The sequence below is a fragment of the Canis lupus genome, chromosome 28, assembly GCF_011100685.1.
Source record: "Canis lupus familiaris isolate Mischka breed German Shepherd chromosome 28, alternate assembly UU_Cfam_GSD_1.0, whole genome shotgun sequence".
NCBI classification, from domain to species: Eukaryota; Metazoa; Chordata; class Mammalia; order Carnivora; family Canidae; genus Canis; species Canis lupus.
Window position 1 is genome coordinate 3,617,291 of NC_049249.1, and position 144,179 is coordinate 3,761,469.

Here is a 144,179-nt window from a genome sequence, read left to right on the forward strand (position 1 = left end):
TAGACATCTTTTTTTTTTCTCCTTTTGTGGCAAAATGGCATAACATAAAAGTTATCATCTTAACCATTTTTGAGCGTATGGTTCAACAGTATTAAATATATTCACATTGTTGTACAACCATCACCATCACCCATCCCATAACTCTTCATTTTGTAAAGTGGAAACTTGTACATACTTTGAAGGTAGAGACAGCCAGACTTCCTGACAAATGATGGATATTTGATTAGATATCATAAGCATAACTTTTTTGAACAAAATGTGGCCCAGAAGTCAACCATTAGACTGCGGACGTTTCTTCTGTGGAACTGGTCTATTGGAGATGTTTCTGTAGAGAACCCAGGACTACTGGACAAGGGGCTGCATGTTCAGGTTTTCAAGGATAGCAATCTCCTGTCTAAGTACATTGTCCTATTATACTAAAGGTCATAAAATATTTCCCTTACACATTGTTGGAATTGTCAACAAGGAGTTTGAAAAGATGGAAGCATTCTGTTGGGTTCAGGAGTCATAGTTGGTGCATGGACAGCTAAGGGATATTTAAGCAAAAATACATCCTAGCAATTAGAGCTGCAGTGACTTAAGCCAGGCCTGGGAGAGGAAGACTGGCTCTCCCCAAAGCACTGCACCCTCTGGATATGACCTGGAAAAGGAGAACCACAACCACCACCTCCCAGGGTTCTCAAGGACCCACAGAGCATCAGCAGTCCCCTGGGCTACTCTATCTTGGCTCTAGCTCACCTTCTGCGTATGTATTTATACCCAAAAATATCACGATAGTTTGAAGCCAATGGAAGTCACAAAGGACTAATCCAGGAACTGACAACATTTTTCTGTAAAAGGCCAGATAGCAAATATTTTAAGCTTTGTGGCAACATGTCACATGTCACAAACTTTTTTCTTTTGATTTTTTTTAAAGCCTTTAAAACTATAAAAACCATAAAACCATTCTTACCTTGCTGGCCAAACAAAGACAGGTCGTGGCTGGATCTGGCCTGCCAGCCATAGTTTAAAGACCCTTGGACTAAACCATGTGTCTTGGAAGGGCTCTCATGGGCCACCATTGCTGTGTCAAGGGCAAGGTCACACTTTCCAGCACTCCAACTGCCTGCACTGCCTCCTCAGCTGTAGCCAGGCTGGGCACAGAGCTTTTTTTTTTTTTTTTTTTTTTTTTTTTTTGAAATTTTATTTATTTATTCATAAGAGACACACAGAGAGAGGCAGGAACATAGACAGAAGGAGAGGCAGGCTCCATGCAGGAAGCCCAATGTGGGACTTGATCCTGGGACTCCAGGATCACGCCCTGAGCCAAAGGCAGATGCGCTTAACCACTCAGCCACCCAGGCATCCCTGGGCACATAGTTTTGAGGTCATGCTCACTGTAGTCATCTTTCTACTGTGCCCCTAGCTTAGCAATGACCGCTCTAACAGTCAGATGTGCCAAGTGTGGGCCCACTGCTAACTCACAGAGATCCTGCACGAATCAGAACATGAATCAGAACAAGGCACCTGCTCTTCACAACACTTTTCTGCCATCTATTGGAAAATTGTTGTAATAATGAACAGATCCACACCAACTATGAATTTGAGTAGTGCTCCCTTTGCTCTATTTAACTCAGGGCCAGTGGCCCTGAGTTCAAGAAATACAGAAGGGGAAGCAATTAACTCGTAGGAGTTCCAGAAGATTATCATAGAAATAACGAAAAGATCTCTCTTCCACAACTTTCTCGAACTTGTGGGAGGGGAGGCAAAAGGAAGAAGGGAAGCCAGAGATCTCATTGCTGTTCTTATCCAATCTCTGCAGATTAGGCTGGAAATCTGCCCTACACTGAAAGCATTCTGCAAACAGAAAGCCTTTCTCAGGTTAATGAGAGTCCCACAAACCTGTATCAGACTCTGGAGAGACAGAGAGAACAGACCATCAGCACCTGCTGATTTGAGCATGCTTCTAAGGAGCAGTAGTCCACACAGCACTGAGGTTCTATTGAAAGGACTCTGAGCTGAGGGCCAGGAGAACCTGAGTAAGGCTAAGCCTTTCTACCGCCTCTGTGACCTTGAGTGAGTATCTGGCCTCCTCCTGCCTCAGTTTCTTGGTCCTTCAGATAAGAATAACACTACTAATAATGCTATCTCACAGAGGTCATGTGACAGTGGTATATGCACACCCTTTGCACAGCATTATAATTAGAATGCACAATCCTGTGACCAAAAGGCTGGAGTGCGGACAGGAAGTGAATGGAAAAGGTCTGGTTCTACTTACATAAAATGTAATTAAAAAAACCAGGAAACACTGCAAGATAGGAGATAACATGACTCCAGGCTTTCAGGACCTAGCAAGAAATCCCCAGGTCTCCAAATGAAAAAGGAAAAAGGTCAAAGACTGAGACCAAGACTTATTTGCAAAGACTATAAGATCCACCATCTCTAATTTAAAACTAAAACCTTTACTATTTACCCTAGGGAAGCAGGGAAGAAAGAAACAGGGGGTGATCTGTTTCACCCTGCCCCTGAGACTCCTGATGTTTCCAGCACTCTCAGGCAGGGAGAGAATCCAGGTCAAGAGTTCCCACAGCAAAACAGGTGTGGGCACAGCGAAGGCTCAGGAAACCTAAGGAGCACGTCAGATAGAACCCAGGGGCCTGGGATGCAGAGAGCCCCTGTCAGGCCTGGGGTGGGAGGCAAGTATAAAGTGCAAACATCAGACCCAGATCTGGTAACAAAACTGTCCGAGGAAGAGCCAACAGATCCCAGTGTTGTGACAGCTGCACAGGGGCAGCTCAGCACTGAGGATGCCTGTGTGGAAACAATGGGTCCTTTGTGGGTGCAAGGCAGGGGGTGGGGGCAGTAAAAGAGGGCCAGGGAGCCCCTTCAGTGCTCTCTGGGACCCCGAGAAGGGAATGGTACATGGGAAGGGCTGAGTATTACAGTTTACCAGACCCCGTGTCTGCTATGAACTGACAGGCCCTTGACCAGCTTTAAAAACCAGCTTCCATCTCCTCATCCACATACCATGGACTATACTTGCATGTTGAAGCTTCTGTCTGGTAACATGATGTTTCTCTGGGCCTGGTGTGTCGTAGAGACTGCCTCCTCAGAGCCCAAAAAGGCACTTTTTTACATAGGCAATGTCCAATTCCACTTTGACCCAAATTAGGAAGGTGGGAGCCCCCATGGGCTCACCAACCACTGCCTTCTACAATGATCTCAGGAGACCTAAGGGCCAGACCCAACCTCTCCTCCTCTCTTCATCTTTCATTGCTTCCATCTTTCACCACCCTTCACCACCAGCAGCCATGAGTTAGGGCACAGCTGCCCTTGGCCTCCTCTCCATTCCCAAGACCCTACCATAATCTGAGCCCAGCTAGTAGGTTTCGGGAAATTTGAAAAATCTGGAAGCAATGTTCAGAATTCAGACATTGGGGATACCTGGATCTGCTCAGGGACCCCAACTTCTCCCAAGTCCCACATCCTACCCTAGAATCTACCACTTCCCAGGATGATTGACAATAAAGGCCCATTCTCTTTCAGAGAAACCCCACTCAAGGTTGAGCCTTAGAGCCTTAACCTGACAATCTCCCAAGAGACACAAAGGATGGAGTATAGATGATGATGATGATGCTTGGACAGAAGTGCTCCCTGTGGCCCAAGGGCCTTTCCTTCCCCAAATAGATGGACACAGACTTGCCCAATGCTTTGGAGAAAGAGAGCCAACTGTGGAATCAAAAAATTAAGATGATACAAACTTAGCTTCTCACTTTAAAAGGTATTATCCAAGTATGAAACCAAAGATTTGAAAGGCAATGAAATAGAAAGATACAGAAGTTTGTTATCCACCACCACTACCATCCTCATCTACGATGCACTCATATACGTGAAATGAGAAGCAAGGATGTTTCTTCTTCATATATAACCTATTGTATGTGTCGTGCGTCTGTGTGTGTCAGAGCACGCATTATGTCTATGTGTGTCTCTGTATGTGTCTGTGTGTGTCTCTGTGTCTTTGTATCTGTGTGTACGTGTGTGCACACGTGACTGCGTATGCACCCTCCAAGCTGGGTAATGGAAGGGAGAGGAAGCATGAGGCTCAGGCCCAGAGCCAAGCCCATACTCTCTCCTCTTCCCTCCATGGGCTGACTACAGGGCAGATGGGTGATAGACACACAGACAACTGTACTTGAAGTCTGAGAGTCTGATCTAGAACAGAAACCGAGAACAGCAGCAGCAAGCCTCTTAAGAGACACCTGTGTCATCTGGCCTCAGGGGAGTAGCAGTTCTGGGTGGGTCGAGGCATTGGAGGAATCCTAATAGCCCCTCCTAGCCCACCTGAAAGGCATGAGAGGCCATCCCTAAGTTCACAGGGGACCAAGTGGGACATGGAGGTTAGATAACCTATTCAGAGTTTTGGAACTGGAATGTGAGAAATTACATCAAAGAACCCACTTGGACCCAGGGAGATTCGGCCAACCTCAGCAGATCTCTGTCCCGAGGAGCCAAGGGACCATAGACGTCATTCCCAGAGCCCTCCTAGCCCTTCTGTGGGTGGCCCAAGAGAACACAAAGCATCAACTGGAGACAGGCAGGGATCAGCAGAGGCCCCAGAGGGACTGAAGCCTTAGAAGAGGCTGGCCACCTGTGATACTAGGATGGTGTGTGCTCCCTAGGTAAAATCAGTTCAAGGCTACAGTGAGAGGGAACCAGTGTGTTTTAAATCTAAAAATAGTCGAGCAATCACTAAATCGGCGGAGTTAACCAGAAAGTGTTGGATTCATCTGTACCAGGCATAAAAGAGAAGAAGAAAAAAAAAAAAAAAAACCAGGCTGGAATTCCGGGAGATAATGGCAGTGACATGTCTTTTACACCCGTGTCTGACCGAGAGCTTTGGACCACAACAAAGGCATTTCCAGTCTGCAGGTCGGCCTCCCCAGCACCCTGAGTAAGTCCCCGCTGAGAGGCTGCCCCAGGCTGAACCCACCTCCCCTGCCCTTCCCGAAGGCCTGTGCCCAGCCCCGTTGTGGGGTTAGCCACGCCAGCCTGGCAAATGTCCGAAGCAAAGGAGAAAGAGCAAGTGCCATCAACTCCACGTGATTGTAATCTATGCTGCCGCTGCTTTTAAAGAATTCCCTCAGGCTGGAATGATTCGTGTGGAGTGAAAGTCAATAAACTTTAGACCGTAAAACGGAGACCAAGCCGCTCCCAGCTTTTCCAAGATTTTGCAGAGTCCAGTCCAGCGCCGCCGGGGAGAGCTCCTAGGCTTGCGCGCACTGCCCCCTGCTGGAAGCGCCCCGCACCAACGCGCCCCAACGCGCCGCGGCCAGGGGCGTCCAGGCATCTGCACTTCCCCGCATTAATTCGTCTACCCTCACAGAGCACTTCCTAAGCGGCGTCTAAGTAGCGCCATTCTTAATTCTCGGATTTCCCTGCATCCAGACTCTGACTTGGGCCCAACGAGCTGCTCTGGGATCCCCAGCCGGGCCCGCGGACCACAGAATCCAGACCAGCCCCCTGACTTTGGGTGCCAGGCCTGGGCCATGGGGAGGTTCAAGGAGCTGATATTTGTCTCCATACCAGGACATGCAGTTTGCTGCCATTGCAGTCCCCTGTGCTGTCCCCTCTGCCAGCTGCTGGCACATCTGAAGAAGCACCTTCCCATGGCAGGGAAGGAGACCCCTATATGACAAGGCTTCTGAGCCTAGGAAATCACTGGGCCCAGTTTACAGAGAGGACCCAAAATCTCTAACTGGGCAAGAGTACCTCCTAAGGCAGGGGGACAGCAGCAGAAGTCACAATATCAGAGAGAGAGTAGTGTAAAAATGTCATAATCAGAAAAATACAAACAAACCTTCAGAAAGCTACCCAACATTAAAAATTACATTTGAAATTTCCTAAATGTCCAACAATGTGGGAAATGGTTATGTTATGTTATAGCCATTTATTTAACTGAAGCAACAAATTTTATTTACTAGTATGATCACATTGTGCCTTTAAATGCATCCAATGGGGCACCTGGGTGGCTCAGTCAGTTAAGAGGCTGCCTTTGGCTCAGGTTAGGATCTCAGGGGGGCTAGGAATTGAGCTCCGGTTGGGTTCAGGCTCCCTGCTTAGCAGGAAGCCTGCTTCTCCCTCTTCCTCAGCCCCTCCTCCTGCTCTCTCTCAAATAAATAAATAAAACCTTTTAAAAATCAAAATGCATCCAAAAAATAGAAATATTCATGGTGATTTTCTATTTGATAGAATTAGTAACAAATTGTTTTGCTTTGCAAGTTATATTATTCTTATAATCCTAAAAACATTTTTACTTTTATTAAGAACATTTGGAAATAAGAAAGGATACATGAAGGACTAAGTTGGCCAACTCCATCTGCTTCCAAAGTGGCAGCAGGTGGCCTCCGTGATGCCCACTCTGGGAGCAGTGGTACAGAAGAGCTAGGGGCTCAGGCCTGATGGTTCTCACTTCCTCTGAAGCATAATGGGATGCTGTCTGCTGAGGAAAGGGCTGCTGGCTGAGAAGAGGACAGCAAAGTGGAGCCTGAGGAGTGGCCAAGAGAGCTAAAAGTGGACATAGAAGGGACGGGAGTCTAGTGGTCACAGGTGCAAACATGGGGCTGGGTGGCAGGGGCTGGCATCCCCAATTCCCTGGCTTCAGGGCAATGGGCAGGCTCTTTATCATGGCTCCCCTGGCTATTTCGGTCTGCCTTAATTTTTTTTAGCATAGTATAGAGTTTTTGTATGTATTTTGTTAGATTTCTTCCTAGATATTTGAACACCAGTGTTTTGATGCTATTGTAAAAAAATACTTTTATTTCATTTTCTAGTTATTTGTTGCCTTTATGTATGAATACAATTAACCATTTATTGACTTTGTGTCCTGTAATTTTATCAGATTCAAGTATCGTTCTAGTAGCTTTATTTTTATATTCCAAAGGGTTTTCTACATACACAGCAATATCAGGAGCCAATGACAGTTTCACCACTTCTTTTCCAATCTGTATGCTTTGGCTACTCTGGGGTTAGAATAAAGATGGGAAGCATCTTTGGGATTATTTTTTCTTAAGATTTTATTTATTCATGTGAGACACAGACAGAGAGGCAGAGACATAGGCAGAGAGGGAAGTGGGCTCCCTGTGGGGAGCCCAGCGTGGGACTCGATCCCAGGACCCCAGGATCACAACCTGAGCCAAAGGCAGCCAGCCAGTCAATCACTGAGCCACCCAGGTGTTCCGATCTTTGGGATTATTGAACAAATGTTTATTCACTTACTATTCATTGACTACAAGCTACATGTATGACACAACTCAGTAATGAAAGGGGCTCACAGACACACTTGGTCAAGACCTTATTGTTATAGTCAGAAGGAGATGTACATAACTACTACTAAAGCTGCATAGGAAGGTGCAAAGATCATAAAATACAGACTAACAAAGTACTGTAGGATGTCTAAGAGTTCTAGGACCACTGGGTAACATGAAACCATTAGATTCACAACCAGCTTTATGTTTTTCACAAAGTGAAATCTAACTACCAGAATTAACCTTCACAGGTCCATGACACAAGCAAGGTTGTTGTCATTTTTGAGGCACTTAAAAAGGTCTGCCCAAAGTTACAGAATGATGGATCTATGCTGGGGGTGTGATTTTTATATTTGTACACTTCCCACCATTGCCAAAGATGGTCCTTGGAAGTTATTTAATGCTAAAAACCCTTAAGCTGGAAAGGAACTTTGATGAACCTCTTTTCTAATTTAGCACTGCTATTCTAGAAGGATTGTTTGCCCTCTTGAGGCATAGACATAATCAGAGCCAGTTAATTATGCCTCTGGATTCCTGAAGCCCTTTCAACACACAGAAGAGAAGCTAAGTCCCTCCCTCTCCGACCCTCCTCAACTGGGCTTTAACAACAGTCTGACCTAGCATCTATTTCCTGTTCAGAAATCTACTACTTTTTTCCTGGAAACTATACTAACTTGCCAATTCATGCTATAAATTCCATGTTTTTTTCTTTCTCCATCAGGACTTTAGGATTCTCATTTTGATGTTCACTCCAATGGAGGTTGAGCAAACCGGAATCTTCTTGATCCCTTCTAAACTCTAGCATTTAACCCACGAGCAATCCTGCTCCCTGGGGTCTGTCAACAAAATGAATAGCCCAGAACTCATCCAGGACTTCTCAGGAAAGAGAGGGAAAAAGAAATTAAAAACTACTATGCCCTCTGGTGGTCATGAGAGAGACCCAAAACACCAAAACATCAAATTTCCCAAAAGTATTTAAGTTACAATTAATAATATCTGTGTATAACTTTATCAAATAAATTATATCTTTACCATAACTTATATCTTTACAAATTTTACAGAATAAATTATATCTATAGGTTAGTAATGAATTGTATCTACTACTACTCTTTTTTTTTTTTTTATAAGTAGGCTTCACACCCAGTTGTACAGGGCTTGAACTCACAATCCTGAAATCAAGACCTGAGCTGAGATCAAGAGTCAGATGTGTAACCGACTAAGCCACCCAGGTGACCCTACTCCTTCTTAATTATAGTACTGTTTGTACATATTGATCTGTTTTTTTTGATCATATTTTTTAGCGAGTTGTCTTTTTGAGGTTCATAATTTTCAGTTTTTATTTTCTAATTTTTTTCTTTTATTACTGTTATTTTTGTCTTTTACTTCTTTGTATCCCTCTTTCCAAGAAATGCATATTGAATGCTTTTTTTTGCTTTTTTCCTTTAGTGATGATAAAAACACTCTATATGAATTTTCTCTTGAATATTGATTTGATAAAAATCACAGATTTTTACATGTAGTGTTATTTAATAAACAGCATGTTGCTATACTCTTTAATTTCCCACTGTAGCCAATTATTGTTTGAGAGACAATTGAGCATATTTTAAATGGCACAATTTTGTAATTCCTATTGAAACATTTATTATTACTAGTTTTGCTATATTGTGGGAAGATTTTAAAGCCTGTAAGATTTTTTTGTAATGTATTGGTTTTCTTTCTGTTGTAATGAATTATAATACTTTGTAAAAATTTCAGACAGTGGAAAGTTTTTAAGACTTAGATTCTATTAATGAATTCTATTTTATTGTTTTGTAATATATACCTACATTTTACCAGCTTGGCTTAATATTAACTGGTAACAGTAAAATCAGGTTCCTAAGTAACATATTTTGTCAAATACTCCTTAACTCTAAATGTTACATCTTTATGTCAAAAAGTAACAAAGTTCATAAACTTTTAAAAATATTCTTTAAGGGCAGCCCCGGTGGCTTAGCGGTTTAGCACTGCCCTCAGCCCGTGGTGTGATCCTGGAGCCTCGGGATGGAGTCCCATGTCGGGCTCCCTGCATGGAGCCTGCTTCTCCCTCTGCCTGTGTCTCTGCCTCTCTCTCTCTCTCTCTCTCTCTCTCTCTCTGTCTCATGAATAAATAAAATCTTTAAAAATATATATATTCTTTAATATAATCATAATTTTGTTAAATGCTAATATATATATATATATATAGCCAATTTCTGTTGACTAAACAATGCTTTCTTTAATATTGATGTTAATGTCAGCTCTGTGTTCATGTCTGATAAAGCCCTTCTGGGTTGTCTTGTTTCAGGGGCCCTACTGCAGTGCAGGGCACCTCCTGTCCAGACAACCCAGTGGGATGGAGGAAGCCACATGCTTGGAATAAGAACTGGGCAGAATCCCAAACTGGCCACTTAATGGTTGGGAGACCCTGGATACGTAACAGACATCTCTCTGCTAACTAGGATTGTTGTGAGGACCAAATTATATGTAACATACATAACTGTCCACTGAGACGCTGTTTCCAAGAGCATCAGACTTGGGCTGTTCCCAAGTCCATTCTTGGGAGCTTTTGTATAGTCACTATGGCTTAGTATCTACTGGGGACCTAATATGTACAATGAATTGTGAATTTTACGCAAATCAACATTTAGGAACCTATCCTGGAAATCCGGGGGTGGAAATCCAGGTCACACATTGTGGACTGGCAGAGAGGCAAGAGTGGAGGTGGCAGATCCAATAAATAGGAGTAAAACTGGGACACAGTTTGATGGAATGTGGGAGGTGAGAGGGGAGCCTCTTTACCATGGGAAGATGCATATTGTGAACATTCCCCACCCAAGCCCAATTTTTCACACTTGTCTATTTTTTATCTTCAGATAAGTGAACGTATTCCCATTTGCTTCCATCTTTTACTAAGGTGAAGCAGGGAAACAGCCCAGTTTTGATCCCATGGTTGTTATCCTATAACCGTATCAGCCTCATTTAAAATATCTTAAAATAACAATAAACTTACAAAGCTCTATTTACTTGCCTTTATTTTATTTATTTATTTGACACAGAGAGAGAGCACAAGCAGGGGAAGCAGGAGAGGGAGAAGCAGGCTCCCTACTAAGCAGGAACCCAGGAAGCTGGGATCACAATCTGAGCTGAAGGCAGACATTTAAATAACTGAGTCACCCAAGAGCCCCTCTATTTGCCTTTCAGGTAAAAGATTTTAATGAGTTTTGGCTTCTCTCAATCCACTTTCCCATTCCATCCTATTCTTTTATTATTTAGTCTATGATCTTAAGTGCCAGTTTAAAATCATACTGTCTTGGAGGTGGGTCAGGAGATGGGTGAAATAGGTGATGGAGGTTAAGGAGAGCACTTGGTCACAATGAGTTCTGGCTATTTTATGGAAGTATTGAACCACTATACCATACACCTGAAATTCATATAACACTATATGATAACTGTTCTGGAATTTTAAATGTTTCAAATTTAAAATTTTTTATATGTTTTAAAATAAAATAAAATGATACTATTTTTTTCTCCCAATATGTGTATGTTGCTGTTGCATCTGCTTCTGTTGGTCCATCAGATTTCTTTTTTTTTTTCCATCAGATTTCTTAATAATATACCCTTATCTATTGGAATTTGGTGATTTTCTTTCTTTTTTTTAAGATTTTATTTATTTATTAATGAGAGACATGGGGGGTGGGTGGCAGAGACACAGGCAGAGAGAGAAGCAGGCTCCATTCAGGGAGCCTGATGGGGGACTCGATCCTGGGCCTCCATGATCAAGCCCTGGGATGAAGGAGGCACTAAACCGCTGAGCCACCCGGGCTGCCCAGTGATTTTCTTTAATCTCCAATTCCTTCATGTAGTTTTTTTATTTGTTTGGGGGGTTTTCTGTTGTTTGTTTTTTGTTTTGTTTTGTTTTGTTTTGTTTTGTTTTTGAGAGATAGCAAGTGCACACACTGGCACAGGGGTGGAAGCAAAGGGAGAGAGAGAGAGAATTTTAAGCAGACTCCATGCCCAGTGTGGAGCCAGACACAGGACTTGATCTCACACCGCTGAGATCAAGATCTGAGCCAAAATGAAGAGTCCTAGGCTTAACTGAATGAGCCATCCAGGTGCCCCAAACTTCAAGTCGTTTTGAGGCCCACCAAGAGCTTCTTACCTCTCAATAAGACTGATAGTTCTGTTGTGTTATTTAGTTCATATGGTATCTCCTGTTGGGTTCTCCAGAAAGTAGACCCAAGGCAAAGACTTAGGAGCAAGTAATTTGAGAAACACAGGTAGGTAGTGGGAACATGAGCCAGGAAGGGAAAGAAAATCAATCAAGTGTGCATGAAAGAGTGGAGTAAATGTGGGCAAATGAGGTACAAGCCTGCTGAGGCCCTCTGAGAAAATATAGGACTTACTCCAGAATTGTCCAACTGAGAGAGGAGCAAGCTGGAACATTTCTCCATGAACTCCTATTCCTGATTGGTTGAAGGGGACTCCTGAAAGCACTAAATCCCCATCACTTGAGGCCTGCCAAGCAAATTCCTATGGCCAAAGAAAGTCCTCAGGCAAGGAACTCAGGTTCCTGAGGTAAGGAGTCCTCCACATATGGGAACATTGTTCAATGAAGCTTAAGGAGAACTCAGGAGATAGAAGAGAGGCACCAACAGCATCTACTAATGGTGGTATTTTATAAAGTCCCACAAAGAGCATCAGAGGCCATACCAACTGGACGTATTTGACAGTAATTGCATTACAGTGCTGCTTCACAGCTATTTTTGGAGTCTGTGCCATGAGAATGCCCTTCCATTCAGACCTCAAGGCATGTGAACAAGAACAGATTCCAAAAATTACAGCAACTTCTCCTTTAGTTGTAGAAAGATTACAGAAAAAAATTTTACATCTCTTATTTCATTAGTAAGCACTTTTAAATGTTAAATATTTTCCAATTAAATGTTTTAAATTTTTATCACTGAAGGCATTTCTGAAAATATTATTCAGAAAAATGTAGGAAAATACTTTCCAGCAGCTTGTTTTATGAGTTGGAAATACCTCATTTCAACACTTTGTGCAACAAATTTTACTTTAAAGATATCCTCTTTAGCAAACTGGCGAATTCAGAATCAAATACTGGAAAAGTCATAAACATTTACCAACAGTTATATATCATACAATGGAATATTACTGAACCATAAAAAAGGATGAGCTCTGTCATTTGCAATAACTTGGATGGCCCTAAAGGGTATTATGCTAAGTAAAATCAATCAGAAAGAGAATATGGTTTCACTTATATGTGGAATCTTAAAAAAACAAAACAAATGAATAAATAAACAATCAAAAAATAGAATCAGATCTATAAATACAAAAAAAACAAAAACAAATTGACGGGGGCACCTGGGTGGCTTAGTGGTTGAGCATCTGCCTTGGCTCAGGGTGTGATCTCAGAGTCCTGGATTAGATCCTACTTCGGGCTTCCTTCGAGGAGCCTGCTTCTCCCTCTGCCTCTGTCTCTGCCTTCTTTATATGTCTCTCATGAATAAATAAATAAAATCTTAAAAAAAAAAAAAAAGAACAAACTGATGGTTGCCAGAAGAAAGGGGGAAAGTACGTATGGGGGAAAATGAGTAAAGGGAAGTTAGAGATAACAGGCCTCCAATTTGGAATGGATAACTCATGGGAATAAAAGGTGCAACACAGGGGGATCCCTGGGTGGCGCAGCGGTTTGGCGCCTGCCTTTGGCCCAGGGCGCGATTCTGGAGACCCGGGATCGAATCCCACATCGGGCTCCCGGTGCATGGAGCCTGCTTCTCCCTCTGCCTATGTCTCTGCCTCTCTCTCTCTCTCTGTGACTATCATAAATAAATAAAAATTTAAAAAAAAAAAAAGGTACAACACAGGGAATATAGTCAATGGTATATAGCAGTATTGTGTGGTGACACATAGTAGTTACACTTGTGGTAAGCATAGCACAACATATAGAGCTGTTGAATCACCATGTTGTATACCTGAAAGTAATGTAACACTACACATCAACTACACTGAAACTGAAACCAAAAATAGTTTATGAACATTTGAAATGCCAACAGACTATATTACTTTTTAATGGTTGAAATTTTTAAGTAGTTGAAAGGATTTCAAAAATAAAAAAGGACAAAAACACAAACGTTGGGTTCATATGTGCCCATTGGCATATTTTGCCACATATTTAAATTTTTTAATGAAAAATATGCTCCAAAATGCTATAGCATAAACCATTTTCTCAATTAGGGTCCATTTCCATAGTGCTCTGAAAACAGCAGTCTTTGACAATGTGAAGCATAAATTTAGCATTCACCCTACAATTTATCTTTTCTCTCTTTTTTTTTTTTAATTGGAGTTCAGTTTGCCAACATATAGCATAACACCCAGTGCTCATCCTGTCCAGTGCCCCCATCTTTTCTCTTTTTAAGTAAACACTGAGACTTCTATTTTCAGAACCTGACTAACCATCAAAGTAAGCCTGAGTGTCTGAAAAATACTCTGTACTTGAGGGTGCCTGGTTTCTATAATGAAGAGATGCACTCAACTCATAGTAATTTTATCAGATTTGAACATTTGGAAAGATACTCCCATTACCATACTATGCACAACCACCACCTCTACTGGAATCACATATATTTAGCACTAAGATGGAAGTTTCTAAAAACAAAACAAAACAAGACTATAAAGCTGTTCTTTAGGCCTAAAGAACTTAGATCTCAACAAAACATTCAAGATATTTTTTAAAACTCTAGAATCTAGACATCTGTGCGACCTACCAATAAAGACTACCACAGATCATGATCAGGGTCTTTCAAGACAGTGGTTCTAGGGGCATCTGGTGTCTCAGTCGCTAAGCATCTGACTTCAGCTCAAGTCATGATCTCAGGGTCTTGGGATCAAGCCCTGCATGAGGCTCTCTGCCCAGCAGGCAATGTGCTTCTCCCTCTCCCCCCACTGAAGCTCTCTTTCTCTCTCAAATAAATAAATAAAATCTTAAAAAAAAAAAAAAAAAAAAGACAGTGGCTCTATGTTGAGTTTAATCCTCACCATATTTAAAAGAACTATTATGTTTGTTAGAAACCCCTAGGGCAAGTAAGGTAACTTCAGGTCTGAAAGTGACCAGCTCAGTTCTACTGTATTCTTACAAATAAAATGTGTTGAAATGAGGAAGGAAACTTCAGTTGAAGTGGGTCTACTAAACATAAAATGACACTTAACCAGTAACAATATCTCATTTGTCTTGAGAGAATAATTATTTTTATCTTCAAGTACAAAGTTTCAGATTCGACTCTACAAGTCATTGCAAAAGTTTAGGCCAGTTGCAAAGATGGGGGAACAGTCTACAAACACCACCTCACTTCTGACATCAATTTCAACTTTGTGGGGTTCCCAAAAAGTTTTTATAATTTGCTAAAAAGATTCAAGGAACTCACTGAAAGTTGTTGCACTCTTGATTGTGGTTTATTACCCGGAAAGAACAGAGATTAAAATCAGCCAAGGGGAGAAGTGCATAAGGCAGAGTCCAGGAAAAGTAGCAAGCATGGAGCTTTCTATTGTCCTCTCCCCAAGGAGTCAGGACAGCATTGCTTTCCCAGCATTAATGTGAAAGTACAACAGAGTATTGCCAGCCAAGGAGGTTCACATGAACCTTGATGTCTCTGGAGTGTTTATTTGGGGTCTATCACATAGATATGATTAACTGCCCAGGTGGCTGATCTTAATCTCCATGTGACCCAAAGTTCCCATGCTATGTCGTACTATTACTACCTGGAGTGTACCGGTTCCATCCTAAGACTATCTAGTGTGGCAGCCCACACCCTAAATCACACTTTTAGACTACCCAGCATAATCTAAAACCTCCAAGCAGTTGAAGACATTCCTATCAAGCGTGAGATTCACTTTCCCTCTTCCTCTGCCCCTCTCCCCACTAGCACTCTTAATTAATTAAATTAATAAAACCATCAGTTGCATTTTTTTTTACTTACTTTAAAATAAATAAGTTACTTCAGTTAGCAAATAAAAATAATTTGGGGGCATTTGGGTGGCTCAGTTGGTTAAGCGTCTGCCTTTAGCTCAGGTCATGATCCCAGGATCCTGGGATGGAGGTCTACATGGGGCTCCCTGCTCAGTAAGTCGGCTTCTCCCTCTCCCTCTGTGTGCTCATGCTCTTGCTCTCTCTCTCTTGCTTTCACTCTCTCTCAAATAAATATAATCTTTTTAAAAAATGAAATAAAAAATAAATCTAATTTTTAAGTTTTCCTTAGAAAGAAAAATGAGTAAAAAGGAAAAAAGAAGGCAGCAGATCATTTGTTTGTCCTTACATTTATCTTGCATTTTAATGTCATCACTACCAACAGATTTTATTTTCTTCTTTAAAGTAAAATGGGTAAAATTATCAGTAAGGTCAGTTATTTACCGTTAAGCATTACCCTTGGGTCTTATATCAGTGTTAATCCAGCTGGGTGAAAGATGAATGTGAGAACTCCTGTATTGTTCTTGCAACTTCTTTTAAGATTTTTTATTTATTTATTTATTTGAAAGAGACAGAGATAGCAACAGAGATGGCAAGATAGAGTGCTAGTGGGAAAAGAGGGAGAAGCCAGGCTCCCTGCTGAGCAGGAGCTCAGCGCAGCTTGATCCCAGGACCCTGGCATCAAGAACTAAGCCAAAGGCAGACATTTAACCGACTGAGCCACCCAGGCACCCCTGTTCTTGCAACTTTTCTATAAGTCTAAAATTATTTCAAGATAAAAAGTCAGAGTGCCTAGGCACCTCAGTCAGTTAAGTGTCTGACTCTTGATCTCAGCTTAGGTCTTGATTTCAGGGTCGTGAGTTCAAGCCCTGTGTTGGGCTCCACGCTGGGCATGTAGCCTACTTAGAAAAAGTTAACAGAAAAAAAGTTTAAAATGATCTATGTTTATTCAAGGATTCTCTGAAATAATCGTTTTCATCTTTTTGGAGGTCAACCAATTATTTGATGAGAAATACTAACTGCTCCAAAAGTTCACTTATGCCATTTTGCAAGTTCACAGATCCACATGGGGTCCAAATGTGGGCCCCCAGTGAAGAACCCTGGCTCCAAGGGATGTAACTAGGGCTTCAGTGTAGCAGGAAGTGACATCCAACAGATAATCTGAGCAGGAACAACTTTTAGCCCTCACCTACAGTCCCATTCACGCCTTCATTGTCTGGCTGCTTAGGAGGCCTTTCTACAAAATACGCTGAAGATGGGGATCCCTGGGTGGCTCAGCAGTTTAGCGCCTGCCTTCGGCCCAGGGCATGATCCTGGAGTCCCGAGATGGAGTCCCACATCAGGCTCCCTGAATGGAGCCTGCTTCTCCCTCTGCCTGTGTCTCTGCCTCTCTCTCTCTCTCTCTCTCTCTCTCTCTGTCTCTCTGTCTCTCTCTCTGTGTGTGTCTCTCTCTGTGTCTCTCATGAATAAATAAATAAAATCTTTTTTTAAAAAATGGGCTGAAGAATCATAGCACTTCATGCTCCCCCTTGACATTTCCTTAGAAAGATCATTATGAAAGGACACACTTACCCACACAACAAAGGGCACCTCCTCTTTCTGAGCCAAGCAGCACCATAAATATACCCTAAAAGGATTCCTACAGGCAGCCCCACTAAGTGTGACCAAAAAAGTTAGCTCTGGGCATTAGAGCCTCGGCAGGAAACTATGGTCTAACCCCTAGCACTGGAAATAGATGCAAATATAAACTAAGTGTGGGACATCAATCGCCACCCCAAGTTTCCCCTTCCATCTTCTGCTTTATAAACAACTCCATCAAAAAACTGAATGAAAAAAAGGCGTAGTTACATAGTAGAAATAAATGGCAAGAATAAAAATCTGTCTGAACCCTGCACAAATAGTTTTCCACAAAGATGAATGATTTATATTGGAATAGCTGTGAGAGTTACAAAGTTACAAAAGCTAAGATGCACATTCTAGGCATCATTAATGCCAAACTGTTAGCATCAGGTAAGAAGAGTGAGAAGAAAGACAAGACATATTTGCTCAAAGGAACAGAAGTAGCTGCAGAGAACAGGAATGGCTTGTCCAAGAAGAGGCCAGGATGACTTCCAGCCCTAAGAAAGACCTAGCAAGTCAAGAGGCACTTGGATGGCTCTAGCTGAGAATTTAACCTTTCCGAAGAATTGCACTAACACAGAGATCCCTTTCTTTCTGGTAGGTTCAGGACCTGAGTGACAGCCAGCTTTCTGCCAAGCACTGGCCTGCATGACGGACATAGCGGGATAGCTGGGGGATGGGAAGGCTGGTTAGTTCAGTGAATGTACAGAATAGTGGTACGGAAGACATAAAACACAGTTGTTGAAAATGAATAAAGGGGCTTGCATTTCTGACACGGACTAGAATAAACACAGACTTAAAACATAATGGAAATTGTTCTGATAAACTCTTCCAGGAGGGCAGATTCTTTACCACTCGAGACCCAAAGACTGTTCAGAACGATGGCAGCAAGCAAAGGAGTGGAGCTCTCCTGCAGCATCTCACCATCTCATGGAAACTTCCAGGCCAGCAAATCCCTTCAAAGAAACCAGTCAAGTCCTTTCCAAGTCATTTATTCACTTTACAATCGTGGATGCTGCAGCTTTCGTTCCACATTTAAAATACATTTATCTGATTTTCTCCCCCTGGGGAAAATATTCTAGACATAATATATACATTTTTAGGACTTTTTGATACATATTACCAAATGTCTAATCAGAATGGCTGTTCTATTTACACATGGATGAAAATGTCCATTACCTTAGTCCCTCCCTTTCACAATTTTTGCCATTCAATAGTTAGAGGGGAAAAAAATGTCCTGTTTCACCTGGCATTTTAAAAAGATTACTAGCAAATCTGAGTATTTTTTTTTTATCCTATTTTTTCTTTTGTGAGTTGCTGTACTTTGCCAAACTTCTATTGAAATGTTTTTATATGTTATCTTTAAATATGAAAGTTACTAATATTTTCCCAGCTTATCATATGTTAACCTCATAAATGGTGTTGACACACATAAGTGTTGGATTTTAATACACTAAAATCCAGCAATCTTATTCTTTACTGTTTCTACCTTTGTTACCATGGTTAGGAAAGCCTTTCCTATGCTAAGATTATAAAAATATTAAGCCATACATTCTTCCGGGCCTTTTGTAGATCTAGGTTTTACATTTTACATTTAATCCATTTGGAGGCTAGTTTGGCTATGGTAAGGTAAACATTTAACTTTATTTCTTTCCCAAATGGTTGTTAGCCTTTTGTCATAACACCATTTATTGCATTATCTGTCCTTGCCTAGTGTTTTGAAATGCAGGCAAGTTGGGGGAATAGTTCTTCAGCAATTTTTCAAATCTATCCTACCGATACCATCACCCTGCTCCCCCACCTCCTGTTGAGTGTGGGCCTTAAGCTGCTGGTAGTAGTTGAAGACTAGGTCCCATTTAGGATTGGGGTGAAGACTGCTAGGTGTCTGTCTAGGGAGCAATAGGTCTCATCAACTTCAGGCCTAACTGCTTTCTCCCCCATTTCCATTTAGTATGCCCACTTTCCTGAGACTCCTTAAGAGAATTTATGCAGATTTGTGTGAGAAAAATAACTACAAGTCCCCTTTTACAGCCACTGTTTTCCACCAAAGCTTTGTCATCTACTTTCACAGTGTGATCTAAAACTTGTCCTAACATCACAGCTGATCCTGACCTCAACAGAACCAATATGCCCAGAGTGATTTCTAGGAGCCTGGTGCTGCTTAGCAGCTAGAGAAATGACTCCTGGGTTTTGGGAGGTGATACACACAGCCCTACTGACACAGCCTTGGGAGAGAAGCAAGCAGAGACACTCATACAGCAAACACAAGGATTGGCCTTTACTATGTGCTTCCTGAGCTTTGAAATGATAAAAGTGTCTGGATGTTCAGCAAGGAAAGAGAGAGAGAGGAGTGATTGTGCCCCATCCCCTGGTGCCCTATCCCTTTCTCTCCCTGGCTCTCCCTAACAAACAAACAACAGAGGAGGCATCACAGAGAACTCCTCAGTGGTGCTAAGGGGACTTTTAGGAGAGGGGTATCAGTCATAGTAATGACTACCATTTGAGAACCAACTTATTACACTCTGTATACTCTGTGAAATTAATTTTTTGTTCTGTTTTGCTTAACAGATAAGTGGCTGTGGGGTAGAGAACAAGGATATAGCAAGAGGTAAGTTTGGTGTATGAAGCCCTCCATTCAAGAGGGCAAACCAGTGTCCAAATGGGAGTTCTGGAGCAGGGAGCCTGAAGAGCACAGTGAGCAAGAGAGCTCCAGGGAAAAGGAAAAGTAATGGCGATTCTAAGGAGGAGGGAGCCCCAGGCAACAGCAGCCTCAGTCATCAGGAACTTTAAAGCCATTCTTCTGCGTCCAAAATTTTCTCTTGAGGAGACGTCAGGATCTTATAAAAGTACATTTGAAGAGGCTTAGGGCATCTTTAGAGAACCTTTATCTCACAGATGCTCAAAAGCAATCTTACCCCTAGAAGTACCACACAACGGAGACCAAGGACTTCACTGCCTGTGTTTGAGTGGCACTTCACAGACGCCCCATAGGAAAAGAGCTCTTGCACCACGTGCTGAGTGATTATCAGAGCTTACAATTCCTCCACGTTCGATCACAACTCCAGTTAAGAAATCTAATTTGTTACCCTAGAAAATACTGTTTTCTCTCCATAATTCTAGAGTACATGAAGAACGACTTTTTCTGGGTTCACTCACGTACCTGCCTTTGCTCTGAAGGAACGGAATGAGGGTTGCCTGGCCTGCACCCTGGCTCTCCCAAGAAACTCACCTGGTGCCTGTTCTGCCACTTAACCATACCCTGGCCTCCCCACCAGGGTAAGAAGCCTATCCGGAGCCCTGCAGCTAGTCAACGGTGGAGCCCATGTGCAAATTCAAGACAAGTATCTTACTAAAGAGATCCGAAAGGAGTAACTCTACACCAGACAAGAGTATCCTCCTCCCAGACCCTCGAAATTCTCCGGTTGTGTCAAATGCTTCCCCCACAGTCTCTGCTTGAAAGATTTGCTCCTAGCTTCAGAGCCCAAACTGCAAAACATTTAGTCTTTGCTCATGCAGCAGCTCAATACAAAACCCTTAAGCACCCAAGGCTTTTCTCTCCACAAGACTTTGTTTCCTTCCACGAAACACTGCAAGAACCCCGGATTCCCGATTTCCTAGCCCAGCTGACCGCTTTCCTAGACTGCTATACCAGGCATAGCTAAACTGAGCCCCTGCGCAGCGCCCTCCCTCTCGGAACTACGCTGGTAGATCAGACGCCTCTGCCCAGAGGCCAAAGGGCATCTGCCTGAGGGCCCCGCCCCGTCGGGACCTTCCGAGCCCGAGCGGCAGGGCGCGCCGCCGGACTACGTTTCCCACAGTGCTCCGAGACGCCGGGACGCCCAAGGCCCGGGACCCGGCGGGCGGGCTCGCGCGCAGCCTCCTGGGAGTTGTAGTTCGGTCCGCTCGCGCCGGCGCTGCCGTGGGCTCGGCGCCGGCCTTTGTCTGTCTGCGGGCGCGCGCCGCTGCGGTGAGTGAGGCCGCGGGCCGGGTCAGTGCGCCCGGGCAGGGCGGGGCCGCGTGGGCGGGCCGTCGCCCCCGGCCCTCCGCGGCCCTGAGCAGGCCCGGCGGCCTGAACCCCGAGGGAGGCCGCCCGCGAGGGGAGAGGCGTGCGGCCCGCAGAGAAGGGTCCAGCTGGACCGGAGAGCGGGGCTCCGAGGTCCAGCACGCAGGGCGGGCCGGGGGGTCCTGAGGCGGGAGGGGAGGCCGTGCCCGCGGGAGCAGGGGCCCCCGACCGCCGCTCCGCAGGACCGAGCCTGGGTGAGGGCCCCGCGCCCTGGAGACGCGGGAGGGGGAGGCCGCAGGCCCGTGTGCCCGGGGGCCTGCAGTGAGGATTTGACCACACGGTCTGGGGAAAATGCCGCCTCTCCAGGGAGGGGGATGGGAGAGAAGACATTGTCAGGGTGGAGAATGGGAGAAAGGACCAAATGGATTCAGATGTGAATCACCCCTACCCTCATCTAAACCTGAGACTGTCGCCCAAGAGGTTCCAGAGACAGCAAAGTTTACCGCCTCCGCTAGGGCTCTCCTGAGGACTCTCAGCTTTAGGCCTTCGGTCTGCGGGTCCTCTCCGAGATCCTTCACATTTGGTTCTTTTATTCTCCCAAGAGTTACCTGATACGACAGTGTTATTAACCTATTTAGTTCCCGAGGAAATAGAGCCAGGGCTGTTTGGTTACTTGTCCAAGGTTGTATGGGGGTAGGGGAGAAGTCAAGGCAAGAATCCAAGGCTCTTAGGGCCTAATTCTGAATCTTTACAAAGGATAAATAACCTTTCTGGTAGGAAAAGCAATTTTCTATTAATAAAGCCACTTCTCCAAAATCTTCAGGAGATTATTTCCTCAGATTTGTGACCTAGGGAGAAAAATAAAATAATCTCCCTTTATTAACCAAGGCAGTTCCTGAGACACAGCTGAGCTTTTACTTGTTGGAAGATCTCATAGCATGTGGAGAGGCAGAGCTATAGATTCTACCCACTTGTTCTGACCAAACTAGTTGCTGGATTTCCTAGGGACAGAGTCCAACCTGAGGCACCAGGTTTTGTGCACTTTGCAGGGACTCTTGATGGATATGCAGTTGTTGAGCAGTAACACCCTGAACTAGCAAATGAATGTCCTATAGCATTCTGGTACCCTCATAAAGGATTCCTTTTTAGTTTCTGCTCCAAATTGGAGCTGAGGCCTCCAAATACAACTTTAAAATGCTTCTCCAGTCAAAACAAATGTAGCATAATATATAGTTGTCAAGACCAGGTGCTCAGGTTAACAAAACAAGAATTGTAATTATTTGTAATTATTTACTATTTCAGTAAATCAGGAGGCCAGCATTTTGATGAGATATATTGGAGGGAATATGCACTGAACCACTGCATAAAGTACAGATTTAGTAATTTGGGTCATAAAGTAAGGGGGAAAAAAAAGATACAGATAATATGGAGCAAGAGGATTCCTAGGATCTTGAAGAGTAGTAAAGTCTGGTCAAGCACTGTTATATTCTGTTCCATTTTATAAAAGTTCTCACCAGCTCTTTAGTGAAACTAGAGACCTGTCTAGTGTAAAGGCATAGACTTTAGATCTCGAAAGTCTTGAATTTGATCCTTTGTCCACCCTGGACTCCTTATTGGCTCTGAGAGTTTGGGCAGGTTATTTATCCTAGTTGGAGTGCCTTGGGCTTGGTTTTGAGAGTCTAAAGTAGGTCTTCCTCTTCCAAGAATTGACAAGTATTTACACTTAGAATTGGTATTCTCATATCTTGAAGAATAGGAGAGGGGTGGATCTGGATCTGGAATCTCCTAAATAATGTTAAAAGGTAAACATATGAGATCTCTTGCTTTGTCCTTATAACTTAGGGGGAACTGGAGGGGAGAGCTAGAGCCATTTTCATCTTAGAACAAATCATGAAGGCTGAAATGTTGTTTTTTTTTTAGATGCTGAGATGCTGAATTCCTTTCAAGGCTTGAAGGATAAAAGAGTAGGTGCTTAGGTCGGGGAAGGAAGTGGGAAATCCCAATCATATGCCAAGGCTAAAGTACAAACAAGAGTGACCATTATCTTGGGATTGGCAGGAAGAGATATATATGTTCTCTGCTTCCCCACCTCATGTTTCCACTGTGACTCATTTATGTGTGGTCATGGTACTTTTTGGCCAACTTCGCAGTTACATTATAAGTGATTACATCACGCCAATCCAGATTTCCTCCATTTACTCCTACCCCAAACTGCAGCTCCTATTGACTTTATGCTTCTCACCTATTAATTCTCCTGCCCTTATCTGTTGTTTTTGTTGTTCTGTTTTTTGTTTGTTTTTTCCTTTTCAGGTGTTCAAGAATAGCCCATGGAAGAACCATATGAAGAGGTGGTGATTAAGGTCATACAGCAGGCGTGGACATGTTTGGATTTCCAACAGCTACCCTGCTGGACTGTCATGGAAGATATGCTCAGAATGTAGCATTTTTCAGTGAGTGAGTCGGTTGATTGCTGAGATGACCTCAAATGACAATATTCAGTGTTCCTGTACTCAAGCACTGGTCAGCAGGCTGAGGAAGTAGAGGAGACATTCCTTTAGAGGAGTTTACTATTCCTGGGGACTACAGGGAAGGCCTGCAAGCCAGAATTAGAAATAACATTAGAAATAGCAAGAAAATGATCTTGATATGGAGGTAGTTTTGAGGTAGTCTCTGAAAAAAATGAATAAGCAGCTTTATATCTCCGCACAATCACTGAATAAGGGTAAGGCAAGAGAACAAGGAGGAAATCTTCCTAGGATGACTCCAAGAAAACTGTTAATAGTGATAAATGGACCCATAATAAAGTGCAGTAAGAGACTCAGATGTAGAGCAGTATGGAAAACACTGTCGGCATCTGCATAGGAAATATTTGAGAATAACTTCCAAGCCAAAATTGATTTCAGTTCCACTGTAGCTTAGTAGACTGAAATAGCATGGATATTAAGGGGGACATTTCCTTGGATCAGATTCTATAATTTTCCTACTTTGATCTAAGATATCAGACAAACTATTTAACTTCCTTGAGCTCCAGGCTCTTCATCTGTAAAATGGGACAATAAACTACCTTGCAGGGTTACTGGGACTAGAGATAACAGATGTAATGTATCAAAGATTCTGATACATATTTTCTGATGTCATGGTGCTTACTTGTCAGGACAACAGATTGGTGCAGAGATAGATTTCTCATGTATTGGTCTCTTCAGGCCCCAGTATCTAATTTTACAGTTTTTCTTAATGTAATGCCTCCAAAATTTTAAAGCTTTCAGCCCTACACAACCTGGATCCATACCTGTTTTGGAGTCAGATAAAACTTGGGTATGGGGCTTTAATATGTAGTTTTCTTAATTTTTTGAGCCTGTTTTCTTATCTACAAAATGGAGATAATCATGTCTACCTTACCAGATTCTTTGGGAGGCTAAATTAAACTAAATTTAGAGGCAGAATACTACTGTGGATCATGCCTGCATTCAATATCAACTCTACACTTAGCTAGCTCCAAGATCTGTGACAACCTCCCTATGCTTTCTTTTTATTTTTTATTTATTTATTTATTTAGTTAGTTAGTTAGTTATTCATTCATTCATGAGAGACACAGAGAGAAGGAGAGGCAGAGAGACACAGGCAGAGGGAGAAGCAGGCTCCTCGCAGGAAGCCCAATGTGGGACTCGATCCCGGGTCTCCAGGATCAGGCCCTGGGCTGAAGGCGGCGCTAAACCGCTGAGCCACCCGGGCTGCCCCTTTTTTTTTAATTTATTTTTTATTGGTGTTCAATTTACTAACATACAGAATAACCCCCAGTGCCCGTCACCCATTCACTCCCACCCCCTGCCCTAGTTCGTTTCCCAGAGTTAGCAGTCTTTATATTCTGTCTCCCTTTCTGATATTGCCCACACATTTCTTCTACCTTCCCTTATATTCCCTTTCACTATTATTTATATTCCCCAAATGAATGAGAACATATAATGTTTGTCCTTCTCCGACTGACTTACTTCACTCAGCCTCCCTATGCTTTCATTTCTTTATCTGTAGCACTCTCATAGGATTGTTTTCAGGATTAAATTATCTATGCAAAATTCATAGTATAATGTCTGGCACATAATAAGCATTCAAAGCATTGTTTCTTTTTTCCCTATTCTTCTCAGCATATTGGTGCATCTTACATGACTTCCCTCTCATTTTACCAGATGTGATGACAGAAGCCCACCACAAATATGATCACTCTGAGGCCACAGGATCCTCAAGCTGGGATTTCCAGAATTCTTTCAGAAGAGAGAAGCTGGAACAAAAATCCCCAGATTCTAAGACACTACAGGAAGATTCACCTGGAGTGAGACAGAGGGTCTATGAGTGTCAGGAATGTGGAAAATCCTTCAGGCAAAAAGGTAGTCTAACCTTGCATGAGAGAATCCACACTGGTCAAAAACCCTTTGAGTGTACCCATTGTGGAAAAAGCTTCAGGGCCAAAGGCAATCTTGTTACACATCAGCGAATACACACAGGAGAAAAGCCCTATCAGTGCAAGGAGTGTGGGAAAAGCTTTAGTCAACGAGGTAGTCTGGCCGTTCATGAAAGACTCCACACTGGACAGAAACCCTATGAATGTGCTATTTGTCAGAGAAGCTTCAGAAATCAAAGTAACCTTGCTGTTCATAGAAGAGTTCACAGTGGTGAAAAGCCCTATAGATGTGATCAGTGTGGAAAAGCCTTCAGTCAGAAAGGAAGCTTAATTGTTCACATCAGAGTCCACACAGGCCTGAAACCCTATGCCTGCACACAGTGCAGGAAGAGTTTCCACACCAGGGGCAATTGTATCCTGCATGGCAAAATCCACACAGGAGAGACACCCTATCTGTGTGGCCAGTGTGGGAAAAGCTTCACTCAAAGAGGGAGTCTGGCCGTGCACCAGCGAAGCTGCTCACAAAGACTCACCCTTTGACCACTCTCTTCAAAGGAAGTTTTCTTTATGAATTAAAAGTACAAAATCCTCAGATCAAGCAACCTATCCAATTCTATGGAATGAATGGAGACTCTTTCAGAAAGACCATCATTGGGTAGGGCAAACTGACTTTTCCCTTTCCCCCCAAATAAGTATGAAAAATAAATGTCTTGTTTATTATCATTATCACATATGTTTCATAATTTGTCAGTTTATTTTGACCTAAGTTCCCAAAGTACCTCCATTAATCTAGTGCATACTTGGGAGATTGTTCTGTGTATAACATATAAATTTTAAATTTGTAAGTTGAACCATTAAATAGATCAGCTCTTATGAATCCAAAGTCTTCTCTTTACATATCCAAATCAATCTTGTATTGGATTCAAGACCTCTGGGAAGATATTCATCCCAAAACACTTGATAGCAAATCTTTATCATCTAGAGAGGTAAATTATATCAAAGGTCTTTGGGCACAGAAATGCTTTAGAAATACTGTGGCTTTGAATAGTAATATAATATTGGCCCCAAAGATACCTGATCCCATTTGAAGATGTATACAGGAATGTTCATATCATCCCAATTCATAATAGTCATAAACTGGACAAAACCCAATATCCAACAATACATAAAGTAGTATATTATAGTATGTTCATATAATGAAATATGACTCAATAAGAAATAACAAATGATACATGAAATAATATGGGAGAATCTCAAAGCTTTATGTTGAATGAAAGAACACGCATACACACACCAGGAAAAACTAATTAATAGAATAGAACTAATAGATTCAGCTAGTGGCCAACTATGGGAGGAAGAAACTGGGTAAGGACTGAAAATGGCACAAAGCAACTTTATAGAGTGAAAACATTCTCTATACCTTATTTCAGGTGGTGGATGCTTGGGTCTGTACAATTGTCAAGATTCACTAAGCTCAATATCTACAGTCTGCATTTTTTTTTTCTGTAAAGCATACTTCAGTAACAATGAGGCAGTTTAAAAATACTGCACACAAGTTCCTTAACACTTAACTCATGAAGAGATGGGGGGGTCTGTCACCTCCCCTTGAGTTTGGGTAGGGTTGTGACTGCTTCAAGCACAAAAAACAACTGATGCTACATGATTTCCAAGAATAGGTCTGAAGAGCTCTTTAAAGGTGTGAAAGTTTCTGCATGATTCTCTTGAGACACATACTCTGAAGAAAACCAGCTGCCATGTAAAAAGTCTATCTTGAGGCCACTATGATGGACAAGCTGCATATACATGCTCCAGTTGACAGCTTCAGCTGAGCTCCCAACAGACAGGCAGCATCAACTACCAGCCATGTGAGTGAGTTATTGTAGATGTCCAGCCAAGTGCAACCTTCAGGTGACTTGAAGCCCCATATGACATCTGACCAAAACTGTATGAGAGCCCTAAGTAAGCCTTCCCAAATTCCTAACAGACAAAATCATTAGAGAAATCGAAAGTTATGGTTTTATACCACTAAATATTTAGATTATACAGCAATAATAGAACATTTTCTAAAAGGATAAGATACTGTGAAAAGAAAAGGAAAAATCTGGAAGAACAACTTGAGATTTACTTACTGATTAAACCAAAACAGGAAATTATGATTCATGATTCATCAGAAAACAAGATTTAAAAGTAAACATTTCTTTTGACAAAACAGAAGGCAAAGTATAGATTAATTAACCCAGATACAAGTTACAACATGAAGAAGTAAATGCTGGTCTCCAGCAATCCTGCACTGTAAGAAATTTATTGGATAGATAGATACTCAGTAACAATGAGGCAGTTTAAAAACATTTCCCATAAATTCTTCAACACTAATCTCATGAAGAGATGGAGGTCTTTTTCACCTCTACTTGAATCTGGGTAAGCTTGTGACTGCTTCAGACACACACACACACACACACACACACACACACACAGAACTAATGGCACATGACTTCCAAGAATAGATCTGAAGAGCTCTAAAGGTGTGAAAAGTTTCTGCATTAAGTACACACATATCTATATATAGACATCTTAGAATCCTGGTTCTGCAGAAAAGAAATGAGTAAATAAAGAGTAAATAGAAAATATAAAAGATCTTTTATAATGTTCTTTTTTTAAGATTTTATTTATTCATGAGAGACACAGAGAAGCAGATGCAGGCAGAGGGAGAAGCAGGCTCCCTGCGGAGATCCTGATGTGGGACTCAATCCCAGGACCCCAGGATCACACTCTGAGCCAAAGACAGACATTCAACCACTGAGCCACCCAGGTGCCCCTAAAATGTTCTCTTTATACATATGTTACTAAATTTCTTTAAAGATTGCTGGCTGCTTCTATTATAGTAATAACAAAAGAGAACACCAGATTAAGAGGACAATGTAGGAAGATCCTGGATTCACCTCTTCACACATAAACCTAATCTACAGCTACCTATGAAACAATTTCCTCTGGGGGGAAAAAAAAAAAACCAACAACTAGAAACTCACTGAGTGACTCCAATAGATAACACAAATAAGAAAAAAACTCACACTGAAGCTGGTAGGAGAAGTGGAGACAATTGCCATAAATCCTACCCTTGGTGCAGCAACCCACATTCAGGAGGGAACCCATAACCTGGAGCTTCTTTCTGAGGAGCAAAGACTTTGAGCCCCAAACTGGGTACTCCAACTTTTAAGACTTGAGACATGTGTCCCCAAAACATCTGGCTTTGAAAACCAACAGGACTCACATTCAGGAGACCCACAAGGCAAGGCTAGAGTGAACTGAAAAACAGCTCTTAAAGGGCTCTCACATTTGGACTTACCCCGGGACCAGCATGGAAGCAGCCAATCCAGAAGCATTCAGATTTCCGGTGAAAGAACCTTATTTTCTTATCTTAAAGTGATGGCCTGAGGCACAGGCATCTAATTTAACACACACCTAGGGGCCTTGCATTTCCAGGTATGGAAAATGGCTGGCACCATCTTTCCATTCTCCCTCTGCTTCACTTCAGCCCACTGCTGTCTCCCAGAAAAGAGCTTATAGCTTCCTCTGGCATACCAATTATTGCAGCTGTGGCCCAGGTGGACAACTCTAGTTGCGTGGCTCTGGTAGCCAGTGGGGCTTATGCTCGTGGGTCCAAAGGACTGTAACCAATGGAGAAATAAGTTAACTGGCTCCCACCCTCACGGCACAAGAGACAACAGACCAAGGCACTCAGTCTCTCTATGAAAGAGCCCTATTAGCTTATCTTCATAGATGTGGCCTGAAGGGCAGTATTCTAATTAAACATATAGGTAAGGGCACACTATAATTCTCTCCAGAGACCTCAGAGGGCAGTCATTATCTTCATTCTCCCTCTGCTGTGCTCCATAGCACCAGTATGTCCCAGAGAAAGCATGTCTCTGGTATGCTGGTTTTTATGTGTACAATCCAGAGGACACCCCTTGAACTGTCTTTCTCTAGTGGCCAATAGGGCTTGTATTCTTGTAGCCCAGGGGATTGTTACAAACAAAGAGACAGTTATTGGCTGGCCACCAACCCTAAGGCACTGTGCAGAGAAGAAATTGAAACCCCACCTAGTCTTTCTGGGAAAGAGATCTATTTGCTTGTCCTGGAACATCAGCCTGAGGGACAGGCTTCTGGTTTGGCATACAACTAAGTGCCTACTGAGATACACTAAGAGATGGGTGCTAGTGGATGCCATGTTCATGCTCTCTGCCTCACCCCAGGTCCCTGGTATCTCCCAGAAGGAAACTTGTATACTCACCTGGCACCTAAATATAAGTGACTGCCTGCCACCCAGGGGACACTTCTAGAGCATCTAGCTTTGGTGACCAGTGGGACTTACACTTGTAGTCCCATAGGACTATGTATATTTGCAAAAGTTAGAAGCTATTTCCTGAGCTGAACCTAAGTGCTGCTTGATATCCTACCCTTTGGGACACTGACAGGTCTTAGCACATCCTCTGCTAGTAGGAGGCACTAAAATAAAATAGGCTGCTTGGACAATCATGAAGGCTTGAGAGGTAACCAAGAGTTAGGGCAAGGCTTGCATGATAAGGCTCATCTACTACACAAGTCTACTTCATCAAGACTGGGAAAGGTAACTATTTTATCCAGCACATAAAAACCAACACAGAAAGAAGGAAAATGGAGAAATAGGGGAATATGTTCCAAATAAAAGAACAAGATAAATACTTCATAGATGTGGCCTGAAGGGCAGTATTCTTTTTCCCTTCAGGGGAAAAGTCCTTAATGAAATGGTGATAAGTGAGTTACCTGATAGGGAGTTCAAAATAATGGTCATACAGATGCTCACTGAACTTGGGAGAACGCATGAACACAGTGAGAACTTCAAAAACGGTACAGATAATATAAGAAGAAACCAAATAGAAGTCATAGAGACGAAGAATACAAGAAGTGAATTGAGAAATATTGTAGAAGGACGACTGGGTGGCTCAGCAGTTGAGTGTCTACCTTTGGCTCAGGGTATGATCCCGGGGTTCTGAGATCAAGTCCTGTATCAGACTCCCTGCAAGGAGCCTGCTTCTCCCTCTGCCTGTGTCTCTGCCTCTGCCTCTCTCAATCTCTCTCTCTCTCTCTCTCTCATAAATAAACAAATAAATAAATAAATAAATAAAATCTTTTTTAAAAAGAAAAATATTGTAGAGGGGTTAAATAATGAAGCAGAAGAAAGACTCAGTGAACTTGAAAACAGGGCAGTAGAACTCACCCAGTCAAAGCATCAAAAAAAGAAGAATAAAAAACAGTGAAAGTACCTTGAGGGACTTATGGGACAACATCATGTGGACCAACATCCACATTATAGGGGTTCTACAAGGAGAACAAAAAGAGGCAGACAATTTACTGGAAGAAGAAATGTCTAAGGAATTAACTTCCTTAATCTAGGGAAGGTAACATATCCAGAACATATCCAGGAATTCCAGAGTTCCAAATAAAATGAACCCCAAAAGACAACAAAATGCTTTATAATTAAAGGGTCAAAAATAAAAGACAAGGAGAGAATCCTAAAAGCAACAAGACAAAAACATCTTACGTGCAAGGAACCACCCCCCCCCCCCATAAAGGTATCAGCAGAAACTTTGTATGTCAAAGAAAGTGGCTTATATATTCAAAGTGCTGAAAGAAAAAAAAAACTGCCAACCAAGACTATCGTACCAGCAAAAGAAAAAAAAAAAAAAAAGAAAGTCCTTCTTTATCCAGCAGGATAGTTTTTCAGACCAAAAAAAAAAAAAAGAGTTTTCCAGACAAGCAAAAGCTAAAGGAGTTCATTATTACTAGACCAGCCTTACAAGAAATGTTAAAGGGACTTCTTTAAGCTGAAAAAAAAGGGACACTAATTAGTAGCAGGAAAACATATGAAATTATAAATCTCACTGATAAGGTAAATAAATACATAGTAAAGTCTAGAAAAATCTAATGTAAATGTGGTAGATTAATCAATTATGAAGCAATTATGAAGGTTAATAGACAAAAGTAGTAAGAATAACTATAATAATTATAACTATAATAATTAGTTAAGGGATACACGAAAAAAGTATAAAATGAGACATCAAAAATAAAACATGTGGGGAATAAAAAAAAAAAAGCAAAAAAAAAAATGGGGAATGAGAAAAATCCAGAGTCTTAGAATATATTCAAATTTAACTTACCAACTTAAAAGACTATTACAAATTGTTACATGCAAGCTTCAGAAAAAGAAATCTAACATACCACCAAAGAAAATAATCAAATCATAAAGAAGAAAGCAATGGAAGATAGGAATAGAGGAACTACAAAACAGCAGAAAACAATTAACAAAATAGCAGTATGTACATCCCTATCAAATTACTTTAGGTATAAATGGACTAAATTATCTAACCAAAAGATATAGAGAGGCTGAATGGTTAAAAAACAAGACCTAGGGGATCCCTGGGTGGCGCAGCGGTTTGGCGCCTGCCTTTGGCCCAGGCAGGCGGGCTCCCGGTGCATGGAGCCTGCTTCTCTCTCTGCCTGTGTCTCTGCCTCTCTCTCTCTCTCTCTGTGACTATCATAAGTAAATAAAAAAATTAAAAAAAAAAAAAGATTTAAAAAAAAAAAAAAAAAACAAGACCTAGGGATGCCTGGGTGGCTCAGTGGTTGAGCGTCTGCCTTTGGCTCAGGACGTGATACCAGGGTCTAGGATCAAGTCCCACATCAGGCTCCCTTAGGGGAGCCTGCTTCTCCCTCTGCCTATGTCTCTCCCTCTGTGTGTGTCTCTCATAAATAAATAAATAAAATCTTTAAAAAAAAGACCCAGGGTGCCCAGGTGGCTCAGTCAGTTGAATGTCCGACTCTTGGTTTCAGCTCAGGTCATATCATGGGTCATGGGATCCAGCCTATGTCAGACTTCACACTTAATGAGGAGTCTGCTTGAGAGTCTCTTCTTCTGCCCCTCCCCTCAGCTCACACACCTGCATACACACACCCTCTCTCTATAAATCAATCAACCAATCTTGAAAAAAAAAACAAAGACCCATATCTATACTGCCTACAAGATACTCCAGATGTAAGGACAAACACAAACTGAAAATGAGAAGATGGAAAAAATATTCCATGCGAATGAAAATCAAATGAAAGCTGGAGTAGCTATACTTAGACAAAATAAACCTTAAAACAAATACCAAAATCAGAAACAAAGAAAGGCATTACATAATGATAAAGGGGTCAATCCAACAAGAGGATAAAACATCTGTAAACATTTATGCATCCAATATAGGAGTGCCTAAATAAATATATAAAGCAGTGTTAACAGAAATAAAGGGAGAGACAGACAACAATGCAATAATAGGGGACTTTAATATCCCACTTAGATGATACAGACAGAAAATCAGTAAGGAAATATGGCTTTAAACATGTTAGACCAGATGGATTTAACAGATATATAACTTATATATAAGACTATGACAGATATATACAGAACATTCCATCTAAAAGCAATAGAACACATTCTTCTCACATGTGGAACATTCTCTAGAATAGATCATATATTCGGTCACAAAGCAAACCTTAATAAGTTTAAGACTGAAATCATATCAAGATCTTTTCCAATCACAATGGCATGAAACTAGAAACCAATTACAAGAAGAAAATTCACAAATATGTGACGATGAAACTGAACAACCAATGTCAAAGAAGAAATCAGAAGGGAAATTTTAAAAATACCTTATGGCAAATATAAATGAAAATAGAGCATACCAAAACTTATGGGGTGCAGCCAAAGCAGTTCTATGACAGAAGCTCATAGCAACAAATGTCTACATCAGGGAAAAAATGATCTCAAATAAACAATCTAACTTTACACATGAAGGAACTAGAAAAAGAACAAACAAAGCCCAAAGTCAGTAGAAGAAAGGACATAACAAACATCAGAGGAGAAATAAATAACATTGAGACTAAAAAGATAATAGAAAAGATAAAGGAAACTTTATCTTTTTTAAAGTTTGTTCTTTAAAAAGATAAACAAAACTGACAAACCTTGGTGAGCAAAACTCACCAAGAGAAAAAGAGGATTCAAAATCAGAAATGAAGGAGGAGATATTATAACTGATACCACAAAAATGCAAAGGATCACAGAGATCTACTATGAATAATTATAGGCCAACAAATTGGACAGCTTAGAAGAATGGATAAATTTCTAGAAATACACAATCACCAAGGCTGAATCGTGAAGAAACAGAAAATCAGGGATCCCTGGGTGGCGCAGCGGTTTGGCGCCTGCCTTTGGCCCAGGGCGCAATCCTGGAGACCCGGGATCGAATCCCACGTCAGGCTCCCAGTGCATGGAGCCTGCTTCTCCCTCTGCCTGTGTCTCTGCCTCTCTCTCTCTCTCTCTCTCTCTCTCTCTGTATGTGTGTGTGTGTGTGTGACTATCATAAATAAATAAAAATTAAAAAAAAGAAACAGAAAATCTGAAAAAACTGATTACTAGAGATTAAATCAGTAATCAAAAACCTCTTGACAAACAAAAGTCCAGGATTAGATGGTACACTGGTGAATTCTACCAAGCATTTAAAGGATAACTACAAGCCTTTCTTAAACTTTTCAAAAATTAAAAAAAGAACACTTCCAAACTCATTTTATGAAGTAAGCATTACCTTGATACCAAACCAGATAAGGAAACCACAAAAAAACTAAACTATAGGTCAATATCCCTATTGAACAAAGATACAAAAATCCTCAACAATATATTCATAAAATGAATTCACCAATACATTAAAAGATCATACACCATGACGGAGGGGATTTATTCCAGGGATGCAAGAATGGTTCGACACCCACAAATTATCAGTGTGACACACCACATTAACCAAAGGAAAGATAAAAATCCTATGATCATCTCAATACAGAAAAACATTTGACAAAATTCAGTATCTGTTCATAATAAAAATTCTCAACAAAGTAGATAAGAGGAAACACGTCTCAACATAATAAAGACCATATATGACAAGTCCATGGCCAATATCATACTCAAGGGTAAAAAGCCAAAAGCCTTTCCTCTAAGATCAGAAATAAGACAAGGATGCCCACCATCCCCACTTTTATTCAATGTAGTAATGAAAATCCCAGCCAGAGCAATTAGGCAAGACAAAGAAATAAAAGGCATTTTATTTCAAATTAGAAAGGAAAAAGCAAAACTGTCACTATTTGCAGATGACATGATCTTTATATATAGAAGACCCAGGAGTGCCCAGGTGGTTCAATCAGTTAAACATATAGCTCTTGGGACACCTGGGTGGCTCAGTGGTTGACCATCTATCTGCCTTTGGCTCAGATCATGATCCTGAGGTTCTGGGATCAAGGTCCACATCAGGCTCCCCTCAGGGAGCTTGCTTCTCCCTCTGCCTATGTCTCTGCCCCTCTCTCTCTGTGTCTCTCATGGATAAATAAATTCTTCAAAAACAAAACATACAATTCTTGATTTCAGCTGAGGTCATGATCTTAGTGTTGTGAGATCCAGCCCTGTGTTGGGCTCTGCATTGGGCATGGAGCCTGCTTAAGACTTTCTCTCTCTCTCCCTCTGCCCCTTCCCCACCATGCACACATTCTCTCTCTCTCTAAAAAAAGAAAACCCAAAGAATTACCAAAAAACTGTTAAACAAATGAATTCAGTCAAGTTGAGGATAGAAAATATACAAAATCTGTTGCATTTCTGTACACTAAAAACAATCAGAAAGAAAAATTAAGAAAACAATCCCATTTACAATTGCATCAAAAATAATAAAATAGCTAGAAATAAACTTTAAAAAGGGGGTGGAAATGTGTACAATAAAAACTGTAAGACATTGATGAAAGAAATCAAATAAGAAAAATAAAAGAAAGATATTCCATGCTCATAGATGGAAGAATTAATATTGTTAAAATGTACACACTACTCAAAGCAATCTACATGTTCAATGAAATCCCTGTCAAAACTCTAATGGCATTTTTCACAGAAATAGAACAATCCTAAAATTTGTACTGAACCACAAAAGAGACCCCAAAGAGCCAATGAAATCTTGATAAAAACAAAGCTGGAGGCAACATACTCCCTGATTTCAAACTATAATACAAGCTATCATAATCAACAGTATATATCGACATAAAAGAGACACACAGATCAATGGAACAGAAATGAAAACCCAGAAATAAACCCACAATAAATTAATCTATGACAAGGGGGATTAAATGGGTGATAGGTGTCAAAAGATACAAACTCCCACTTATAAGTCACCCTGCCAAGGCACTCCCTTCACAGAGCACTCTGGAAACCTCCAACCAGAGACCCACTTCAGTCCCATCCACCTGCCAGTGTACCCCCTCTAAGTAGCACCCCATGAACCCTAGGCCCATATTCTGCCTTGGCTCCAGCTACCCTACCAAGGTGTCCCCTGTGCTGAGCACCCCAAGACACCCCAGCTTATATTCTCTTCAGCTTCAGCTGTCCTGCCAGGATACTCTGCACAGAGAACCCTAGGACTGCTTTGGTCCACACCTACTTCAGCTTCACCTGCCTTGCCAGAGTGCCCTCCATACAGAAGGCCCTACCTAAGATCCTAGCCAAAAGCAACAACCACCAAACTTGTGAGCAGGCTTTCAGATCAGTAGTAACCAAAAGAAGTATAATTTGAACCCCAAAATGTGAGTCACGTATGTAACTAAATTTTCTAGCAGACACATTAAAATCATTCTAAATCATTTTAATATATTTAACCTAACCTATATATCCAAAATATCATTTTGACATGTAATAATGTAAAAAAAATTGGGGGATATTTTAGTTTCTTCATACCGTGTCTTCAAATTCAGACCAGCCTCTTTTTAACTGCTCATTAGCCATTTATGGCTATTGTACTGTGACAGCCTCAAATGATTCAACCATGCAACTGTTAAGTCAATTCCGGCCTTGAGTTTTCCCAGCTGAGACCCAAGCAACATCATACAGTTAAAAAGCTGTTCCTGCTGTGCCCTTTCTGAATTCTTGATACAAAATCTGTTAGCAGGGGCAGCCTGGGCGGCTCAGCAGTATACCGCTGCCTTCAGCCCAGGGCTTGATCCTGGAGTCCCAGAATCGATTCCCACATGGGGCTCCCTGCACGGAGCCTGCTTCTCCCTCTGCCTGTGTCTCTGCCTCTGTGTGTGTGTCTTTCATGAACAAATAAAATCTTTTTAAAAAAATCTCTGAGCATAACAAAATGGTAACTAAAGTTTGGGTGGCATATTATCTACCAGTAGTAACTGGCGTTAGTCTATGAAAGTTCTATAATTTATTTAAACATTTTACTATCTCAGGTGTTTTTCTCACTTCTTTCCAGGGCTTTATTATAAACAATTCTATAGTGAGTAATACAATCTCTGTAAGCTCATATTTCCTTGAGAGTGGCTTTTCTGGGTTAAATGGAGCACACATTTAGATTTACATTCATGTTATCAAACTGCTCCATGCAGGGAGCCCGAAGGTGGCACTAAACTGCTGAGCCACCGGGACTGCGCCTTCTTTTTTCTGACAATTGTATATTCAGATATTATATTGTATATTCATATTCAAACCATTTATCCACTGGGATATTTATATTATTCTTTTATTAAAAGATTTATTGATTTTAGAGGGAGTAAGTGCATAGGGGGGAGGCAAAGAGGGAGAGAAGAGAGAATCTAAAGCAAACTCCCCACTGAGTATGAAGTGTCAGATCACAACCTGACCCACCAAGGTGCCCCTCGGGTTTTTATATTATTCTTAAGTATGTTTATGAACTCTTCAGATATTCTTTTTTTTAAGATTATATTTATTCATGAGAGAGAGAGAGAGAGACAGAAAGAGGCAGAGACACAGGCAGAGGGAGAAGCAGGCTCCATGCAGGGAGCCCGACATGGGACTCGATCCCGGGTCTCCAGGATCAGGCCCTAGGCTGAAGGTGGCACTAAACTGCGGAGCCACCCAGGCTGCCCCACTCTTCAGATATTCTAAATATTATTTGTTATATATGATGGTGAATACTAATTCTATCCAAGTCTTGTTCTTTGTATTTTAACACTGTGAAGCCTCTGGTCCTACAAAGGTTTTTCGTTTTTATGTGTTTTTTGTTTTGCTTTGTTTTTTATTTTTATGGCTTCTGATTTTTTTTTTAAGATTTTACTTATTTATTCATGAGAGACACAGGGAGAGACGCAGAGGAAGAAGCAGGCTCCCTCTGGGGAGCCTGATGTGGGACTGGATCCCAGGACCCCAGGATCACAACCTGAGCCAAACGCAGACACTCAATCACTGAGCCACCCACATGCCCCTGAATTTTCTTATTCATTGAGACAACTATGTTAAATTATAGAAGATTCATTAATATATATGTTTAAATATTTCCAAAAACAAAGCCAAAGTCAAAATTTCATCATACCAATAAAAACATTCTTCTCAAAGATAACAGCTTTTGGACTTTATTTTACCAGGTGTTTTTTAATACACAGGATATATATGAACAAATAAAAATAGCTTTATTTTTTTAAATATAAATTAGACCACAATATGTAGATTTTCTGCAACTTGGTTTTTTAACTTGAACAAGGTATCATGGGGATATTTCTATGGCTCTATAAGAAGCTCTACCTCATTCTTTTTACTTCCTATATCATGTTCTATAGTAACTATTTCCAAATTGATAGACATTTAGGTTCTTCAAATATTTCACTAGTACAAACCATACTACAGTGAACATCCTCACAAGTGGGAAGTTCTCCAGGATACAGGTACACAGACTATTTTTCTTAAATGTATGATTTGTTGAATGCCTCTTCTTTGAGTATCAAAAGGAATAAACTACTTCTGCATGATTTACCACACTAATTACATTTGATGGCTTTTTCTTTGTTATGCATTTTCTTATGTTGTTTAAGGGCTGAACTCTGGGGAAAAGCCTTCCCACATACATTACATTCATAAGGCTTTTCTCCAGTATGGATCCTCTGATGTTCAACAAGGCCAGAGCTATGCCTGAAAGATTTCCCACATTTCTTACAGTGATAGGGCTTTTCTCCAGTATGAATTCTCTGATGTCCAATAAGGGTTGAGCTCTTTGTAAAGACTTTCCCACAATCATTACATTGATAGGGCTTATTTCCACTATGAGTTTTCTGATGTCCAGCAAAGGATGAGCTATACCTGAAAGATTTTCCACATTTATTGCAGTGATAGGGTTTCTCCCCTGTATGCATTCTTTGATGACTAACAAGAGTTGAGCTCTTCCTAAAGGTTTTTCCGCATTCATTACACTGATATGGTTTCTCACCAGTATGGATTTTTAGATGTTCCAACACAGTTGAGTTATCCCTAAAAGCTTTCCCACATTCATTACACTTAAAAGGCTTTGCTCCACTATGTATTCTCTCATGACGAGTAAGGGCTACATTCTGAGTAAAGGCTTTCCCACAATCATTACATTTGTAGGGTTTCTGACCAGTATGAATTCTCTGATGACGTAAAAGGATAGAGTTCTTTCCAAAAGCTTTTCCACATTCATTACATTTATGAGGTTTCTCTTTAGAATGAATTTTCTGATGATTAACAAATGTTGAGTGCTTCTTAAGGAATTTCCCACATTCAATACATCTATAAGGTTGCTTGCCTGTGTGAATTTTATGATGATTTAAAAGAGATGAGCTGCTCATAAAGGCTATTCCACATTCATCACATTTATGGGGTTTCTCACCAGTATGATTTCTCTGGTGGCAAATAAAAGAGGAATTATATTTGAAGACTTTCCCACATTCCTCACATTTATAATGTATCTTCTCTGTGGAACTTCTGCCCTCCCAGTCCAGGCCTCTTTCCATCATGACACTTTTTGTTTGCTCTCCCAGACCAAATCCTTCAGAAGTACATTGCTTTATGGTGGACATCTTTGTTTGAAACCAGTACTCCTGAACTGAAAAAAAAAAAAATTAATTCAAACATTTTCTATGTTGAAATACTAAAAGTGAGAACTGCACAGGATAAAAATAAGTTTCTATTCTACACAACTTAAGGATTGTGTAAAATTAATTCACCCCACTTTGATTCTTGCTAAGAAAAGATAGCAACACTAAAGATAAAAATAAGTAAGAGTCTAAAGAAATAGAAGGAATTATATAATACACTGTATTTAAAGAATGCAAGGAGCATCTAAGAAGTTGACAAGTTAGGCAGGTAACACAGAAAACACACATCCCCCAAAATAAATGAGAATATGAAAATAAACACATATCTAGAGAGAAAACCACGTATCCCAAAGCAAGTCATGATTGCTAGTGCAGATTCTTACAGGGTGGTACATTTGAGAACATTTTAATGTATTCAAAAATTTATGATTAGCTTTTTCTGAGAATTATTTTTAAAAATTTTATTTATTTATTTGAGAAAGAGAAAGAGCACAAGGAGAGGGAGCATCAGGCAGAGGGAGAGGGAGAAGCAGGCTCCCCGCAGAGCAGGGACCCTGACGTGGGGCTCGATTCCAGCACCCTGGGATCATGACCTGAGCCGAAGGCAGATGCCTAACTAACTGAGCCACCTAGATGCCCCTCTCTGAGAATTTAACAGAGAACCAATATTTAATGTCTCAGAGAGACAAAATATTTAAGGAACCAAAACAGTTCTCAGGCCAAAAGATTTTACTGTAATCTACATTTTTTAAACATATCTTAAAAAGAACATACCAATCAAATGGCAATTTTTTTTTTACAAAGTACACACATGAGACCCAAGAGAAAATAGGTAAGATGATTCTGACAAGTAGATTCTGAAAAACTAATGGAGCCAAATCTGTGATAAAACAAACATTGCCCAATTCTTTTACTGAATGAATTTTTTCTTATATATACACATATACATATATTTATATCTTTTATTATTTATATTTATTAGCCTGGGGAGAGATTCCATATATCAGATACTAGAGCTAAGACTTATTTTTTTAGAACAATTCAAGTGAAGCTGGGTGAGAAACAGCCCAGATCTTTCAAATGGCCTTTGATGGGATATACATTTAGTGCATAATGGTTAAAATAGAGAAAATTTCAAGATACTGATTGTTAAGGTAGGTGGAGGCAAACTAGCCATATGAAGAGAAATGCAGGCATATGGACACTTGTACTATGACAAAGGTAGCTTACAGAGCAATAAGGAAAAGAAAACGACATTAGCACTTGTAAGATGTGGGAGGTGGTTAAACATGAACCCTACCTCTTGCCATACACAAAAATCAACTCTAAGAGGATGATAAATCTAATAATAGGGGCGCCTGGGTGGCTCAGTCAGTTGAGCACCTACCTGCCTTCAGCTCAGGTCATGATCCCAGGCTCCTGGGATCAAACCCCATGTCGAGCTCCCTGCTCAGCAGGAGAGTCTGTTTCTCCCTCTCCCTACCTTGCTCATGCTCTCTCTCACTTGCTCTCACTCTCAAATAAATAAAATATTTTTTTCAAAAATCTAAAAGTAAAAGACAAACAATAAAATGTCTAGAAGTTAACACAAAAGAATGTTTTTAGGAACTTGAGGAAAGGATTTATTAAAAAGGATACAAAAAGCACTGACAAGAAAGGGAAAAAGATTAACTAGCGATCATTAAAATTAAGAATTTCTATTCATCAAAAGACCACTAATAGTGAAAAGCAAAGCACAGAAAGAAGGGTGAGACTGCATATGTAACCAACAAAGTGTTCTCTGAACAGATATTTCATGAAAGATGATATATAATGTTCAATAAACATTTTTAAATGTCCTCAACCTCATTAGATATAAGGGATAAGTATATTAAAACCACAATGAGATACACAACACACCCAAAGAATGCCTAGCTTCAAAAGACTGGCATTACCAAACATTGCTAAATATGGAAAAATGAGTAGTCTCACACACTGATGGTAGAAATATAAATGGCACAAACTTTTGAAAAACCATTTGGCATTATGTACTAATATGTGCATTTCCCATAAAATAAAAATTCTACTCCTGGGTATATGCCCAAAAGAAATGTATCCACACAGGGGCACCTGAGTGGCTCAGTGGTTGAGCATCTGCCTTTCGCTCAGGGCGTGATCCCCATCCGGGGATTTTCAGTTCACACTCCAAACCTACTGAATAAAAAACCCTGAGGGAAGGGCCTTCTAATTGTACTTAAGTATGCATTCTGATGCATGCTAAAGTTTTAAGAATCACTGATCCACAGCAAAGACAATGAATTACAGTGGTCAAATAAACTTTAGTGTTAGATTGAGGGAGGGAGGGGAGGATGGCTAATTACTGGGAAGGATCAACATGGGATTTAGTAATATTGCCAGTGTTCTCTTCCTTGACCTGAGTGCTGGCTACATAGTATTCAATTTAAAAATACGAATTAAAGGATGCCTGGGTGGCTCAGTGGTTGAGTGTCTGCCTTCGGCCCAGGGCGTGATCCTGGAGTCTTGGGATCGAGTCCCACATTGGGCTCCCTGCATGGAGGCTGCTTCTCTCTCCGCCTATGTCTCTGCCTCTGCCTCTCTCTCTGTGTGTCTCTCATGAATAAATAAAGTCTTTTAAAAAAATACTAATTCCGACTGTGTATATATGTATTTTTTATCAATTTTTCTATATATGTATTACATTTTTTAAAGGCTTTAAGAAAGAAAAAGGAAGGCTAGCTTATGAGTCTCTTAATACTTTGATCAGAGAAATCAAAATACAAATTGTAAAATATCTAATAGTCATGAAAACCATATTAGAACTTCTTGTAATGAGACTGGGTGTTACACACAACTGATGAATTATTGAACACTATACCAGAAATTAAGTATGTACTATGTATGTTGGCTAACTGAATTTTAAAAATTTAAAAAAAATTTTTCTTAATTTTAAGAAAGATGATAGTTGAAAAAAGAAACTATTGAATACAGCCAAAACACTGCACAAAAGTTTAAAGCTTTGAATATTTATATTAAATGACCAAGAATGAAAATCAGTGAATTAAGTAAATAATTAAGAAGGTTAGAAAAAGTAAATAAACCTAAGAAAACAAAAGAAAAAAGAAATTAGATTAAAAAACAGAACATAATACATAAATACATCTAAGAACTTTTTTAAAAAGCAAAAGAGTTAATAAATTTTAAAAAGATAAATAAATAATGTAAGAAATCAGCACAAAGTAATCATAACTATAGAGGATATTACAAAAAGAATCATAGGGGTGCCTGCTGGCTCAGTTGGAATAACACACAAATCTTGATCTCAGGGTCATGAGTTTGAACCCTGCATGGCGTGTAGAGGTTATTTTAAAAAATAAATTAAGTAAACTTTTAAAAAATACATAAAAATCAAAAAGAATCATAAAGGCGATTTTGTTCAAAACTATACAGATAAATTTGAGAAATTGAATTACTGGTTATTTTTAGGAAATGGTAAATTATCAAAACCATTTATAATGGTTTTGAGAGGGAGCAAAAATCTATTTGGACAAGTTACTATGAAAGAGAGAATATTACCAAATAATTACTCCCCAGTGCCTCTCCCCTGCTCCCTGACATTAAAAATAAACAAGTAAAAACAAAACACGTGCCAAACTTTCAGGGAAAGAATTCAGGGAACCAGTTATCATGTGAATTAAACCATACCAGAGGATGAAAATAGGAAAGGTCTAAAAAATAATTTTAAGAGGTATCACAAAACTGAAATCAAAACCTAATGAAAATGGCCCTACAAAAAAGAAAAATGTAAATAAATTTTTATAAGTATCAGTACAAAAACTTACACAAAAGATTAGCAAACAGAATCATCTACTGGCATATTAAAAAAAATAATGTAATGATGTCATAACCAAGAGGGTTCTATTAAGAATGCAAAGTCATTAAGATAATTGAGGATAAAATTTACTATCCTAACAGATCAAAAGGGAAAAGAAAGATATCTCCATACAGGCTGGAAAAGCATTTGATAAAATCCAATACCCATGGTTACTTTTTAAAAAATAATTTCTTAATGAAATAAGTGAATTAAATACTTTCTTTACACAATTCTTACACAATAACACAAAATAATTAGGTGAGAAAAACACCCATGTTTAAAGATTTTGAAATAAACTATGACACAAAGAAAGAGACATACAGAAAATTCATGCAAAAGTATATATAGAAAAAAAATGAGAGCCAAGTGCAAAGAATTACAGAGAAGAGAAATTTAAAAAGACCACAAGAAAAGGGAAGTAAATGCTTCCTCATCATTAATATCCCAGCTAAACGGGAGAATCCTACACACAATGCCATTAAAGACACAAAAAGACAATCATATCCATCATTATCATTACTGTTGATAACCCAAAAAAAGTCAATATAAAACAATATAAAAGAAACTTTAGGGATCCCTGGGTGGCGCAGCGGTTTGGCGCCTGCCTTTGGCCCCGGGCATGATCCTGGAGACCCGGGATCGAATCCCACGTCGGGCTCCCGGATGCATGGAGCCTGCTTCTCCCTCTGCCTATGTCTCTGCCTCTCTCTCGCTCTCTCTGTGTGACTATCATAAATAAATAAAAAAAAAAAAAGAAAAGAAAAGAAAAGAAACTTTAGGGACACCTCGGTGGCTCAGTGGTTGAGCACCTGCCTTTGCCTTAGGTCATGATCCTAGGGTCCCAAGGATCAAGTCCTGCATCGGGCTCCCTTTAGAAAGCCTGTTTCTCCCTCTGCCTATCTCTGTCTCTCTCTGTGTCTCTCATGAATAAATAAATTCTTTAAAAAATAAAACAAGGGGATCCCTGGGTGGCTCGGCGGTTTGGTGTCTGCCTTTGGCCTGGGGCGGGATCCTGGGGTCCCGAGATCGAGTCCCGCGTCGGGCTCCCGGCATGGGCCTGCTTCTCCCTCCTCCTGTGTCTCTGCCTCTCTCTCTCTGTGTGTCTATCATAAGTAAAAAAAATAAATCTTTAAAAATAAATAAATAAAATAAATAAAAAATAAAACAAACTTTAAAAAAATACATGAAGTATACTCCTGATTAAAAAAAAATCCAAATTAAAATTACAATAAAAGTTTTTAACTATCAGATTGGCAATTATCAAAAAGTATAACACTGTTGACAACGTATGATCAGACTGGCATTCATACGTTGTCAACAGGAGTATAAATGTATGGATACTGGTATTATCCACTATTTTCAAAAATATATTTACCCTTTCACCTAAAATTCTTTTTCTAGAATTTATCCTATAGATATACTGGTACTTCAGAGAATTGATATGTGTATCAATAATCATTGCATCATTATTCATAGTTATTGTGTCCATTAATAGGGAACTAATTACATAAGTTACAGTACATCCATAAAATGGAACACTATATAGCCATTAAAAAGTAAAACAGCATACACACACAAAAAAAGTAAAACAGTACTCTAAATGATGTAGGTATTTGAAATGATTTCCAAGATATGACAAGAGCAAGATTTAGAATAGTGTACTACCATGTACTTAAAAAAAAAAAAAAAAAGGAATACATGTATATTCTTGCAAAGCATACATTATATCTGGAAATTTCCACAATAAATTTACACAAAGATGCCTCTAGAAAGAGGAACTGGTATGTGAAGAAGGGTACATACCATTTGAACCATCTGAATTTTGTACCATATGCACTTCTAAAAACTAATTGGATTTTTGAATATGCAAAAAAGGAGTAGGAAGTGTAAAACATGGAATGGTTGTAAATCTTTGAATAAAGATTAATTAGTCTTCCAAATGGAAGAAATGTCAAAGGAAACATTGTTAGCTTTTACTACGTCTAAATTCTAAACACCTTCTATCAAAAAATACCAAAATTAAAACAGAAAGAACAAAGAACAAGAAAGAATGATTTACTACTGTTACTCTATAAAGAATCTACATAGGGGCACCTGTTGGTTCAGTGGGGTAAGCGTCTGCCTTTGGCTCAGGTCATGATCTCAGGGTCCTGGGATCAGCCAGGAGTCAGGCTCCCTGCTCAGCAGGGAGTCTGCTTGTCCCTCTCCCTCTGCCCTTCCCTTCTGCCCTTCTGCTTGTCCCTCTCCCTCTACCCTTCCCTACTCATGCTTTCTCTCTCTCTTTCAAATGAATAAATAGAATCTTAAAAAAAAAAAAAAAAAAAAAGAATCTACACAAAAATTTAGGGGAAAAAAGTTAAACATAGTAAGAACAAAAAGAATTACTGAAAAGTATTAAAAGCAAAATAAAACCAAAAACCTAGTTTAAACAAATTATGTATTATTGGTATCTTCCATGAAATACAGTTATAAAAGTTTCTCTGAGGATGATATAAGCAAAATAACAGTTTTTTAAGAAAGGAATACTGGGGGGAAAAAAAGAAAGGAATACTGGTAGGATAAATATTTTAGGTGAGAAAAACACCCATGTTTAAAGATTTTGAAATAAACTATGACACAAAGAAAGAGACATACAGAAAATTCATGCAAAAGTATATATAGAAAAAAATGAGAGCCAAGTGCAAAGAATTACAGAGAAGAGAAATTTAAAAAGACCACAAGAAAAGGGAAGTAAATGCTTCCTCATCAGTTTGTTAGCCAAAAATAGTAATTATCTGATAGTCAGGAAACTATGCTTACCCTTGGAATCTGCCACTGTTACAATATGATTAGAGATAATGGATATTAAAGCTAGAAAGGGATATGTAGTCATTTATTTTTTTAAAGATTTTATTTATTAAAAAAAAATAATTCATTTATTTATTCATGTGAGACCCAGAGAGAGAGGCAGAAACATACGCAGAGGGAGAAGTGGGCTCCATGCAGGGAGCCTGATGCAGGACTTGATTCTAGGACTCCAGGATCACACCCTGAGCCAAAGGCAGATGCTCAACCACTGAGCCACCCAGACATTCCTATGTAGTCATCTATTAAGCTAACGAGGAGAGAATTTGAAAGGAATCGAGAATGGATAGAAATAAAGTATATAGCCTGACAAGTGCCTGAAAACAGGAAGGGGCAAAAGCACACAAGGAGACTGAGGATTTTCAGAGTGAGATGTCATGGGCCTAAGGCCCTCAAGAAGGGAGCAGCTCTCCATAGGAATGAAGAGAAAAACTGTAAGTCATTTGGCAAAACAATGACATTAAAAAGAGGAAACTGGTATCAAGTGCCCCAGCCCTGCTTGCCCAGACATGGGCTCTCTAAGATGAGCCTTCTGACCAAGAATCCCTCAACATTCACTGTGCTCAGCTGCTGCTTGAAATGGTTCCCACCTCACTCACCTGAATAATTATCTGATGGGATCTGTTGTACTTCCATCCATGGCTCTGCCCCTTGCTCCAACTGGGTGATTAGTTTGGGTTTGGAAGAGAGAAATCCTATTGTAGATAAAGAAAAAGAAATGTGATTATGCTGGTGAACACAAGAGTTATCCCAAACCTCAGGGAGATCTCCACGTCAGGGAGGCCTAGAGAGTGGTATCAGGATGTCCAAATCATGTAGTTACAGATATATACAGGGAAAATTTAGAGAACTGGGCTAGACTGCACACAAAGCAGCCATCCTAAACTCTGTAAGGCTCTGACTTTCTGAGGGACAGAATGAGCAGTAACTCCAGCCTCTAAGCCTACACTAAAAACAAACAAAATCTCCCATTTACAATTTTCAAATACCCCATATATCCTGTGAAAACCCACAGTTGCCCAGGAAATCAATCTTGAGTTAAAAAGACATCCTTACCCACAGAAAGCAGATTCCCATAGTTTTCCAGCATCACATCTTTGTACAGGGCCCGCTGAGTGGCATCCAAGTATTTCCACTCAAACTGGGTAAAGGCCACAGCCACATCCCCAAATGTCAGTGATCCCTGCAAAATCAAATCCAATTCTGCTCATCCGGAAACTGTTTACACCCTTGACCCTGAAGTAAGGAACCAAGAAGTCCTCACTGGAAAAGGAAAGCAACATATTCAAGGCCAGCTTCTGATATTTCAGATGGTTTATGCAGAGGGAAGTGGAACACAATTAATGAAAGGCTCAAGGAATAAAATATACAACATGCTAAGAAAGCAGACTTGCCACACAGGAACAAAACATTAAAAGAAGCTAGAAAATGAAGCTAGGAATAAGGGGACCTCGTGGCCCCTCATTTCAACCACACTGCCCTCCTTATGCTCTTCCAACACACCAATCATGCTCCCTCCTCTGAGCCTGGCATTTGCTCATCTCTCACTTTGTAGGTCTTTGCATAAATGTTACCTCATCAGAAAGTTCTTTTTTCTCTTCTCCCATTCTCTACCACTCTCTATCTCATGACCCACTTCACTTTTTTTTTTTTTTTTAGGATTGTATTTATTTATTCATGAGAGACAGAGAGACTCAGAGACACAGGCAGAGGGAGAAGCAGGTTCCATGCAGGGAGCCCAATGTGGAACTTGATCCCAGATCTCAGGATCATGACCTGAGCCAGAGGTAGACGCTCAACCGCTAAGCCACCTAGGAGTCCCCCACTTCACTTTCTTCACAGGATTTCTCACTACCTGGCAGAATCAGATCTATTGTCAGTATTATCTATAATGTGAGCTCCAAGAGGTTAGGGACCACCTGTGTCATTGCTGTCTCACCAGCCTAAAATTATGCCTGGCGCATTTTGGAAGTGTTCAAGGATCTGTCATTCAACAAATAAAATGAAACTCCAAGACATGCAAAGTAACATTAGCTTTATCCTAGAATTTACTGGGAAACAATACATATTTGTCAATTTCCTTTCATAGCAATAGCAACTTAATATGTACCAGGCACAGTGCTAAGCCCCATTATATATAACATTTATCTGAACTTTCACCAGGACTATCCATAAGGTAAACCTATTTTATAGCTAAAGATACTCAGGCTCAGAGAGTTCAAAAACTTGTTCAAAGTCACTGAGCTGCTTGACTACAGTATGAAAAGAAGCTATAAAAAATGGTAATGAGACTAGAGCAATTTTGAAGACATGGCTATGACATATCAAAAGGAAGAAAATGGATAAAACTAAAAAATACATATGCAGAAGTGTTTCAAATGAAATAACTTGTGTGATAGGAATATGGGTAATCTTTAATTTTTTAAACTTTCTGTTACTCTTAATTTTTATAATACTCAAATACATACTACTCCTGTTAACTTCTCAAAATCCTTCAAAACCCAGTTTTCTGCAGGATAAAGGCAAACTCTAGCTTGGCATTCTAAACTCTGAATGTTTCCCAATTTCTCTGGGCCCAGTTTGTTCCTGTTTCAGATGTAATAGCTTCACTCATGTTGTAGCCTTCACCTAGTCACTCCATCCTCTGCAATTATGCAAGCTTCATTTAATCTTTGGGAAGAACTAAGAGGATTACCACCACTACTACCACCCTCCCCTCACCCTGAACATCAAGAGCACTATTATCACTGTGCCGTGTGTTATCACTCAGACACTAGGGCCTCTCCTTATATGATAAATGAGCCTGTTTCTCATCTTCTTTGAGTTGGCGGCCCCTTTGAGGTGAGCGCTATACTTTACCTACAAAGTATTCTTCAGTTTCTAGCACTCTATAAATCATGGGTAGCAAAAGTCTATTCAGTGAACAACTGTAATGGGTAGAGAGGACTTGGGGCACCTGGGTGGTTTAAGCTGGTTAAGCGTCTGCCTTTGGCTCAGGTCATGGTTCCAGGACCCTGGGATTGAGCCCCACATAGGACTCCCTGCTCAGTGGGTTCCGGGAGCTTGCATCTCCCTCTTCTCCACACTTGTGCGATTTCAGTCGCTATCTCTGTTTCTTTCTCTCAAATAAATAAAATCTTTAAAAACAAAAAATGTGGGGACACCTGGGTGGCTCAGTGGTTGAGCCTTTGGCCCAGGTCCTAATGTCCCGGTCCTGGGTATGCCTGTGTCTCCCTCTGCCTATGTCTGCCTCTCTCTGTGTCTCTCATGAATAAATAAATAAAAGCCTTAAAAAACAAAAATAAAAACCAAAAAAAAAAAAAAAATGGGCAAAGACGACACGAAGGGACAACAGTGGGGAGAGATGTCCTTTCTCTGTAAAGCTGCATAATCCAGGACTGGCTCAGGCAACCTAACTTGGTCCAAACACAGGGCAGAGTATCTTCCAGGCAAGAAGTATAAACCCAACTTCACTTTGAAACGGTGGCAATTTCTCGGGGAAAGTTGAAATCAAACTTGCCTGGATCTGGGCTCTTGGTAGTCTTGGGGCCATCTGTCTCCTGAACTGTTCTCCCAGGCAAGGGCAAAGAATCCTGAATAAGCCAATCTGGGAAAGAAGAAAGGAAATATGAGGAAGTCCCTCCATGTCCTAGACTAGCTAGAACTTGCTCTCTGCAGGCTGGACACGAGCAGTCCTCCACCCTCCCTGCTCCCCACGACGAGGGCGGACACAGGAAGGTGGTTCAGGCCAGGGCCCTGGGTCTGCAGTCTGGCCCCGCAGGAGGCTCCAGGCCCAGCTGTCAGTCGGTCAGTCTGGCACCCTCGCCAACAAGGCGGAAAGTCTCGTCAGTGACTCCATCTCCGGGCCTCAGTGGAAGCCTTTAAACTTTGTCAGGCGCCAGACTCGGGCGGCCCCTCGCTGGGGCACGGCTCCTCGGGGTGGGGCCCCAGCCACATCTGCGGTCCCCTCCGGAACCTCCTGAATCCCGGGGAACACAGGGGCGCACCAGGTCTCAGAGCCCCAGCTCGGTGGCGGCAACTTCAGAACCGAGCTGGGCGGGCAGCGCGGGGAGGCTGCGCGCGCCGAAGAACTGCGACCACCCGAGGTACTGGCCGCCGACACCCACGAGCTCGCAGGAGCCTCGCTTTACTCACACGGAGGCCCCCAGGGCCGGAAACGGAAGCGGCTGCCGGCGCCTCTGGGAAATGTAGTCTCGGGAGCTGGCCAGGCGGTCTCAGGGTCTCCGGGTCTCCATCCTACGCTTATCACTCGTGGCCGGCGGGGGGGAGCTTTGAAAAGTAATTGGGCCTTGGTCACAGCTCCAGAAATTCTGGATTAATGCTCTGGGTGTAGTCCTGGCATCGGGATTTTTTTTGAGGCTCCCAGGTGATTCTAGTGTGCAGCCAAGATTGGCGGCATCCAACGCTAGAAACATGCAAATCTGTGAGATATGGTTTATGTTTCTTTGGGGCAGCTGTTTATGATTGATTTGTTCACTTGTTTCCAAGTTATCTCATTTTTATTTTAAGCAAAGAAAATGCATATTAGAAAAGTAGAGCACCCAAGGTGCCTGGGTGGCTGTCAGGTTAAGTGTGTGCCTTCCACTCAGGTCCTGATCCCAGGGCCCTGGCATGGAGCACGCATCTGGTGTCTTGCTCAGTGGGGAGCCTGCTTTGCCGTCTCCCTCTGCCTGCCATTCCCCCCCTGCTTGCGCTGTCAAATAAATAAATAAAATCGTTAAAAAAAAAAAAAAGCACCCAAAACACTAGATTTTCTGTTTGTTGACATAGAAGATGCAATAAGATTAAATCCATTTTTGAAAAATGTGTAAATATCTCGAAAAAAATTCCTACTTATAAGCTCCAGGAATTGGACAACTCAGGAAGGAAAATGTATCTCTTTTGTGCAATTAGGACTTTTTATTTAAAAGACTATCCCTCAGAAGGGGACACTTATTCACCACATTAACAGTGATTAACCAGTGCCCTTCTAAATGCCACTGACTATTCTAGATGGTAAGGCTAGAGCACTTGACAAGGACTCCCTCCTTAACCAAACTTTGGCCAGGATCCTCTGAATCCTCTTCTAGAAGGCCTTGTCTTTTCTTTAGTGAGCCCAATTTTAGCAAAGAATCCTACTAAGCCAGTTCAAGAATTCCCCAACCCGGGATCCCTGGGTGGCACAGCGGTTTGGCGCCTGCCTTTGGCCCAGGGCGCGATCCTGGAGACCCCAGATCGAATCCCACATCGGGCTCCCGGTGCATGGAGCCTGCTTCTCCCTCTGCCTGTGTCTCTGCCTCTCTCTCTCTCTCTGTGACTATCATAAATAAATTAATTAATTAAAAATTAAAAAAAAAAGAATTCCCCAACCCTTGGAATCCAATCAAGCTCTTCTTTCCCCACCCTTGATATTACACTCTCCCTCCCCCCACCTTGATATCTAACCAATTTCTTCATAGTCATTTTCCATTTACTCCCTCACCCTATCAGCTGGCTATAAATCCCCACTTGTCCCTGTTGTATTGGGAGTTAAGTCCAAGTTCTCTCCATATTGCAATGCAATAAAGTCTTGAATAAAGTCTTCTTTGCAAGTTTCAAAAGGTGTCATATTATTTCTCTTTAAGGCAGTGAACAAAACAAATAATGTCCCTCCCCTCAAAGATCTTACATTCAAATGGACATCTGAAAAAGAGAGATTCAACAAAATCAGGATAAAAAGGAGAGAAAAGGATTCTTATTTAATATAGAGCTTTAAAAATGTCCACAATAGGGACGCCTGGGTGGCTCAGCAATTGAGCGTCCACCTTCAGCCCAGGGCGTGGAGTCCCGGGATCAAAAGTCCCACATCAGGCTCTCTGCAGGGAGCCTGCTTCTCCCTCTGCCTGTGTCTCTGCCGCTGTGTGTGTGTGTGTGTGTGTGTGTGTGACATGAATAAATAAATAAAATCTTTAAAAAAAAATATCCACAATAGCCAAACTGTGGTAGGAGCCAAGATCTCCTTTGATAGATGAATGGATATAGAAGATGTGGTATACACACACACACACACACACACACACACACACTGGAATATTACTCAGCCATGAGAAAGGATGAATACCTACTATTTACATCAACCAGGATGGAACTGGAGGGTATTATTTTGAGTGAATAAGTCAATTGGAGAAAGACGATTATCATATGGTTTCACTCATATGTGGACTATAAGAAATAGTGAAAGGGACCATAAGCGAAGGTGGGGAACTGAGGAAGGAAAAATTAGAGAGGAAAACAAATCATGAGACTCCTGACTCTGAGAAACAAACAAAGGGTTACAGAAGTGGAGGTGGATGGAAGGATAGGGTAACTGGGTGATGGGCATTAAGAAGAGCACATGATGTGATGAGCACTGGGTATTATACTATATGTTGGCAAATTAAATTTAAATTAAAAAAATAGAGCTGTAAGGACTGGCCCCTTTGTTAAGAGATCATTTGTGCAGAAGTCAGAAGGAAGTGAAGTAACAAGGAGTATATCTGTGGGAAGTTAGTTTCTGGCAGGTAAAATACCAGATACAAAGCAACTACAGAGTGTGCTTCATTTATTTGAGGAACAGCAAAAGGTCAATGTAGTTAAAACACTAAAGACAGGTAAAGGCTAGATCATGTTTGTGATGTAATTTTACATGTCAGCTTGATTGGGCTAAGGGATGCCCAGACAACTGGTAAAACATTAATTCTGGGTATGTCTGTGAGAGTGTTTCCAGAAAAGAAAGATTAGCATTTGAATCAATAGACTGAGTAAAGAAGATCTACCTTTACCAACATGGGCAGACATAATCCAATCCACTGAAAGCTCAGTTGAACAAAAAAGTGGAGGGAGTATGAATTCTCTTTCTTCTTGAGCTGAGACATCCAATTTCTCTTGTCCTCAGACATCTAAGCTTCTGGTTCATAGGCCTTCAGACTTTAGGACTTCCTCCAGCATATCACTCCTCCCTTCTCAGGCTTTCAGCCATTGGCTCCCATGGCTCTCGGGCCTTCACATGTAGAACTGAATTATACTGCCAGCCTTACCAGTTCTCCAGCTTGCAGATGGCAGATCATGGGACTTCTCAGCCTCTATAACCAAATGAGCCAACTAATTAATTAATTAATTACACATATCCTATCATTGTTTCTCTGGATGACCTAATACAATATTGGTCCATTTAGTACAAGGAAGAACATTGGCTCTTACTTTGAATAAGATAAGAAGCCATCAGAATGTGGGGAATTGGAATCCTCATGCATTGTTGGTAGGCTCATAAAATGGTGTGGTCACTCTGGAAAACAGTTTGGTAGCTCCTCAAAACTTTAAACATGGAGCTACTATATCACTCAGTGATACCATTCCTAGATGCCTACCAAAGAGAAATGAAAATATACATCTACACAAAAACTTGTACACAAGTGTTCATAGCAGTGTTATTCATAAGAGCCAAAAGTGGGAAAGGCACAAATGTCCATCAACTGTCCATTTTATCCACTGCACTACAGCAAGGGTCTACTGCAATGGATAAAAAAAGTATAGTATATCCAAATAGTGGAATATCTGGCAATAAAAGGAATGATGTATTGATATATGCTACATAATTGATAAACTTTGAAGCAATACTAAGTAAAAAAAGATAGTTATAAAATACAATATAATTCCATTTATACAAAATGTCCAAAAAAAGACACTTCTCAGAAACAGAACATGTATTAAACATATTAAAATATATCCTGCCAGTAAATGGAGGGAAGAAGGAATGTGGAGTGACTGTTAATAGGTATGAAGTGATGGCGGATGATAAAATGTTCAAGACAGAAATTACATTTGTTTCCTAGGGCTATCATAACAAAGTACCACAAACGTAAGAAATAGAAGTTAATTTTCTCTGTCTGGAGGCTAGAAGTTCATTATCAAGAGAGGCTGGTTCCTTCTGAGACTTTGGGTAGAATCCTTCCTGGACTCTCCCTAGCTTCCTTTGGTTGCTGTCAATCCAATTTCTTGGCTTGAATTCTCCTGTGTATCTGTCTTCATATGGTATTTCCTCTTAGAACAGCTAGATTTATTGGATTAGAGCCCACCCTAATGACCTCATCTTAACTTGATTATATCTACAATCCCATTTCCAAAAAAGGTTACATTCTGGAGTTACTGGGCATCAGGCCTCAAGTATGAAGGGGGAGGGGGAGGACACAATTCAACCCACAACATTTAGTTTTGTGTTTTATGTTTTGTTTCTTAATGTTTTACCTTTAATACTCTCTAATTTATTCTTAATAAAATTCACATAAGAGAAAGGATCTAAATTTGTCTCAAATGATTGGATAATCTTTCCAGCGCCATTCATTGAAAGGTCTATTCTTTCTTCCAGTAAATGAAATGCCATCATTATCTTATGCCACACTATACTGTCTCTCGAACAAAAGTTTGAGAGATTTCTTAACCCGTGCTGCTTTTCAGAAGCACAGGGCTCAGCACACAATGTTACATTGCACATCTAGTTTTAGGTGTACAATATAGTGATTCAACAAGTCTATACATTATGCTGTGCTCACAAGTGTAGCTACCATCTTTCACCATACAACTATTATAATACCATTGACTATATTCTGTGTTGTATTCTGTGTTGTACCTTTTATCCTCATGACTTATTGACAAAACATTGTTGACCGAAAAAAAAATTAGTTTCTAAAACAGCCTGTGTAGTATAATCCCATGTAGTATCTCACATAGTAATGAGATAATGCCAGAAACATGCTCAGCAAGGGTCTACTACAAGATATGACTCAATCTTATGCCAAGTCCCATGCTAAACTTTCTACTTGAATTATCTCATTTAATACTTAAAGCAACTACAATTACTATTCTCACTAGCAAAAAGTTTTTGTTACAGAAATTTCAAAATATGCACAACACAGAATAATATAACTAGTCTCCATGCATCCATAACCCAGGTTCACAAACATCAAGAGCATGCCAGTTTTATCTATCACCCTTCCTCTCTTACTGACCTATTTAATCTACAAATAATCAGGTACATATCTTACCTATGGGCACCTTATTTTTTTACATTATACCATTGTCACACTTAAAAAAATAATTCAAGAGACTGATATGCAAATTGACAATGGCAAGACCACATATAAAAATGGCCTGTAGGAACTATCCCAGGAAACCAACCTACAATCTACAATAACTAGTCCAGAAGTCAACCTGCTTGCAGACTGACTTATAAGAAATCAGAACGTCACCTCTAGCAATTAGCCCAGGCAGCCAGACTATCAATCACCCCCAAACAGGCCTTGATTAATAACTGTCAGTTACCCAAATTTGTCCCCACTTCCAGCTTAGGATTAATCAGAGAAAGCCAAATATACTCCAATCATATAGGATGCCCTCTTCTATGTAGCTATCCCTTTTCCCCTTGCCAACAGCCTGCAATCGGGGCATAAATGAAGCCTTCCCTTTTTTCCACTTTAAAACTTTACCACTCCACTGCCCTTTGAGTCTCTGCCAAAATGCAAGTGAACGAGTAAGTGCAGGAATAATGCTTAGGTGCATCTGGTAATGTGTATAATATAACTATGAGTTTTCATAGCCCTGGGGCTGTCTACCTGCCCCCCCCCCCCCCCCCCCCCCCCCCCCCCCCCCCCGCCCCAGAAGGCAGCACCAAGAGCTCTTCATTATTGCGCAGGACTAACTTCCTTCCTCTCGCCTCACTGCTTGCCTGGGGGCACTCGACCAATTGTCTTCTTTTCTCTGGGCCTCAATTCCCAGTCTGAAGAGTGAAGAGGACTGGATGAGACCCCTTATTACCCTCTTCATTTCTATGGTTATACAGCATTGGAGCACATCCTGGGGACAGTTTGGGAAACAGAGCAGGAGACATTCTTAGACTGTTCAGGGCTCTGGACAGAGAAAGTTCCGTGCTCCCCTGCTCCAACCAGAAGCCAAGCTGGCCAAGGAAAGGGCTCACATCCACAATGGAGCCCTGACCTCCCTTTTCTAGCTCCAACAGTGATTTCTCCAGCTTTCCTAGGAGTCCGCTGTGACCAGACCTGCATTTGCACCACCCTAGATGGCCTGGCATTTCTATATTGGCTTGATCCCCCAGCAGGCTGGACTGGGAGGCAGAGTCCAAGGGGTCCCACAGAAGTTCCTTTCTTCATCTCTCTTCTGGCCTGTTTCATCTGAGATCCCTTGAAAACATGAGATGACAGACAAATGCTCTATAGTGAAAGTGCTTCCAATTCCAAGGTGCTGAATTTCAATCCTGGCTCTGCCATTTACCAATAGCAGGAGCTTGTGCAAGTCATGGTCCCCTTTCTCTCTCATTCTCTGTGCCTTCAGCTTAAGACAAGTGAGGAGTAACCCCTATTTTGCAGTGCTATTAACAGGCAAGGATGAACATTGGGCCGTGAGCCCAGTGCAGAGCATCCAGGAGGAAATCAGTAAATGGAAGTTGTGTGTCTCCCAAGAGCTCTCCAGCCAAGACACCAAGACTGAGATGCTCCCTGGCCAGTGCTCCTCCAGGTCCCAAGACCCCACAGGCAGAAGATGCAGACCCCAAACGAAGACTTCTCAAACTTCCTCCCAGTGCACCTGGCCCTGGCAACATAAAGAACATCCTGGAAACGGGGGCTTAGCAGGGCCTCGATGGCCTCGGGAAACATACCATTACTGCCCTTCTCTGGGATCAGGGTTGAATCAGCTAAGGAGAGATGCCAAAAGGGTACTGGATAGGGGTAGGGCAGACTAAAATAAGACAGAAAAATAAAGCACGGTTAGATCATCCACATGGCAGATCAATTGCCTTGGAAAACAGATACAAACATTCCCATAAGCCTCAGTCCCACTATTTAGGCAAAAAGTTCCTTACGATATTGTGAGTCCCCCAAACAGGACTCCAGAAGGAATACTACTAACAAGTCTACATTCATAAATGTGACCACTTGGAAGCAATGAACCTAATCCCTGAAATCCAGAAACTACCCCACCCCCCAAAAATAGATAATCTGAATGGTCATATTAACTATTAAAGAAACTGAACTTGTGGGATCCTTGGGTGGCGCAGCGGTTTGGCGCCTGCCTTTGGCCCAGGGCACGATCCTGGAGACCCGGGATCGAATCCCACATCAGGTGGTATGTATGTATGGTGTATGGAGCCTGCTTCTCCCTCTGCCTATGTCTCTGCGCCTCTCTCTCTGTGACTATCATAAATAAATAAAAATTAAAAAAAAAAAAAAGAAACTGAACTTGTAATTTAAAATAAAAAGAAATCTCCAGGCTTACATTGTTTCACTGAAGAATTCTATCAAACATTCAAAGAGGAACTAACATAAATTTTAGGCGACCTATTCCAAAAAATAAGAGGAAATATGTCCCCACCTCATTTTATGAGGCCATTATTATCCTGATAACCCAAAGCAGGGTTATCAAAACAACAAAACAAGTACAGACCAATATCTCATTAATTGAGATGTAAAATTCCTCAATAAAATATTATCAAATCAAATCCGGTAATGTAAAAAAGGATTATATACCACAGTCAAGGGGAATTTATTCCACATATGCAAGATAGGTTCAGTATCTGAAAACCTAATATAATCTACCATATCAATACTAAAGAAAAAAAAAAACATTAAGATCATTCAACTGATAGAAGAAAAAGCATTTCAGGGTGCCTGGGTGGCTCAGTTGGTTAAGTGTCTGCCTTTGGCTCAGGTCATGATCCTGGAGTCCTGAGATTGAGCCCCCATCTGTCCAGGTTCCCTGCCCAGCGGGAATTCCGCTTCTCCCTCACCCTGTCCCTCTGTCCCTCCCCCCACTCATGTGTAAGCACATTTTCTCTCTCTCAAATAAAGAAAATCTTAAAAAAAAAAAAAAAAAGAAAAGAAAAAGCAATTTCATAAAATCCAACAACTACTCATGACAACAATACCCAGCAAATTATGAATAGAAAGGTAATTCCTCAAACTGACAAAGATCTGGGACGCCTAGGTGGCTCAGGAATGCCTGGGTGGCTATGCGGTTGAGCATTTGCCTTGGGGCTCGGGGCATCTGGGATCAAGGGCTGCTTCTCCCTCTGCCTAGGTCTCTGCCTCTCTCATGAATAAATAAATAAAATCTTTTTTTAAAAATTGACAAAGGCCCAAAGTTAACACTAAACTTAAATGTTAAATAAACAAACAAACAAACAAACAAACTTAAATGTTATGATCAAACGCCTTCTCCCTAAGATAGTAACAAACAAGGATGTCTGCTCTCATCTTACGCATCATAGTGCTGGAAATTCTAGCTAGTGCAGTAGGTCAGAAAAAACAAAGGGACAGAATGGAAATAAAGAAGGAAAATGAGCTTTAATTATAGATGACATAATTCTCTATGGGAGCAATGTCAAAAAAGCATTTAAAAAAGAAAACCCTCTGATAACCACCAAGTTTAGGAACATCACTGTGTCCAAGATCAACACACAAAAATTAATCACTTTTCTATATACTAAACAATAAATGTGAAAACTGAAATTTAAAATTATCTTTCCTGGGGATCCCTGGGTGGCGCAGCGGTTTGGCGCCTGCCTTTGGCCCAGGGCGTGATCCTGGAGACCCAGGATCGAATCCCACGTCGGGCTCCCAGTGCATGGAGCCTGCTTCTCCCTCTGCCTCTCTCTCTCTCTCTGTGTGACTATCATAAATAAATAAAAATTTTAAAAAAATTATCTTTCCTAAAAAAATAATTTTTTAAAAATTATCTTTCCTGGGGATTCCTGGGTGGCTCAGCAGTCTAGCACCTGCCTTCAGCCCGGGGCGTGATCCTGGAGTCCCAGGATCGAGTCCCACGTGGGGCTCCCTGCATGGAGCCTGCTTCTCCCTCTGCCTGTGTCTCTGCCTCTCTCTTTCTCTGTGTGTCTCTCATGAATAAATAAATAAAATCCTTTAAAAATAATAAAAAATAAAAATAAATAAATAAAAATACATAACTGAAAAAAATTGGGAATAATAATGTATTCTCTCACAGACAATAATGGGTGTTAAGCACATGCTGTGTATGAATATGGTCCTGTGGGAACATGCTGTGAAGGGGTACAGATTGTATTTATGTATACAGTTTGTGTGAATGAGTACGGGATCTGTTTGTAGGCGAGTTGATCACTGTCAGCAGAATGCCAGTCAGCATACATCCCAAGATCCCAGCACCATCCTGGGAGGAAATTCTCCAGGGATCATTCTCCAGGGATTCTAAACTGTGCAGAACACAATGTGATTATCTTTGTCCCTATAACAACCCCTGCTGAGGGCCCTCAACTCATCCCTACCAATACTTCCTGACATTTTCTAAGTACAATGCACCACATTTCAGTGGTAATTATCTTCAACCATACAGAACCCTGGAAAGTTACTGAAATACTTTCACTCCCTTTGCCTTCCTGGGGGTTTCCTTGAAAAGGTCTGTGATTACTGGGTCCCTTTCATAAATAAAGAAAACCAAGTCCTGAAAGGGAAAATTACATGGAAATGCAGGGTAATTATAAAGGGAATCAACTCTGAAGAACTCGTGCTTTGGAATATTAAAAAAAAAAAAAAACCTCTAGATTTGAATCCATTTTCCACCCTTATCATGAGACACTGAATATGCTTTTTGAAACTTTTAAAATGTAAAAGCTGTAAAATGGAGTCGCACAAACCTACCCTCTCAGTAAAGTGTATGGAAAAGTTACATAAGATAAAGGTATGGTATTTGGTATATATATATAGGCTAATTACTTGCTTAATTTGTTAAAAGACATAGAACCAGGATTATAGAACCTAACTGCTCTCCTAAATATTCCCTGATCCATTGATTCTGTCACCCTTGCCCTGACTCTCACTCTCTGATGTTCTCATCTACCTCTCATCCAATTTAGAGGCCACAGCTCATCACTATGGTTACCAGTCCTTTGTATATATGGACAACTCTTTTGTGTGTGTCTCACTAGTGATACTCTCCTGATAAAACACCAAACCTGGTTGAATCCAATTCCCTGCCTGTTCTGTGCTTGTACTTGTGTAGTAGATGTAGACTGAGAAAAAACTTATAGCCGTGATGATTAGTCTCATTTTCAATTTATGACCACTAAGGTCAAGTGGGCCCTTAATGCTGCCCAGCTATCCTACTACATTTGCTTAGTCCAACCATTTTCTTAAATGACAACTTCACAGCTTCTCCTCTCCAAGCCTCTGACAACTCCTCCCATTTCACTCATAGCTGATGACTTTGCTTTCTATGAGAAAAGTACATTTGCCTACCTTTCTCTACTGGAATCTGTAGGCTCTACTTTCCAATCTGGTATCTCCTAGGAAGATAATTTGTGCTCCACAGACAAAAGGTAAGAAAGTAACTCAGAGGAGGAGATTGTCCAAACATGGTAGGTCACCCAAATGTGTCACTGTCCTAATCCCAAGAAACCAAATGTTACCTGATACAGCAAAATGGATTTTGTAAATGTGACTAAATTAAAGATCGCGAAATAGGGAAATTATCCTGGATTATTCAGGTAGGCCTGATGTAAGGCCTTATATGAGTCCTTAGAAGAACACAAGAAGAGTCAGTGCAAGAGAAGGTAATGTGATGACAGAAGCAGAGGTTGGATGGAGTCAAGCACTTTGAAGATGGAAGTAGAGGCCATAAGCCAAGGAATAGAGGCTGTCAAATGTACTTTGAAAAAGACAAGGAAATGGGCACCTGGGTGATCCCGGGGTCCTGGAATGAGTCCAGCATTGGGCTCCCTGCTGGGAGCCTGCTTATCCCTCTGCCTATGTCTCTGCCTCTCTCTGTGTCTCTCGTGAATAAATAAATAAAATCTTTTAAAAAAAAAGAAAAAGACAAGGAAACAGATCCTCCTCTAAGCCTCCAGAAGGAACCAGCTGTGCTGATACCTTGATGGAGCCCAATGAAACTGACTTCAGACTTCTGACCCCCAGAACTAGGAAAATAAATTTGTGTTTGCGTTTAATGCAATCCCATCGTTTAATGCAATCCCTATCAAAATATCATGGACTTTCTTCAGAGAGTTAGAACAAATTATTTTAAGATTTGTGTGGGGGATCCCTGGGTGGCGCAGCGGTTTAGCGCCTGCCTTTGGCCCAGGACGCGATCCTGGAGACCCAGGATCGAATCCCACGTCGGGCTCCCGGTGCATGGAGCCTGCTTCTCCCTCTGCCTGTGTCTCTGCCTCTCTCTCTCTCTCTGTGTGACTATCATAAATAAATAAAAATTTAAAAAAATAAAATTAAGATTTGTGTGGAATCAGAAAAGACCCCGAATAGCCAGCGGAATTTTAAAAAAGAAAACCATAGCTGGGGGCATCACAATGCCAGATTTCAGGTTGTACTACAAAGCTGTGGTCATCAAGACAGTGTGGTACTGGCACAAAAACAGACAAATAGATCAATGGAACAGAATAGAGAATCCAGAAGTGGACCCTCAACTTTACGGTCAACTAATATTCGATAAAGGAGGAAAGACTATCCACTGGAAGAAAGACGGTCTCTTCAATAGATGGTGCTGGGAAAATTGGACATCCACATGCAGAAGAATGAAACTAGACCACTCCCTTGCACCATACACAAAGATAAACTCCAAATGGATGAAAGATCTAAATGTGAGACAAGATTCCATCAAAATCCTAGAGGAGAACACAGGCAACACCCTTTTTGAACTCGGCCACAGTAACTTCTTGCAAGATACATCCATGAAGGCAAGAGAAACAAAAGCAAAAATGAACTATTGGGACTTCATCAAGATAAGAAGCTTTTGCACAGCAAAGGATACAGTCAACAAAACTAAAAGACAACCTACAGAATGGGAGAAGATATTTGCAAATGACGTATCAGATAAAGGACTAGTTTCTAATATCTGTAAAGAACTTATTAAACTCAACACCAAAGAAACAAACAATCCAATCATGAAATGGACAAAAGACATGAAGAGAAATCTCACAGAGGAAGACCTAGACATGGCCAACACACACATGAGAAAATGCTCCGCATCACTTGCCATCAGAGAAATACAAATCAAAACCACAATGAGATACCACCTCACACCAGTGAGAATGAGGAACATTAACAAGGCAGGAAATCACAAATGTTGGAGAGGATGCGGAGAAAAGGGAACCCTCTTACACTGTTGGTGGGAATGTGACCTGGTGCAGCCACTCTGGAAAACTGTGTGGAGGTTCCTCCAAGAGTTAAAAGTAGACCTGCCCTACGACCCAGCAATTGCACTGCTGGGGATTTACCCCAAAGATACAGATGCAATGAAACGCCGGGACACCTGCACCCCGATGTTTCTAGCAGCAATGTCCACAATAGCCAAACTGTGGAAGGAGCCTCGGTGTCCATCGAAAGATGAATGGATAAAGAAGATGTGGTTTATGTATACAATGGAATATTCCTCAGCCATTAGAAACGACAAATACCCACCATTTGCTTCAACGTGGATGGGACTGGAGGGTATTATGCTGAGTGAAGTAAGTCAATCGGAGAAGGACAAACAGTGTATGTTCTCATTCATTTGGGGAATATAAATAACAGTGAAAGGGAATATAAGGGAAGGGAGAAGAAAAAGACTCCTAACTTGGGGAAACGAACTAGGGGTGGTGGAAGGGGAGGAGGGCGGGGGGTGGGGGTGAATGGGAGACGGGCACTGAGGGGGACACTTGACGGGATGAGCACTGGGTGTTATTCTGTATGTTGGCAAACTGAACACTAATAAAAAATAAATTTATTATTTAAAAAAATAAATGTAAATTTGCCCTTTTAAAAAAATGAAAATAAAAATTAATGTGGGGTAAAAATAAAAGTAAAAAAATTTGTGTTTGTTGTATGTCCCTAGGTTTGTGGTAATATATTACAGCAACAATTGGAAGCTAATACACAAATGAAGGGGGAAGATACAGAGCAGTCCAGGCAACATTTGACTCCCAGAATAAACCTGAAGGGAAGGTACTGGGGAGAACTGGAGTGGTGCTGCATGGAAGAATTTTGGCGCCCTCCCCTTGAAGGCTATAACAATTAAAAGCATCTCAAGAGGGCAGGGTTTGTGTCCCTGGTAAGTTTATGATACACAGTAAATACTACAGAATTTTTATTTTTTATTTTTTTAAAGATTTTATTTATTCATGAGAGACAGAGGCGGGAGGGGGGCAGAGACACAAGCAGGAGTTGCAGGCTCCCTGCACGGAGCCCAACGCGGGACGGATCGCGGGGCTCCAGGATCAGGCCCTGGGCCGAAGGCGGCGCCAAACCGCTGAGCCACCCGGCTGCCCATACTATAGAATTTTTTAAAGCGAACTATAGGCCCATATATGTGGCACGACCCCATGTTGTTTAAAACACACACACACATATGCATATACACATAGCAAAGAGTTCTGAATGTTGCAGGACTGATGACCTCATCTCCGAATCTTTGCTCCAAGAACCATATACAGTGACAAGAGGATTGCAAAGCACATCCTAACCCACACACCCACACACCAGTACCCCTTAATCCTCCAACTCAGCTCTACTTTTTCCATTACACATATCCCTGTATAATAAATTCCATACCATTTATAATTAATTGCTTTTTTGTCCCACTAAAGTTTAACATCCACAGCGATTTTTAAATTCCTGGAACAAGGTAGGCCCTCATGTTTGCCAAATGAATGAACTCTAGAACCGAGATGATGCTGCTGAGTAGCATATATTCGTTTCAGAATATTTTTAAAAACAAAGACAAAAATTACAGGTGATATTTGCGTTCTTTTCACGCCAGTAACACTTTAGCAAAATAAAACATCCTTTAATGGGTATTCCTAAATAATCCTTACGCGTCTGTAACTAAAAAAATTTTAAAATAAATAAATAAGTATCTTGAACAAATTAGACTCCAACCTCAAAGAACAGCCAACACACCCGCAGAACCCAGAGCCGAGAACGCGCCCCTGGCATCGCGGTCGGTGTATTGCGGCCCCGCGCTGGAAGCGTGCGCCGGAAGCGGGCGTGGCCGACCCGCGGCTTTCTGGGACTTGTAGTTCAGAGCCATTAGGCGAGGGCGCGGGTCAGTGTCTGGAGCCCCGCTCTTCCAGGTGTCGGATTCCACGTGGGAGGTGAGCGCTCCGGACTGGACAGCCCGCGCCCCGGCGGAGAGGCGTCTGGTGGCTGGGATGTGGGAGTGCGTCGGAGAGGCGCGGGGCCGCTGAGACCCGGAACCCTGGCTGGGCGCTGTGGGAGGGCACGCGACCTGGAGGAGGCGCGCCCGGGGCCGCACGTGCGCTCTGGCGTCGCGACAGCCGCTCGGCCGCGGGCCCTGACTTTGATCCCCGAGTCTGAGCGGCCTCCCGCGCGGAAGCGGCTGCGGCGCGGCACGGAGGGGCCCGTCTTTCGCTCGCCTGACCTCTGGCTTTGGCCGGCCTGGAGGCTTCGTAGTTGGCCGCACCGGCCATTTCTGTGTGGCGACTGGCCTTGTTCCGAGGTTTTCGGTGGACGTTAGACGACCAAGAGGGGCCCCTTTGAGGGACCGAGGTTCCTGGCCCCGTAGCACTGTCCTCACGTCCCAGAGATGTGGCAGGTCGGGGAAAGCGCCTCAGGGAGTCAAAATCCATTCTGAGGCACGGCATCTAAGCCAAAAGCTCCTCCTCCTCTTTCTCGAACTTTAGGGCAGAAATGAGAAACCCTGAAGAAATGGACACGTGTCAGTCAGTGGTGCGGGGGGTAGCGGAAGTTATCCGCCCTCGTGGGTTTGGCGGAGAGGCTTGGCCTGTGTGATCCAAAGCCCTGTGGACACGGGAGGGAGGTGCAGCCGGGGAGGCTCGGGAGGCATCTCCGGGGAGGGTGTGTGAGGGGCCGAGCGAGAGGGGTTATCAGCAAGAGCAGAGTAACTTTTTTCCTACAGTCTTGCTGGACCGACTGGTGTGTATCCTGCAAGGTGAACTTGATTTTCATGGCATTTCTCTTTCCTTAACTGCCTTTCCAGGACTCTGTCCCTCCTGAGGTTCCAGGTGAGTTGCGGTTTCTTCTCTCGGAAAATGCCGTGTCTCTGAGAATGAACATAACCTTCCTTTGCTTGAACACAGGAAGAACGTCAGCATTAATCGAGTGCCTGTCTGTTGTCAGGTCCTGACTTTGTTCTTTACGTTCTTTTTATTGTCATGTATGTGAGACATACATTTTATAGATAGGGGCGTAAGAACATTAATATACTGAGAGCATGTAGCTATCAAACGATGCCTCCAGAGTCTGCACAGGTGGCTGCTTGGTTTAAATTCCACACCATTTTTCATTGAACCACCCTCCCTCCATGAACTTGGCCCATTCCCCAGAGCACACAACTATTCTTTGAAAGACTTCACACAGCATCTTTGCTTGGTCCTCTCTCAAAGTCTCCCTTTTCCTGCCAAGACATTTCACACACACTGAAAGTTATTCAGAATTATCACATGCTCCAGCCAGTGTTAAGTGGTCTCAGGAAAACAAATAGAAGTCTAAATTTTGGTGCGTCTCTCCATGAGCAGATTCTACATATTAACAATAACCATTTATTAGACATTTAAAATTTTGTTAAATGCTGGCATAGTAGTTATCAAATCATTCCCAGAATAGCTTTTTAGCCAGGCTGTTCATTAGCTATATGTGGTGTTTTTTAAGAATTAAGAGTCCTAGACCCTCTCTCCATTCAACCTACTAACAGGAGAATTTCACTTTTTTTCTTAAGTCCCATTGGCCTTTGTACATCCAAAGATTTGTTGGATTTATTGTGAGATATTTCTCTACATACTGATATAAGCATCATTAAGGTAGGTAAGATGGGTTATTCATGTTTTGTGCTCTGGTTGCTTTGTCCCTTTACCAACATATCTGCATGTTTAATTGGTACAATAAATTGTTAAATTACCAAGTAGCACTTTTTAGGAATCTGATTTCTTACTTATCTCTATAAAACCATGCCTCAAGATGGTCACTTATGGTCACAGAATGTTTAAAATGGGAAGGATCAGCCTTGGTGCTGGTGTTTTGCAGAGGAGAGCTCTAATTCTGAGAGAGCTAATGGGAAGCACTGTGTTCTTTGTTGCAGAGTAGTAGAATCAGAAGGAAACCGCATGTCTTCTAACTCCATGCTATTCCCTCTCCATAACTAAATAGGTCAGTTGCAGCAGAAGTTACTTGAATCAAATATCAGGCTGGATTTTAAGGAAGAAATAATTAGCTATCACCGCAAGACCATCTTTTTGGTTGGCAAATACAGTTCCTATGTGCATAGGAAGAGACCATGAGCTCTTATAAAAATCCGTTTAGAAGGCAGTAAGCTCCCTCAAGGTCCTGAAAGCATGCCATCTCTGTGGCTTGAAAAGGAACTGAGGACATGAAGGGAAATTAATGTGAATAAGCCCCTGTGCTCTCTGTATTTTCCTTTTCCTCTACCTGGTCCCTGATGAAGATTATTTATCACAAAGTTAGGGATTGCTAATATAGTGAAATTCTGAGATTCTGATATATGTTAATAACTTGAATTTAAAGAAAGGATTTCCTTCCTTGGATACTTACTGAGTGTTGTCTTATGTACCAGACTGTCCTTGAGTCTGCTGAAAGTCAGGAGTCCCAATTTAACCCCTCCCTCTGTGACCTTGAGTAAGTCACTTCAGTGTCATGAGCCTTGGCTTTCTCATTTGTAAAATTAAGAGTGTTTTCTTTGATGATCTCAAAGTTCAGTTTTAGTTGTATCTTTTCATTATTCGTTTAAATTGAATGTGAATTTATAAATATCATTTAGATTCCTAGTCAGTTGTGCTCATTGCTGGGGATTTAAAAATTAGCTGAACATGGCCCCTATTATCCTTTAGAATCCTGTAGCCAATATGGAAGACAGATTTTATAGCTTTGATAGAGCTATGTGAAAATACTATGAGAAATTGGAGGAGGAGGCATTTAACTTATCCTCATGCTTCAGAAAGGCAGTCGTTGATTGTCCTAAAACGAAAGGAGTTGTAAGATGGATGGGAGAAATATAAGTCAAGGCAGAAGCAGCATGTAAAGGTCTATTCTAGACTACAACATGACATTTGGTTGACTGAGGGTAATCCAGTGTGACAATAGCTCTTGTCCACCTCCTGACTTGCATTACTATTTCCTGCCTCTAAGTAAATTGTTGGATTCAGCAAGGAGGGGCTCTGGGAAGGAAGTAGAAAGCCACATGAAATAAGTAGTTTTAAGGAGCTTGACATTTGTTGGGTGGGAACAGAAAACTACTAGTCCCATGACCTTTGGTTAGCTTTCAAGATATTGAGTCCACCTTGGATGTAATTTATTAGCTCCAGATGATAGTGGGGGAAACTTCATTACTCAAATTCCTTCATTCCCAACTTTGTCTTTAGCAGAACCACTATTTTCTTTCCCTTTTCCTTTGTCATACTGATTCCTTTCATTTGGCCCACTGTCCTACCATTTCTTCTTCTGGAATCTTCAATCTACTGCAGTTAGTAGTCCATCAATATATCCTTTAAAAAAATAAATATATATGTATAATATAATATAATATATGTTATTACATATTATATAAATAAATAAGTATGTGTAATATATATCTATGCCCTTTCCATTCTTGGCATGGAATTGCCCTCACCACTCTGTTTATGAGATCTTAAAAAATTAGTAACTTTGTCTTTCAGTCCGTGGATTGAAAGATGACAAAACTTGTATTTTAAAGACTTAATAAAGAGTTATTGTGATCGAGGTAAGAAACGAGGGCCTTACTGAGGACAGTGGCAGTGACAATAAAGAAGAGGTAACAATTTGGAGGGAGATTTGGGAGATGAGTTGACAAGATCTAAAGTGGTTTGAATATTATTGAGATAGGGTAGGAGTCTTAGACCATCCAGATGACTGAGTAGAAGATGGATAAGAAATGAAAGGGAAAAAAGATAATTGATGGACTTGAATTTCAGAAGGAAGAAAAGGATTGGATCTAGAATGCATTCATTGGGAGGGGTTAGCCTTGGACGGAAAGAAACCTTGTTCTCTGAGGTTGAAAAGAACATCTGGTCATGAGTGGCTAATACTACTGCTTGATGTACTTTCGGCCCTGTTGTCCTAATGGGTGTATGTATGGCTCCCTGAGGTGCAAGCTCCATTTCTACCCCTTCTCTGTCCCACTCTTGCGCAGGGACTTGCAGAATTCTTTTTCTTTAAGATTAATTTATTTGGGAGGAGCGCGTGTAGGGGGAAGGAAGGGAGATCCTCAAGCAAACTCCCCACTGAGTGTGGAGCCCAACACGAGGCTCAATCCCAGGACCCAAGCTGAAATCAAGGTAGGGTTAAACACTTAACTGACTAAGCCACCCAGGTACCTCTGGATTTGTAGGCTTCTTGAGCCCAGCCTCATCTCTTTCACCTCACAGTGGAGACCCATGGCCTTGAAAAGGGAACTGCCACCTTCCCTCATTATCACCTTCTCCACGGGTAATAAGTAGGGTAGTTGTGTCACTCCTGTAAGCAGCCTAGTTGTCTTCAGTTCCCTGAGGAGCGAGTAGGTAGTGCCCCTTCAGCCTCAGGCCTGAGGGGTCGGAGTTCTGAAGGTTATAAGGCATTTCCCTGGCCCAGAGTTGAACTGCGTCTTTGGCTTCACTTGGTTCTCAGTCATTTTGTGTGTATTCTGTCATTCTGCTTTTCAGGGTGTTGCCCGTGGCCTCTTGCCAGCCCACAGACTGCTTGTTACCAGTCTGCAAAGACATAAGGAGAGAAACTAAGAGTGTTTAAAAATGTATTTTTAAAATGGTGTTAGTATTTTATACATCTAGGTTTTTATTTTCTAGTAACTCTTTTTTTATTGTATTTTTCAAAAATACCTGTGACAAAAGTCTGTCATATTAGAAACATTTTAAAATAAACTAGTCCTTCACCAGGGGTAGTTTGAGAAGTGTTGCCCCATCAGCAGAACCCTGGAAGGAACCAGAGTCACTGTGAAGTTAACTAAATTAACTTCTGGACTCCTATTAGATGCCAGGCATTCCTTGAGACCTTGGGAATGCAAGGATCAACTGTCTCTCTGTTCTTAAGGAATAAATATCTTAGTGGGGAGAGTTTATTAAATAAGAAAGCAAATGAGTAAATAAGAAAATGGGATAAGACATGAGTAGTACAAAGAAATTAAAACAAGAAGTGACAGTATCTGGGTGCCGCTGTGGATTAAGCAATCAAGGAAATGCTTCTCTGAGGAGTGGCAGTTTGGCTCACCCTGAATAATAAGGAACCAGGCATGTGAAGATGTAGGAAAAAAACATTCTGAGCAGAGGGGACAGCCAATGCAAAGGCCCTAAGTTGGGATAAGTTTGGTGTTGTCAAGGACCTACAAGGTCACTAGGGCTGAGTGTGACACCTAGGGAGAAGTGATTCGGGCTGACTTTGGAGAAGTGACAGGATTCCAGTCTGTAAAGCCTTGCAGACCAAGATGAAGAGTCTGGATCTTACTTGATGTCCATTGCAAAGCCTTTGGAGGGTTTCATACCTGAGTGCTGTATGTTTTAAAAGATCACCCTGGCTACTATATAGAAAATTCATTGTGTTGGGGAGCAAGTGTGGAAGCAGATAGACAAATTGGGAGGTTGGTACAGTTAGGACTTCATGATAGCTGGGGCTTGTAACCATAACTGGGCAAAGTGGGGAGACGTGGATAGATTCTGATACATTTTATAGGTAGGACTTGGTGATGGATAAAATGTGAGGAAGAAAAGAGAGAATCAAAATGACTTCTGGACTTCGGCTTCAGCAATTGAGTGGATTGTATGACCATTTACTAAAAAGGGGATCCCTAGGGAAAAGCAGATATTGATGGAGATCGTTGGGAGCAAGAGTTCCGTTGGGGTCTATTAAATATTAAGTGCCTCCTAGACATCCAAGTGCAGATGATAGATTTGGAGCTTAGAGGTGAGGGGAAACAGGGCTGGAGGTAAATACTTTGGAATACCTAAGGAGAGTATTTTATAGTTTGTGTATGTGTGCTATTTTTTTTTCCATGAATGTTCAACTGCTTAGTTTAGAACAAGAAAGAACATGATTAATGGGACTTGGGAAAGACTTGAGATCAGAAGTATATTTTGGCTGGGAGGAAAAAAAGAGGAAGAGTTGAGTGTGGTGATATTGATAAAGCACATGTGATAGAGGAAGATGAGCAAAAACATCATGAAGATGTTTTTAAGGAGGGACGCCTGGGTGGCTCAGCGGTTAAGGTCTTCCTTTGGCTTAGGGCGTGATCCTGGAGTCCTGGGATCGAGTCCCACATGGGGCTGCCTGCAATGGAGCCTGCTTCTCCCTCTGCCTGTGTGTGTGTGTGTGTGTGTGTCTCTCTCTCTCATGAATAAATAAAATCTTTTAAAAATGTTTTTAAGGATTAAGATATTAAGAGATTAATATTTCAAAAGCAGAGTGGTCCACATAGTGAAATAGCCCTGGTTATGGTTTTTGAGTGTGAAGAAATGAGACGGAGATCATTAGCACTACTCTAAGGACATTAAGAAATGTGAGGTTAGAGCATTCAGCAAAATGTTCTCTTGAGCCTTTTTTTTTTTTTTTTTTTTTTTTTTTTGAGTCTTGAAGTTTTCAGGATAACAGTCTCTGGGGGCTTGTCTGAGGAAGAGTGGGGCTGCCACATTAATGATTTATAAGTGATTAATGATAAAGAATTTTTAATTACATGTAAGATACATATATACCTACTAGGTTAAAACCTGTGAAATTGCCATTTTGTAGTAAAAACAGACATTGTACAAAAACCACTGAAACAAAGTAGCCTGTCATGGTGGCTTTTGGGGCTTTTTCCTGCCTCTGTCCACATGATTCTCCTCCCTTTTTTTTTTTTTTTTTAAGGTTTTATTTATTTATTCATGAGAGACACAGAGAGAAAGAGAGGCAGAGACACAGAGAGAGAAGCAGTCTCCATGCAAGGAGTCCCCCAATGTAGGACTCCATCCTGGGACCCCAGGATCATGCATTGGCCAAAGGCAGGTGCCAAACCACTGAGCCACCCAGGGATCCCCGATTATCTTCCCTTATAACTGTAGCTCTCAAACTATTATTTTCAACTAAACCTGGGGAGTAAGGAGAACACCACAGAGTAAATTGGTCCCTATAAGTAGTAAGAGCCCTGTGTTTCCATTTTCTTTCTGTAAACCAAATGCCTGTGCTCTTTTTGTGTACCAGAATTGCTCACCTGGAGGTCGCAAATTAAGCTTTTGTTCCTTTCAGAGCTTTTCCTTTTTAAATTTTTCTTTCAAATTTACTGTTACCAATTCTTCTGATGCCTTCGATAGTGTTCATCTTAATCTTCAAATTTCCTGACATATATGAAGTCATAGTTTTCCTATTTCCTCTGGCCTTCCTCCTATTTCTTTTCTCTGTATGTTCACTGGCTTCTCTGTCTTTCCTTTAACTTTAGAAATCTTAAAAGGCTCTTTGCCTTCAGATCACCATCTATCAGTGTTTCTCAACCTTTTTTCGTGTGTGTTGTTTTGTTTTGTTTTGTTTTCATCCCTTGGTGTCAAGGTGCCCCTGTTGAGGATGCACACTGTATCTGTACACTCGTCTGCCTCCCTCAAAGAGCTAGCACACATAAATGGCCTCAACTATCCTTTCTACTGTAATAACTGTAGTGTCTTTATTTCCTATCCTCATATGAGACTCTGCTCTTATGATTTTCTTGGCTGTGGGCTATGTACACTTGAATATCTAGTGTCACTTCACATTCAGTATATTGAGGATTTCCTAAATTATTTAAGTTCTTGTATTCCCACTTTTGTCAGTATCCACATTCTTCCCACTGCCTAGATTAGAAATAAGCCATTATTAAGTTTATCCCTCACCATCCCCAGCATCTGTAACTCTCTCACCAATTCTTTTTTGACTTTCAGTTCTTTTTTTTTTTTTTTTTAAGATTTTATTTATTTATTCATGAGAGACACAAAGAGAGAGGCAGAGACATAGGCTGAGGGAGAAGCAGGTTCCCTGCAGGGAGCCTGCTGCAGGACTCAATCCCAGGACCCCGGGATCACACCCTGAGCCAAAGGCAGATGCTCAATTGCTGAGTCACCCAGGTATCCCATTGACTTTCAGTTCTTATAAATAACACTCAGGTCCCACAGATAGCTCTAAAATGAGTCCACTAGGGATCCCTGGGTGGCGCAGCGGTGATAGTCTCTGTGACTATCATAAATAAATAAAAAATTAAAAAAATAAAATAAAATGAGTCCACTGAATGCTAACAATGGTAACAATAAGCCAAATTGTTGACATCATTCTTCAGGCTCAAATTAGATGTGACAAGTAGACCTGTCTCCCCTAACATATTTATCATGTCACTTTTTGCAGGAAAACCTGGAATTACCTTTAATTGCTGGTTTAGAGCCTCAAAACTCCCTTCCTGGCATTCTCTGGAACCTTTGATGAGTATCATGATGAGTTCCTGATTAATTTTGTCCTTTAAGATTTTATTCAAAGTCCAGTGTGAAACCTTTGACCATTCCTTGCACTTGACTCCCTTCTCAGAACTTTCAATTTATATCTCACAGTCTCATCAGACTGGATTGGATATTTTTTGTGTGTGCTTTTATATTTACCATTAGGTCTGCAAGTCTGATTTATTTTCCTTGTTTCCAGTCAATTTCCCGGAGGGAAAGCAATGTATTTAATATTTCTTGTGCTGGGTATACATGGTCAAGATTTTAAAGTTGACTACTATGGGGCAGCCCCGGTGGCGCAGTGGTTTAGCGCCGCCTGCAGCCCAGGGCGTGATCCTGGAGACCCTGGATCGAATCCCACGTCGGGCTCCCTGCATGGAGCCTGCTCCTCCCTCTGCCTGTCTCTGCCCCCCCCCCCCCCGTGTGTCTCAATGAATAAATAAATAAAAATTTTTAAAAAATAAATAAATAAATAAAATTGACTACTATGGAGTTTAGCAAAGAAGAAATATTTTGGGCAGCCCAAGTGGCTCAGCGGTTTAGCACCACCTTCAGCCCGGGGCGTGATCCTGGATACCCGGGATCGAGTTCCATGTCGGGCTCCCTGCATGGAGCCTGCTTCACCCTCTGCCTGTGTCTCTGCCTCTCTCTCTGTCTCTCTCTGTCTCTCATGAATAAATAAAATATTTTTAAAAATATATATTTCTTAACAGTCTTGTCAAAGAGGCATTAAATAAACACAACATATTTAATAAATTGCTACATCCTGGGAAGGATAGAATAGTGTGCCCTGAGAGAATAAAGGCATGGGATGGGTCAAGAGTGATAATATATGTATTGCTGAAAGTTTCAGGGAAAGCCTCTGACATCTTTCAACTAAGAAAGATCTAAAGGCTTAATAAATATGTAACAGGTGACTGATTAGGATAAGAATATTCCAAGCAGAGAGAATAGTACAAGGGAAGATCTGATACCTGGAAGCAGCGTGGCAATAATACAAGGAGCATCTGGGAAGAATAGAGAGGGAAGATGTGGTGGGCCGGGCCTGGCTCATTTGTGGCTTTGAAGGCACTGGTAAAAAGTGTGGATACGTGCTAAGTTCAGTGGGAAGCCAGTGTACAACAGGGTGGTATGATCCAATTTACATAGTGTCGGTGGGACTCAGTGTAGAAAGTGGTTTGCAGAGGGGCAAAAAATGAATAGGGAATGTGCTTCCAGTTTTAAGCTTGGTGCTAGGTTTTCATTTTTAATTGATAAAAATTGAACATGGTTATCCATTTTTTTAATGCAAGTAAGATATAAAAATCTCAAACACAAAAGTGTAATATGAAATTATATCACTGATAATCGCCCAGTAAAAGTCCAGCCATTGGAAATGCCTAACTTGAGGAGTGCCTGGCTAGCTCAGTTGGAAGAGCATGCAACTCTTGATCTTGGGGTCATGAGTTAAAGCCCCACATTGAGATTACTGGAATAGAATGAATGAGTGGGAAAGAAAGAAAGGAAAGGAAGGGAGGGAAAGAGAAAGAAAGGCCTAATGTGAATTAATAAACCTGTTCCCAGGATCAACCTCTTTTTATAATTGTTGGTTCTGAGTTTGGAATTTGAATTTCTAGGATTTGTTGAGATCTCCTAGTCTTTTAGAAGCTTTCTGTACATGATTTGAGCAATGCATTTGGGTTTTTTTCCTAGTTTCTCCATCATTTCTCATCCATCTGCTTTTTATCATCTAGTTCCTCAACATTTTATGCTGATTGCGACCTTTCTATTTTTCCAAGATTATTGTGGACTTCTTTTTTGTCATCTCAGTATAATATTAAGATATTCACTCTAATTGTTTTGACTGACATACAGACTAGTAAATCTAAAATCTGCATTCCTAGCACAGTTCTCTCTCAGAGTTCCAGACTCATATTACTGAACGGTTCAAGAATTTTCCACTAGCACCACAAATGAAATAAGTCAAAGTTTGTTTTATTGGTTCCTACTTCACAACTCCAGCCTGTCTTACCATTTATACCCTCATACCTGATCACTCAAGCAAGGAACTTGAGGATCATGCTGGATGCCTCCTTCCAAGTTCAGTCAGTCATCACATGATATAGAATGAATCTCTCCCTTTCTCTTCATAACCATCCTCATCATTTTGCTTCTGATTTGCTGCAGCAGTTGTTTCTCTGCCTGAAGTCTTGCTTATTTCTGATGATGTTTATAAGCACAAAGTCAGACATTCTACTCCCCACTGAAGTCCTTAAATTTTAAATGCCTGAGGGTTGTAGCCCTAACTCCTTAGTTCTACATGCTGAGCCCTTTGTTCTGATTCCTGCCTTCCTCTCCAGGGCATATTCTTTACCACCGTCACCTGTTATATCCTCCACAAGAAGTTGCGTATAGTTTTTCTGAGCAAATATTTTCTCTACATTTTCACTTTTTTTTCTCCCTTACATTTACTCCCAGAAATCTTCCCACAGGTTGGGGTTGAATGCCCCTACTTTGTGCTCCTGTGACTGGTTGTACATGAATCTATTGTTGCATTTAGTGTTATCACTGTTGATTTTTTTGTGGTTTTTTTCCCCAATAGGCTCTAGCTTGCTAAGCAAAAGAATTTCTGTTTTCTTTTTGTATCCTCAGCACCTATTAAAGTGGGTTACCAATTAAATGCAAATTTAATTGAGTAAAGTGAAATGAAATATTTGTGACAAGAACATGGGATTCATAGCCTCTGCAGGATAGGGGAAAAACACTTTTATTGGCTATGCTTAAAAGCCAAGACAAGATTTCTGTCTCATACAGCTGAGCTTCCTCTAATATGAACCCAAAGGACATGACTATAAGGACAAGACTCAACTTTTTCCTAGATATTAAATCTTTAGGCATTAGGCAATCCAGTTCTAAAATCTTGAAATCTACTCTTTGTATGTTCTTATCACTGAATTCTCTTTGTTCCCTAGGAGACTTGAATGAAAATTCTATGGAGAATCTTCAAGACAAAGGACTTAGGGATCTATTACATAGGGGCTTTTCTGCCAGCTAATTTTAGAAGATATGACCAGTACAATAACAGAGTCGGAATTATATTATGAATTCTTCCAGGAGAAATGTACAGGAATCCTGAATTAGATTTCCCCCCTTATCAGAAGTAAGGAGAAGCATCTTCTGTATTTCCAGAAATAAGAGCACTGTGGTAACTCTTCAAAGTGATGATTACAAAAACATGGCAAGTGAAGAATATTTGCCTTTGAAAGTCCCAAGCCAAATGGCCACACAGGCCTCCTCAGTGACATTCTGTGAAAATGAGTCTCAGGATCCTCAGAAAAGCAAAAGTCTGTTTGTAACTGAAGAAAGCACTGAGAAAAAAGTCTTGCGGGGAGAAAGTCCTTCCATGGACCACTGTTCAGAGAACCTTCAAATTAAACTTATGTCTGACGTAATAGACCTGGTCTCACCATTGGTCAGTGGTGAGACAAATTGCCAGAATGGCCAAGTGAAAGACCCTTTGGATCTCTTTGACTGTAACTATAAAGACATTTGTGGTTGGAAATCACAAGTGGTTGGTCGTAGTCATCGAGGAGCTCATACAGAGAAAGCTTATAACCATTACAACCTGGGGAAGAGAAGTAACAACAGCTCAGATGGTCATCCGTGTGAGAAAATCCACACTGCAGAGAAATTACACAGATGTAGTCACTGTGGTAAGGACTTCAGTGAGCACTCAGAACTACTACTTCATCAAAGACACCACACAGAAGAAAAGCCCTATAAATGTGAGCAGTGTGGGAAGGGCTTTACAAGGAGCTCCAGTCTTCTGATCCATAGAGCAGCCCACACAGATGAGAAACCCTATAAGTGTGACAAGTGTGGGAAAGGCTTCACAAGGAGTTCAAGTCTGCTCATTCATCACGCAGTCCATACAGGCGAGAAGCCTTATAAATGTGACAAGTGTGGAAAGGGCTTTAGTCAGAGCTCCAAACTGCATATCCACCAGCGAGTGCACACCGGTGAGAAGCCCTATGAGTGTGGGGAGTGTGGTATGAGTTTCAGTCAGCGCTCCAACCTGCACATCCACCAGCGAGTTCACACTGGGGAGAGGCCCTACAAGTGTGGGGAATGTGGGAAGGGCTTCAGTCAGAGTTCGAACCTTCACATTCACCGCTGCATACACACAGGTGAAAAGCCTTTCCAGTGCTATGAGTGTGGGAAGGGCTTCAGCCAGAGCTCTGATCTCCGCATCCATCTCAGAGTCCACACTGGAGAGAAGCCCTATCACTGTGGCAAGTGTGGAAAGGGATTTAGCCAGAGCTCAAAACTCCTCATCCACCAGAGAGTGCATACTGGAGAGAAGCCTTATGAATGCAGCAAGTGTGGGAAGGGTTTCAGCCAGAGCTCCAACCTCCACATCCACCAGCGGGTTCATAGGAAAGATCCCATTAAATAAGGTCTTCAGTCATATGCTTATACGATAAGGACTTAAATATTATTTTGACTTAAATATTTTTACATTGTGCTTCCCTTTATATTCTCAGGAGAGAGATAATAAGAGTTACTCACTTATGTTCCCTCACTGAAAATCATTCATTCATTTAAAGTATTTAAGCTCTTTGTTAGACTATACAACAAGTTGATTGTTCTGGTTCCTCATATGGGTACAGTGAAATGTCTGTACTTTGCAGTTCAGCCAATGTTACTAGAACTAGATGCCCTACCCAGCCTTTTTAAGTACAAAAACTTTATATTTATGTAAGTGGAACATGTTTCCCTTTGTTCGTATTCTCTGAGAAATTGAAACTCTCTGGTTTCTCTTTCAATTTTGTACCTTGTGTTTTCATATTTCCTTCCAGCCCCGATTAGCCCTCTCTAGGTCAAGGGAGTGGTTAGAGATATTATGGATATGAAATCTGTTGTGTATTGCAAAATATACAACAGTGTGTGGCACACAAGAAGGTAAAGAGCTACCTATGTGGTAAACCCCATATATTATAGGATGTTGAACCCTCTCCCTCCCCAAGGCAGCTGTTCAGGAACATCAGTAGTTCTTTTTTCCCTGGATGTAGCTGGCCTATTGGAATTCTTCCAGATCTCACCACTTCAGATGACCCCCTGCCAAACTAAAGCCAAATAGGATACATAACCATGTTGAAATGTAGCAAATGAAGTTAAAATATATTTAAATGTATATAATTCCTCACTATCTCATTTCTTTAATTTTCTTCAGCATTTGTGTTCTATATGATACAAAACAAGTCAAGAGAGAAAGTTTCTAATATTTTTCTCTTTGGGCTTATCTCTTGTTTTAATATTTGATGTACCCCCAAAACCATTTGTTTTCACAGCATCCCCAGCCTTTATAGGCTTCACTGTAGACATAGAATATATTTATAAAATTATTTTTATACTTGGCTGAATATAATTTATATAATAGCTATATAAAAACAGTTTGAACCATATTTGGAGATCATGTTTGGGATGATCAGGCTTAAAATATGAACTGTCACATGCAATTCACTTGGAGTGTGACGCTTAGGACACTTCACCAAGTTAGACATTCATCCCCTAGAAGTTAATAAAAGAAGCTCAAGCAAGTAGAAAAGTGATTGCATATGTAACTAAGTTGGAATGTACAATGAGGAGCTCCTGATAGCAACCCTCATTTTCTAACTAATGGTTAATGATTCCTCAAGCATTTCTTAGGAGACTACCTAGTGTTCAGTATTCCAGTTTTTCACCAATAACTAGTTTCTGTATATGAAAAGTGATAGGGAAAATATGGATGCCTTTATTAGCTTGGGATGTGGGGTGATAACATATATCCTGACCAAGGTAACCTGAAGCAGTTACCTGGACATAGATAACAGGGAAAGTATACATTAGAGAAACAGCTAATCTCAAGGAATGAAGGAGAGAGATTAAGACATTTGCCTTAGGCAAACATTCCATATATGGTTAGGGTGGTGATTGAGCATCTACCCTTTAGCATTCCATAATATCCTTCAGTTGTTTTGATACCCTAAGGCAGCATCACAAATGTGATTCTGTTTCACCATTTCTAGAGTAATGAACGCCTCTCAGTTCCTCCTGCCCTCGTGGATCATACCTGAGTATCTATTCTGGATTCCACTTGTTTGGCACCTATGTCTTCTAATTGCCTGACATATAGAATCTAACGGATTTGGAGCCAAGATCACAAGAACCCGCATGTAATGAGGCTGGGGGAAAGTCTGAAGTTCTGATCTCAGATGATTTTAAAATACCGTTTTTCCAAATTTCCTTTTATACATAACTTACAGTATCAATTTTTTAAAGATTTTATTTATTATGAGAGACACACCGAGGCAGAGACATAGGCAGAGGGTGAAGCAGGCTCCCCACAGGGAGCCTCTTGTGAGACTCCATCCCAGGACCCTGACATACAACCTGAACCAAAGGCAGACACTCAACCACTGGGCCACACAGGTGCCCCTTACGGTATCTATGTTTTTAACTATGTTTAGCTTTTACTGTTTTCTTTTAAACATCACCTTGCTTAATACAATTAAAATATGGTCAGTGTCCTTAGGACTATTTCACTGAAAGAAAGAGCTTTGAGGCTGTTGAAAAAAATTTTTTCAGAGGTCAAGGGTTGCCCTTAATACTTGATAAGTACTTAGTTGAACAAAAAGCTTTGGATATTCTCAGTAATCATCAATTGTATTCAACTGATAATTCTATCACTAATTTAACAAAAGATACAGTTTACAGATTATTACTTGAGACACTTTACAATTCTTAAAATTCATACCTATTCAGTGGGTGCTATTTCCTTTGTATATGAATTGTTTACTAATGGATACGTGATCCGTACTTGTAATCATAGTTCTAAATTATAAGCTTTTTAATCCTTTTAGGATTTTATTTGTAGTAATCTGTACACCCAATGTGGGGCTTGAACTCACAACCCTGGAATCAAGAGTTGCATGTTCTATCAACTGAGCCAGCTAGGCACCTCTAATCTTTGTTTCTTCCCGCCCTCTACCCCGACAGCCAGAATTAGGGGATAGAAGGAAATATGGAAGTTCCCATGCCTTCCTCATTGTACATCCATTGATAAGAAAGGATCATAATTGGTCATAGGGTGCAAGGCCGAACTCTAGATAAAGCAAAGTTCAAAGCAACATGCTCTAAGTAGTTGTGAGAGTAAAATGGCACTGGATTGGTACCTGAGAGCAGGTGAGAACAAGTAGATTCAAGAGGTAGATCTGGGAAAAGCTAATACATAGGAGCATGTGGCAACTGATCAGCAAGGGCTACAAAAATGTCAGTGTTTGGTCAGCTAAGTAAAATGACTAGAAAATGTGCTTTTTGTTAAACATCTCTCTCGACAGCATTAAAATGCTTTAAAAAAATGGCATTTATAAAACCACAGCAATAAAGAGAGTCAGGAGAAAGACCACAACACACAAAAAATCTCATCAAAAATTCGAAAGATGGAAGAAGGATAGCTAGTATCAGAGCAGAAGCAAGCACCATTTATAGTGCTTGCATATAAAGATAAGGACTAGAAGAGCCAATTTAGCTCCAGGCTAAGAAATGCTTAATACTGTAGGAGACAGGAGTGAGACATGAAAGGAAAGCAGTGAAATTAATGGTCAGTTGTATATGGAACATTCACCTAATCCCATACATGCCTTCCTTCCCAACTCCTGTGCACTTGCCAACCAGAGATTTACCCTCAGCAAGAGATGGGACGTTTCTTCTCTGCAGAAATCAAATAGCCCCAAGGGAGAGATCTCTGTATTTCTAGCATTTGAGAATCCAAAAATAAAGCAGTTGTCTTCTAGTTCCAATACTCTTAAAGCTTCAAAATGTATGAAATAAAAACTGAAAATTAAGGGGTACCTGGGCTCAATTGGTGAGCATGCAACTCTTGATCTTGAGGTTGTGAGTTCAAGCTCTATGTTGGGCACGGAGCCTACCTAAAAAAATAAAATAGAATTGAAATAAATATAGGCAAATTTTCAAGTATAGGTATTTCAATGCTTAAGTGATATCACAAAGAGAAAATCAGTTAAGAATATATGACTATCAATTAAATTAAATGACATTTATATACCACCACCCAACAACAGTATATGTATTCTTTTCACGTGTACATATTACGGGCTATAAAACAAGTTTCAAGTTACTTAAAAGAATGGAAACTATGTAAAGTTTGTTCTGTGACCATAACACATAACACAATTAAATTAGAAATCAACTAACAGAAAGATATCTGAAGAATCCCTAAATATTTGGAAATTAAACCACCTTTCCCAAATGAGCCCTGAATTAAAGAGGTAAAAAGGAAAATTTGAAAATACTTTGAGCTAGTCTACACTCATACCACCCTGAACATGTCTGATCTCTTGTGAAAATATTTTGAACTGAATGAATATATTGAAATTGTTGGACCTAGCTAAAGCAGTGTGAATTTAGCTTTTTGTCAAATTCAGCAACTTAAGTGAAATGTAAAAAGTCCTTGAAAGGCACAAACTACCAAAGTTCCCTCAAAAAAGAAAAAGAAGAGGCACCTAAGTGGCTCAGTTGTTAAGCATCTGCCTTCAGCTCAGGTCATTGGGATCCGGGGGGATCAGGGTCCCTGTGGGTCCTCAGTGGGGAGTCTTCTCCATCTCCTTGCTGCCCCGCCCCCTACCACCACCCGCTGCTTATGTCTCTCTCTCTCTCTCTTTCTCTCCCTCAAAGAAAATCTTTAAAACAAATACATAGGGCAGCCCATGTGGCACAGCTGTTTGGTGCCGCCTTCGGCCCAGGCCCAGGGCGTGATCCTGGAGACCCGAGATCGAGGCCCACGTCGGGCTCCCTGCATGGAGCCTGCTTCTCTCTCTGCCTGTGTCTCTGCCTCTCTGTGTGTGTGTGTCTCTCATGAATAAGTAAATAAAATCTTTTAAATATATTTTTAAAATCTTTTAAATAAATAAAAACAAATACATAAATAAATAAAAATTTCTAAGCAAAAGAAAGCATGAATATCCCTAATACGTTGAATTTGTAGCTGACAAACCTTTCCACATACAAAAAAGTACAGGCCTAGATGGCACAAATGAGAGAGGGGCAGAGACACAGGCAGAGGGAGAAGCCGGCTCCATGCAGAGAGCCTGAGGTGGGACTCGCTTCAGGGTCTCCGGGATCACGCCCTGGGCTGCAGGCGGCGCTAAACCACTGCGCCACCTGGCTGCCCAAAAAAAAAAAAAAAAAAAAAAACAAATTTAAAAAAAGCCTCCGGGGATCCCTGGGTGGCGCAGTGGTTTAGCGCCTGCCTTTGGCCCAGGGCGCGATCCTGGAGACCCGGGATCGAATCCCACGTCGGGCTCCTGATGCATGGAGCCTGCTTCTCCCTCTGCCTATGTCTCTGCCTCTCTCTCTCTCTCTCTTTGTGTGTGCGTGACTATCATAAATAAATAAAAATTAAAAAAAAAAAAAAAAAGCCTCCGGATACAACAGAATGAATCTCCAGAGCATTATGCTATATGAAAGAAATCAGACATAAAAAGCTATACAATGTATAGGAAATTCTAGAAAAGACAAATTTATGCAAGAAAGTAGTTCGCCAGTGGTTAGGACATGGGAGAGAATTAACTGCAAAGCAGCATAATGAATGGAAAAGGTTCACTCAGCTGTGGTGGCAATGACATGAGTGCATTGAACTATTTATATAAAATGGGTAGGTTTTATCATATATAAATTTTTTTTTCATATATAAAATTTACATGGCATATAAATCTAAATCAGTAAAACTAGTTGAAATATACACATGCATATACGTTCACCAGTGCACATCATTTTTTGTATTGTGGGGTGATAACATTTCACATGAGATCTGCCCTCTTAACAAATTTGTAAGTGCACAATATAGTATTGTTAACTATAGGCACAATGTCAGTAGATCTCTAAAACTTATTCATCTTGCATAACTGAAGCTTTATACCTGTTGAAATGCAACTATTTCCCCTCCCTGAAGCCTCTAGCAACACACATTCTCCTTTTGTTTTATGGGTTTGTCTGTTATATGAAGAAGCACTAATGCACATCATTTTGGAATATTAAAACTGCTTTGTTTTCACAGGATCTCTTAATTGGCAGCATTTGGCAAATTGCTTTACTGTTGAAAACTGGGGTTGAGTACTATGCTATCAAATAGATGTTAACCGTGGGTTTCTTTGAACTTAGGGAAACACTTTCCCCATATAATTTTTGTTCAGTTTTCCTCTGAACAGCCACCAACTGTTCCCTATTTTCCTGTGAACACTGACACTCATTTATAGGAGTTTTCTTTCCAGAGTTCTGAGACTGCGTGAGTCTCAGGACTTTGCAAGAATCAGTATCTTGATTTGTAAAAGTCCTTTGATGCTTCTTCTTAAATGTCCACCACTCAACCCTCTTTTGGGGGAATCTGATGAGATACTCCTCCTTTTACTCAATAAGGTTTCATTTATCTTCATCTTCTTTTAGTCTTTTTGCACCCCCATTTTATTCTGGCCTTTGTTCAAGTGACACCTCCTTAAGCATATTCTTCCCTGAACACCCCATTTTTAATATTTAATTTCATTATTTCATTAAATCATCCACTCTATATTATGCTTAGAAGTTGAGGACACATCAGTAAATAAACTCTAACCACAAAGGAAAAAAAGCCTGGTAAATTGGAACACATTAGGGGCACCTGGGTAACTCAGTTGGCTAAGTGCCTGCCTTAAGCTCAGGTCATGATCCTGGGGTCCTGGGATCAAGTCCCATATCAGGCTCCCTGCTCCGTAGGGAGACTGCTTCTTCTTCTCCCTCTACCTGTCGCTCCCCCTCCTTGTGCTCTCTCTCTCTCTCTCATGTAAATAAAATTGGAACACATTAAGATTTTTCTGTGCAAACAAATACTATTAAGAAATTAAAAAGGCAGGGCACCTGGCTGGCTCAGTTAGTAGACATATAACTTTGATCTTGGGGTTTTGAGTCCCAGCCCCATATAGGGTATAGAAATTACTTAAAATAAAATCTCACAGAAAAAAAAAAAAAGTAAAAAGGCAAGCCACAGTAGATGAAATCTGCAATACTTATATCTGACAAAGACCTTATATCAAGAATATATAAATAAAAGTGGAACACCTTGGGGAGCTCAGTTAAGTGTCTGACCCTTGATTTCAGCTGAGGTCATGCTGTCAAGTTCATGAGATGGAGCCCTGCAATGGGCTCCGAGCTGGGCATGGAACCTGCTTATGATTCTCTCTCTCCCTCTCTCTGCCCACCCCCTCACCGAAATATATATATAACCTATAAATAAGACAAAGGCTGACAACACAACAGAAAAATGAACAAAAGACTTAAGCACTTCATAAAAAAGCCTAACCAAATAGCCAATAAACACGTAGTAAAATACTCTGTTTTAATAACCATCAAGGAAATGCACTTAAAATCACAAGGCAGGGGCACCTGGCTGGCTGGCTTGCTCAGTGGGTGGATCATGCAACTCCTGATCCCCGTGTTGTGAGATCAAGTCCACATTGGGCATAGAGCTGACTTTAATAAAACAAAACAAAAGCCTCACAAGGCAGAACTCCACATCCATCCTAATGACTAAAATGAAAAGGCAAGTAATATCTGCATTAATGAGGATGTGGAGCAAACTGCAACTCTCCTACACTACTGGTGAGAGTCTAAATTGAAGCAACAGGTTTGGAAAACGATGGCAGACTGTGTGCGTACCAAATGACCCAGCAATTTTACTTTTGGTCTATGTTCAACAGAAATGGGCCCTAATGTCATCTAAAGGCATGCACTGTCTTCATCAGAGCCAAGAACTACAAATTCTCCAGTGCTTGTAACAGAACGGGTAACATGTGTGAGCTGACACAGAGGAATATCACCCACACTAACAATGAGCAGACCACAATTACGTGCAACTACAGGGATGAATCTCACAAACACATTATCAAATGGAAGAAGCCAGACATGAAATAGGTATATTGTGTGATTTTATTTATACCAAATGAGTAGAATTAGTCCAAGATGGAAAGTAAGAAATCAGCTGTTGCCTAAGATATCTATTATCTGATGACAGACATCAAGCCAGCTGCAAAGTTAACAAAAAATATTTCTCCCAAGGTCATGTCACAGCTGTAAAGTGCCATAATGACTCCTTTCTTCAAGTTACTCCTGCCTCTTTTGCTAATGATGCACCAGTTCCGCCTCGCTGTTCCCATCTTCTGACCCAACATTATGGAGATATTTAATTGCTAAGCTGCCTTATGGCAGCTACCAATTTAGAGCTGATCCCCACTTCCCCTAGATCCCACTCAGAATTATTCAACCCAAGCCCAGGCTTTCCCTACTCCCTCTTCTAACCAAGATGCACTTAAGTTGCTGAGGTGCCCTCCCTTGTTGCAGCAAGCCAATAAGCCTACACTTGGACTAAATTGTTGCCCTTGGTGCTCCTGGTTGGGCATTAAAAAGTATAGCAAAAGCAGGAAAAAATAACGCATGGAGTTAGAAGTCAGGGGACTAGTCAACACTAGAGGGGTAAGGGACTGTAGTGTTGATAATACTGAATTTCTTGAACCAACAGGTGGTTATACAAGTGTGTTTATTTTATATGATTTGAGCTGTATACTTATAATCTGGGCACTTTTCTCTAATACTTTCAATAAAAAGTTTAATTTTTTTAAAAAAAAGTTTTATTTATTTGAGAGAGAGTGAGAGTGAGAGAGATCACAGAGGGAGAGGAAGAGAGGAAAGTAGACTTGCCCTGAGCAGGGCGCCCAATGCAGGGCTTGACCCCAGGATCCTGAGATCACAACCTGAGCCAAAGGCAGACGCTTAACCAACTGAGCCACCCAGGTGCCCCAAAAGATTTACTTTTTTAAAAGACCAGTCTCCCCATTTCTGTGTCCATCAAGTCTGTTCACAGGCTGTTCACACCCAATCTTCCCTTGACTGCCTTGCACCTATTTGTCATCTTATTATAGTCAGTTGGGTGACCAGAGGCTTCATCTCCTATGATCTAGAGAGTCTAGTCTTTTTCTTTTTTTTTTTTTTTTAAGATTTTTATTTATTCTTGAGAGGCAGACGGAGAGAGAGAGAGAGAGGCAGAGACACAGGCAGAGAGAGAAGCAGGGAGTCCGATGGGGAACTCCAGGATCATGCCCTGGATTGAAGGCAGGCACTAAACCACTGAGCCACCCAGGTTTCCCGGGAGTCTAGTCTTTGTAGTATATTCTCCTCTTGGGAATTTTGGGACTATATTGTCTGAAAACACATGGTTTTATACCTGGTATTGTGCGTCTCCTTCTGCTAACCATTATTCCTGTTCTTGGTACAGTTCTTAATTTTTTGGAAAAATTCAAGTTAATTTCCAGTGTCTATCCTTCCTGACTTGCACGAGTAGAAATTGATCTATAATCTTTTAACCGGGTTTAAAAGATTTTATTTATTTATTCACGAGAGACACACAGAGAGAGGCAGAGACATAGGCAGAGAGAGAAGTAGGCTCTTCACAGGGAGCCCAATGCAGGGCCAATGCAGCCCAATCCCAGGACCCCAAGGTCACAACCTGAGCGGAAGGCAGACGCTCAACCGCTGAGCCACCCAGACATCCCAGCAACTGTGTTTAACAAAAGAGAACATATAAACATGCATGTTCCATAGACTTGTAATATCCAACATAGGACACAGAATACTCCTATATATCCACAGCTGAAAATAGGTCTCATTCAGCAGGGAGTCTGCCTGAGGATTGTCTCTCCCTCTGCCCTTCCCCCTGCTCGAGCTATTTCTCTCTCTCTAAAATAAATAACTTTTCAAAAAAAAATGAGTTTTTAGGCTTTGTTTTTAGATAAAAAGTAACCCTAGCTGAGGACACCTGGGTGACTCAGCAGTTGAGTGTCTGCCTTCCGCTCAGGGCGTGATCCCAGGGTCATGGGATCGAGTTCCACATCGGGCTCCCTGCGAAGAGCCTCACTTCTCCCTCTGCCTATGTCTCTGCCTCTCTCTCTCTGTGTCTCTCATAAGTAAATAAAATAAAATCTTTAAAAAAAATAAAAAATAACCCTAGCTGAAAGGAAGTCATGAGCAAAGACATGGATGGTGATGGGTGTTGCTCAAGACTCGGGCATTAGATCTGTTTAGCTGAATGAAAAGAAAGCGAGACAAGGTTTGGAAAATAAGTTGGTGAGGGGAAACACAGCCCCCAGGAACAAGCTGAAGAATGCCTTGTTCTAAACCTAAGATGGTGGAGGACATTGAGTAGCAGGGAAATGCAGTGACTCAGAAAATAAATACATAACAATTTTATTGATCCATCAGAAAAAATAAAAGCTACAGTGTAACCTGCATCCCCACTGGGGCTAAACCCCTTAAGCACAGATTATGATTCTTAAGTGCTGGTTCTTCTCAATGTCCAAAGTTAATTTTTAATCAAGGATCTCTCCTGGAAATAAGATTTTAAATCCTTTTTCGGGGATCCCTGGGTGGCTCAGTGGTTTAGCGCCTGCCTTTGGCCCAGGGCGCGATCCTGGAGACCCGGGATCGAGTCCCACGTCGGGCTCCCGGCATGTAGCCTGCTTCTCCCTCTGCCTGTGTCTCTGCCTCTTTCTCTCTCTCTCTCTCTCTCTCTCTCTCTCTCTATGTCTATCATGAATAAATAAATAAATAAATCTTTAAAATAAATAAATAAACAAATCCTTTTTCATTCACATTAGGATAACAATTGAGATCTGCATCCTGTATCATATGTAAGAAGAGGAACATTGTATGAGAACTATGACTCCATTAGTTCATAGCTAATTTGTGCAGCAATGAAATGGTAAAAACAGCAGCAGTGACAGGCCCCAGAGATGAGTGTCCAACCGCCCCTACAGAGACGTGGTCATGAATTGGTGCGAACCAGAGGCAGAGCCGTCCCTTATAAAATTGTCAAAGTCTTTAACCTCATGAACATTTAGATCTCAGTCAAAACCATTCAGATCCTGCCCTTGCTCCCAGACAGGAATCTGAATGGACCCCCACCCCCACCCCCGTGGCACTCTTAGTAGCCTAGACAGATGACAGTGGCAGCCGAAGCACCTTCTCTGGAATCTCCTGTGCTAATTTCTGCTTCAGGACGGCGCCTAGATCCTTTGATGGGAAAGAATATAACTGTCTTGTGCTCAAGACCATCAGCAGTTTTGGAGACAATACAAAGCTGCTTCTGGGTTTATTGACATGACTTCAGAAACTCCAGAGTAGGCAATTACTTCACTATTTCAGAGACTGCAAGGGCAGCTACGAAGCACACAGCTGCAGCAATGGGTGGAGATGCTCATGCACACAGGTTTTTGTATCTGGAGAGCAGTCTCCAAAGGAGCATTAATTTAGGGGCTATTGCTGAGGCAGCTGCATCCCATGCCCCAACATCAGAGACTACTGAAGAGTTGGCAGCCACCAACTTTTGCACCTTATGCATTGCCCTGGGATGGAGGCCACAGGGTTGTAGCCTTCAGGGACTGCTGGCCTTCTGGACTGAGCTGCAGGAATGTGGGCAGACAGACCTGCAGCATCTGTCCCTGCTGTTCTCCTGGGCTGGGCCTGTGGCTGCTGCTGATACTGGACCATACTGGGCTGCAGCATCTGCCTCAGCTGTTCTCCCTGGCCAGTCTGCTGACCCTGGGGATGCTGCTGATCCCGGGCTCTAGGTGAATGGGACTGCAGCATCTGCTTCAGCTGCTCTCTCCAAGTGGGCTACTGACTCTGGGGCTGCTGCGGATACTGGACCACGGGGAGATAGGACTACAGCCTCTGCCTCAGCTGTTCTCCCCCAGTGGGCTGCTAACTCTGGGCCTGGGGCTGGGGCTGGGCCTGCTGCGGATACTGGGCCATAGACCCATGAAGCCACTGCATCTGTCTCTTCTGTTGTCTCCAACCAGTCCACTGGCCCTGGGGCTGCTGCTGCTGCTACCAGAATTTAGGTATATAGGGCTGCAGAATGTTCCCATGCTGTTCTCTTCAGCTGAGAGAAGTTGGTTTGCTAGCCCTGGGGCTGCTGCTGATACTGGACTGTGGGCAGATAGGGCTGCAGCATGTTCCCTTGCTGTTGCCCCAACCAGGCTGCTGCCCCCAGGATGAAAGATATTCCTGAAGTATCCTCTTGAGGCTCTCATCTAAGAGCACCTGCCAAGAATGAAAATCCTGGAACAGCTTTTTTGTGTCTGACTGTGGATCTCTCATATCAAGAAGTATCTCCTGGGGATTCTTTGGGTATCGGAATTTTAGAAAATCCTGTAGAAGCATCTTGAGCCTTGGACTCTAGGGTTCTTCCCATTCTGGACATTCCTGCAATGATGGACACAGGAGTTGGTGGTTGAATTGCTGAGATAGCCCTAGGTCTCCCCTAGACAAGCCAGTTAGTGTCTCAAGGGGCCCCTGTCCTGGGATGGGATTTTGTCTCCGGCTTCCGAATTCTCTAGACTTTTCACTGGGAGAATATGTCAAAGGCAAGGGAGCAGCTTGAGGCCAGACTGTTGAGCTGCCTGTGGGAGACAGGGAACTACACAAAGCACCAGAAGCTCCTAAGCTTGCCCTAGTCATCACAGGGGAATCTGTAGCTACATCTACACTACTGACTCCAAGAGTCACAGAGGGATACTGTTGTCCAGAAACATGTTCTGTCTTTCTAGAATCAGTGGGCACAGGAAGCTTGTCATCAGGCCCTTGAGAACAGGCTCCTGACTGGGGGCCTGGTTCTGTCCCTAGTAGACCATCACTTCTCTCCTTGCTTGTGTCCAGCTCTTCAATTTGAGGCCAAAATCAAGTGGAAAAACAGAAAAAGAGTGTTAATTCACTTACCCACTTAAGTCTCCATCAATGCCTTAACATGAAATATTTTCTTAACAGGCTGTCTTAGTGTTATGGTCACCTAGCCAATCACCTGTACTCCTAAAGAACACAGATATAGCTCAGATCCTTAGCCCAAAAATCAGAGATCTTGGTGGTCAGGCCCCATTCTAGCCTTCTATAATATTTTCTTGGTGCTTCCTCCCTTACAGGATCCCAGAATATACTATCCTGCTTACTGTGTTTGCACACCTACATGCCTTGACCAAGCCCAGAGAGCCCTTCCTGAACTGTCTTCCCTATCTTGAAAACCCTTTTCACCTCCCAGGACACATGGCAAGGGAAATCTTATGTTTGCTGAAATAATGATTTCTCTGATGAGGTGACTGCCTTCATCTAAACTATCTCTGGGACATAACATATTAGATTGTGGGCAGAGCAGAGTCTGAAGCAGTGCTTCTTGAACTTGGCTTTTCATCAGAATCATCAGAGAGCTAGATCCTGAAGCCCACAGAGCCACAGGCTCACCTACACTGGATAGGACTTGGGTTCTGCATTTTTACCAAGCTCTCCAGGTGACACTGATGAAAACCAAAGTTTGAGAAAAGCCCAAAACTCCAAGACAAAGCTTAAAGTCCTGCTCTAACATGTGTCATCTGTGTGGCCCTAGAGAGGTCTAGAATTTCCTGAACCGTACTTTCCTGGAAAAAGTGGGGATAGCAAAACCATCCTACATTTCTTATGGGCTTTCAAAGGTAAACTAAGGGGGTTTGATAGCCTGAATGGTACCATGCAAATGCATCCTTTTCCTGGTGGGAGAGGCTTGCAAGTATGACAGCTGCAGTCAAGCCTGATGACAATGCTATGGCCCAAATCAGCCATGTCCTTGTCCTCTTCTCCTCCAATATGAGATGTCCAGGACTTTACTAGGACAGCATTTAGGGCCAGAAAGAATTTGATCCACACACACTGGTAAACCTTTCTAAAACAGCCAGATGTACAATATGGCAGACAATTTCAAAGAAATTCTTATAACAATCCTGAGCTGGAATGTATCTTGCTAAATATCGGGTAGGTTAATTCATGTGTCCAAGTCCCACAGCAGTGGAGAAGTGGCAAAAACAGTCTCTCATAATCTGAGAATTGAGTGAATATCTAGTGCTTCGGAAGAGAGGGACAAGGAAATATAGAACAGGCTATGTGACAATTTATATATGTGAGATAGTGCTCCTGTGATGTGTTCCTTCTTCCCAGGGCATATGAGCCCCTCAAAGAGAACAGGGCCGCATGAACCTAACACATCAATTCCCCATGCAGGACTCAGCACTCTGAGAATCTGGCCTCCAGGAGTTCAAGCCTAGGAAATATCTATATAACTAAGCAACCAAGATGCCAGTGCTTCTGGGGTTTCTATACCTCTTTCAAAGCTGCTAATATCAAGCAGGGCATCTGGTGGCCTCCTTCTTAGACACCTTGGCAATCGCTATGTCTGCTTTCCTTCCTGTAAATTTTGTGAGTTTTATTTATAGAGCGCACATGCTTAAGCCTAGTTGTCTTTGCATCTGATAGAGGCCCTCCCTTCTCAGCACCTCCCACTGACCCACCACGGGCTAGACCAGCACAATGCTGTGGAACTCGCCCAGCTCAGAGATGCCACCACAAATGCAACACCTTGTGGGGCCTTCATCTCCTCACCAGCTAGGGCTCTTCATTCCTGCTTCCTATGAGAATCACCCGGAGAACTCTTTAAAGATTCAGTCAGACGTCAGGCTCCCTGCATGGAGCCTGCTTCTCCCTCTGCCTCTCCCTCTGTCTCTCTCTCTCTCTTTCTCTCTCTCTCATAAATAAATAAAATCTTTAAAGATTCAGTCGGGGGGGGGGGTAAAAAAAATAAAGATTCAGTCAGAATTTCTAGAGGTGAGTCTGATGTAAAGATTAAAAACACTATGGCAATTATGCATTCTAACAGCACTCATACTGAAGGTACCAAATGGGGCAAAACCAAAATGTTTCCCAGAAAACACTGACCTTCAAAGAGAGAGCATCTTCCTTCCTCCCCATCACCAACTCCTATCTCCAAGACAGAGCCCTGGTCTTTTTATAGCTTAAGTTTTAACAATGAACGATTTAAATCACTTGATACTGCCTTTAGTGCCTGAGGTGAAGTTCAAAATTAAACTGTTTTCCAGAAAACATTTCCTGCCTATAAGATCTGCAAAACTAAAAACAATAATTATATATCATTCTAATATATAAATATATAAAATATAATAATTATTATAATTTCACAAACGGTAAAGTGCAGCTAGTATAGCTATACATTGCTAATAAAGTTATAAATTTATACACCCGATCCTGAAAACAATTTGATTAAGGTCCTTTGTCAGGAAAATAGATACTACCCTTTGTCCTTGTAAATCTCTCTTAGGTAGTCTCAAAGGAAGGAATCCTTCTCTACAAATCAATGGCTTTCAAAGCAACGTCCACAGATCATCAGCATCAGCCTCACCTGGGAACTAGTTAGAAATGCATCTCCTCAAGCCCACTCCAGACTTCCTGAATCAGAAGCTATGGGGGTAGGACACCACCCTGTGCTTTGATAAGCCCTCCAAGTGACTCTGATACCCTCTCAAGTCTGAGAATCACCGCTGTAACAGTTCTCAAACTTGGCAGCACATAACTATCACAGCTTATGAAGATCCCACCTGAGAGATTTTACTTTAATCGGTCTGGGGTAGGGCCTTAGCAAAGCTCCCCAGTGATTCCAACATGCAGTAATGTTTAAGAAGTAATTAAATAAATAAGTTGATTACAAGCCTTTAGTGCTGTATTTTGTTTTGTCAAGTGGGAAAAATGTGGATGTGACCTAAATGTTCACATTTTTAAAGTCCGCATATACTCATTCAAACTAGAAGTTATAAATCTGATATACTTTTTAAAGATTTTTATTTATTTATTCATGAGAGACACAGAGAGACAGAGACGCAGGCAGAGGGAGAAACAGGCTCCCCTGGGGAACCCGATTCAGGACTCGATCCCAGGACCCCAGGATTGCACCCTGAGCCAAAGGCAGATGGTCAACCACTGAACCACCCAGGCATCCCCAAATATAATATATTTTAAAAGGAAAATTATTGGGATATGATTGCATACCAACTAATTGTGCATATTAAAAATTTTAGTATTACCTATAAAGAGAGAAAAAAAGCATACTAAAAGGAAATACATGAAAATGTTTGTATTATAAACCAATTTTTTTCTATTGATCTGCATTTCTCAAGTGCATTTAAATGTGCAAGAGTTTTTATATAAGATTATTTTTTAAGTAACCCTTTTCTAAAAAGTAGTTGATGATATCAGTGTTTTGTTGAAGTAGCATGCCCTAAAATATAGGCATTAGATGAATAGGCAAAGGGATTTAAGGACACTGAACCTCTATTAAGTTTTTTATTTCTTTTTATGTATCCCTTCTTTAAAAATGTTAATTCCAGGGGCACCTGGGTGGCTTAGTAGTTGAGCATCTGCCTCTGGCTCAGGGTGCAATCCTGGGGTCCTGGGATCAAGTCCCACATCAGGCTCCCCACGGAAAACCTGCTTCTTTTTCTGCCTATGTCTCTGCCTCTCTCTCTGTGTCTCATGAATAAATAAATTTAAAAAAATATTAATTCCATGGCTTCCTGGGTGGCTCTGTCAGTTAAGTGTCTGACTCTTGATCTCCCTTCAGGTCTTGATCTCAGGGTTGTGAGTTCAAGCCCAGTGTTGGGCTCCACACCCAGTGTGGAACCTACTTAAAAAAACTTTAAAATGTTTTTTAATTCCAGTGAGTTAAGATAGTGCTATATTAATATCAGGCGTATAATATAGTGATTCAAGAGTTCCATATATTGGGATGCCTGGGTGGCTTGGTTGAGCATCTGCCTTTGGCTCAGGACGTGATCTCAGGATCCAGAATCAAGTCCCACACTGGTCTCCTTGCGGGGAGCCTACCTCTCCCTCTGCCTACATTTCTGCCTCCATTCTCTCAGAATAAATTTTAAAAATTTAAAAAAGAGTTCCATATATTAATGCTCACCAAGATAGGTGTATTCTTAATCCCTATCCCCTATTTTGCCCATGCCCCCACCTACCTCCCCCCCAGTAACCATTTGTTCTCTATAGTTAAGAGTCTGTTTTTTGGTTTGTCACATTTTTTTATTCCCTTGTTCACTGTTTTGTTTCTTAAATTCCACAAATGAGTGACATCATATGGTATTTTTTCTCAATCTCATTTAGCATTATACTCTCTAGATCCATCCAATTATTATAAATGGCAAAATTTCACTCTTTTTTATGACTGAATATTCCATTGTGCATATATGCATCTTCTTTAGGATGTAAAGTATGATATCATATACCAAAAACATGGTGGGAAGGTGAAGAATGGCTCAAACTTAAGCAACCATCAATTTAATATAGACTGCTATATGTAGATGTTATGTACAATCCTAATGGTAACCACAATCAAAAACCAGTAGTAGATATGCAAAAATAAAGAGAAAGGAATCCAAGTCTATCACTAAAGAAAGCCAGCAAACCATGAGAGAAGAGCACAAGAAACCGAGAAGAACCTCAAAAACAACCACAAAACAAGTAACAAAATGGCAATAAACACATATTTACCAATAAATACTTTAAGCATAAATGAACTAAATGCTACAAACAAAAGACAGGGGGTGATAGAATGGATAAAAAAACAAGATCCATGTATATGCTGCCTATAAGAGATTCATTTCAGACCTAAAGACACATACAGATTCAAAGTGAGGGAAAGGAGGGACACCTGGGCAGCTCAGCTGGTCAAGTATCCAACTCATGATTTCAGCTCATTTTGTGATCTTGGGGTTGTGGGATCAAGTCCTGTGTCAGGCTCTGTGCTCAACGTAGAGTCTACTGGACAGTCTCTCTCTCTCCCCATTCACATAAGCACACACTCTCAAATAGATAAATCTTTAAAAGAAACAGTTAATAACAAATATAAAGGAATTAATCAATAGTAATACAATAATAACAGGGGACTGGGGCACCTGGGTGGCTCAGTCGGTTAAGCATCTGCCTTCGGCTCAAGTCATGATCTCAGAGGCCTGGAATCGAGCCCCATGTTGGATTCCTTGCTCAGGAGGGAGTCTGCTTCTCCATCTTGCTCTGTCTCTCTCCCCTACTCACTCACGCACCCTCTCGCTCACTCTCTCAAATAAATAAATAAAATCTTTTTTTAAATTTCTTTTTAAAAATTAAAATTAAAAAAAAATAATAGCAGGGAACTTTAACACCCCAGTTACATCAATTAACAGGTCATCCAAACAGAAAAGCAACAAGTAAACAGTGGCTTTGAATGACACGCTGGACCAGATGGATTTAACAGATATAATCAGAACATTCCATCCTAAAACTGCAAAATACACATTTTTTTCAAGTGTGCACATGGAACATTCTCCAGAATGGATCACATATTAGGTCATGAAACAACTCTCAACATATTCAGAGAGATCGAAGTCATACCATGCATCTTTTCTGACCATAATGCTATGAAACTATAAATCAACCACAAGAAAAAACCTGGAAAGAGCACAAATACATGGAGGTTAAATAACACACTACTAAACAATGAATGGGCCAACCAAGAAATCAAAGAAGAAATTACAAATTACATAGAGACAAAATGAAAACACAATAATCTTTGGAATGCAGCAAAAGTGATTCTAAGGGAAGTTTCTAGCAACATAGGCCTACCTCAAGAAGTATATTCTCCCAGAAGAACAAAACATTTCTGTGTTTGACTCTCCTAAGTAAAGCTACATGAATGAGTTTGATGAACTCTGGGAGTAGTGGGAAATCTGTTGTTGATCTGTTTTAGTGGGATGATTAGTGGCACTTAACTTCTTATTTTACACAGATATAAAAGGGGGAGAGGGAGAGAAGGTGTCAGTAGCTAATGTAACAAGATGGACACACAAAGTCATGTTGAAGAAAAAATTCACCGACCCTTCCCTGAACATCATGTGATTCTTCTTAGATGTCCAGAGCATAGGAGGGGAGGGATGTGTGAATATGTATGTTTTGTGTACATCAATGTGCCTGTGTGTTTTCTAAGGTTCACTTTCCCAAGGAGTTCTTTGATCCCTGGGAATGTAAAACTGGGCAAATTTGCATAAGAGCCAAGGATCCTCACAGAATTTTGGTATATATAGTAGAGATGACATTAGATTAGTGGTAAAGTGAGAGAAAATGTACCTACCCTCCAAAATGTATACTTGGGGGGCATTAGCATCAGATTGATGTGTCACTACCTCCTAGCATTTCTAATGTCATGGCACCCATGAAAAACAGTAATATTTTTTATGTATCTATTGGAAGGGATTTGGAGCCATCTATACAGAACTTGGTGGAAAAAAATCATTCTATTTTCTATATATAGCAAAGTGTCAATATAGTAATAAAATGCAAAGTATTAGGGAAGAAAATAGATATTGAACTTAGGCAAACTTCCAAATAAAGTCTTCAGACATTTTAATGAGAAATTGAAGATTGAGTCCATTAATTTGCATTTTTAAATATCAGGTTTAATCAGGTTTTGATTTGTATTTCCCTGATGATAAGTGATGATGGGGATCTTTTCATGTATCTATTGGCCAACTGTATTCTTCTTTGGAGAAATGTCTGTTCATGTCTCATTTTTTAATTGGATTGTTTTTTGGATGGAACCCCACATCAGGCTCCATGCTCATCACGGAGTCTGCTTGAAGATTCTTTTTCTTCCTCTCCCTTTGCCCCTCCTCCCCCTTGCTCTCTCTCTCTCTCTCTCTCTCTAAAATAAATACATAAATCTTTTAAAAATAAATAAATAAATAATAAAACCAAATATCTTAAATAGAAAAGGGTATGAAAACTTACAAATATGTCACATAAAGCAGGATGTAATACAATGTTCTTTTAGACCAAAATATTCCAAAGTCTCAGATGACTTTGCTGCTTCTTTTTTTCTTCAGGTGACTGTGCTTCTTAGGCCATTCTTAGGTATATCCTAACGAATCAACAAGAAGCTTTAAAACTTGGCCATTTTGAACTAAAACTGTTTCTCAGTGAAGCTAAACTACATAGAAGGAGACAAAAAGTAGAAATCCTCTGTCGAGGGCAGCCCCGGTGGCTCAGCGGTTTAGCACTGCCTTCAGCCCAGGGCATGATCCTGGAGACCCAGGATCAAGTCCCACATCGGGCTCCCTGCATGGAGCCTGCTTCTCCCTCTGCCTGTGTCTCTGCCTCTCTCTCTCTCTCTCTCTCTCTCTCTCTCCTCTGTCTCTCATGAATAAATAAATAAAATCTTTAAAGAAATCCTCTGTCGAAATAAATCTTTTTCCATTTTCCAATTGCAAAAGTTCATGGTCCTATGTGAAAAATAGTTTGTCCATCATCTTGGAATTTCTGGAATAATCTCCTTCACTTTCACTTTCTTTCCCTCCCTCAAATAACCAAGGTCACTAGGATCTGGGGACTTTGCATCAATACAACTTCTGACTCCAGTCTGCATTTTTGTCTCAGTGCAGTGATATTATTAGGAAGGTCATGAGATTTACAGAAATACAAGTTACAGAGAATGTAAAGATTCTCTATTGGCAATGTATATGGTAACTTATGAATGCTGTTATACAAATCAAGAAACAAGTATTCCAAAGAATTTCCTAAAACCGCTCCAAGATTCCAGAGAAAAGGGGTATGAAGCTATGAATTATACCACCCATAGGAAATAAGGATTCTTTCTATTGCAGAAGCTCCCTTTGACATTCTCATTTGATGTTATACTATCTTGTCCTTCCAGCCCACTCCTGACTGTTTTGTAGGTTTGGCTACATGTATCATATCAGGAGCAAATAACAAGTGTAAAAGCAACTACAACTTATTTCTAAACATCTATCACAAAATTAATTAAAATGAAAGTCCATTTCCAGTATCATCCCAAAGCAGGCATAAGCCTAGAACCTTGTCCAAAGTCCATGCCTACAGGAGATTTTTATGAAATTTGACAAGCTGATTCTAAAATTTATGTATAAGAGAAAAGGATCAGGAGTAGTTAGATGAATGTGAAAAACAAGAATAAAGATAGCTACACTATATTGAGGGGTGCATGGTGGTTCAGACAGTTAAGCATCTGACTCTTGATTTTGGCTCAGGTTTTGATCTTAGGATGATGAGTTCAAGCCCCCGCATTGGGCTCCATGCTGGGTATAGAAGCCTACATAAAAAGATAAATTAAAATGTTAAAAAATAAGAAAGATAGCTGTAGCATATTGGGATTTAGTTAAAAGTTATAAATTTGTCTAATATTCGCATAGGAATAGAGATAGAAGAAAAATCCATGAGAAGATAATACAGAGCTTAAAAGCGGACCATCAAATAAGTGGTCATTTGGAATACAACAGAGATAGCATTAAAATAATCAGAGGGAGCATAAGTAATTTAACAAATGATGGGGCAACTGATTCTCCATTTGGAAGAAAACTAACATTTCCTACCATAGGAGGAAAACAGAAAAATAACTATTACATGAATTTAAGATCTAAATATGAACTGTGAAATATTCTTTTAGGGGAAAATATGTCCGTGTTTATGATGAGGGTTGGAAAGAATATTTCTTAAAAAAGATTTATGAGGCAAAGATTCTAAGAAAAATATAAATTTTAATACTTTACAACTAAAATTTTCTGTGACAATCCATAAATGAAATTAAATGCATTAGGCACAGATTGAAAAAGTATATTTGCAAAGCATATAGCAAACAAAAGATTTTTATCCAGAACATCTATGAAGACTCTCACAACTTATTTTTCCCCACAATTCTTAGAGAGAAAGCAATTAATGGAAGAAAAGAAACAGTGACTATTTACATATGAAAAGATACACAATGTCAATACTAGTCAGAAAAATGCAATTAAAACAGCAAAAATTAGTTTTATGAACATCAGGTTACAAAAAACTCATAAGCACAGTAATTTCAAGTTTTGGCCATGATGCATGAAAACATGAATTCTCATATACTGCTGGTAGAAATGTAAATGTGCACAACCCATTTAGAAAATATTTTGGGGGGATCTCTGGGTGGCGCAGCGGTTTGGCGCCTGCCTTCGACCCAGGGCACGATCCTGGAGACCCGGGATCGAACCCCACTTCGGGCTCCCTGCATGGAGCCTGCTTCTCCCTCTGCCTGTGTCTCTGCCTCTCTCTCTGTTGTCTATCATGAATAAATAAATAAATAAAATCTTAAAAAAAAAAAAAAAAAAAGAAAATATTTTGGGGGCAGCCCGGGTGGCTCAGCGGTTTAGCGCCCGCCTTCAGCCCGGGGCTTGATCCTGGTGAACCGGGATCGAGTTCCATGTCGGGCTCCCTGCATGGAGCTTGCTTCTCCCTCTGCCTGTGTCTCTGCCTGTGTGTGTGTGTGTGTGTGTGTGTGTGTGTGTGTGTGCTGTGTCTGTGTGTGTGTGTGTGTGTGTGTGTGTGTCATGAATGAATAAATAAAATCTTAAAAAAAAAAGAAAGAAAATATTTTGGCATTATCCTGCAAGCTAGTTATTCCATTCCTAAGTGTATTCCCTAGAGAAATTGTCCACCATATGGAAACAGAGACATGTACAAGAATGTTCATTGCATTTCTGAAATTGAGGAACATTGGAAACAACATAAGTTGTCATCAATCTAGAACTGGATAAAATATTCTGATTTATGCCTACATCAAAATATCAAAAATAAACCATATCTGCATATTGCAACGTGAATGAATCATATAAAACAAATTTCACTTTTAAAAAGCAAACTGCAGTCTACGGCCATACCACCCTGAACGCGCCCGATCTCGTCTAAAAAGCAAACTGCAGGGACACTTGGGTTGCTCAACAGTTTATTTTTGGAAATAAAAAATGTCAACATTTTGGCTTTTTAGACCACTGAGTCTGTCTTGGATAAGACGACAGCGTACCCACTTGGGACGCCTGGCTCAGTGGTTGAGAGTCTGCCTTTGACTCACGTCAGGATCCCGGGGTCCTGGGATTGAATCCTGAGTCGGGATCCCCGGCAGGGAGCCTGCCTCTCCCTCTGCCTGTGTCTCTGCCTCTCTCTGTGTCTTTCATGAATAAATAAATAAACTATTTTTAAAAATCACACTGCATAAAGACACAGTTTGACAGCATTTATATAATCTTTTGAAACAGAAAATCCATATATTTATTTGACACACATCATTTTCTAGAGTATACTTTTTATTATTATAAAATGTCCCTCTTTGTCTCTAGTAACATTTTTGTCTTAAAGTCTATTTTGTCTAAGATTAGTATAGCCACTCCAGCTCTTCTTTGATTCCTGCTTTAGAAGAGTTCTACAAGTTCTTGCAAAGCATCATCTGTTGTAACCCAGCCATTCAGGGTCTCTGCAAACTGTTCAATTTCAGTTTCAAAACTGCCAGGCTGCTCTGTAAGATGATTCAAAAACTCCTGAACATACTCTCGTAGAGTGGGATAATCCTCACAACCGCCTTCATAGGAATCTGTATAATTAGAAGAGTAACCTGATGGCTAAAATTCAGGAGCGTTCTCAGACAGCTTAGACATCAATACAGGAGCTACAACCACCTGGGGTTTGGCCATTGCCGACTCCAAGTTCTGCGGCGGGATATTATCCTGTGAACTAGGTGGAGCTCTCTGGGGCCTCGTTTGTTCTGGGAGCGCCCCGGGCCGGGATCTCTTCCATCTGGTTATGTCCAATCTATTTGTATCTTTGAATCTAAAGTGTATTCTTTGTGGACAGCATATAGTTGGATATTGTTGAGGTTTTTATTTCAATCCGGTCTGACAATCTCTGGCTTTTTTTTTTAATGATAAATTTATTTTTTATTGGTGTTCAATTTGCCAATTTACAGAATAACACCCAGTGCTCATCCCGTCAAGTGCCCCCCTCAGTGCCCGTCACCCATTCACCCCCACCCCCTGCCCTCCTCCCCTTCCACCACCCCTAGTTCTTTTCCCAGAGTTAGGAGTCTTTATGTTCTGTCTCCCTTTCTGATATTTCCCACACATTTCTTCTCCCTTCCCTTCTATTCCCTTTCACTATTATTCTCTGGCTTTTTATTAGTGTGCCTAATAACATCAAATGTAAACAAGTTATTATTATAGGAGAAGTTATGTCAGCTATTTTGCTAATTATTTTCTGTCATGTCTTTGTTACTGTTTTTCCTCTTTTCCTCCTTTAATCCCCTTTTAAAAATTATTAAGTACTTTCTAATACACGACTTTAATTCCTGTAATTTTTCACTGTTTTTGGATGCTTGTTCTAGGAATTAAAATATGCATCATAATTTATCACAATCTACTTCAGATTATACCAATTTAATCCCAGGAAAATATAGGAACTCCTTTCCTCTTTGTCCTATTACTGTCATACATATTATGTCTATTTATGTTATAAACTAATCAAAACAGATTATTGCTTGGTACAATCTTAAGACCTTTTTTTAAAAAAAAAAAAAAAAAAGACTTTTTTTTAAGTAGGCTCCACGCTGGGCTTGAACTCACAACTCTGAGATCAAGACCTGACTTGAGATCAAAAGTCAGACACTTAACCAATAGAACCACCCTGGAAATTAAGGAAAGACTGACTTATTTATAGACTCATATAGATTACATGTGATAAACCCAATAATACAATTTCTACAGCTACTGTTAAAACAATAGTATTTTAAATCAATTTTAAAAATAGAAAACATGGGGAGCCTGGGTGGCTCAGTCAGTTGAGGACTAACTCTTGATTTAGGCTCAGGTCATGATCTCTGGGTAGTGGGATGGAGCCTCACATCTGTCTCTTCCTCTGCCCCTCTCCCTGGTCACACTTGCTTGCTCTCGCTGTCTCTCTCTAAGTAAATAAATAAAATATTTTTTTAAATAGAAAAAATATTATACTGTTTTTTATATGTTCCTAGGTAAGGAGCTTTTTTCCACTGTTCCTAATTCTTGGGTGGCGGGGGGTGGGGGGTGGATTCAAGTTATCATGTGGTGTCACTTCCTTACAATCTTAAAGACTGTCTTTAGTATTTTTTGTAGAGTAGATACGTAGCAACAAAAATTCTCTATTTTTGTTAATCTAGAAATATTACCTTTTTTTATTGTTTTTAATACACTTTGCTTTTCAGATGAGTTTTAGGTTCACAGAAAAATTGAGCAGAAAGTACAGGAAGTTCCCAAACACCCCTTGACCCCAACACATCCACAGCCTCCCCCACTATCAACATTCCATAGTAGAATAGTGCATTTGTTACAACTGAATCTACATTGACATATCATCATCATCCTAAGTTCATAGTTTTTGTTAGGGTTCATTCTTTGTGTTTTATATTCTATGGATTTTGACGAATGTATAATGACATGTATCCACCATTATAGTATCATACAGGGTGGTTTCACTGCTCTAAAAATCCTGTTCCTAGTTATCTCTCCCTAGCCCCCAACCCCTGGCAACCACTGATCTTGTTACTCTTTCCATATTTTTGCCTTTTCTAGAATGTCATGTAGTTGAAACCACACAATATTTAGCCTTGTCAGATTAGCTTCTTTAACTTAGTATAATATTCATTTAAGATTCCTCAAGTGTCTTTTCACAGCATGAAAAGACCATGCCATTTCTTCTTAGCACTAATACTCCATTGTCTGAATGTACCACAGTTTATCTGTCCTAACAAAAGACATTGTGATTGCTTCTAAGTTTTCACAGATATGGATAAATCTGCTATAAACATCCATATACATCCATATTTTTTATGGACATAAGTTTTAAATACCAATGTGTCTGCTACATTGCATTGTAAGAGCATAGTTAGTCATATACATACACACACCCAGTTTTATTGAGATATAATTGACATTCATCACTGAATGAATTCGGGTATACAGCATTAAGGTTTGACTTACATATTGTGAAATGATTACCACAATAAGTTTAGTTAACATCTGTCATTTAATATAGATACAATAAAAATAAATGAGAAAAAAAAGAAAAAAATTCTCTTTGTAATGATAACTCTTAGGATTTACTCTCTCAGCAGTATCACAATAACTCTCTTCATATATATCACACAGCAGCGGTGCCTACACTCATCATGTTATACATTATGTCCCTAATACCTATTTATCTTGTAACTTGAAGTTTGTGCCTTTTGACCACCTTCCCCCAACCCCCCTTCTCCCACCTTTGCCTCTGGTAACCACAAATCTGATCTCTTTTTCTAGTAATTTTGTTGTTGTTGTTGCTGTTGTTGTTTATATTCCACGTATATGCAAAATCTCTCTTTGTCTGACCTGTTTCACTTAGCATAATGCCCTCAAAGTCCATTTGTGTTGTTGCAAATGGCAGAGTTTCTTCTTTTTTTCATTAGTATGTTTAGTTTTATAAGAAACTGCCAAAGTGTGTTCAAAACTGGCTGTATCAACTTGCATTCCACCAACAATGAATGAGCGTTCCTGTTGCTTCACAGTCTTGCCAGCATTGGTGGTGTCAGTGTTTTGGATTTACACCATTCTAACAGATGTGTAGTGGAATGGCCATTATTTTATCACTTTCACTTTTGCTAAATATAGAATGCTTGGTTTACAGGATAGTTTTTATTTTTCTTTTAGCACATGTTTTTTCTTTTTCTTCTTGAGATATAACTGACATATAATACTGTGTAAGTTTAAAGTGTACAATATCTTGATAGGACACATTTCTATATTACAATATGATTATCACCATAGTGTAGGCTTTCGTTACTCTTTTTTATACTTTTCCCTTTGCTCTGCTCTGACGGGGTTGTTTGAAGATTTTGCCCTCTAGTTTACCTAATTCTTCTTTCCTTTTGCTCTATTCTGATGCAGATGCTCTCTACTGCTTTTTTTTTTTTTCATTTCACTCATTGAATTCTTCAGCTCTACAGATTCTTTTTGACTCTTTATTATGATTTCTAACTCTTTGATAAATACCTCATTTTGTTCATATATGTTTTCCTCATTTCATTGGACTGAGTTTCCTTGTAGTTGATTTGAGTTTCTTCAAAATAGCTATTTTGAATTCTTTGCCAGCTAGTGCAGTAAAGTCCATCCCTTTGGGCTCAACTATTATCTTTTGGTGATGACATGTTTTCTTTATTCTTCATCTTCCTTGGGGTTTTGCATAACTGTTTTCACATTTGAAGTAGCAGACACCTCCTCAAATCCTTACTAGTTGCCCTAGCATGGGGACTATTATTATTCAATGGCCCTGTTCTATCTGGGGCTTCTCCACCTTTGTATGGAAACTCCTGCTCCACACTTCTTTCTTCCTCTTGTGGCAGAATTTTTTTTCTTGTGGCAGAATTCTTAAGCCGTTATGTCTTTCCTGGTTTTTATAAAACACCAAGCAGATGGCTCAAACCTCTCTTTTGTTTTCCAGAAGTTTGAGGATTCTCTCATGCCCACAGATCCTGGTCTGATTTTCAGATAGCACTCCATTTACTGATTGCTAGACTTCACTCTACGGCCATACTCAGGAGTGTGCACAAGGAGCCAGCCACAGTGGGAGAAGAGTGGGAGAAGATGTGTGTTTAGGACTCAGGATGTTCCGTGTGGGAGATCCTTGGGTGAGGCTGTCACACAAGCTCATGGGCAGACTTCTTGCAGAAGTCTGAAGGGTAGTCATCAGGAATCGTGTCCCTTCAATGCTTTTGATAATCTTACATGCCTCTTTCCTAATCTCCTCCCCCCTCTACATCTCAGAGAAACTGATTACTGTCCAGCAGTGTCTCACACAACTGGGGTAACTAAACACACAGGCACTGCTTTCCTTTTCCCCTGCAAGAGAGGTTGCTGGAAGATAGTTAAACTTCACTGTCACCTCAGGGGATAGGCAGTGTTGGCAAAGATCCTCTTACTCTGTCTACTGCATTCAATCTCATAGTTTTGTTTTCTTTTTTTCCTCTAGTGATGTGCTGGAATCTCCCCCTTGGGAAGACTGGACTTCTCCAAAGTCTCTCTCATCTGTGTGTATCTGCCCAGGTCAACACTTCATGTTTTCCCCAAACACAGCCAAGAGGGGCTGGGGCAGGTTCATTGGCTCTCCTGGTTCTGCAGCCCCTACTAAGGTCTGTCTGCCTATTGCTGAACACACAGGTGAGCAAGACTCCTTTCAGGTTTCTTGGCATATGGTACTGGATCCCACAAATCCTACAGAGGCACTTTTATTCATGAGTGGGTGCCTAATTAAGTATTAAAGAAGGGAACAAGAAGGAAGAATATTTGTCATGCCATGATGCCGACGCTCCATTCAGCACTTGTCATTCTATTGTTTTTGGTCTCCATTGTTTCTGATGAGAAATCAACTGTTAATATTATTGTATATGATAAATTGTTCTTTTTTTTTTTTTGCTTTCAAAATTTTCTGGTTTTGGTTTAACTATAATGTATCTAGTTGTGGATCATTTGTATTTATACTATTTTGCATTTATTGAGGTTCATGAATGTATAAATACATTTTTCATCAAATTTAAGAAGTTTTGGGGGCAGCCCCAGTGGCACAGTGGTTTAGCGCCGCCTATAGCCCAGGGTGTGATCCTGGAGATCCAGGATCGAGTCCCACATCGGGCTCCTTGCATTGAGTCTGCTTCTCCCTCTGCCTGTGTCTCTGCCTCTCTCTGTGTCTCTATGAATAAATAAATAAAATCTTAAAAAAAAAAAAAACTTAAGAAGTCTTTGGACAGTAGTTATTATGCTTTCTATGCCTTTCTCTCCTCTCCTCTGGGACTCTCATTGTTTTGGTGATATGTCTGGTGGTGTTCCACAGGTCTCTGAGGCTCTCTTCACTTTTCCTCATTCCTCTTGTGCTTTCTGGTATCTAGACTGTAAAATCGTTATTGATCTATCCTCAAATTCACTGCTTCTTTCCACTGCAAGTTCAAATCAGATCTTAAAAATCCTTCTACTCATTTTTTTTTATTTCACTCATTGTACTCTGCAAGTCCACACTGCCCATTTTTTTTAAATAATCTTTCTTTTTATTAATGATCTCTATTTGATGAACCAGTGTCATCATACTTTCCTTTTAATCTTTAAGTATTGTTTCCTTTAGTTTTTTTAACATAATTTATAATAGCTTCTTTGAACAATTTTCTTGTTAAGTACAGAATCTGGACCCCTTGGGAGATAGTTTGTATTGACCGTTATTTAGAATGGAAAACCTCTATCAATCTATCTTCATATTCAATTCTTACTTATGCTAGATTAATCCTTTCAAACATATTTAGACTTGTTTTATGTCCCAGAATATGGTGTAAGTATGCTATGTGTACAGACTTAATTTACTTAACAGATATACAGCTCTTCTCCTTTTTCTACTTAATTTTGTGTTGGATTTAGTACATCATGTTTTTCAATATATTTTTCCACCTCCTCCAAGTTATGGAATTTACTAGCATGTTTTTTAAAAAAAAAGATTTATTTATTTATTCATGAGAGACACAGAGAGAGAGAGAAGCAGAGACACAGGCAGAGGGAGAAGCAGGCTCCCTACATGGAGCCCAATGCGGGACTTGATCCCCGATCCCAAGATCATGCCCTGAGCCAAAGGCAGACGCTCAAGCACTGAGCCACCCAGGCATCCCTAGCATAATGTTTTTCATAATATCTTCTTCTCTATAATATCTGTAGATATTATAATCTACATAATGGAATACATTGGAGTTTTTCTGTGGATTCTTCCATATTTTTTGTGTAATCGTGTCATTTGCAAACAAAAACTGTTTTATATCTTTCTTTCTAATCTGTATACATTTTATTTCCTTTTCTTGCCTTACTGTAATAGCAAGGGCTTCCAGTACAATTTTGAAAAAGAGTGATAAGGGGACATTCTTGCCTTATAATAGATCTTAATGCAAAAGCATTGAGTTTCTCATCATTAAATATGGTATTAGCTATAGGTATTTTGCAGTCTTTTATCAAGTTGAGAAATTTCCACTCTAAACCTAGTTTACTGAAGTTTCTATCACACATTAGTGGATTCCATACATAATGGATTAAAAGCCATAAAAAAAGGAAGAACAGGGATCCCTGGGTGGCGCAGCGGTTTGGCGCCTGCCTTTGGCCCAGGGCGCGATCCTGGAGACCCGGGATCGAATCCCACGTCGGGCTCCCGGTGCATGGAGCCTGCTTCTCCCTCTTCCTGTGTGTCTCTGCCTCTCTCTCTCTCTGTGTGTGTGACTATCATAAATAAATTAAAATTAAAAAAATAAAAAATAAAAAAAAATTAAAAAAGGAAGAACATGCCATTTACAACATGAATGGACCTTGAGGGCATTAAGCTAAGTAAAATAAGTCAGAGAAAGAAAGGCAAATATGATCCCACTTGCATTTTTTTTCTTTTATTTTTAAGTAGACTCCATGCCCAACATGGGCTTGAACTCACAACCCTGAGATCAAAAGTCACATGCTCGGGATCCCTGGGTGGCTCAGCGGTTCAGCGCCTGCCTTTGGCCCAGGGCCAATCCTGGAGTTCCGGTATCGAGTCCCGCGTCGGGCTCCCTGCATGGAGCCTACTTCTCCCTCTGCCTGTGTCTCTGCCTCTCTCTCTCTCTCTCTCTCTCTCTCTCTCTATGTCTATCATGAATGAATGAATGAATGAATGAATGAATGAATGAATAAATAAATAAATAAATAAATCTTTGAAAAACAAACAAACAAACAAAAGTCACATGCCCTGGGACGCCTGGGTGGTTCAGTGGTTGAGCCTTCAGCTCAGGGCATGATCCTGGAGTCCCGGAATTGAGTCCCACATTGGGCTCCCTGCATGGAGCCTGCTTCTCTCTCTGCCTCTGTCTCTGCCTCTCTCTGTGTCTCTCACAAATAAATAAATAAAATCTTTAAAAAAGAAAAAAAGTCACATGCTCTATCAACTGAGCCAGTCAGGCACCACAATCTGTATTTTAACATATGATCTCATTTGTATTCATATGTGGAGTCAAAAAAGAGAGAGAAGAGAAGAGAGGAGGAGAAGAGAAGAGAAGAGAAGAGAAGAGAAGAGAAGAGAAGAGAAGAGAAGAGAAGAGAGAGAACGAAGAGAAAGAAGTTTCCCACTCCGTCCCTACTCTGCCTCCCTCTCCTCTGCCTCTCCTCTCCCCCCCCCTCTCTCCCCGCCCCCCCACCCTCCCCCCCGCCCCCCTCCTCCCCTCCCTCCCGTCCCCCCCCCCCCCCCCCTCCCCCCCCCCCCCCCCCCCCCCCCCCTCCCCCCCCCCCCCTCCCTCAAAAACCCGGCCCGTTGTTGGTTGCCAGAGGAAGGGGGAGAGGGTGGGCAAAATGGGTGAAGGTGGTCCAAAGGCATAAAATTCCAGAGTGCTATGGTGGTTTAGTTGGTTACATATCCAACCCTTTATCTCACTTCAGGTCTTGATTTCAGGGTCATGAGTTTGAGCCTTCCTTTGGGCTCCATGCTGCACGTGAAGCCTAATTAAAAAAAAAAAAGGGGGGGGGTACAAACTTCCAGTTATAAAATAAATATGTCACAGGGATGTAATGTACAGCATGGTGACTATAATTATACTATGTTGCAGATTTGAATGTTACTAATAGAGGTAATCTTAAAAGTTCTCATCACAAGAAAAAATTGTAACTGTATTGTGATGGATGGATGTTAACTAGAGTTATGGTGGTGATCATTTCACAATATATATATATTAAGTCATTATGTTAGATACTTTAATATGTCAATTATATCTCAAAAAACTTAAATCTCAATAAAAGATAAGTGCAAATGTTTAAAAAGACTAAAAACCCAAATATGGGCAACAATATAGGGCAAAGAGTGTTCTTACACAATTCTCACACTAATAATATGAGTATAAAATGTTAAACTATTTTAGGGCAGCCCAGGTGGCTCAGTGGTTTAGCGCCACCTACAGCCCAGGGCATGATCCTGGAGTCCTGGGATGGAGTCCCATGTCTGGCTCCCTATATAGAGCCTGCTTCTTCTTCTGCCTGTGTCTCTGCCTTTCTCTCTGCGTCTCTCATGAATAAACAAATAATCTTTTTTAAAAAATGTTAAACTATTTTAGAAAAAAATTTGGCAGTTTCTTAAATACACACACCCTAGGGATGGGGTAACTGGGTGACAGACACTAAGGAGGGCACTTGAGGGGATGAGCACTGGGTGTTATATTGTATGTTGGCGAATTGAATTTTTTTTAATTTCATATACACACGCTATAACTCAGAAATTCCAGTCCTAGGTATTTATTTTTTTTTAATTTTTATTTATTTATGATAGTCACACAGAGAGAAAGAGAGAGAGGCAGAGACACAGGCAGAGGGAGAAGCAGGCTCCATGCACCGGGAGCCTGATATGGGATTCGATCCTGGGTCTCCAGGATCGCACCCTGGGCCAAAGGCAGGCGCCAAACCGCTGCGCCACCCAGGGATCCCTAGTCCTAGGTATTTACCCAAGAGACATTAAAATATGTATCTACAAAAAAACTTGGAGCACAAGATTCACAGCTTTATTCCTTGTATCCAAAAACTAGAAACAATCAGATATCCGTCAATAAGAGAATGGATGTATTAGCTTTCTATTGCTGCTATAACAAATTACCACAAACAACACCCTTTTATTATCTCATATTTTCCAGAGGTCAGAAACACAGCATGGATTATACGTGTTCTCCTCTTTGGATCTCACAAGAATGAACTTGAGCTGAGCATCAGGTCTTATCTGTTGAGGTAAGAATCCTCTTCCAAGTTAACTGGCTTTTTGCATAATTCTTTTCCTTATGGTGATGTGTAAGTGGCTTCCCTCCAACCTCAAGCCAGCAATGGTAGGTCAAGTCTTTCTCATGCTCTGAGCCTCTATGTCTCCCTCTTCTGCTTTTAAGAATTCATGTTATTAAATTGGACCCACATGGATAATTCAGGATAACCTCCTTATTTTAAGATCAACTTATTAGTAAGCCTTAATTATATCTGCAAAGTCCTTTTTACCAAATAATGTAACAGATTAATGGATGTAACATCAAGGGCAAAAGTCACAGGGGCCAAATTTTTGCCTACCATAATAGATAATATACTATGGTATACTCATACAATAGAATATTACTTACAAAGTAGAAGAAAGGATGGAAAGAAAAGAAATATACTACAATATAAATATCAAATATTGTTAAGAAATCTTACACATGATAGTATATATGTGATTCCACTTATGTCTAATGATAACTATTTTACAATATACTCTTGAGTGTCCACCTGCATGTTCCTTTGATGATGATTACTTCCTAATTTCAAAAGATTTAAAATGTTTTAGAAAATAAAAATATCAATAATAGAATCTCATTCAGCCATTTATTTTTTTAAAGATTTTATTTTTAAGTAATACACCCAATGTGGGGCTTGAACTCACAACCCCAAGATCAAGAGTTGCATGCACCACTGACTGAGCCAGCCAGGTGCCCCTCATTCAGCCATTTTTAAAAGATATGTTTAAAAAATTTTCAATCATAAGTGAAAATACTCACTTACCAGATGAAGAAACTGGGATGAGTTACTTAACCTCTCTGTTGAAGCAGTATTATCTATAATAGGGGGGTTTGGTGAGTATTAAATGAAATGATACACCAATCCTCAAAGTGTGGGCTCTGAACCAGCATCAGCATCAGCATCAGCATCACTTGGAACTTGATAGAAATGTAAATTATCTAGCCCCGTCTTCAAGTGGGGACCTTGATGCATTATGCTAAAGTTTGTGAACCACTGGGATAAAATATTCAAAACATCTAGTACATAGTAATAATCATAGCTATCAATTTGTAGTATATAAAAAGCATTATGCTAGGGTTTTATATGCCTAATGTTACTTAACCACCATAACAATCCAGTGAGGTATCACTACAACCATTCTATATATGAGAAAACTGAGGCCCAGGGAAGATAAGGAGCTTAGATTCATTCTGTCTCATTCAGGTTTCTCATTTTGAGACATCAATGTAATAAGCCACAAATTCACTCACCTAGTCAATCACATGCTTAGCAACTCATTTAGTTTTTCACCTCATTTTATAGATTAAAAAAAAGTAATTCCCAGAGAAGGAAAGTGACTTGCCAGGAGTCAAACAGTTAATGGAAGAGCCTAAAAATAAGAATAATAATAATTAATAATAATAATAATAATATAAATGAAAAATAAATAACATTTTATTAAAATAGCTCAAGAACTGTATCCAGAGAAAATAAATTTGTTTATGCTTATCAGCCTCTTGGTAAGAAGAGTTGCTCACAGAGTTGAGAATATCTGGAAGCAACATCAATTGTCAATTAAAACACAAGGCAGGGCAGCCCAGGTGGCTCAGTGGTTTAGCGCCACCTTCAGCCCAGGCATGATCCTGGAGACCCGGGATCAAGTCCCACGTCAGGTTCCCTGCCTGGAGCCTGCCTCTCTCTCTCTCTCTCTCATAAATAAAATCTTTAAAAAAAAAACAAAAACACAAGGCAAATATCAAGTGGTTTTCCTTGTTTTTGATGAGTCAAAAGATGTTACTACTCGATTATTATTGTTTATTCAGAATGTCAATAAGAAATTTGACAAAAAAGCAAAATCAGATCTATAATAAACACAGAGAACAAACTGATGGCTAATGGTTGCCAGAGGGGAGGGTTGCATACCCCTGGATTATGTGGTCACCTCTCATCCTGGTCTTTGCCTTTCACTACCTAATCCAGGGGTTAATAATGGAGAGGTGGAACAGAGACTTGATCTAACAGAAAAAGCTCAAAGAAAATCATGTCCTCAATTCATGGCAGAGAAGGGGAATTGCCTCCCAGGGTAACTTTATAAGCATTCCAGATAAACCAGGTGGCATTTGCAAAGACTAGGAAGCAGAGACAAAGATGTTGGACAGAAATAAGAGTTAGAAAGGTCTTAGGCATGTTGTGCCTGAAGTATCTGTGGAACAGACAGACAGAGATCTTCAAGGGGCAGCTGAATGTGTGGTTCTGAGCTCAGGAGGGAGGAAGCCCAAGACGAAGGTGATGATAGCAGAGTCACTGGCATTTTGGTGGTAACCAAAACCAGCAGTGAATCAGGTGGCTGACAGGAGAGAGACTGAGGATGTCAAATACAAGATCTGAGAGGAAGTCTGGAAGAATAGGTCATGAAAATATGGGAAAGAAATCATACAAAAGGTAAAAACAAAACTAGCAATTCACATTTAAACACATTAGCTCTTCACTTATGGAAAATAAATAGAAAATAAAGAAGCAGGAATGTTTTCTAAAAACCAAGGGCATAAAGGTAAGAACTAAGACAATCAAAACAACCAAACACGGATAAAACAAAATCACGCCAAGAAAGAAAGAAAATCTGCTTTTAGTTTCCAATGGTGCTTTTCCAGAGGAATAGAAAACTGCTTAAGGATTGACTTTGATAACAAGGAGCCATCAGAGTTCAAGAGATAATTCCCCAAAAAAGTGAAAAACTTGACTCCTGAATTGTGGAAAACAACATCAAAACTCTGGAGAAGGCCTGAAATAGAATGGATGGACATAAATGAGCAATTCTGCAAATCTCCTAGAATGTAAAGACTGCCAAGTGCACACGGGAGCTTGGGCCTTCTTTCTTGATAATATAAAAATGCTAAGTTTTCCAGCTGAGTAGCCATCACAAGTAGACACTGATTTACCCTCTATATCTGCTGGATGATGCCTGCTCAAGAAACCCTTTATCAAAGGAGCCCACTGCTGGTTTCCACGCGGAGCGGCCTATTAGCAGCAACAGATCTGGACAACAGACCCGGCCTTTAACACAACCCCGCCGCCCGCTGGCTCGGTGCACATCGCCTCTCCACGACCAGGCTCTCTTCGCTCAAACAAATAAATGGTCGTGAACATTCAGAGAAATGCCCGCCGCGTGATCCCCAAGCACGGCGTCCTACGGGGCTCGGGGCCTCTCCCGCGCCCCCGGCCTCAGCGCAGGGAGCCAGCCGAGGAGCCGAGCCTCCGCCACGGGGCGCTGCGGGCAGAGGCGAGCCGCGGGCCGAGGTCGGCGCACGCGCGCAGGGCCGCACGCCTCCGAGGCCGCCGCGCCGGGCCCGCCCCCCACCTCGGGGTCCCGCCCCCCCCCCCACCTCGGGGTCCCGCGCCGCCCCCGGCGCGCACGCGCTCCTCTCAGCGGCGCTCTCCCCGCCACGTCCGTCAGCACGTCCCCGCCGCCCGCCGCCCGCCGCCCGCCGCAGCAGAGCCGAGGGAGCCCGCCTCGGAGACCTCCCGTCAGCCTCGGCGGGAGCGCGCGCACCTCCGCGGCGGGCGGGGCTGATCCCGCGGTGAGACGCACCCGGAGCCGCAGGGCTTCTCCCTTGGTAGGAGAATAATGACGACTGTTTCGTTTTCCTACTGTTTACGACGTTAGCCTCCAAAGAAGACACAGTGATCCACGAAAATCTTAGGAAAGTCAGAAAATACACACAACCAAAAGAAGCAATGGACACAGCTTCACCTCCCACTCCGAGGTTTATGTGTTTAGCCGTTGGACACACAATCTTATTGTCGTTTGCAGAAATGCGATCATATATACATGATTTTTATCACTATCCTTGCAGAAAACAATTTCTTGTAAAATCTAACACCGATAATTTTTTTCCAGTGATAAATAAGTTCCATTCACAACAGCATCAAAAATTGTGCAAAGTTATTATTGGAGTTAATAAAAGAAGTAAACCTGTTTAAAAAGGGGGGGGGGGGAATCCCCGGGTGGCCCAGCGGCTTAGCGCCGCCTTCAGCCCAGGGCGTGATCCTGGAGACCCGGGATCGAGTCCCCAGTCAGCTCCCTGCGGGGAGCCTGCTTCTCCCTCTGCCTGTGTCTCTGCCCCTCTCTGTCTCTCTGTCTCTCTGTCTCTCGTGAATAAATAAAATCTTTTTAAAAATTTTTTTAAAAAGAGAGACATTTTGTGATGTGTAACATTTAAAAGACCTGAGGGACGCCTGGGTAGCTCAGTGGTTGAGTGTCTGTCTTCCGCTCAGGTCATGATCCCAGGGTCCTGGGATCAAGTCCCGCATTGGGCTCCCCGTGTGGAGCCTGCTTCTCCCTCTGCCTATGTCTCTCTGCCTCTCTCTCTCTCTGTCTGTCTCTAATGAATAAATAAATAAAATCTTTAAAAAAAAAAAAAAAAGACTTGAATAGGTAGATATTCCTATGATTTTTTCCCAGGAAAGAAAACTCTTGAAATCAACAATATCCCAAACAGAATCTCAATGACTTTCTGTGCCTATTTTCTTTTTGCTTTTTATTTTATATCATCTTACTTGACAGGAACCTTAGAGGAAAAATAAGGATTTTTTGAAGAAAAAGAAAGAGTACTGCTTAACATATATTAAAATTCTATTATTATTTAAGTTTAGAATTGGCACCAAAGAAAAAGAATATTTAAGAATGCATTACATGGTTAAAGAGCCTAGATGCAATAATCTCCCAGTAGCAACGAACACAGAGTACTTAGAAATTATATATGAAAAGTAGATAGCGATCTTTGGAAAAGTGATTGCAAGTTTGGCCCAAAAAAGTACAAGGTGAAACTGGGAAAGCTTACTGTGCTAGAGAACAAGGAAGCACTCGCAGATTAATGGGATACAACATATACAGGAGCAAACTTGAGGAGGTACCTATTAGCAAAATCATGGGATCAATTAAAGCACTTAAAAACATAAATTTTTTAAATGAGGGAGGATACTTTAATTTCCAAGAAGATAAAGTAGATGTGCTTTTCTCTATTCTACCTAAGTACAACTAAAATCCCTGGACATTATATATAAAACAAATATAAGCAGACTGAAAGATGGAAAAAAAGGCAAACCAGCTAAAGACTTCAAGATCCAAGAAATTGAAATAGTGATCTGTTCACTGGGTTTCCTTTTTGCCTCACAGATTTCAAATTTGTAGCAAAAGCAAGTGATGACCTGGAAACACAAAGGGGTGCAGATTAAAAAAAAAAAAAAAAAAGACTCGAAACAAGCCTACTCTGTCTAGCCAAAGGACCAGGAAAGAGGGAGCCCTCACAAGACAGAAAACTTCTAGTCCATAAGCACTATACCCCAGATAAGTATCACAGGAAGAAGTATGGCCTCAATCCCATCATGCCAGTAAAGACTGAGCAGAAGGCACAGACCTCTACCCTCACCTATCTATAATGATGTATCTCAATTCCTCTTTCCCCCGTTGAGTTTATATTAGAAAAGCCAAGAAGGGAACTGGGACATTTGTCTCCATCCATCAGTAATGAGGCTATTCCTACCTCAGTGTCAGTGGAGATCATGTGGCATCTCAGAACTCGCAACCTCCCTCAAGAATGACAAGGAAGGCCCCAACTCAGGTTTCAGAGAAGGATGAGTGGGAAACCTAGAATTGTACCTCCATCTGTCAGTAAAGAGGCAGTGTTCCACAGTTCCCCTCCTGGAACAATGTCAGAGAAAGCCAGTTAAAACAGAAGATTTGAATAAGATCCAGCATGTTCTAAAATAATATGAAAGTATCCAGGTTCCAAGGAAAAATCACTCATAACACTAAGAAGGAAGATCTCAAACTGAATTTAAAAAGACAACAGATTTCAAAAGAACAGGATGTTAGAATGATCTGACAAAGATTTTAAAGCAGCCATGACGAAAATGCTTCAACAAGCAATTACAAACACACTTGAACTAAATTTAAAAACTGAAGAATAAAAAAATAAATAAATAAAAACTGAAGAATATCACCAAAGGAACAGAAAATACAAAAAAAAAAAAAAAAAAAACCTTTCAAATGGAAATTTTAGTGGGACTCCTGGGTGGTTCAGCAGTTGAGCATCTGCCTGTGGTTCAGGGCGTGATCCCAGGATCCAGGATAGAGTCCTACATCCAGCTCCTTCAGAGAGCCTCCTTCTCCCATTACCTGTGTCTCTGGCTCTCTCCCTGTCTCTCATGAATAAATACATAAAATCTTTTTAAAACAAAAACAGGGGATCCCTGGGTGGCGCAGCGGTTTGGCGCCTGCCTTTGGCCCAGGGCGCGATCCTGGAGACCCGGGATCGAATCCCACGTCGGGCTCCCGGTGCATGGAGCCTGCTTCTCCCTCTGCCTGTGTCTCTGCCTCTCTCTCTCTCTCTGAATAAATAAATAAATAAATAATCTTAAAAAAAAAAGAAATTTAAAAAAAATAAAATAAAAATAAAACAAAAACAAATGGAAATTTTAGTAATGAAAATTATAATAAATGAAATTAAAAACAACGTGGGCTCAAAATAAAAAAAGAATGAAGTGGGGGGGATGGAGGGCATTGGCTGGCTTAGTAGGTACAGCATGAAACTCTTGATCTCAGGGTTATGAGTTCCAGACCCATATCAGGGGTAGAGATTACTTAAAAATAAAATCTTAAAAAAAAGAATGAAGACAACAAAGAAAGGAATGGTGAACTCTAAGAGGAAACGATAGAAACTGCCTAATTTCATATGCCACCTCCTTTATGAAGTCTCCTTAGCAATTCAACTAGGGGTGATTTCTTTCCAGGGTTTTGGACCCCAGCAATGCCCCTGTCTTTATACCTTCTCCCTTCCCCTACTGTGTTGTGATTTATTTGAAGGCAAGACCTGTTTTGTGAATTTTGTTTTTTTGCACTTGGCAAAGGATCACTAATAAATAATATTAAATTTGTCATATACTACCTTATATTGACAAATACATTGTTTCTTTTTAAAGATTATAAAACATACTTACCAAATTTGCTCCCAAGATGGCTCAATAAAACAGTTTCACAAGTAAAAAAAGAAAAAAAGGGGGGATCCCTGGGTGGCTCAGTGGTTCAGCGCCTGCCTTCGGCCCGGGGCGTGATCCTGGGGTCCAGAGATCGGGTCCCGCATCGGACTCCCGGAGTGGAGCCTGCTTCTCCCTCTGCCTGTGTCTCTGCCTCTCTCTCTATTTCTCTGTGTCTGTCATGAATAAATAAAATCTTAAAAAAAAAAAAGGAAAAAAAAGAAAAGAAAAAAAAAAAGAAACTGCCTATAATCTGAATAACAGAAAGAAAAGAGAAAGTAGACTTAAAAAAAAAAAAAAAAAACTAAAAGTCAGGGGCCTGACCGACTAAATTTGAAAAAATTAACATTCACATTATCAGAGTCATTAGAGAAGAAAAGGAGTAGCACTGGAAAAACACTTGAACAAATAATAGCTTAAAACTCTCCAAATTAAAAAAAAAACAAAAAACTCTCCAAATTTGGCAAAGACATAAATATTCAGGAAAATGAGTAAAGCCAAAACAAGATAAAGCCAAGGAAATCCACAACAAAACCCATCATAATCGGGATGCCTGGGTGGCTCACCGGTTGAGCATCTGCCTGTAGCTCAGGGCATGATTCCAAGGTCGTGGGATCAAATCCCACATCAGGCTCCCCGTGGGAAGTCTGTTTCTCCCTCTGCCTATGACTCTGCCTCTCTGTGTGTCTCTCATGAATAAATAAATAAATAAAATCTTAAAAGAAAAAAGACCCATCATAACCAAACATTTGAAAATTAAAGATTTTAAGAATCTTGAAAGCAGCAAGAGAGCAGTGACATCTTACTTATAAGGGGGAAAACAATCTGAGTGACAATGCATTTCTCTATAGAAACTATAGAGACCAGAAAGAAGTGGCACAGAATTTTTCAAGTGCTGAAAGAAAAGAAATGTCAACCCAAAAGCCTACATCCAGCCAAAATATCTGACAGTAATGAAGAGGAAACACAGATGGTCTAAGGTGAATTTCCAAATAATAGAATATATCATCCTTAGACCTACCCTAATAAGTGCCAAAAGAAGTCCTTTAAACAGAAAGGAAATGATTAAGGAAGAAATCTTGGAACACAGTAAACAAAAGTGAGTAAAAACACTACACTTCTCTTAAATTTTCTACGTTATATGTTACAGTTGAAGCACAGATTATAATGTTGTCTGATCAGATTCTGAATGTAAATATTTAAGACAATTATAAGCAGTAGAAGGGGGACATCTGGCTGGTTCAGTCCATAGAGCATGCAACTCTTGATCTCAGGTTAAGTTCAAGCCCCATTTTCGGTGTATAGATTACTTTTAAAAAAATCTTGGGGTACCTGGTGGCTCAGTTGGTTAAGTGTCTGACTCTTGATTTTGGCTCAGGTAGTGATCTCAGGGTCCTGAGATGAAGCCCCACATCCGTGCTCAGCATGGAGTCGCCTTCAGATTCTTCTTCTTCTTCTTCCTTTTTTTTTTTTTTTTTTAAGATTTTACATATTTATTCATGAGAGACACAGACAGAGAGAGGCAGAGACAGAGGCAGAGGGAGAAGCAGACTCCATGCAGGGAGCCCAATGTGGGACTCGATCCCAGAACTCCAGGATCATGCCCTGAGTCAAAGGCAGACACTCAACCGCTGAGCCACCCAGGCGTCCCTCTGCTTCAGATTCTTGCTCTTCCTCTATCCTCCTCCTGTTCATCCTCTCTCTCTCAAGATAAGTAAATAAAAATCTTTTTCAAAAAAATTTAAATGGGATTATATTCTATTTTTTAAAATTTTTAAATCAAGCACTCATTCTTGGGGCACCTCTGATTGAGTTAAGCCTCTGATTCTTGATTTCACCTCAGGTCATGATCTCAGGGTCATGAGATCAAGGCCTGCATTGGGCTCCACACTCGGCATGGAGTTTGTTTGAGGTTCTGTCTCCACTCCCTCTGCCCTTCCTGCTCATGCTCGCTCACTCTCTCCCCACCTCTAAAATAAATAAATATTTCTAAAAAAAATCGTTATAAGCAGTATAGGGAAAAAGGATGTAAAGGGAGGTAAGATTTCTATTCTTCACTCAAATAAAATGAGAACACAGTTAATGAGTTATATATAAATAAATATATAAAATACAGAACAACCACTAAAATAGCTATACAAATAGATATACTCAAAACCCTATAGATACAGCAAAATGTAATGCAAAATGGAATTCTAAAAAATGTTCAATTAATCCGTGAAAAGGGAGGCAATTCAAAGAAACAAGAAACAAATGAACAAACATAAAACACAAACTAAAATGAGAGACTTAAATCCTAACATATTAATAATTACATTAAATCTAAGTGGTCTAATAATGCCAATTAAAACACAGAGATTGGCAAAGTGGATTTTAAAAATATAACCCAACTATATACTGTCCAGAAGAAACTTAATTCAAATACAATAAGCAGGGTAAAAGTAATAGAATAGAAAAAATATATGATGTCAACATTAATTTTTAAACATTTAATGTAAAAAAGGCAAGAATGGCTATATAAATATCAAATAAGGTACACTTCAGAACACAGAAAATTATCAACAAAGGTAAGAGCATTATATAATGAGAAAGGAGTTACTCCAGAAGGCATAGCACTCCTAGATGCCACATAATATGTGAAGTAAAAACTGACAGAACTGAAGGATAGACAAATTCACAATTATAGCTAGTATTATCACATACCTCTCTCGGTAACTGAAACAATAACGAGACAGAAAAGCACCAAGAATATAAAAGAACTCCGTAGCAACATCAACCAACAAGTACTAATTGACATTTATAGAATACCCAACAACAGCAAAAACACATTATTTTCAAGCACTTGCAGAATGTGTACCATAAAACAAACTTCAGCATATTTAAAAGAACTGAAATTGGGGCGCCTGCATGGCTCAGTCAGTTAAGCATCCACCTTTAGCTTAGGACATGATCCCTGGGTCCTAGGATTGAGCCCCATGGAGCAGAGAGCCTGCTTTTCCCTCTGCCCTGCTTGTACTCTCTGACAAATAAATAAAACTTTAATAAATAAATAAAAGAACTGAAATAATACATAATACATTGTCCAGGTGCAATGTAGCCAAACTAGGTATCAATAAGAGAAAGAGAACAAAAAATTTTTAGAACCCTTATAAACTCAACAATACATTTGTAGGAAAATCTGTGGGTCAAGGGGAGTCTCAGAGGAAATTTTAAAAAATATATTAGGGATACCTGGGTGGCTCAGCAGTTCAGCACCTGCCTTCAGCTCAGGGCGTGATTCTGGAGTCCTGGGATCGAGTCCCATGTCCAGCTCCCTAGATGGAGCCTGCTTCTCTCTTAACCCCTGTCTCTGCCTCTCTCTCTGTGTCCCTCATGAACAAATAAAATATTTAAAAATACATTAAACTTAATGAAAATGAAAATAAAACATATCAAAAATTTGAGACACCAACTAAAGTAGTGCTAAGAAAGAAATTCCTAATGCTAAGTGCCTAACTCAGGGTCGCCACAAACGAGGTATATACAGGCATTTATTGCTTCATTGTGATATTTGCTTTACTGTAGTGTTCTGGAAATTAACCTGGAGTATATCTGAGGTATTCCTGTTGTGATAATGATTGCATAACTCTGTGATATACCAAAAATCACTGATTTGCACAATTCAAGTGGTGCATTTTGTGTTATATTAATTATATCTAAAATAAATTTGTTGTAAAAATGAGCAAATAAAGTTTCCAAGAGGAATGCAATATAACCAGTAAGTTAGGGACACCTGGGTGGCTCAGCGGTTTGGCACCTGCCTTTGGCCCAGGGCGTGATCCTGGAGTCCCGGGAATGAGTCCCATGTCGGGCTCCCTGCATGGAGCCTGCTTCTGCCTCTGCCTGTGTCTCTGTTTCTCTTTCTCTCTGTGTGTCTCTCATTAATAAATAAATAAAATCTTAAAAAAAAAAAAAAAAGCCAGTAAGTTAAAAAATAATTAAACCAGAGGCACCTGGCTGGCTCAGCCCAAGGAGCATGTGACTCCTGATCTCAGGATTGTGAGTTCAAGCCCCAAATTGAGAGTAGAGTTTACTCAAAAGAAAAGAAAGAAAAATAATTAAACCAGAAAAAGAAGATAGTAACAATACCAGATGCTGGTGTGAAGGGCAATAGTGACTAATGTGACCATAAACACAGCTCCTAATTCATTGGACACAGAAATTTTTTAACATTTATGATACTTTGAAAATTCAAGAAAGAATTGTATGATTTTTAATTTTGTGCATAATGTTAAAATGTATTAGTATTATATAGTACTACTTATAATATAGAAAAATATATTTTCATATTTGCATAATTGAAATTTTCCCCAAAATGCTCAAATACTTTTTTATGCAAGACATACATACAAAGAGACAGAGACAGATTTGCACCATAAAAATGTCATAAAAGGAAGAACCTAGACGGCTCAGTCAGCTGAGCATCTGACTTGATTTCAGCTCAGGTCTTGATCTAAGGATCATGAGTTCAAGCCCTGCATTGGGCTCCACGCTGGGCATGAAGCCTACAAAAAAAAAAAAAGAAAGAAGAAAGAAGAAAGAAAGAAAGAAAGAAAGGAAGGAAGGAAGGAAGGAAGGAAGGAAGGAAGGAAGGAAGGAAGGAAGGAAGGAAGGAAGGAAGGAAGGAAGAAAGAAAGAAAGAAAGAAAGAAAGAAAGAAAGAAAGAAAGAAAGAAAGAAAGAAAGAAAGAAAGAAAAAGTTAGAAAGGCTAAACACTAAGCAAACATTTCTCTGATATATAAACCAGGGTTTCTCATATGAGGGCCTATGGGCCAAATCCAGCCCACAGCCTGTTTCTATCTAGCCTGTGAGCTGAGAATGATTTTTATCTTTTTAAAGGGTCATTAAAAACAACAAACAAACAAAATATATACATACACACACACACACATGAAATATTATGTGGCCCAGAAGCCTAAAATATTTACTATATGGCACTTTTTTCTTTTTTTTTTTTTTAAGGATTTTATTTATTTATTCATGAGAGACACAGAGAGAGAGGCAGAGACACAAACAGAGGGAGAAGTAGGCTCCCTATGGGGAGCCTGATGCGGGACTCGGTCCCAGAACCCCAGATCATGACCTGAGCTGAAGCCAGATGCTCAACCACTGAGCCACCCAGGTGTCCCACTATATGGCTTTCAACAGAAGTTTGCTGACACTTGTTCTAAACAGGTATTTTCTTAACAAAGACCATATTGTTAATTCTCTGTTAAAATAAAAACTAATAATATTTTATATACAGTATTGGCCTGCAACAGCACCAGACTGTTTTACTTTTCCTTATGAAAGGTTGTATGACCCAGCTTTAAGGCAGCTTTTAGGGAAGAGGAATTTTAGATAACAGGCTCAGAGACTTAAAAAAAAAAAAATTAAAGAATTGGGGCATCTGGGTGGTTCAGTCGATTAAGCATCAGACTTTTGATTTTGGCTCAGGTCATGATCTCAGGATCAAGTCCCGCATGTGCTCCACGCTTATTACGGAGTCTGCTTGGGATTCTCTCTCCCTCTCCTTCATACAGACACTTTCTAAATAAATAAATAAATAAATAAATAAATAAATAAATAAATAAATTTTAAATGTTTTGCTATTACTTATTTGAGGGGGGAGCACAAGCAGGGGCAGAGGTAGAGGGAGAAGCAGACTCTCCACTGAGCTGGGAGCCCAACTTGGGGCTCAATGCCAGGACCCTAGGATCATGACCTGAGCCAAAGGCAGACGCTTAACCAACTGAGCTACTCAGGGACCCCAATAAATAAAACACTTTTTAAAAAAATCAAGAATCTCTTAAATCATGGATGCAAGAGGATGTCTTCTGTGAATTAACTGCCAATTGGGTTATCCATTCACTTTCACTATAAAAGAAAAATCACATAGGAAAGTCACTTTTTCAGCAAGAGAAAGACTGCTTGCTTCTTGGAGTGGGGTCAGCAAGACAACTCTGCAAGCATAAGGGAATCTGCATTGACCTGGATTCCAAGCCAGCCTTTTTTGGGGAAGCTCAAGAAAAAACACATTATGCCCCAGACTCCACAATGAAAACAAACAATCCATGCAATTGAGAAATGAAGACCTGGTTTAAGTTCAGCACTCCCTGCAAGCCTGATCAACTATATATTTCTTTTGAAATAAATGAACACACACCCATTTCTTTCATGGTATGTATTAGATTGTTATAGGACAATATTTCTTCTAAAAATGTCTAGTAAGACCCATATCAACAACAAAAATACACTTTTTTTGGTAACAAACACAACAGATATTTTATTTTCTAGGTTCTTTTTTTTTTTTTTTTAATTTTTATTTATTTATGATAGTCACACAGAGAGAGAGAGAGGCAGAGACATAGGCAGAGGGAGAAGCAGGCTCCATGCACCGGGAGCCCGACGCGGGATTTGATCCCCGGTCTCCAGGATCGCGCCCTGGGCCAAAGGCAGGCGCCAAACCGCTGCGCCACCCAGGGATCCCCAATTTTCTAGGTTCTTAATACTGATACTACTAACACCCAGTTACTTGTTCCAAGACTTAGAAATCATTCTAGATAATCTTTCCTTATCCTATTCAGTCTTTTTTTTTTAATATTTTTTATTGGAGTTCGATTTGCCGACATATAGTATAACACCCAGTGCTCATCCCATCAAGTGTTCCCCTCAATGCCCATCACTCAGTCACCCCAACCCCCCACCCACCTCCCCTTCCACTACCCCTTGTTCCTTTCCCAGAGTTAGGAGTCTTTATGTTCTGTCATCTTCACTGATATTTCCAACTCATTTTCTCTCCTTTTCCCTTTAATCCTTTTCACTATTTTTTATATTCCCTAAATGAATGAAACCTTGTAATGTTTGTCCTTTTCCAATTTACTTACTTCACTCAGCATAATACCCTCCAGTTCCATCCACGTTGAAGCAAATGGCGGGTATTTGTCTTTTCTAACGGCTGAGGAATATTCCATTGTATACATAGACCACATCTTCTTCATCCATTCATCTTTCGATGGACACCGAGGCTCCTTCAACAGTTTGGCTATTGTGGACATTGCTGCTAGAAACATTGGGGTGCAGGTGTCCCGGCGTTTCACTGCATCTGTATCTTTGGGGTAAATCCCCAGCAGTGCAATTGCTGGGTCCTAGGGCAGGTCTATTTTTAACTCTTTGAGGAACCTCCACACAGTTTTCCAGAGTGGCTGCACCAGTTCACATTCCCACCAACAGTGCAAGAGGGTTCCCCTTTCTCTACATCCTCTCCCACATTTGTTGTTTCCTGTCTTGTTAATTTTCCCCATTCTCACTGGTGTGAGGTGGTATCTCATTGTGGTTTTGATGTGTATTTCCCTGATGGCCAGTGATGCGGAGCATTTTCTCATGTGCTTGTCAGCCATATCATGTCTTCTTTGGTGAAATTTCTGTTCATGTCTTTTGCCCATTTCATGATTGGATTGTTTGTTTCTTTGCTGTTGAGTTTAGTAAGTTCTTTATAGGGATCCCTGGGTGGCACAGCGGTTTGGCGCCTGCCTTTGGCCCAGGGCACGATCCTGGAGACCTGGGATCGAATCCCACGTCGGGCTCCCGGTGCATGGAGCCTGCTTCTCCCTCTGCCTATGTCTCTGCCTCTCTCTCTCTGTGTGTGTGACTATAAAAAAAAAAAAAAGTTCTTTATAGATCTTGGATCTGATATATCATTCTTCCATTCTGTAGATTGTCTTTTAGTTTTGTTGACTGTTTTTTTGTTTTGGTCTGGTTTTTGTTTTTTGGAGGGGTTTGTTTTTGTTTTTTGTTTTTGTTTTTTGCTGTGCAGAAGCTTTTTATCTTTTTTTTTTTTTTTGAAGATTTTATTTATTTATTCATGACCGAGCAAGAGCGAGAGCGAGGGAGAGACACAGGCAGAGGGAGAAGCAGGCTCCATGCAGGGAAGCCCGATGTGGGACTCAATCCTGGGTCTCCAGGATCACACCCCCAGCTGAAGACAGTGCTAAACCTCTGCACCGCTGGGGCTGCCCAGAAGCTTTTTATCTTGATTAAGTCCCAATAATTCATTTTTGCTTTTGTTTCTCTTGCCTTCATGGATGTATCTTGCAAGAAGTTGCTGTGGCCAAGTTCAAAAAGAGTATTGCCTGTAAAATCCTCTAGGATTTTGATAGATTCTTATCTCACATTTAGATCTTTCATCCATAGCAAAAATACACTTAAAGGCATCCAAATGTTGTGGGAACAAAGATAAAGGAGACCAAAACTTCAGAACAGAGGGGCACATGGGGTGGCTCAGTGGATTAAGCAGCTGCCTTCCACTCAGGTCATGATCTCAGGGTCCTGGGATCGAGCCCACATCAGCTCCCTGCTCAGTGGAGAGTCTGCTTCTCTCTCTCCCTCTGCTGATCCCCCTACTTGTGCTTGCTCACACTCTCTCTCCTCATCTTTCTGTCAAATAAATAAATAAATAACATCTTTAAAAAAACAAAAAAACTTCAGAACAGAAAGAACCACAGGAGAACTCCCGATTTCCTGCTGTTTGTGTGTGTGTTTCTCCTGAGAGTATTTTCTAATTCTGGATGCAAGCAGAGCCTCTGGGCTTGTCTTACTCTAGGCACTTTGTCTCTGCTGAAGAAAAAAACAAAGCAAGGACAATTTTGGCAGTGGTATGCTGACAGGAATGACAAACTCAAGAGTCTCTCCTAAGAGGTTAATGGGACGAGACCAAAAAGGCAGAATGAAGTCTCTCAGTTTTGTAGTGCTTAGAATATAAAGACCTTCTGAAAATAAAACAGGCAAGATATGAAAACCCTAGAGAATGTAGTGAATTGCTCTTCAGGATCTAAATCCACTTCTAATCCAGGACCACTTAGCAATTCTGGCACAGGGCTGAGAATAAGGTTTGAGCCCCTGCAGAAAGCAGCTGTGGAGGACAGAGATTCTAGCATTTATCAAGGGCTGGAGTTAAAACCAAACTTTTGAATATGTAAAGTGTCTCAAGGTAAGTACCAAGTTTGAAGTTCTATGAGAAGACTTAAAATTTCTTTTTTTTTTTTTTAAGGTTATTTATTTATTTATTTATTTGAACTGGAGAAGGCAAAGGGAGAAGGAGCCAGAAAATCTTAAGCGGGCTCCATGCCAAGTGCAGATTTGAGATGGATCTCACAACTCTGAGATAGTGACCTGAGCCAAAATCAAGAGTTGGACACTTAACCAACTGAGCCACGCAGGCACCCAAGATTTTCTAAGGGCAAATTAAATAATTGAACAAGGTCACAAACAGGCACCAGAGTTTAGGACTTCATCATTATCTTTCAAGGGCACTTTATTCCATCCACAACAATTGCAGATGACAAAAATCTGCGAACTTGAGGACCAGGCAACAGAATTTGCCCATTTGAACCAGAGAAAATAGACCGAAAGGAAAATAAAACAAGACAAAACAAAACACAAAGCCTCTGGGGGCCCCCAGCTGTATGCTTAAAAAAAATAATGGCTGAAAATGTCACCAAACTGACAAAAGACAAATCTAAATTTGTCTCTAAATAGAAGCCAGTGATGGAACCCTCCAAAAATCTCAATTAAGCTTCTGAAAGTAAAGAAAAAACCCTGAAAACAGCCAGAAAGAAAAAACACATTACTCACAGAACACCAATTTGAATGACAGTGGATTTCTCAACTGGAATCATAGAGGCCAGAAGGAATTGTCACATTTTTCCAAAGCTCATAGGAAAATACTCTAAATTGTAAATTCTTCAACTGATTTGAAACTCTCTGTCAGGAATAAAAAAGAAATAAAGATATTCTCACCTGAAAGAAAACTAATAGAATTTGTTGTACAGAGACCCACCATTAAAGAATGGCTAAAGAATAAATTATCTCTCCTCATGAGTTTTATAAATCATATTTCAAAGCTGAAACAGGGATCCCTGGGTGGCTCAGCGGTTGAGCGCCTGCCTTCAGCCCAGGGCATGATCCTGGAGTCCCAGGATGAAGTCCCACATCGGGCTTCCTGCATGAGCCTGCTTCTCCCTCTGCCTGTCTCTGCCTCTCTTTCTGTGTCTCTCATGAATACATAAATAAAGTCTTTGGAAAAAACAAAAAGCTGAAACAAAAAAATACCATGTTGAAACAGGGAAACTAAAGAGACCCCATTACGGGCTTTTTCTTACTCCTTTTCCTGCTCCTATTCTTGCTAGGGCCTGCAACCTTGCACTACACACCCTATGTCCTCCTTATAAAGGTCAAGGAGTTAATTATTTCTTTGAAGCCTTCCGGCACTATAGATAGCATCTAAAGAGTGACTAGATAGTGTCTCAAGTATTTTCCAGACCAATGACTCACCAAGACCCCTGGCTCCAGGGCATAAGTGACTTATGGAGGAAACCTAAACAGTCTCTATCTGCTCTCTATGCCTTCAGTATACTGTTCTCATTTCCTCTCTGCTTGAGTTTGATTTCTCTCTTGGCTGGTCCTGTGTGCCCCCCTGTCTGGGTCCTTAGACGCAACCTGCTTGCATCAATGCGATACTCAAGAGAATAATATTAGAAAGCCGGGAAAGTAAAAACAACTAAATGAAGGTAAGGTTTCCATGCTTCCAGGCAGCCCAGGTGGCTCAGCGGTTTGGCACCGCCTTCAGCCCAGGGCCTGATCCTGGAGACCCGGGATCAAGTCTCGCGTCGGGCTCCCTGCATGGAGCCTGCTTCTCCCTCTGCCTGTGTCTCTGCCTCTCTCTCTGTGTCTCTCATGAATAAATAAATAAAATCTTTAAAAAAAAAAAAAAAAAGGTTTCCATGCTTCCCACTAAGTGGTAAAATGTTGACATAAGTCAACTGTGATAAACATTCAGTTACATGTATATATTATGATACCAGGAGGAACTACTACAAATATTGACACCTACAGCTGTGAGAGGCAGTTGGTTAAGTTCTAACAGGATGCCTGGAGGCCAGCAAAGAGGAAATTGTGGCCAGCTATCAGGAGAGTCAGAGGCCTGTCCTGGCAGCACCCCAAAACAAAGCCACAAAAAGCTGGATCAAACCAGACAGGCCCAAGATGACAGGTACCGCAGCAGGAACTCCTGACCCAACACAAGGAAGAAAAAGTCAAAAACCCTGCTTCAGGAAAAATCCCCTCCTCAAGTAATGAATATTCCTCCCCCCTTGTTAACAACTGTCAATAAAAGTTAGAAACCCAAACCCCCAGGACATGCAGCTCTCTCGGGCTCTCTCTCTCTCTCTCACTGGCTCTCATATCTCTAGAGTGTACTTTCCCTTTAATAAACTTTCCCACCTGTGACCCTCAGCTGCGGTGTTGTGTCTGTCATTGAATTTCTTCTCATGATGAGAGCAAGAGTCTTTGGCAATATCTTTTGGATGGGCCGATTGAAGCCTCAGGGCCCAGGATCTCCCCAGGTCACCTGGCATCACAGCTACAACAGTAGATGCAAAACCTAATCCCTCGACAGAAAAAATGTAAGACTACAAACTAAAGGACTATTTACCTCATTCCTTTTATCCATTGTGAGGATTTGGCATCAACTTCACAGTGCTAAAGGATGCCCACATAACTGGTAAGACATTTCTGGGGGTCTCTGTGAGGGTGTTTTCAGAAGAGATTTTCATTTGAATAGGCAGACTAAGTAAAAGATCACCCTCACCGATGCAAGTAAGTATCATCCAATCCACTGAAGGCCTGAACTAAAAGGTAGAGCAAGGATATCCTTGCTGGAGCTAGGATATCCATCCTCTTACTGCCCTTAAACATCAGCACTCCTGGCTCTCAGGCCTTCAGACTCTGGCCGAATGACACCACTGGCTTTCCTGATTCTCCAGTTTACAGAGAGCAGATTGTGGGACTTCTTTGCCTCTAAAATTGTAGGAGTCAACTCCTATAGTAGATCACCTCATATATATCTATATGTATGCTACTGGTTCTCTTTTTCTGGAGAACTCTAATACATCAGTACATCATGTCCACATTTCAATAAAAATTAAAGGTATACCAAAAGACAAAAAAAGACAGTTTGAAAAGAAAGAGAAAGCATCAGAGCCAGACTCAGATATGGTGGAAATGTTGGTATTACAAGACTGAGAATTTGAAATTATGATTACTGGGTCACCTGGATGGTGTGGTCAGTTAGGCATCTGACTCTTGGTTTCAACTCAGGTCTGATCTCACTCTGCACTCAGAATGGAGTCTACTTAAGACTCTTTCTCCCTCTTCTTCTGCCCCTCCCCCCTGCTCGCTCTCTCTCTCTCTCTCTCTCTAATAAATATATCTTTAAAATAAAATAAAATTATGATTACTGTTAAGAGCACTAATGGAAAAAATGTACAACATGCAAGAACAGATGAGAGATGTAAGCAGAGAATGGAAACTCTAAGAAAGAATCAAAAACAAGTGCTGGAAATCAAAAACACTGTGACAAAAATGAAGCATGCCTTTTATGGGCTCATCAAGAGACAGGAACTGAGGAAAGGATCAGCAAGCTTGAAGAAATGTCAATGGAAACTTCCAAAACTGGAGGCGCCTGGGTGGCTCAGTCAGTTAAGCGTCTGCCTTCAGCTCAGGTCATGATCCCAGGACGCTGGGATCACCCTGTGTCAGGCTCTCTCCTCAGCGGGGAGCCTGCTTCTCCCCCTCCCTCTGCCTCTGCCTGCTGCTCCCCCTGCTTGTGGTATCTCTCTCTCTCTGTCAAATAAATAAAATCTTTAAAAAAAAAAAAAAAGCCTTCCAAAACTGAAATGCAAAGAGAACAAAACAAAACAATATCCAAGAACCATAGGACAATTACAAAAGTGTAAGATCCAATAAAATAAACTTCAGAACAAAGAAAATTACTAGAAACCAAGAGAAATATGACATAATGATAAATGGAGGTATGTAACAGGAAGACATAACATTTAGAAATCCTAAATGTACATGAACCAACTGGGAGAGCCTCAAAATACACAAAACATAAAAATACAATAAATCTTAAAAAAATCACTATACCTGATATTAAGGCTTACTAGAAATAGCAACAGTGATTCAGAAAATATAGTATTAGTGGTGAGAGAGACACAGATCAATGCAACAAAACAGAGAATCCAGACAAAGACCCACATAAATACAATGATTTTTTGACAATGGTGCAAAATTAACTCAGGAAAAGAGGGGATAGCTTTTTCAACAAAAGACACTGGGACAATCAGATTTCCATATGCCAAGAAACTGACCTTTGACCTACACCTCACTCTTTATACAAAAATAAATTCAAAATAGATTGTGGACTTACATGTAAAAAGTAAAACCATAAAACTTTTAAAAATAGGAGAAAACCTTCAATCAAGAACTAAACAAAAAATTCTTAGACTTCACACCAAAAGCTTAATCCATAAAAATACAATTAATAAATTGGACTCCATTAATACTAAAATTTTTCACTCTGTGAAGGACCATGTGAAGAAAATGAAAAGACAAGCTAAAGATTGGGAAAAGTATTTGCAAACCATATGTCTGACAAAACTCTAGTATCTAGAAAATATAAAAGACTCTCAAGGAGCACCTGGGTGGCTCAGTGGTTGAACATCTGCCTTTGGCTCAGGTCATGATCCCAGGGTCCTGAGATTGAGTCCCACATCAGGCTTCCTGCAGGGTGCCAGCTTCTCCTTCTGCCTATGTCTCTGTCTATCTCTCTGTCTCTCATGAATAAATAAAATCTTAAAAAAAAAAAACTCTCAAAACACAACAGTAAAAAAAATCCAACTTAAAAATGGGCAAAAAAATAGGGACAAATCATTGAAGAGGATATGCAGATGCCAAATAAGCACATGGAAAGATATTTAACATTAGCCTTTAGGAGGGTGCCCATTAAAAACACAATATAGGAGCACCTGGCTAGCTCAATGAGTAGAGCATGCAACTCTTTTTTTTTTTTTTTAATTTTTATTTATTTATGATAGTCACACAGAGATAGAGAGAGAGAGAGAGAGAGGCAGAGACACAGGCAGAGGGAGAAGCAGGCCCCATGCACTGGGAGCCCGACGTAGGACTCAATCCTGGGTCTCCAGGATCACGCCCTGGGCCAAAGGCAGGCACTAAACTGCTGCGCCACCCAGGGATCCCAAGCATGCAACTCTTAACCTCAGGGTCATGAGTTCAAGCCCCATATCAGATGTAAAATAAATAAATAAATATTCATGAAACCCTAGCATTAAAAAAAAAAAAAAAAAACCATAATGTTACATCACTACACTGATTAGAATAGCTAAAATAATAATAACAATAAAAAAAAAAAAAAAAACAGTGACAAACCAAACCAAATGCCGGTGAGGATGTGAAGAAACAGAATCACCTCTACATTGCTGGTTGGAATGTAAAATAGTACAGCCACTCTAGAAAACTCTCTAAAAACTAAACCCTCTTAAGCATTTATCTCAGAGAAATAAAAATTTATATTCACACACACACACACAAGAAAAAACTATACACAAACACTCATAACACTTTTATTCATAATACAATATTGGAAACAGCCTAACTTAATGGGTAAACAAACGGTGGTACATCCAGACCACAAAATGATGTCAGCATTAAAAAAGAATAAATTACTGATATGCACAAAAACATAGACAAGTGAATCGTCAGGCAATTATGCTGGAAAAAGCCAATTCTAAAAGGTTACACATTGTATGATTCTGTTTGTGCAACATAGTTTAAGTGGCAGCATTTTAGGAATGGAGAACCCATTATTTGTTGGGAGGAGCTAGAATGAGATACCGAAGGGAACAAGATATGGTTATAGAAGAGAAACACAGAACTTCTGTGGTATGGAACTGTTCTGTACCGTGGCTGGTGGTGGATACACAAACCCACACATGGAATAAAACTACACAAATGAGGACAAATAAAACTGAGAAACTTTAAACTGATTGGTGGATTCTATCAATATGATCATTTTCCTGGCTAAAACTGTACTACAGTTTTGTAAGATGTTACCACTGGGGGAAGCTGGGTACAAAGAATACTTGATTTCTCTGTTATTAAAACTGTAGCATGGGGCACCTGGATGGCTCAGTTGGTTAAATGTCTGCCTTTGGCTCAGGTCATGATCTCAGGGTCCTGGGATCCAGCCTTTCATCAGGCTCCCTGCTCAGCAGGGCGTCTGCTTCTCCCTCTCCTTCTGCCTCCCCCGACCTCCACTCATGTTCTGTCTCAAATAAATAAAATAAATACACAAATAAAATAAAACTGTATCTTACAATCTATAATTATCTCAATGAACATTTCAATTTAAAAAAAAGGTTGGGGCTCCTGGTGGCTCAGTAGGTTAAGTGTCTGTCTTTGGTTCAGGTCGTGATCCCAGGGTTCTGAGATCAAGGCCCACGTGGGGCTCCTAGCTCAGCAGGGAGCCTGCTTCTCCCTCTTCCTCTGCCCCATCACTCCCCACTGCTTGTGCTCTGTCAAATAAATAAATAAAACCTAAAAAAAAGAGAACAAAACAAAAGCTACATAAGTATTAAGTATGGGACACCTTACCCATTTCATATTCACATTAAAATCACGAATTAAAAATTATGTAAGTTATTAAGCAAATATATGTGCTTCCTACTATAATGTACAATTCCAGTAAGCAAGCCTGTCATGCAAAACTTCTCTTATATAAGATATTTATATATACCCTGCAAAAAAAAAAAGCCTCCATATTTTTTTTACTTTTGTTGATAATGTATATCTTCAAAATTTTAATAAAGTTATCAAATACCACTTATTTTGCTGCTCAGTGAAACGCTACTTATGGGCAAAAGATTTCTCCTACTTATTGGGTTCCCCACCTCAGCCCTGGGCTGTTTCTGCTACGCAGTGAGCCTGACAAGAAGGAGAAGGTTTCTAAGTTTTTAGACTGTTGACTGAGGTTTCTTAGTGTCATTTCTCTGATGTTCAGTGAGGTCAGGATTTTGGCGAGTGGTTCCAATATAATCCTGGGGTTTCTCCCTAGTGTGTATTCTCTAATGTGCTGGATGGCTTCTGTTGGAAGGTTTTCCCACATTCGTTATGTTCAAAGGGTTTCTCCCCTGGGTGGGCTCTCTGAGGTACTGTGAGGGATGGCTTGTGGTAGAAAGTTTTCCCACGTTCATGACATTTATGAGGTTTCTTTCCTACGTGTGTTCTTTGATGTTCTCTCAGTTTACACTTCACAGAGGATTTTCTACAGTCACTGCATTCGTAGGGTTTCTCTCCTGTGTGAGTTCCGTGATGATTAATGAAGTTTAGCTTCTGGAAGAAAATTTTCTCACATTCCTTACATTCAAAGGATTTCTCCCCAGTATGTATTATCTGATGTACAGCAAGAGCTGATCACTAAAGGCTTTCTGACATACATTACATTCATAGGGTTTCTCCCCTTGTGTGCAAGACCTGACTTCTATCTAAAAGTCTTTCCACGTTTGGCGCACTCATAGGGTTTCTCCTCTCTTGTATATCCTCTGATAGAAGATGAGAAATGATTTATATCTGAAGGTTTTCCCACATTCATGACATTCACAGTTTTTCTCCTATATAGGTTTTCTGACTCATAGGAAGCTTTGGCTTCTAGCAAAATGCACTAGCATATTGATTAATTTTATAGGCTTTCCTTCCTATGTGTTTCTTGATGCTGAATGAAATTTGGCTTCTTGGATCCCTGGGTGGCGCAGCGGTTTGGCGCCTGCCTTTGGCCCAGGGCGCAATCCTGGAGACCCGGGATCGAATCCCACGTCGGGCTCCTGGTGCATGGAGCCTGCTTCTCCCTCTGCCTGTGTCTCTGCCTCTCTCTGTGTGTGTGTGACTATCATAAATAAATAAAAATTAAAAAAAAAAAGAAATACTTCCCTATCTTCATTACAGTCAAAAGTTTCCTCTCCTTTACAAATTCACTGGAGTGACTTCTTGCTGAAACTATTTTCACTTTCAACGCACTCATAGTCTCTCTTCCCTATGATAACTCGATTGTGCTTAGAGTTGATTTCTCACCAAGAGACACCTCCTACAGTCATTAAATTCATACTGATTTTCCTTTGTATGAGTTCCCTGATGAACAATGAATGTTGGTCTATCAGAAAAGGCTTTTATATGTTCATTATATTCATAGGGCTTCTTCCATAAACATGTTCTTATATGTAATGAAAGTTGCTCCCTCATGGAAGGCTTTCCCACATTCATTATATTCAAAAAGCTGCTTCAGAGTTTGAATGAGGACCTATGTTGAAACAGGTCCTCATTTTGACTGACAGCTTTTCCATTTTTGTCATATTCAGAAGGTTTCTCTCTGGGATGAAAATTCTGCTTTGTATAGAGGAGCAATTTCCCATGTGCATAAAACTCATCAAGCTTCCTTATAAAGAAGTTTCTATTAGTAATAATTACTTCTGAAATATAATTCCAATTCATTCCATATGAGTCACATATACTAGTCATTTTTTTCTTGTGGAAGAGTTTGTGTCCAGATAAAACAATTTTCCTCAGGGCAGCTCGGGTGGCCCAACAGTTTAGCACAGCCTTCAGCCCAGGGCATGATCCTGGAGACCCAGGATCGAGTCCCACGTTGGGCTCCCTGCATGGAGCCTGCTTCTCCCTCTGCCTGTGTCTCTTCCTCTCTCTCTCTCTCCCTGTGTCTCTCATGAATAAATAAATAAAATCTTTAAAAAAAATGATTTTCCTAATATACTACTTCTCTCCTTAGTCAATGTTTTGTTGTTGACAAAATCAACTTTCCACAGATACTGACTGGTCTTGCTTTTCCTGGCTCTTCTCCAACAGGTCAACTATGCAAAAGTCTAGAAATAAAAATAATTTACCATAGTTTGAAAATATTAAGATATTTCTTAAGAAAAGATGGCATGTTTATATGTCTCATTATAGACCAGTTTTTTGCTGTGAAAGTAATCTGAACAAAATCTAATTTTGCTGTGAAAGTAATACTGCCTCACTCCCCTAGGTTTGCATAATATTTGCAAAAATAACTTGCAGTAGTAAAGATAACTGGGCAATCTGGCAACAGAACATAATTTGGTAATTCTAAATGTTTACTGTAGTGATCATTTTGCAATAAAACACAAATAATGAATCATTATGTTATGTACCTGAAACTAATGTAATATTGTATGTCAATTACAACTCAATTTTTAAAAACGTGACATTCAGAGATCCCTGGATGGCTCACTCAGTGGAGCACGTGACTCTTGATCTTCGGGTTTTAAGTTTGAGCCCCATGTTGGGTGTAGAGATTAGTTTAAAATAAAGTTTTAAAATGTGACATTCAAAAATGGATAGAGAATTTGAAATAAACATAATAAACACAAAATGTTTGGATAACTGCTTCATCCTGGGATGGGGAAATTCACAGGGAATAGGATCGGCCCAACAACTCAACAAATAGCAAGTAAAATCACAAAGCAAACTAACAGGCAATGATGGTGAGGGGAGATATCAAAGGAACAATTAGATATGGAACAATCAGATCAGGATCTAGTCTGTATCTCCTCAAACAAGAGCCTCACTAACATACATGCTTACAATGTCATCCCCTTTTTTCTATTCCATATGACATCACCAAATTAAATTTCAGAAAATACTCAGTTCGATTAGAGTTAAAGGGAAAATTCTATTGCCTAGGCTATATTTGCATTCTTGCTGGGATTCACAAGAATATTAATTTCCAAGTAAGTATACATTCAAGCTGTTCTTATAACAGGATCGGATGCACACCTTTATTTGTCTATAATGTCATTATCTAATACTTACAGTCTATTTCAACTACAAATGAATTATATGGGGACACCTGGGTGGCTCAGTAATTGAGCGTCTGCCTTTGGCCCAGGGTGTGATCCTGGAGTCCCAGGATCAAGTCCCACATCAGGGTCCTTGCAGGGAGCCTGCTTCTCCCTCTGCCTATGCCTCTGCCTCTCTCTGTGTCTCTCATGAATAAATAAATAAAATCTTAAAAAAAAAAACCAAAAAAATGAATTATACAATATCATCATTGTTAGATCTACAGTGCTCTGTCTCTTTACATTTATCTTCTGATCTAATAATTATGAAAAGTCTTCTCATGTTAGCTTTCTGACTTTTGCACTTAAGAGCACAAAGCAAAAATTCTGAAATCTCAACTGTGTTCAATGAAAACTAAAAAAATATATATATACATGCCTGGTTGGTTCAGTCAGTGGACTGTGACACTCTTGATCTCAGAATTGTGAGTTCAAGCATCACACTGGGTGTTGAGATTACTTAAAAATAAAATCTTTTTTTAAAAAAATGAATAAGGTATCTTCAGATTTTTTTCATACCTTCATCACAACTAATTCAATCCTTCATAGAACTTAAGAAAACTGGATGATGACATAGCAGTGAGGGTTTACTTTACTATTACATTAACCTTCTAAGAAATTCCATCATTCTTCTATTTTCTTATATTTTAGTCTATTTTAGCACTGTTGGATGTAATCGATAAGTAATGCTGAAATAACTCCTACAGTGATAAAATAGCAAAACATTTCAAAATACATTAAAATAATCTCCCTACAATCCTATTTCTTAGATCTATACATAAGACTAAGTCATCCTTCCTTGGACAATAAAGCAGTGAATCCTCAAAAAAAAAAAAAAAAAAAAAAAAAAAGACTAAGTCATCCATATGGAAACTGCAAGACAGAATGAGTTTATTCAGTTAAAAAATAGAAGTAAATTTTCTTTGTTCATTTAAAATTTTAAACTTTATCTCTGTTAATTTAAAATTTCATTTTGTAGTTATAAAAAAATTATGAAAGCCATAAAATGTCAATGCTTGCAAATAGAACTGCTTCAAAGAGAAACTCAAAAACTAAAATTGAGGGGGGCACCTGGGTGGCTCAGTTGGTTAAGCGGCTAGCTCTCAATTTTGGCTCAGGTCACCATCTCAGGGTTGTGAGGTGGAGTCCCACTCAGGCTCTGCACAGAGTCTGCTTGAGATTCTCTCCCTCTCCCCCCACCACACTGCTTGCACTTGTACACATACCCTGTCTAATAATAATAAAATGATTTAAAAAATTTTAAAAGCCCATCTCCAGTTTCTCCCTGGAAAGGGCCTAACTACATACTTTCCCAGCTGCTGCCTGATGGATCAACTTCCAATCAGCCTGGATCTAGGTGCTGACTGAAATCCCTGTACACTGATAGGTCTTGGCATACCCCAACCAGGAGCCACTGAAAACAAAGAAGGCAACCTGGACAATCACAAAGGTCTGGGAGACACCTGAGTACTGATGAGGCTGTGGAGGAAAGGGAACCAGTGTGTACTGTTAGAAATATTAATTGGTACAGCACCTGTGGAAAACAGTATGGAAGTCACTCGAAAAATTAAAAATAAAACTATCATATGATCCAGCAATCACACTTCTGGGTACATATCCAAAAGAAAAGAACACAGGATATGGAAGAAATATCTGTACTCCCATAGTCACTGCAGCATTACACACAATAGCCAAGATATAGAAACAATCTGTTGTCCATCAAGAAATGAATGGACAAAGATGTGATTTATATATTCTCTCTCTCTCTCATATACATACATACAACAAACTGATTCAGCCATAAGAAGAAAACCTTCCTATTTGGGATAAGATGGATGGACTCTGAAATCATTATTATGCTGGATGAAATGTCAGACAGAAAAAGACAAATACTGCACAGTATCACATATATGGAATCTTAAAAGAAAAAAAAAGTCCAACTCAGAAACAGAAGGTAGAAAAGTGACTATCAGGGGCTGACAGGTAGTGGAAATAGAGTTTGGTAAAAGGTTACACATTTCCAGCTGTAAGATGAATGAAGTCTGAGGATCTAATGTATAACATGGTGGCTACAATTGATAACACTATTACTGTATACTGAAATTTGCTAAGAAGAGAAAGTAAATGTTCTCACAAAAAAAGTAAAATAAATACTTGAGGTAATAGATGTAACGAATAATTAACTACATGGTGGAATCCTTTCACAAAGTGCATATATATCAAATCATCACAATGTACCCTTTTTGTTGTTGTTGTTGTTGTTGTTGTTTTCAGTAATCTCTAATCTCTACACCCAACATGGGGCTGGAGCTCATGACTCAAGATCAGGAGTTGCATGTTCTTCCACAAGGCAGTCAGGCACCCACATATTTAAATACCTTGCAATTTTATTTGCTAATTATGCCAAAAAAAAAACTGAACAAATTTAAAAATAAAATGAAATAATAACAGTTTTCCAGCTTATTAGAAATACTGGGACACAGGCTGATTAAAAGACTGAAATATAATCATAAGATTATGAAATGCTTCCCTCTCAACAACTTCCCACCACATCAACAGGCTCAAGGGCAATAACAGATCACAGATGAAAAAGTTGAATAGTTTCAAGACACAGAAGTACACACAGAAGTCCAAAGTTAAGAAGGGAGTAAAAACAAGGAATTTGGAGACTCTGGTACCTAAGCTACACCAAACATTGAACACAGCCCATCTCCTCACCAGATTCACATAAATCCTCACAACAAAAATCCATTTATCTCAGTTCTATTACAAGATACATGTCCAGCTTTGAAAAAAAAATGACAAAGCATATCAACAAGCAAGAAAAAAGCAACACTCAGAAAAGACAAAGTAATCATCAGAACAAAACTCAAGATGTTGGAATTATGAGACAGGGAGTTTTATTTTATTTTTTTAATAAATTTATTTTTTATTAGTGTTCAATTTGTCAACATATAGAATAACACTCAGCGCTCATCCCATCAAGTGCCCACCTCAGTGCCCGTCACCCAGTCACCCCCACCCCTGCCCACCTCCCCTTCCATCACTCCTAGTTTGTTTCCCAGAGTTAGCAGTCTTTCATGTTCTGTCTCCCTTTCTGATATTTCCCACTTATTTTTTCTCCTTTCCCCTTTATTCCCTTTCACTATTTTTTATATTCCCCAAATGAATGAGACCATATAATGTTTGTCCTTTTCTGACTGACTTACTTCATTCAGCATAATACCCTCCAGGTCCATCCAAGTCGAAGCAAATGGTAGGTATTTGTCATTTCTAATGGCTGAGTAATATTCCATTGTATACATAAACCACATCTTCTTTATCCATTCATCTTTCGATGGACACCGAGGCTCCTTCCACAGTTTGGCTATTGTGGACATTGCTGCTAGAAACATCGAGGTGCAGGTGTCCTGGCGTTTCATTGCATTGGTATCTTTGGGATCAATCCCCAGCAGTGCAATTGCTGGGTCGTAGGGCAGGTCTATTTTTCACTCTTTGAGGACCCTCCACACAGTTTTCCAGAGTGGCTGCACCAGTTCACATTCCCACCAACAGTGCAAGAGGGTTCCCCTTTCTCCACATCCTCTCCAACATTTGTGGTTTCCTGCCTTGTTAATGTTCCCCATTCTCACTGGTGTGAGGTGGTATCTCATTGTGGTTTTGATTTGTATTTCCCTGATGGCCAGTGATGCGGAGCATTTTCTCATGTGCTTGTTGGCCATATTATGTCTTCTTTGGTGAAATTTCTGTTCGTGTCTTTTGCCCATTTCATGATTGGATTGTTCGTTTCTTTGCTGTTGAGTTTAATAAGTTCTTTATAGATCTTAGAAACTAGCCCTTTATCTGATAGGTCATTTGCAAATATCTTCTCCCATTCTATAGGTGGTCTTTTAGTTTTGTTGACTGTATCCTTTGCTGTGCAAAAGTTTCTTATCTTGATGAAGTCCCAATAGTTCATTTTTGCTTTTGTTTCTTTTGCCTTCGTGGATGTATCTTACAAGAAGTTACTGTGGCCGAGTTCAAAAAGGGTGTTGCCTGTGTTCTCCTCTAGGATTTTGATGGAATCTTGTCTCACACTTAGATCTTTCATCCATTTTGAGTTTATCTTTGTGTATGGTGAAAGAGAGTGGTCTAGTTTCATTCTTCTGCATGTGGATGTCCAATTTTCTCAGCACCTTTTATTGAAGAGACTGTCTTTTTTCCAGTGGATAGTCTTTCCTCCTTTGTCGAATATTAGTTCACCATAAAGTTGAGGGTCCACTTCTGGATTCTCTATTCTGTTCCATTGATCTATGTGTCTGTTTTTGTGCCAGTACCACACTGTCTTGTTGACCACAGCTTTGTAGTACAACCTGAAATCTGGCATGATGTCCCCAGCTCTGGCTTTCTTTTTCAATATTCCCCTGGCTATTCAGGGTATTTTCTGATTCCACACAAATTTTTTTTTTTCCTGATTCCACACAAATCTTAAGATGATTTGTTCCAACTCTCTGAAGAAAGTCCATGGTATTTTGATAGGGATTGCATTAAATGTGTAAATTGGGGATCCCTGGGTGGCGCAGCGGTTTAGCGCCTGCCTTTGACCCAGGGCGCGATCCTGGAGACCCGGGATCGAATCCCACATTGGGCTCCCGGTGCATGGAGCCTGCATCTCCCTCTGCTTATGTCTCTGCCTCTCTCTCTCTCTGTGTGTGACTATCATAAATTTAAAAAAAAAATTTTAAAAAAATGTGTAAATTGCCCTGGGTAACATTGACATTTTCACAATATTTATTCTTCCAATCCATGAGCATGGAATATTTTTCCATCTCTTTGTGTCTTCCTCAATTTCTTTCAGAAGTGTCCTGTAGTTTTTAGGGTATAGATCCTTTACCCCTTTGGTTAGGTTGATTCCTAGGTATTTATGCTTTTGGGTGCAATTGTAAATGGGATTGACTCCTTAATTTCTCTTTCTTCATTCTCATTGTTAGTGTATAGAAATGCAACTGACTTCTGGGCATTGATTTTGTATCCTGCCACACTGCCCAATTGCTGTATGAGTTCTAGCAATCTTGGGGTGCAGTCTTTTGTGTTTTCTATGTAGAGTATCATGTCATCGGCGAAGAGGGAGAGTTTGACTTCTTTGCCAATTTGAATGCCTTTTATTTCTTTTTGTTGTCTTATTGCTGAGGCTAGGACTTCTAATTCTATGTTGAACAGCTGTGGTGAGAGCAGACATCCCTGTTGTGTTCCTGATCTTAGGGGAAAGGCTCTCAGTGTTTCCCTATTGAGAATGATATTTGCTGTGGGCTTTTCATAGATGGCATTTAAGATGTTGAGGAATGTTCCCTCTATCGCTACACTCTTAAGAGTTCTGATCAGGAATGGATGCTATATTTTGTCAAATGCTTTCTCTGTATCTATTGAAAGGATCATATGGTTCTTGTTTTTTTTCTTGCTGATATGATGAATCACATTGATTGTTTTACAAGTGTTGAACCAGCCTTGCATCCCAGGGTAAATCCTACTTGGTCATGGTGAATAAGAGACAGGGAGATTTAAATAACTATAATTAAAAAGTTAAAGAGTTGAATGAAAAAAATTAGACAACATTCAAGAATAAATGAATTACATAAGCAGGGAAAGAAACTCCAAGAGAAAAAATTCAAAAGGAAATGTCAAAATTCAAAACCACAGTCACAGAAATGAGGCATGCTTTTTTTTTTTAATCTTTTTTTTTAATTTTTATTTATTTATGATAGTCACACAGAGAGAAAGAGAGAGAGAGAGGCAGAGACATAGGCAGAGGGAGAAGCAGGCTCCATGCACCGAGAGCCCGACGTGGGATTCGATCCTGGGTCTCCAGGATTGTGCCCTGACCAAAGGCAGGCGCTAAACCACTGCGCCACCCAGGGATCCCCAGGCATACCTTTGATGCATATTATACAACAAGCCAAGAACCCATGAACTTGAAGAGAGGTCAACAAAACTTGACAAACTGAAATATGAAGAGAAAAAGAATGAAAAAAAAGAACATCCATCCAAGAACTGTGGAACATCACAGGATATAATATATCCATAAGTAGAATACCAGAAGAACAGAGAAAAGGGAGTATCTGAAGTAACAATGACCAAAATATTCCAAAATTAATGACGGATCCAGGAAACTCAGGCAATTCCAAGCAGAATAAATACCAACAAAACCACATCTAGTCACACCATATTTAAACTGCAGAAAATCAAAGTCAAAGGGGAAAATCCTGAAAGAAGCAAAGAAGTGGGGAGTAAGGGAAGGCTGGAGGGGTGTGCACCTTACCTTCAAAGGAACAGTAATAAGAATTACAACAGACTTCTCAGAACCCATGCAAGGAAGAAGAGTGGAATTTTCTTTTAATTCTATTTATTTATTTCAGACACACAAAGAGAGAACGAGCAGGGGGAGGGGCAGAGGAAGATGGAGAAATAAACTGCCCTTTGAGCAGGGAGCCCGACGTGGGGCTCAATCCCACGACTCTGGGATCATGACCTGCACTGAAGGTAGAGGATTAATCGACTGATCCACCCAGGTACCCAAAGAACAGTGGAATTATTATTTTTTTTTTAAGATTTGACTTATTTATTCGTGAGAAACACAAAAAGAGGCAGAGACATAGGCAGAGGGAGAAGCAGGCTCCTCTCAGAAAGTCCAATGCAGGACTCGATCCCAGGACCCCTATGACCTGAGCCAAAGGCAGATGCTCAACCACTGAGCCACCTAGGCACCCCATGAAGAGGGGAATTAAATATCTAAAGTGGGGCAGCCCCGGTGGTGCAGAGGTTTAGCGCTGCCTGCAGCCCGGGGTGTAATCCTGGGGACCCCGGATCGAGTCCCGCATCGGGCTCCCTGCATGGTGCCTGCTTCTCTCTCTGCCTGTGTCTCTGCCTCTCTCTCTCTAGCTGTGTCTCTATGAATAAATAAATAAAATCTTTAAAAAAAAAAATATCTAAAGTGTTGAAAGAAAAAAGCCACCAAGCTAGAATTAATGAAAAAGATGCACTGAGGCATACACTTATATAATACTGAATAACAAGGATAAACTCTTACACGCTTCCAGATGAAAGAACAAATGACTCACAAAGTAAAGAGATATATTCCAAATTCAGATTTCTCCTCTGCAATGGGAAAACAAAAAGACAGTGAGATTATGAGAAAAGAATTTCAATCTAGAAATCCTATACACAAATAAATTGCTTTTCAAGTAGCAGGCCCCTTGGGGGTGCCTGGGTGGTTCAGTTGATTAAATACCTGCCTTGGCTCAGGTCATGATCTCGGGGTCCTGGGTTCGAGCCCCACATTAGGCTCACTGCTTCTCCCTCTCCCTCTGCCCCACCCTCCTCTCTCAAATAAATAAATAAAATCTTAAAAAAAAAAATGGCAGGCCCCAAACCAGGTATATTTTAGTGGGCACGGCCTCAAGAAATAAATCATCTGTGTTACCTCCACAGAGAAAATGCTGACAAACTGACAAGTCTCAAGCAAGAGGAAGCTGAGGAGGAGGGGAAGGAGTGGGAAACAACAGACCTTATTAGTGATATACAGCTACAACTAGATGGATAATATTAACATGATTTGAAATGTACATGACAGGGGCAATGAGTGTCCTAGTTGGTTAAGGCCTCGACTCTTGATCTCAGCCTAGGGGTTTTTTGTTTTGTTTTGTTTTGTTTTTAAGATTTTATTTATTTATTCATGAGAGACACACACACACAGAGGCAGAAACATAGGCAGAAGGAGAGGCAGGCTCCCTTTAGGGAGCCTGACATGGGCCTTCATCCCAGGACTCCAGGATCATAACCTGAGCCAAAGGCAGACGCCCAACCACTGAGCCACCTAGGTGCCCCTGAGCCCAAGACTTGAGCTCAGGGTCATGAGTTCAAGCCCAGCATTGAGCTCCACACGGGTGTGGAGCCTACTTGAAATGTACAACATAATGTTAAAGACCTCTTGAAACAGAAGACTCTCCATAGGGAAGCACCAATAATATATTAATAAATTAGCAAAATTAAAGAGTCTGGATGTAGGGTGGGGTGGACTAAAGCTTTCCAAGGTCATCTAAGAGGGAGTGAGGAGGAATACCAATCACTAGATACATCTTAGATACAGGGCCCAGTGGTTTTGCTGATCAGTAAGATATGGAGCACAAAACAAAATAGGACAAGGATGATTCCAAAGGGTAGGCACCAGAGGGAGCAAGTTTGGAAGCGGAGGCCCAGGTCAGTTTTAGTCATGCTGAGCAGGAGTCCATTAAAGGATCGAATAGAGGTATAGATTGAATGGTTGGATATACACATCTCAAGTGCAGGAAGAGACATGCAGGCAACAGATTATCCACAGATAAGACCAGACAAGATCACCAAGGGAGGGGCCTCTGACAAAGGAAGGATGAAAACCAAGGACCTTGCTCCAGTGCACACTAACACTGAGAGGTAGGAGGAACCAGCAAACAAGAGAGAAAAGGAGTATTAACAGATTGTGAAAACCAAGTAAGTAAAGTGAATCAGAAGGAAAAACTAACCAGTGGTGTCAAATGTGCCTAAAAAAGCAAGTAAGGGGGCCCCAAGGTGGCATAGTCAGTCAGTTAAGCATCCTACTCTTGATTTCAGCTCAGGTCATGGTCTAGGGGCCTGAGATCTAGCCCCCTCATCGGGCTCCTTGCTCAGCAGGGGGGGTCTGCTTCTCCCTCTCCTTCTGCCCTGCCCCCTGCTCGTGCACACAGCACTCTCGCTCTCTCTCAAATAAATATATAATTTTTTAAAATAACAGCACATAAGAAAACTGAGACTTTTGCCACTGGATTCAGCAATGGAGGTCACTGCTGACTGAATAGAAATAACTAAGGGATAGGGATAAGATCAAGGCTTTCAGTTCATATCAGGATGCTAAATTAACACTATTGTTGGCTCCCTTGCCCGAAGACAGAGCCAGAAAGCAAAGCTAACTGTGAGAAATCCTTTGTGTGACTCTGAACTGTTATCTGAACTGGTGTTCCTGAGCCATGCTTTGCTCGGAACAAAAAGCACCTACTCCCTATCTGGGGATGACAATGATAAACTGGGAAGAAACAACAGCAACTTTTATCATGTTCTATAGGATAATTTTTTTAAAAAGAAAAAATAAATTCAATCTATAATTTTAAACTTACCATAAAGAAAATCCAGACCCTAGACAAAGTCACTTAATTTTATAACTAAAGAATAAATAAAACCAGTATTTTTTTCTTTTAACGATTTTATTTATTTATTCATGAGAGACACACACAGAGGCAGAGACAC

At 40.5% G+C, this 144,179-nt stretch overlaps 5 protein-coding genes and 1 long non-coding RNA gene across 13 annotated transcripts; 2 read left to right on the plus strand and 4 right to left on the minus strand.

Annotated features, from left to right (window-relative positions):
- The first annotated feature begins 20,752 nt into the window (after window positions 1-20,752).
- On the plus strand, window positions 20,753-26,029 carry ZNF32 (zinc finger protein 32). Of its 5 annotated transcripts, none has more exons than XM_038578103.1 (4): window positions 20,753-20,866; window positions 22,823-22,866; window positions 23,213-23,352; window positions 25,045-26,029. In XM_038578103.1, exons 3-4 carry the CDS (start codon window positions 23,283-23,285, stop codon window positions 25,836-25,838), a joined length of 864 nt encoding a protein of 287 aa, XP_038434031.1. In that variant the 5' UTR covers window positions 20,753-20,866; window positions 22,823-22,866; window positions 23,213-23,282; the 3' UTR covers window positions 25,839-26,029. The 5 variants fall into 5 exon arrangements, with proteins under 5 accessions (XP_038434031.1, XP_038434035.1, XP_038434034.1 ...); XM_038578107.1 differs by having other exon boundaries at window positions 25,087-26,029; XM_038578104.1 differs by lacking the exon at window positions 20,753-20,866 and adding an exon at window positions 20,943-21,055.
- An 11,717-nt stretch (window positions 26,030-37,746) lies between these two features.
- Window positions 37,747-63,981, minus strand: ZNF485 (zinc finger protein 485). 3 transcript variants are annotated; one of them, XM_038578110.1, is made up of 7 exons: window positions 63,888-63,981; window positions 52,755-53,060; window positions 50,116-50,250; window positions 49,481-49,567; window positions 47,017-47,143; window positions 46,560-46,655; window positions 37,747-39,253 (listed from the first exon to the last, which is right to left on the minus strand). In XM_038578110.1, exons 4-7 carry the CDS (start codon window positions 49,511-49,513, stop codon window positions 38,172-38,174), a joined length of 1,338 nt encoding a protein of 445 aa, XP_038434038.1. In that variant the 5' UTR covers window positions 49,514-49,567; window positions 50,116-50,250; window positions 52,755-53,060; window positions 63,888-63,981; the 3' UTR covers window positions 37,747-38,171. The 3 variants fall into 3 exon arrangements, with proteins under 3 accessions (XP_038434038.1, XP_038434037.1, XP_038434036.1); XM_038578109.1 differs by lacking the exons at window positions 50,116-50,250; window positions 52,755-53,060; window positions 63,888-63,981 and adding an exon at window positions 49,968-50,109; XM_038578108.1 differs by lacking the exons at window positions 50,116-50,250; window positions 52,755-53,060; window positions 63,888-63,981 and having other exon boundaries at window positions 49,481-50,109.
- On the minus strand, window positions 63,780-80,370 carry LOC119866557 (testis-specific gene A8 protein-like). The gene is made up of 3 exons (XM_038578113.1): window positions 80,309-80,370; window positions 68,437-68,707; window positions 63,780-67,486 (listed from the first exon to the last, which is right to left on the minus strand). Exon 3 carries the CDS (start codon window positions 64,610-64,612, stop codon window positions 64,055-64,057), a length of 558 nt encoding a protein of 185 aa, XP_038434041.1. The 5' UTR covers window positions 64,613-67,486; window positions 68,437-68,707; window positions 80,309-80,370; the 3' UTR covers window positions 63,780-64,054.
- ZNF239 (zinc finger protein 239) lies at window positions 64,264-109,075 on the plus strand. Of its 2 annotated transcripts, XM_038578112.1 has the most exons (4): window positions 64,264-64,993; window positions 75,388-76,434; window positions 104,267-104,454; window positions 108,954-109,075. In XM_038578112.1, the coding sequence occupies exons 2-4, from the start codon at window positions 75,651-75,653 to the stop codon at window positions 109,020-109,022; spliced, it is 1,041 nt and encodes a 346-aa protein (XP_038434040.1). In that variant the 5' UTR covers window positions 64,264-64,993; window positions 75,388-75,650; the 3' UTR covers window positions 109,023-109,075. The 2 variants fall into 2 exon arrangements, with proteins under 2 accessions (XP_038434040.1, XP_038434039.1); XM_038578111.1 differs by lacking the exons at window positions 104,267-104,454; window positions 108,954-109,075 and having other exon boundaries at window positions 64,271-64,993; window positions 75,388-77,820.
- LOC119866558 lies at window positions 107,597-112,316 on the minus strand. The gene is made up of 3 exons (XR_005380372.1): window positions 111,996-112,316; window positions 110,328-110,446; window positions 107,597-107,775 (listed from the first exon to the last, which is right to left on the minus strand). It is a non-coding gene; the product is annotated as an uncharacterized LOC119866558 (long non-coding RNA).
- Window positions 112,317-132,956: 20,640 nt separating this feature from the next.
- Window positions 132,957-133,929, minus strand: ZNF487 (zinc finger protein 487; the record flags this gene model as incomplete). The annotated part of the gene is given in 4 exon segments (XM_038577938.1): window positions 132,957-133,315; window positions 133,318-133,543; window positions 133,741-133,844; window positions 133,846-133,929. Coding segments are annotated over 4 exon segments (525 nt in total), but the record flags the coding sequence as incomplete, so codon positions are not given.
- Window positions 133,930-144,179: the final 10,250 nt, after the last annotated feature.

Bases quoted from the DNA above. Each gene is read 5' to 3' on its own strand.
- LOC119866557 (XM_038578113.1), bottom strand. From the start codon at position 64,612: ATGCCGTGCCTCAGAATGGATTTTGACTCCCTGAGGCGCTTTCCCCGA.
- ZNF32 (XM_038578103.1), top strand. From the start codon at position 23,283: ATGTTTGGATTTCCAACAGCTACCCTGCTGGACTGTCATGGAAGATAT. The intron at 23,353-25,044 runs GTGAGTGAGTCG...TATTCTTCTCAG, and splicing joins TCAGAATGTAGCATTTTTCA to CATATTGGTGCATCTTACAT.
- ZNF485 (XM_038578108.1), bottom strand. From the start codon at position 49,606: ATGGAGGGACTTCCTCATATTTCCTTTCTTCTTTCCCAGATTGGCTTA. The intron at 46,656-47,016 runs GTAAGGATGTCT...TATCTACAATAG, and splicing joins TGGGAATCTGCTTTCTGTGG to GATTTCTCTCTTCCAAACCC. The intron at 39,254-46,559 runs GTGAGTGAGGTG...TTTTTTTTTCAG, and splicing joins CCCATCAGATAATTATTCAG to TTCAGGAGTACTGGTTTCAA.
- ZNF239 (XM_038578111.1), top strand. From the start codon at position 75,651: ATGGCAAGTGAAGAATATTTGCCTTTGAAAGTCCCAAGCCAAATGGCC.